Raw genomic sequence first — 144,179 nt, forward strand, 5'->3', positions numbered from 1 at the left:
AAAAGTTACCAAACATACCGAAGATCAATTTTCCATGATTCATTTTCATTCCTTTCCATGTAAAATTGGTTTAAATAGATCGTGGGTAAATCCGGTTTAAATATGTTGGTGGGACAAAAAACGGTGGGGGGAATTAGCCGGAGTGAGGCGAGACTACCAACTCCTTCATTAGAAGTAGAGATGATGAATCCGCTCCACCAAACTAAGGGCATGTACAATGGTGCTATCTTAGGAGTGACACGTAGGATAAATTATGAGGTGGAGGAGAGAGAACTCATAAGAAAAGGTTTGTCTTATCTTATTTAAGAGAAGACAAGAGATGATCTCTTAGTACAATATGTCTCACCATGTTTTTAGGAATAGCTAGTTATTGAAGATAAGGCTAAGAGATGACCCATTGTAGATGTTCTTTTTTGTCATCTCTAAATTATATGCAAGACTTAAGATAAGACTATCTTATCAATCATTGTACATGCCCTAACTGGCCTCCCATCACCCCTTGAACAGAAATTGTTATGGGAGGAGCAGACCCGGGTGCTGGCGCGATGATGAAGATCCTTGCACTCTACAGACCATGCACGAGTTGCGATGCTCGATACGTAGATCACCAGCATATATAGAGGAAAACCTCGTACCCCACACAACACAAGGACAAACATCCACAGCGCAGCCGATACTTAACTCGTGATCTTTTGTTTTAATCCTAGTCATAATAAATATGTAATCCAAGTTAGACCTATCCATGAACATTTATGTGCAATTAAAAAGATCAACCAGTTGTAGTAGCTTATGGTGTCACTGGGTTTTCGTCCCATGGCGGACTGCTCGATAACGGGTGTTCGTAGTGGGTTTCCTAGTGGTGCTTTGAACCCGCTTTTTCCCCTTTCTAGGCTTTCTGGTTACTATGTGGGACTGGTTGTATTTCCGTTATGATGAGTAATGGAAAGGTGTTATCACCCGGTTCAAAAAAAAAAGATCAACCAGTTGTGTTAAAGTGCAAGTAAATCAGTGACCAGATCACCATTTTTCATGCACTAGCCATAACTCATTGGCTTGGATGGGCAAGCTCATATTTTGTGGTGAGAGGTGGGCACGGCGGGTTTGGTGCAGACAAACAAACAAGCTTTCCTTGCATCTGGCCTGCCCAACCAACTAACGGTGCAGCCAGTTTTGACCAGCATAGTTGGATAGGGGACTCCAAATCCCAGCAGCTCAAGTCTATAAAAGCAACACTCAAGTATCTCAGAGTATCAAGCAGAGTTGAAAACACACCGCTGTCCACAAAATCATACTAACGACATGGCCCCTGCATCATCAGTGCATATTCCTAGTCCTCTGGTTATACTGTTAGCCATCCTCCTCCTGTTGTCGATAACACTAGCAGACTACAGCACCAATACGAGCAGAGATGCTCTGCTCTGCCTCAAGTTCCACCTCCACGATTCCACCACAGCCATGGCCACATGGAACCACACCACCGCACCAGATTTTTGCACCTGGCATGGCGTCTCATGCACAAGGAGAAGGCCAAGGCAACCACCCCTCGTCGTGGCCCTGGATATGGAGGCGGAAGGCCTCGCCGGTGAGATCCCACCCTGCATCTCCAACCTCACTTCTTTGGTAAGAATCCATTTGCCCAACAACAACCTCTCCGGTAAAATCCCACCGGAACTTGGGCGGATCTCGGGACTCCGGTACCTCAACCTCAGCTTTAATGCACTAAGCGGCACCATCCCGCTCAGCATCGGGACGCTTCACAACCTTTCTTCTCTAGACTTAGGAAACAACCGACTCTCTGGTGAGATTCCGTCGCTACTCGGGAGCTCACCAGCTCTAGAGTCCGTCAGTCTCCCCAACAATCTTCTTGGCGGAGAAATCCCACAGTCGCTGGCAAATAGTTCCTCATCCCTTACCATACTCTTGCTTGCACAAAACCAGTTGCAAGGATTCATTCCTGATTTTGGTAAACTCTCAAGACTAGAAATGCTTGATCTCTCCTACAACAACCTAGTAGGGACAGTGCCACGCTCCATTTTCAATTCGTCAGCGTTGTACTTTCTTGGGCTGGCCAACAATAATCTTGGAGGAACACTGCCTTCTGACATGGGTAACACACTTCCTAACATCGAAATACTGATGATGTCCGACAATCATTTTGAGGGAGACATCCCCCCCTCACTACAAAATGCCTCCGGCATGACGTATATCCATCTAGGCAACAACTCTCTTACTGGGGTGATCCCTTCTTTCAGCTCCATGTCGAACTTGGAGTACGTAATGTTGTACTCAAATCAGCTAGAGGCTGGAGACTGGACATTCTTCTCCTCTTTGGCAAATTGTACGCAGTTGGAAAATCTAAATGTAGATACAAACAACTTGCGCGGGGCCTTACCAGAAGATTCCATAGCGAATCTGCCAAAAAGCTTGACCGCTCTAACTCTAAGTTCAAACAACATATCTGGTATCATCCCATTGGAGATTGGCAACATGTCTAATCTTTCCATGCTCTATCTTGATAGAAATATTTTCATGGGGCCTATACCTTATACGCTTGGTCAGCTACGCAATCTGGTTGTACTTAGCCTTTCACAGAACAAATTTACCGGGGAAATACCACCTTCCCTTGGCAGCCTAATTCAACTAGAAGAGCTTTATTTGCAAGAAAATCAATTGAGTGGAAGCTTACCTGAAAGTTTAAGTAGCTGCAAGAATTTGTTGGCACTAAACATTTCCTGTAATACCATTGGTGGAAGCATAAGCGGACACATGTTGGCCGGGTTGAATTCATTGAGTTGGCTACTTGATTTATCACACAACCAACTCGCAATGTCCATACCACAAGAGATGGGTAACTTGATAAACCTTGGTTCGTTGAACATCTCTCACAATAATCTCACAGGTAGAATCCCGTCCACTCTTGGTGAGTGTGTCCGGCTGGAATCGCTTCGCTTAGAAGGGAACCTCCTACAAGGAACAATTCCACAATCACTATCAGGCCTCAAAGGCATCCAACAATTAGATTTTTCCCACAACAATCTATCTGGTACAATCCCAAAGTTCCTCGAGACCTTCACCTCGTTACAGTACCTGAATATGTCCTTCAACAACTTGGAAGGGCCAGTTCCCACAGGTGGAGTGTTCGCTAACAAAAGTGGTACTTTTGTCCAAGGAAACCCACGCCTTTGTGGAAACGTAGCCGTAGAAGAGTTGCCTATGTGCTTTGCTTCGGCGTCCACAAAAAAGCAAAAGGTTGTCATTCCAATGATGATAGCTCTCTCAGCTCTTGTTGCCCTTGCTTTTATCTTGGGGATGTTCATCTTTTGGTTGAAGAGGAGGTATACATCTAGTGAGAGAATAGGCCATTCACACATGGAGCTGAAAAGGATAACATATGGTGACATCAACAAAGCAACGAATACTTTTTCCCCGGCCAGCCTAGTCGGTTCCGGGCAATTTGGGATAGTCTACAAAGGTTGGTTCGACGCGGAAGATGGTACTGTTGCTGTTAAAGTCTTCAAGCTCAACCAGCATGGCGCATTGCATAGCTTCATTGCTGAGTGCAAAGCATTGCAACACATCCGCCACCGGAATCTCGTGAAGGTGATAACCGCGTGCTCAACTTATGACCCAGTGGGAAATGAGTTCAGGGCTCTAGTCTTTGAGTATATGTCCAACGGAAGCCTTGAAGACCGACTTCATAACCACCAGTGTGGTGGTTTGAGTTTAGGTGCAGTGATATGCATATCAGTTGACATTGCTTGTGCTCTTGAATATCTACATAACCAGTGCATCCCGCCGGTTGTTCACTGCGATCTGAAACCAAGCAACATACTTTTCGACAATGACGATACTGCACGTATTTGCGACTTTGGTTTGGCAAAGCTAATTCATGGTTGTTCACCTGGAGGGCAGAGCGGCACAACAAGCATAGTTGGACCAAGGGGGTCTATTGGGTACATACCTCCTGGTGAGTTCATTTTATGAACACATTCTGAAATAAGGTTGACAAAATCTAGTATGAGTAACTGTATCAATTGCTAGTTTGTTTTTACTAATACTAGCAAGTTTCATTTGTGCTCCTCGGAATAACTTTTTGTTTCAAAACATTGTTGCAGAGTATGGTATGGGCAGTGAAATCTCCATCGAGGGAGACATCTATAGCTATGGCATTGTTCTTTTGGAAATGCTAACACGGAAACGGCCTACTAATGAAGAGTTCAGTGATGGCTTGACACTCCCCAAGTATGTAGAAGAATCACTTTCACGAACCCAAGACATGCTGCAACCCAGCCTTGCTTCGGAGACGGGAGATCAGCGTGCTGATCATATCCCAAACTTGCAAGAATGCAACATATTTGCGATGAAGGATATATGTGCTCTCCGTCTCCTTAAACTTGGCTTATTATGCTCTGCGGAATCACCGAAGGATCGCCCAGCGATGCATGATGTCTACGGTGAAGTAATTGAAGTAAAAGAGGCATTTTTCTCTATGGACAACTGAAGCAACGACCTTACATATTAAGGAAAAGGTGGTCGATGAAGATGAAGCTCATTGCTTCGACCACAACATGACAATATGTTGCTACTCCCTCTGTCCCATAATATAAAAGTGTTTTTGACACTACACTAGTGAGGGGTTATCTTTTTTTCCTTTTCTATAAGCCAATAAGTTTCGCTCGCTGTAATAATTCGGTTACATACCTCCCAATGTCTCGACAAGGTCTTCTGAGATTCTTCTCATGTATTAAAAAAGCGCCCTTTGCCTTATAATGATGGGTTCTACTGGGGAATATTTTTGATATTTGCTTTGCTGGAGAAACTAGAAGACTAAAAAAACACATTGTATGCACCTGTCAGATCCCCACGTAAACAAATACTACCTCTATAAACAACTAAGTATTTTTATCATTTATGCCACTGGTTGCGTCTCACTACTCAGTTTTGTCATTAGAAGTTACTATTGCTCAAAAATGCCATCGTTCTATGAGAAATTTGCTTAAAATGCCATTAGATATCTCAAAGATGCCATCGGTCCATTAGATGTTTGCTCAAAAATGTCATTAGTCATCGTTATTGTTAGGTCAAACCCGTTTACCATGTTATATGACAAAAATACCACTGGACCCACATGTCAGTTCTCGATATCTCGCAATGATAAGTGTTGGCCCCACTTGTCAGGACTAAGCAAGCGAATAATTTAGAGGATAATATGAACGTTATTGGGATTAAGTGAGACCCACATTTTATTATAGTGAGATAGAGAAAGAGCTGACATGTTGGTCCATAGGTATTTTGGTCATTATAACATGTCAAATGAGATTTAAGCTGACAGTAATAGTGTCTAGTGGCATTTTTTAGCATGTGTTTAACGAAGCGATGGCATTTTTGAACAATTGAAATTCCTAGTGGCAAAACTGAGTAGTGAGACATAACCGATGGCGTAAATGATAAAAAAACCATTTATATAACATAATGGACTTCATTGCTTAACAAAGAATGTATCAGAGCCAGGTTAACATGTGGGATACCTTGAAAGTAACAAGAAGTAAATGTGGCACAACTTAAACACACTACTACATATCGGAAGAGTATTGACCCCTCATCACTGACCAGGCCTTGACCACGCATCAGTTATGAGCCTTAACAATGACAGACCTCTTCTGAAGCGTCAATGATAAGCCTCCCATGGTAGTTAACATAGGCCGGTTAGTGATGAGGTCTTCTCCCACCTCCGTTTGCTTTGCACCGACTAAATTTTATCACAAGCACAAGCTGCATGAATGTTAGCAGTGGCGGGCATGACTCTCAGGGGCGCGCACCACTGCTATGACCTCATCAGTGGGGGGCGCGCTCCCACTAGTGATCATAAATGTACATGTGGCGGGCGTCCGATTGCACCTGCCACAGTTATCTTATGACATAAAAAAAGGGACATTTACATCTATGCCCTTAACTCGAACCCACTACTCAGTTTTGCCCCTAATTTTTAGGTATGCTCAGTTTTGCCCCTCCGCCGTTAGTTTCACTTATAGAAATGCCCTTCTCTGTCGTTACCGTCCGGTCAAAGGTCTTTGACCGTCCTGAAAAAATAGCAAAAAAAATCAAAAAAATATGAAATTTGGTGGGATCGAAGATAGTCATGTCCGCAAGGCGTGTGCACATTTTCATGCCGTTCAGACACTCCGGGAGCTCGTGTCAAAGGAAAACATAAATTTTGTACGCATGCGAGCAGTAAATTCAAAAAAAATAGAAAAAAAATCAAAAAAATATGAAATTTCGTGGGAGTCAAGATATTCAGGTGCGCAAGATGTGTGCACGTTTTTGTTGTGTTTGGACATTGTAGGAGCTCGTGGAGAAAAAACAAATTTTAGCTCAAAAAAACTTTGAAGAAATGCACTATTTTGTTTTTTTTTCTCTAGAGCGCCCCGTACGTCATTTGATCACCAAAACTTGCAAGCACTTTGTGCACTCAAGCCTCTTTGACGCCAAATAAATTCAAATTTTTTTGAACTTTTTTGCTATTTTTTCGAATTTACTGTTCATAGGCATAAATTATTTTTGTTTTCCTTTGCCACGAGCTCCCGGAGTGTCCAACCAACACAAAAATGTGCACGCGCCCTGCGGACATGACTATCTTCGATCCCACCAAATTTCATATTTTTTTATTTTTTTTTTTGCTATTTTTTCTGGATGGTCAAAGTACTTTGACCGGACGGTAACGGCGCAAAAGGGCATTTCTATAAGTGACACTAACGGCGGAGGGGCAAAACTGAGCATACCTGAAAATTAGGGTCAAAACTGAGTAGTGGGTTCGAGTTAGGGGCAGAACTGGAATTGGCCCTAAAAGAAACACTACCAGGCAGCGTTTTTAGGCGGTGTTGCAACTTTTCTTTATTTAGCAATAATACCAGTACCCTAAAATCCTAAATAGCATACTTCAAATACACACTTTAGTTCAATAACTCTTTAATGATTAATACTTACACACTATAATTATAATAAGTGCATACAACATATATATGTTCAATAAAGTACTCGTACGACAGATAACCACCGACACTATACGTACTATTATGATTGCGGGACATCGTACCACAGATAGATTTTGTTGTCTATGTGGGCCTCCTCAAATTCGTGAAGAAATGAACACCTTCTAGTTGGCATCCCTAATACTGTGGCAATTTGAATCCAATTTGGACCATGGAAATACGTTCTCCCTCCCTCGTTGGTCACACTGAGGGTTAAGGATATGCCATTTTTAACAACATCATGTCAAACTAAACCGTGCCCTCCACGTCGATGGGCAGGTTGGCCACACGCATGAACTCAGCCCTTCTCCGCAATAAGAGATACACTAAGCATGAAAAAAAGAAAAAAATTAGGCAATTCTGGGCGCAACATTATGAAAGAAAAGCTATAACACGAATTGAATGAAACATACCGTCTACTCCATAAATTTGTCGTAAACATCTACACAGATTTCATTGCAAGTGAGGTGAACCCGTGTTCCCGGTTCGGTTTTTTCTTTTGGTTTTTCTGGCCGATTTTTTTCGTGAAAAAAATTCGTCAAAACCTATCAACATGGGATCTAGTTTTGAAGATCTCGATGCGAAGAATTCAATGTTGAAAATGGTTTGAGATTTGGACGCACGGTTTGGAAGATAAAACGTTTCGAATAAGCGCATCTGTGAATAACGGAAATGTTAACGCCCACATGTGTGGGCGTTTGCACCACATAGGAGAGGCTGGTGTGTGGGCGTTCAGCAGTTCGCCCACATCCCACTTTGCACGCACACACAAGGGCTAGTGTGTGGGCATTTGCCATCTCGCCCACACGCTCGTCTCCTCTCCCACACCCAAGCTGCTAGTTGCCATGTGTTTTGCAGTACACATGGCAACTGCCTCTAGTGTGCTTTATAAGCAGGTGGCAACTCTCTTTTTTTACCCGAGTTTGCCATGTGTTTTGCAGGGTACACGGCAACTGCCTAGTGTGCACGTAAGCAAATACATGGTACATATGTTTTTGCATGGTACATGGCAACTGCCCTAACGTGCATGTACATGGCAACTGCCCTAACGTGCACGTAAGAAGTTGGCAACTCTTCCTTTTTACAAGGCAACTGCCCTAACATGCTTGTGAGCACATGGCAACTCTCTCAACTGCCTAGTGTTAGTATGTGGCAACTCCTAAAGTTATGAAATCAGGGCAACTACATTAGATCAGACCATAGCATGTGGCAACTCCTAGTGTTAGTATGTGGCAACTCTCTTTTACTAAGTTGACATATGTTTTTGCATGGTACATGGCAACTGCCCTAACGTGCATGTACATGGCAACTGCCCTAACGTGCACGTAAGCAGATGGCAACCCTTCCTTTTTACATGGCAACTGCCCTAGCATACTTGTGAGCACATGGCAACTCTCTCAACTGCCTAGTGTTAGTATGTGGCAACTCCTAAAGTTATGAAATCAGGGCAACTACATTAGATCAGACCATACACGGCAACTGCAGTTGAGCAACCATGGCAAATGCAGTTGTCCGACATGGCAACCGTAGTTCAGCGACATGGCAACTGCAGTTAAACGAACATGGACGAGAGTCTGGATCATGGCAACTGCGGGCGCGCGGTGACCGTCACGCGTAGCGTGCGGAACCAGGAGGTACGAGGCCTGACATACGGGCGTGTGGGCGTTATCAACTTCGCCCACACGCACGCTTGTGAGATGGATCGGGAGGGAAAAAAAAGGCGTGTGGGTGCTACTTGTTTTGCCCACACGTAGGTGTGTGGGCTGTTCCTCTTTATACACCACACAAAATGTGTGGGCAGACTCCTTAACACCCACACGTGTGGCACTTATCGGCGTCCATGAATAAAGGAAAAACCAGTGGCATAAAATGATAAAAACCCTATGTAAATAAAGGCAACCGTAGGAGGCCATGCTTTGTGCATCGGTGATTTGTTTCACATTCGACTTAGGACCTGAGTTCTTGTTATCTTCATCCAAGTTTGAGCGTTCTAATCATGTGGGAGGTTTAATGGGGCCCCATTGAAGGCATCTTCAATGCAAGACCCCTATATGGGCGCTTAAGGAAATAAAAGAAATCTTGAAAAATTAAAAGCCCATCTAAGCGCTGTTGTAACGCTGAGCACTAATTACGGGGGCGCTAAGGAAATCCGCTGCTACACGCAGCCTTCTATCTCGTACTCAAGCGCTCGGTTCCTTTTCTAGCATCGATGCCGTAGGTAGCGCCAGGATTGGAAGGCCTAACTGCCCCATCGACCGGGAATTCGATCCTGGCGCCTACGGTAGCGCCTAGCATTGCAGATGCCCTGATACACTACATGACCACATACCTGTCCTGGGGCCACATAATTCGGGCTTTCCATTTTGGCATACACATTTAATCATGTTTTTGCAGGTACATAGGGAATACTTCCTTACATTATTGCAGTTAACCAGGGGTTATCTGAGAAGGCAGTTAAGAGTCAATCGAATGAACGTGTATGGGTGAAGCCGAGCTAGCAGCAAACTTACAATATTCCCTATAATATACTCCCTTCGTTCGGAATTACTTGTCTCAGAAATGAATGTATCTAGAACTAAAATACGTCTAGATACATCTATTTCTGCGACAAGTAATTCCATACGGAGGGAGTAGTTCTTATGCCGTCAAGTCGTTGATTGTTCGCACAGCCGAGCGACCGAGAGATGCGCCGGCCCGTTAATGCTAGGCCGACGAGTTTTTGGTTCCGGTCTTGGTAACCTCCTAGAAGGTTCCTGACAGGTCATCTTATTCCCTTTTTTTTCTCTTTTTTCTTTGTAGATTTATTTTGTTTTTCCTTTTGTTTATCTTTATTCCCTTCAAAAAATGATCAAAATTTACCTAAAATTGTTCAAATATTTAGAAAAACTAAAACATATTCGTGTTTTTCAAAAATGAATTAAAATTTTCGAAAAATTAGTTGAGTTCTTTTTTCTTCTAAAAATCACTTTTCCAAAAACTGTTGCACATTACAACAAAAAATCATATTTTTTGAAAAATATGTTTCAGAAACAGTGTGCAAATTTTGAAAATGTTTGTTTTTCAAAAAATAAATGTTTAAGTTTTTGAAAAATGTGCAGATTTGTTTTTTAGAAAAACTCAGGCCAGTCGAGCTGCCCCTACGTGTCGGGCCAGTTTAGCGATGGCAGTCGAGTTCCAGGGCCACAGCCTGCAGCCGAGCTGGCTGTGTGCTGCACCGCGAGCAGAGAGGCAGCCTGCAGACGAGCTGACCGCGAGCCGGGCCAGCGCCAGCCAGCTCGGCCCATGGTCGCTGACCCATGTTTGCTAGCGTGGGCTAGCTCCATAATGTACTGCTATCACTATATGACATAGAAGAACCATATAAATCTGTTATCCTGGACTGCCAGTGGCTTGCTTTTGGTGTTTCAGTGTATTTTTGAACTGGATGAAGAAAACCTATCACCATATGTAATTGACTTGGTACTACGGTACCATTTTCTATGAGATGCATGTATTCTGCTTGCTCCTACCTCTTTCATTACAAAATATCAAATGTTGGATCAACTTGAGACAGGCAGCGTGCCCCAAAGTAGTATTATGTTGTTGTGGCTATGTCACAGATGCATAATTTTATATATGTGTGCTCGAACATAGGGTTGGACAGGACCAACTCCATATAATGGATACAATTATGTTATCTATAAAAGCAATTTCATGCTTTCATGCATTGAAATGATCTATTCTTGGCAACTATTCTTGCAACAATATGTACTTTGTTTAGAACAATATGTACTTTGTTTACTTGAGCCAGGCACTGCGTGCCAATGCTGTTTTAGACTGATAAACACAGCTGCATTATGTTATTTTTTATATTTACAATGCTTCAATGATTGTATTACCGGGTGGGATATGACTATACCCGGCAGCACCGCTGTCGGGTGCGGCAAGCCGCATTTCCTACCTAGTACATGAAACCGGTGTCGTAACTTGTCCGAGCGTTCAAATACGGTGCCTCCGTCCGTATCTAGCATATGCACTGCCCATATGGCATGCCAACGTGGCGTTGGCCAACATGTCAACGGCTCAGAGAGGAGCGTGCCACAAATTTAAAGAAAGTGTTAGTGCATTTGAGAAACATATTCAACATGTTTTTGAAAAATTATCATCTGCATTAAGAAGTTGCAAATGTTTTTGAAAAATGCCCGTCGTGTATTCAGAAAAATTACAACACCTATTTCATAAAATGTTAAACATGTATTAAACAAATATTGTGTAAAATTATTCTTACATTTCTACAAGCACATTTAGCATGTTTTAACACATTTATCGAATTTATTGCTTTTACACAATGATTTTTAATACACACTGAACAATTTTCAAAATACATGGTTATTGATTTTGTAATAATTTTGTATTCTAAAATTACAGTGAAGAAGATACACAATAATTGTGCGTGCTTGTGATCCTGAATGAAGATACAAAATTTATACACATTATTTTGTAATATAGGTTGAGTTGTTTAAATCCACATAAGTTTTAGAAAATGTTCATGTTTACCACTTCGAACTACACGATAGTAAAAATAGAATAACCAAGTAAACAGCTCAAAAAAGAATAACCAAGTAAATATAAAATAATCGTATATTGATAATTATTGTATTTTTATATGGGAAAATCTACATATCATAAAAACAAAACACTAACTTGAATAAAAAACAGAATGGAAATTGCAAAGCTACAGAGACTATATAAGTTTCCCTCAAAAAAAGGTTTCCAGCTACCAGTTGTACACAAACCGGCTGGCTAGCGTGCATGTTATTTTAACCTGAAGGTCCCAGGTTCGTAACCCGTTCAACTACGCACTATATTTTTCCTCTCTTATTAGCTTATTTCAGAGCAAGGGCTTCTTGGTGACATTTAATTAAACCTCAAGGGGTTTGATGCAAAGAAAATCGCATGCATATCACAAAGCGCAGGCGACCCTCACACCCACAGACATGTGGGCCAGCCACCAGCTGTCATGCCACGCGGACTGCACATACGGATGGAGGCACCGTATATGCACCAAAGACAAGTTATAGCACCACTTTCATATATTTTGCAAGTTTAGGTATTAAACTGATCGCAACGGATAAGTTAAGGCACCTGCGGTTCGACCTGTTTTTGCTTATGTAAAAATTTCTCACTTAGTTTAAATCATAAGGACCGAATTAGTATTATACATAATATTTACAAACTATACATCCACCAATTGGATTCTGCTAGTAGGTCTTTGGCCTAAAGCCCAACTAAAATCTAAAATTCTCATGCCCCATTCAGGCATGGCTGTGTGTGGTGCATACTGCAGGTGAGTGAGAGTTGCACCATCTTATAAGGTGAGCTCTTCTAGCATAAGGTGAGCTCTTCTAACACTTATCTGAGCATGAGAAGAGGAGACCTACACGCGTGCTCCTCCTTGCTCGGTTCGCCCCGCCGCGCCGTGTCGCATCGGGTTTTGGAAATGAGCTGAGCCGAGGACAAAGCAATGCATGTTGTCTATATTTTTACTGCTCGGAAAAAATTAACGCATTGATTACTCAACAATTCTGATTCTTTTGGATTGTGGGTCTGTTACTGATTTGGACGTGGAGTTTACTCCCACGACCGATCCGACCTGCACTATATAGACAGGTAGACGTCTACCCTAGCCGCCGTCACAGCATATGGTTTCGCACCATTCCAGAACATTGCACCGCCACACAAGTCTTCTCCATCCCTTCTTCCGGCGTGCACCACGGGAACGGATAGGGGCTATCAGGTTTTTGGGGAGCGCACTCGCGCGACTGATGGCAGTGATGACTTCCTCAACGAGACTTCTTCCCCGAGCTCGGCAATCTCTTCATCAACGACATGGGCAACAACATCAACGCCAGCGGTTGTGCTCCTGCTAAACCGTATGTGATTTTGTCCTCCTTGTTTGAGATCATGCTAGAATTCATATTTCTAATTTGAGACTTAGATTCGATCTATTCACCGACTATGCTAGTCCGCATAATTAGTTCAATCTCTGTCATTGTCGTCATGATTTATTTATTGTTTATTCAGATGAAATATCGTAGTAATTTACTCATATATTCAACACCACCTTTGCGTCAACATGTGTGGTATCGTCTAGTATCTCTTGTATCTATTCCATCATTCTTTTTCTTCATGTTTTTTAGAATACCGAGAGAATACAGGGTGTCTCACATCCTATATACCTACATCATCAAGTAGGTCCACCACATAAAAACTCATTTTCACTAACTCTTCATGCACATGCAACCAATCACGAATAACAATTATTTATTTTTTGTGCCCTCTCATGCAACCACGTCATTCTAAGTTTCTTTTCCTGTTGCTATCACTGTTTTAGGTTGCCAAGGGTGGAGATGTCTCCACTGTCTCTACTCAACGATGTTTTCATCACATATCGCATCGCCTATATATCGTCAAGGTAAAAAATTAACACAACAAAAATCACGCTCATTTTTTGATTTTTCATCAAAAAAAATCAGATGTTTACTCTAAACAATATTTCTTTCAAAAAAATATCACCAAATTCTACTATGTTTCACAAATTTTCTCATGTTTTAAAACATCAAATTATTTGTTAACTGCCTGCAGCAACTCGCATGGTATCATCTAGTAATCCCAGAGGGTGGCACAATAATTCTTCAACGTCAGCAATAGAATGATGAGGTGCAGCGACTCCTTTAACCTCTCTCTTGGTGGATGTCTACTGCTCGAAGCAGTGAAGTTCGGCCTGTCTCCACTTTCAAAAGTCAAGCAAAGCTGCCAATTAAAAGGGAAAGTAGAGCGTGTCTGCGTCCATGCCAGCTGCCAGCAACAACCATCCAATGAACCAAAAGCCAAGTTGTGGGTGCGTTCAACAGGGTGACAAATCCCTTATATAGAGATAGACGAAGCAGCAGGGTGACAATACAAAGAGAAAGAGAGTGGTATGTGGAACAGCCTTCATTTGACCATGGCTTCGAGGTGCCACATGAAGATGGTTCTTCTGCTCGTTGTACTGGAGATCATTCTGCTCGTTACGATGCCGTTTGGAGGGCTGGCAGGTCCGAGCGCGAGACAGATAAACGGTACGTGCTCTGGCCTTTCAATTTTGCACATCAGACGACATATTTATTACTCCACCCATCCGAAAAACCTTGTCCCAACCTTTTTCCTTAAATGGATGTATCTAACACTAACTTGATGCTAGATACATCCATTCGAGGGAAAGCTTTTTCGGATGAAGGGAATACAAAATAGCTAGTACTCTCTCTGTCTCGAATTACTTGTCTCGAAAATGGATAGAAATACTAGAACTAAAAATATGTCTAGATACATCCATTTTTACGACAAATAATTACGGACGGAGAGAGTATCAGTTAACTCACTAGACAAATGTTCATCTCTTACATGGAGACAGAGTATTATACCGTCTCATTACGGGTTTTGATCATTAAAGCAGTTTAGGTTTAAACTGTACAGAATTTCGAAATGTTTATATTTGCATATATTTCCATTCTTAATCTACCGTACCTATGTGTTCTAAATACAAATTTTATTTATATCAAATGTAACAAAAAAATAGAAAGGGTTTGACAATTGATATATCAAGAAAAAGAATAGAAATTTTTATTACAAGTTCGCCTTCTCATGCATTATTTAAATGCTAGTCATATTGAGTGGAGGATTAAACGGCCGGAAAGCTTGTGGTACTCCAAGCAAAGATGATTCTCGATGAAATTCTCCCCCACTTTTCGTAAACCCACAAAATAATATGTAAAATATATGGGTTGTCAGATGAAAAATTGGCAAAGAGAAATAATTAAAGACTATTTATAGCTTCCCTCTGCCTTGACTCATCGTGTAGTTTGTTTCCGAAATGCTTGCTCTACTTGAAGCAGTAGTTAAAAATTCGGTTCAGCATGGTGATAATATTGTGTTACGTACAATATGCTTCCAGAATTGTTAATGGAAAATTTGCGTCTCTTAAATTGTTCTTGCAGAGAGTGACAACCCCAGGTGTCCCGCTTGCCACAGTCCTCCTTGTCATTGTTGAAAGTATATGGAGTTTTGTCCCATTTAATTTTTCATTCCTCAAAAGTCATGTAGACGCATTACAGCTGGTTGCCTGGCATCAGTAAATTGTAGTCTCACACATGTACTAGAGTGGAGGAGAAATGAGACCATTGTAATAAGGGACTCTCTCTCTCTCTCTCTCTCTCTCTCTCTCTCTCTCCCTCCCTCCCTCCCTCCCTCCCTCCCTCCCTCTCTCTCTCTCTGTCTCTCTCTCTCGTCGTTAGAGCATGATAAGAGGACTAGTAGTGGCGTGCCTTCTCCGCGGCCACACCGCACCGCTCGCCTACATCTTCGATTCCTGGCGACTTATTCAAACCTGTAATAAGAATGCTCCTTGGTGCGATAGCAACATTGTTAGCCATCCAGGAGCATGTGCTTCGTCATTTTCCAGTTTGCATCCTTTATGTCGTTGCTATGTTTTTGTGCTGTGTAACGACTACATGCCTGGCAATTTGATACATCATTTCGTTGTGCATGAAATGTTGCCCTGCAGCAAACGATGATCTCACATGTGTGACCAGGCTCCTTGTATAAATGGCAAATGTAAAAGAGGCTCCAATTACCACACGGTTTGTGTGGTAATCAATCCTAGACCAATTGAACATATAAACTCTCAAGAACTGCTAGGCACGAGGAAGCCATCCACGTCGCCCCGTTAGCGCTGTGCCACCACGTGTAAAGCCATCCACGTCGCCCCGTATAGCGCTGTGCCACCGCGTGTAAATTCGATGCCCCCTGGGGCATTTTCGTAATTTCACGCATTGAACATATAAAAGCCAGGCAACGCAGTGAGCGAGCAGAACGAAGCCAGCCTGTGACCTAATCCGCCACCAACCGCAGACGCCTCCTCCTCTCCTCCACTTCTCTCCTCCTTCCGTCGAAGATCCAGCGCGTGGTCGCCGTTGCCACTCGCCCCTCTCCTTCTCCCGCGTCTTCGACCCCGCCCTCGCCAGCTCCCGATGCTCTGTCGAGTGGAGAAGAGGGGTGCGGCAGAGAAGGAGACCGGAGGATGGCGATGGGGCCCTCGTCTCTTCCCATCCCGCGTCTCTTCTCAAGGCCGCCGCCGCTGCTTCCCCCTCCCTCACGACCGCCTGTCTCCCCCGCCTCCACCACCTCCTCCTCTCCTGCCTCCTCACCCAACCATCACAGCCAGACCACGCGGTGTGGACTAGGAAGCGACAGATCGGGAGGCGGGCAAGAGGAACCAGACGGTTCTGCTTCCATGGCCGGGCCTCGAGCTGCCGCATCTTCCTCCTCCCAGTCCGACAGAGAGGAGTGGTGGATCCGCCTCCTCAAGCGAGCAGGGGCGCACGGGGATTCGATCCAGGGATCTCCTTGCGAGAGGCCGCCACTGTACCGACTCCAGCCTACAGCCTGTTCCAACTCAGGTTTGTCTTTGCTTTCCTTGGTAGGCCAGTGGTAGGAACATGTACGCTGATGTATTTGATTTGGCTAATTGCAATCTCTAGCCTTCCTACCATCCTCCCCTTTATCCCTGTTGATATGTGAATTAGGTTTCTAGCTACCGATGCCTCAGTATGTTATGTTGCAGCAAAACAATGATATAGATTTGAAATTTTGATAATCAAGTATTGCTTTTGTTTCAACAGAAAATAAATGGTTGGTGAACAAATACATATGTACAGAAAGTCTGCATGAATAGATATATTATCTTCTTGTGAACCAGCCTAGCCAATTAATTACAATTAGCCCTTCAAGTTTTATTTATTATTAGTTGATTACTTGCTTATGTGCGGTGAATAAATGAGTAAGCGGTTTTTGTTGATAAAAGTGTAGGCAGCACAGCTTTTTTGTTCCATTTTTTTGTTGAAGTAAAGGATGCTTAGCCTTTCCTGAATATCTTAATTCTAAAACAGGTCTGATGCAATTTTGGAACTGGATGGTTATTCGGCCTGACTTGTTCATGTAGTTCATGGTACTACGTCTGCAAACTACATCTTGTGAATATTTGACTACGGCATTATATGGTGGTGTTTCACTTCCCTCAGTCAAGGTTTCAGTTAAAGTTTGAATTGAACATTTTCCTCCAATACAGAGTGTGTTAGTTGTCTCCTCGCAAAAAAGGTGTGTTGATTGTCCTAATCTTCACGTTATGGAAACATTGCAGATTCTCTGGAGTATTGACAATTGCAGGCTTCATCAATCAGATCATGTGTAGAGGTACTATACATTGATGCTTACTTGGCGTACTGATAATTTAACTCGTTTCATGAGATAAACTTCCTTTCTCGTACGCCCCTTCTCTATATAACTGGGTCCAAATACACAATGAGGTATATACAGTATTAAGTTACTTCTTTCTCTAATTTTTTTGTTTGGTGCCTGCCATGCCATAGAAATTGCGCACCTGAACCTGCCCTTTTTTTATACCATTTTTGCAATATTCATCAAAAGAACATATACGATTTACTGATTCTGTATATCTTGTCTGATTAGTGTTGTCATGGTTTGCTTTCTCCTTCAAATAAATTTATCATGCCCGATTAGTTTGCACTCCCTTTAGGTGTGCAAGTTTTACACAATCATACGACCTTTAGAATGCCAAAATCTTCAGACCTTTGCTTCCTTAGTTTCGCTTGTGGTGGTGATGCTTGATTTAAGTAACATGGTTGGTTGTATGGAAATAGGGGATTTACTTCTGATGATGTGGGTAGTAGTGGTCTTCTCTGCACTCTTCTGTTTCATAAAATTTCCCCTTGGACACCCACCTATCTGAAATATGTGTCTTACCAATTTGATGTTGGTTCACGTGCAGGTTCAGAGAGTAGCGCACGCCCTCGCGGCTGGACAAGGCAGAGATGTGCTGAGGATCTGCACACACTTCATCGTCATATTCTCCGCCTCAACTTCCTTGACGGCACCTGGCCTCAAGCTCCAGCCATAGCAGATTGCCCCCAGGTATCTATGCCCCATTATCGTTCTTCCTTCCTGTTGTTTATCACATTATCCATGCTCAGGCTAATGCACACCAGTGGCCTGATAAAATGTCCGGATGATCTTTCTTTTGTAGAATGTGTGCTGCTATAATTAGGCCATGTGAAATTATAGGTATACTTTCTGGAGCTGCTGCAGATCCTTTTAACAGCGAAGATATTTATGGCAGCCTGCTCCATGTAGATTTTACAGCAAAAAACTGAAGAACTTGTGATGGCCAAAAAAAGACCGAAAGATTTGCACGAAGCGAAGATGTCCACCCAGTATACATATGGTTAGAAGCTGAGGGTGACTTCTTTTCAGCCACTATTGAGATATTTATGTGCTCATAGATCACAACGCATGAAGTTACTGCCTTTTGGTTTTGATTTATAAATCTTAAGTTGGACAATCTTTTGGTGGATACAATAGCCTGTTGTATTTCCGTATTAGACCTTGATGTAAACTATTGAAGATGAACTTGGAAGTTGCTGCAAGGGCATATCACTATGAATGACAATTACCAAAGTAAGCCTGAGGATACAGATCTTATGTTTCTACTAAATTTTTTGTCTTGCTTGATATGTGCACGTTGTTTTAGTTATCGGAAATGTAACCTGGGCATGTGAAAATAAGCTAGCATCTTTTTGGGAGAATTTTTAACAACAGGGGGGGCTTCAAGGTGGTTTGATTTTTAACCAATTAATAAGAACTTCTGCATAACCTTGGGTTACTGACCTCTTTCCTTCCTTCCCCATCATCAGTAATTTAGTACAGTGTATATGCAAATGATTGATGCAATCTCAACCTGTTTCTGCAATGCATGCAGGATGACCCTTGTCCTGGACCCTTGGGCTGTGGCAAAAGCACCCTTTTGTTGGCACTTGCTGGAAAGCTCAACAAAGCTTCTGAGATGAGCTAAATTCTCTATTGTTTCAGCCTTAAGAGCAGATCCAGTTACTCTCATATCTGAATGAGCAGAAGGATAATTTCCTTCATGTTGTAGTACCGATGCATTTGCTTTGCAGAAAAAAATATTTAGACACCGTGGTTGAAGGCCCGGGGTATGGATACTTCATTTTGAACCTTTTGCATTGCCGAACTGCATGTCTCATTTTCTTTTTTGTATCTTAGCAGTATATTTTTTAGCTTGCACATGGTCAACCTTGAATGTCCACGGTTTCCGAAGTATACCATAAGCCTAGGGTATGGAATAAGTGTTGATTGACAAGTTCACAGGTAAACTAGCAATAATTGGCATGAGGCAGAATTGTCCTTCGCATATCCAGAATTTGGGAATTTTACTTCAACCTCAAATGAATTTCTTATATCTCCTTTTATTTTGTGTATATATGCAGTCTACGTAGATCTTATTTCACATGTTCTTAAGATGAAGACACTTCTAGGGAAAGGTTCTGATATAATGAAGTACATTTATTTATGATAGTTCTCCCAACCTGATAAAATAAGAATATTTGTCCTTGCTTTTTTATTTTTCACATTGTTATGTTTCACGTTGTTGTCCAAAGTGATGTGCCTTATTGTCCAAATTTTCTTATATATCCTTGTATCCATCACTTTTCATTAAGATCTGTAAATGTGATTGATGAACAAGGTTACAGAAAAATTAGCTTGACATTCTCGAGTTGTTGAACCAAGCACTTTATGCTATGAACAGGTTTTAAAAAAATAGTCCTGGTGAAAAGTGTTGTTCTAGAAATAGCTTTATGCCATTTTTAGCTTTTACTAAAAAATTTATCATGTTAGCTTTTATTAAACTTTGTCTTAGTTGACTCCATGTTCTTTGTTTGCTTAGGTTAGAATCCCAACAAAGGTGCTTCTGGATGATATGATGTAGCAGCTTCAGCTTCTAAATGCAGTTTACTCAACCCGCAAAGCAAGAACGGTTGGCCTCGACGCAACAGTTGAGCTCTATTCACTTGGTCACAAGCATCACTCGGGTTTAGGTATGAGTTCAGCGATATGGAAGACATAAACTACGACAAGGCACAACTAGCTCAACAAAAAAGCCAAACCCTAGAGCATCATCAAAAAGAAAAGGACGGAATAATCAACTATTTTAGCAACAACTGGTGCAATAGCCTCATTGGAGATCGCATGGCAGCAAAGGAACTTTAACGCATAACAGATACAAACTTCACAGCTGGCTCAACATCGAAAGACAACAATCTCAATATTGCTGGCCGTCTTAGCGATACAACAACACAGTTTGAATATGATCTCCAGCAAATAACCGCTATTATTGGAGACTGAACGATGACATCGAAGGAATTTCTGCTCTGAGCAATGCAGCGATACATCTGTCTAACGTATCTCTGCCTATCTACATGCCTTGCTCATAACATTGTAAATGATCGTTCGTAAGCTTCTTAGAAAACATGTATCATCACGAATCATCTATCTATTATCAATCCATACTTATTTCCATGTGTCATTATGTGTCTACATATTTTAATGCGCACTCTTTCAATACTTGGCTTGCACTCGGCCTTTGCGCCATGGGCGCAACGGGTCATCTAGTGATATCAACAATAAAAGAGGCTCGGATTCGCTAAATTTTCGAAACAGGCTCTTGCATCGCCGTATAGATAAATCACACACCAAGGTACACAATCAAATGATATAAGGTAGTGAGAAAGCCCTCTTACATAGTAGATCCCGAGATAACCGCACAACATAAACGCACGTGACTACGTCACCGAAGGATAACACTGGAAGGCCTGAACACAACACAACGACATGACTTGGGACACCTAACCTCCAAATGCCCTCAGCAGGAGGAACAGTGCAAAGCGTCACCGTTGTCGAGTCTGAAATGAACAAGGGTCTTCTCCTGGAAGATAGCGCGGAGAGGGGAACCACAATGACGACCTCAATAGGAAATAGGAAAGCGGCACACGCAGGCATCACCGCTTCGGCGCCAAAGCACGGAGCTTTCGCTCGACAGCTCACTCGTATCACCACGAAGCACCCAGGACCACCACGTCTACTAGAAGCCCTCTAGATCCACATCTGGGCATTGCAACTCCCAGTGATAGAGAGTGAGTTTGAGCCACCCGCTTCCATACCCCTCGCCTCCTAGATGACCACGAGGCATGGCCACTGCCATGGAGCCTGCTGGATAGACAACCATGCAGACTGTCATTCGAGGCCACCGCTCTGGCTGTCATGTCCCGAGACATCGCCATCAGTCCACATTGTAACGCACCCACTATGGAAGGAAGAGCATAAGGCATCTCCTTCCACTCCTAGACCGACATCGTGTTGGGGAACGTAGCAGAAACTCAAAATTTTCCTACGTGTCACCAAGATCAATCTATGGAGTCATCTAGCAACGAGGGAGGAGTGCATCTACATACCCTTGTAGATCACGCGCGGAAGCGTTCAAGAGAACGGGGTTGAAGGAGTCGTACTCGTCGTGATCCAAATCACCGATGATCCTAGTGCCGAACGGACGGCACCTCCGCGTTCAACACACGTACGGAGCAGCGACGTCTCCTCCTTCTTGATCCAGCAAGGGGGAAGGAGAGGTTGATGGAGATCCAGCAGCACGATGGCGTGGTGGTGGAAGTAGCGGGATTTCAACAGGGCTTCGCCAAGCGCTGCGGGAGGAGGGAGATGTGTCACGGGAGGGAGAGGGAGGCGCCAGGGCTTGGATGGGGCTGCCCTCCCTTCCCCCACTATATATAGGGCCAAGGGAGAGGAGGGCACAGCCTTGGCCCTTCCTCCAAGGAAGGGTGCGGCTAGGGAGGAGTCCCTCCTCCCCAAGGCACCTAGGAGGTGCCTTCCCCCTTTAGGACTCTTCCTTTCCTTATCTCTTGGCGCATGGGCCTCTTGGGGCTGGTGACCTTGGCCCATATAGGCCAAGGCGCACACCCCTACAGCCCATGTGGCCCCCCGGGGCAGGTGGCCCCACCCGGTGGACCCCCGGACCCTTCCGGTGGTCCCGGTATAATATCGGTGACCCCGAAACTTGTCCCGATGGCCGAAATAGCACTTCGTATATATAATTCTTTACCTACGGACCATTCCGGAACTCCTCATGACGTCCGGGATCTCATCCGGGACTCCGAACAACATTCGGGTTACCGCATACTAATATCTCTATAACCCTAGCGTCACCGAACCGTAAGTGTGTAGACCCTACGGGTTCGGGAGACATGCAGACATGACCGAGATGACTCTCTGGTCAATAACCAACAGCGGGATCTGGATACCCATGTTGGCTCCCACATGTTCCACGATGATCTCATCGGATGAACCACGATGTCAAGGACTTAATCAATCCCGTATGCAATTCCCTTTGTCTATCGGTACGATACTTGCCCGAGATTCGATCGTCGGTATCCCGATACCTTGTTCAATCTCGTTACCGGCAAGTCTCTTTACTCGTTCCGTAACACATCATCCCGTGATCAACTCCTTGATCACATTGTGCACATTATGGTGATGTCCTACCGAGTGGGCCCAGAGATACCTCTCCGTCACACGGAGTGACAAATCCCAGTCTCGATTCGTGCCAACCCAACAGACACCTTCGGAGATACCTGTAGTGTACCTTTATAGCCACCCAGTTACGTTGTGACGTTTGGCACACCCAAAGTATTCCTACGGTATCCAGGAGTTGCACAATCTCATGGTCTAAGGAAATGATACTTGACATTAGAAAAGCTTTAGCATGCGAACTACACGATCTTGTGCTAGGCTTAGGATTGGGTCTTGTCCATCACATCATTCTCCTAATGATGTGATCCCGTCATCAACGACATCCAATGTCCATGGTCAGGAAACCGTAACCATCTATTGATCAACGAGCTAGTCAACTAGAGGCTTACTAGGGACATGGTGTTGTCTATGTATCCACACATGTATCTGAGTTTCCTATCAATACAATTATAGCATGGATAATAAACGATTATCATGAACAAGGAAATATAATAATAACCAATTTATTATTGCCTCTAGGGCATATTTCCAACAGTCTCCCACTTGCACTAGAGTCAATAATCTAGTTCACATCGCCATGTGATTAACACTCACAGGTCACATCGCTATTTGACCAACATCCAAAGAGTTTACTAGAATCAATAATCTAGCTAGTTCACATCACTATGTGATTAACACTCAATGAGTTCTGGGTTTGATCATGTTGCTTGTGAGAGAGGTTTTAGTCAACGGGTCTGCAACATTCAGATCCGTATGTACTTCACAAATCTCTACGCTATATTTGGAGCCATTTCAAATAACTGTTCTACTTGGAGCTATTCTAAATTGTTGCTCCATTATACGTATCCGGTATCTCTTCTCAGAGCTATCCGGATAGGTGTTAAGCTTGCATCGACGCAACCCTTTACGTCGAACTCTTTATCACCTCCATAATCGAGAAACATATCCTTATTCCTCTAAGGATAATTTTGACCGCTATCTGGTGATCTACTCCTAGATCACCTTTGTACCCTCTTGCCGGACATGTGGCAAGGCACACATCAGGTGCGGTACTCAGCATGGCATGCCGTATAGAGCCTATGACAAAAGCATAGGGGACGACCTTCATCCTTCCTCTTTCTTCTGCCATGGTCGAGCTTTAAGTCTTAACTTCATACCTTACAACTCAGACAAGAACTCCTTCTTTGACTGATCCATCTTGAACACCTTCAAGATCATGTCAAGGTATGTGCTCATTTGAAAGTACCATTAAGCGTTTTGATCTATCCTTATAGATCTTGATGCTCAATGTTCAGGTAGCTTAATCCAGGCTTTCCATTGAAAAACACTTTTCAAATAACTCGGCATGCTTTCCAGAAATTCTACATCATTTCCGATCAACAATATGTTAACAACATATACTCATCAGAAATTCTATAGTGCTCCCACTCACTTCTTTGGAAATACAAGTTTCTCATAAACTTTGTATACACCCAAAATCTTTGATCATCTCATCAAAGTATACATTCCAACTCCGAGATGCTTACTCCAGTCCTTAGAAGGATTGCTGGAGCTTTGCATACTTATTAGCATCTTTCAGGATTGAAAAAACCTTCCGGTTGTATCACATACAACCTTTCCTCAAGAAAATCGTGAGGAAACAATGTTTTGACATCCTATCTACAAGATTTCATAAATAACGCAGTAATCATTAATATAATTCCAACAGACTCTTAGTATCGCTACGAGTGAGAAAGTCTCATCGTAGTCAACTCCTTGAACTTGTCGAAAAACATCTTAACGACAAGTCGAGCTTTCTTAATGGTGACATTTACCATCATTGTTCGTCTTCCTTTTAAAATCCATATGTACCTAACAGCCTTACGACTATCAAGTAGTTCTACCAAAGTCTACACTTTGTTTTCATATATGGATCCTCTCTCGGATTATATGGCCTCGAGCCATTTATCAGAATCCGGGCCCACCATCGCTTCTCCATAGCTCGTAGGTTCATTGTTGTCTAGCAACATGACTTCCAAGACAGGATTACGTACCACTCTGAAGTAGTACGCATCCTTGTCATCCCACGAGGTTTGGTAGTGACTTGATCTGAAGTTTCATGATCACTATCATAAGCTTCTACTTCAATTGGTGTGGGTGCCACAGGAACAACTCCTGTGCCCTGCTATACACTAGTTGAAGTGACGGTTCAATAACCTCATCAAGTCTCCACCATCCTCCCACTCAATTCTTTCGAGAGAATCTTTTCCTCGAGAAAGGACCCGATTCTAGAAACAATCCCTTATTGCTTTCAAATCTGAGACAGGAGGTATACCCAACTATTTGGGTGTCCTATGAAGATGCATTTATCCGCTTTGGGTTCGAGCTTATCAGCCTGAAACCTTTTTCACATAAGCGTCGCAGCCCCAAACTTTTAAGAAATGACAGCTTAGGTTTCTCTAAACCATAGTTCATACGGTGTCATCTCATCGGAATTACGTCGTGCCCTATTTAAAGTGAATGTGGTTGTCTCTAATGCCTAACCCATAAACTATTGTGGTAATTCGATAAGAGACATCATGGTATGCATCATATCCCATAGGGTGCAGTTATGATGTTCGGACACACCATCACACTACGGTGTTCCAGACTGTATTAGTTGTGAAACAATTTCCACAATGTCTTAATTCTATGCCAAACTCGTAATTCAGATATTCATCTCTATGATTATATCATAGATATTTTATCCTCTTGTCACGACGATCTTTCAACTTCACCCTGAAATTACTTGAACCTTTCAATAATTCAGACTCATGATTCATCAAGTAAATATACTCAACATCTACTCAAATCATCTGTGAAGCAAGAACATAACGATATCCACTACATGCCTCAGCACTCATTGGACTGCACACATCAAAATGTATTACTTCCAACAAGTTGCTTTCTAGTTCCATTTTACTGAAACCGAGGCTTTCAGTCATCTTACCCATGTGGTATGATTTGCATGTCTCAAGTGATTCAAAATCAAGTGAGTCCAAATGGTCCATTTGCATGGAGTTTCTTCATGCATATACACCAATAGACATGGTTCGCATGTCTCAAACTTTTCAAAACGAGTGAGCCCAAAGATCCATCAACATGGAGCTTCTTCATGCGTTTTATACCGATATGACTTACGTGGCAGTGCCACAAGTAGGTGGTACTATCATTACTATCTTATATCTTTTGGCATGAACATGTGTATCACCACGATCGAGATTCAATAAACCATTCATTTTAGGTGTAAGACCATTGAAGGTATTATTCAAATAAACAGAGTAATAATTATTCTCCTTAAATGAATAACCGTATTGCGATAGTCATAATCCAATCATGTCTATGCTCAACGCAAACACCAAATAACAATTATTTATGCTTGATCATATCAACATTGGAAACACTTCCAATACATATCGTCAGCTCACCTTTAGCTAGTCTTCGTTTATTCCGTAGCTTTTATTTCGAGTTACTAACACTTAGCAACCGAACCGGTATCTAATACCCTGGTGCTACTAGGAGTACTAGTAAAGTACACATCAACACAATATATATCCAATATACTTCTATTGACCTTGCCAGCCTTCTAATCTACCAAGTATCTAGGGTAATTCTGCTCCAGTGGTTGTTCCCCTTATTACAGAAGCACTTAGTCTCGGGCTTGGGTTCAACTTTGGGTTTCTTCACTTGAGCAGCAACTGACTTGTCATTTCATGAAGTATCCCTTTCTTGCCCTTGCCCTTCTTGAAACTAGTGGTTTTTAACTAACCATCAACAATTGATGCTCCTACTTGACTTCTACTTTCGCGGTGTCAAGCATCGCGAATATCTCAAGGATCATCACATCTATCCCTGATATGTTATAGTTCATTACGAAGCTCTAGCAGCTTGGTGGCAATGACTTTGGAGAAACATCACTATCTCATCTGGAAGATTAACTCCCACTCAATTCAAGTGATTGTTGTACTCAGACAATCTGAGCACAAGCTCAACGATTGAGCTTTTCTCCCTTAGTTTGCAGGCTAAGAAAATCGTCGGAGGTCTTATACCTCTTGACGTGGGCACGAGCCTGAAATCCCAATTTCAGCCCTCGAAACATCTCATATGTTCCGCGACGTTTCAAAACGTCTTCGGTGCCTCAACTCTAAACCGTTTAACTGAACTATCACGTAGTTATCAAAACGTGTATGTCAGATGTTCGCAACATCCACAGACGACGTTCGAGGTTCAGCACACTGAGCGGTGCATTAAGGACATAAGCCTTCTATGACGCAATGAGGACAATCCTCAGTTTACGGACCTAGTCCGCATAATTGCTACTATCAACTTTCAACTAAATTTTCTCTAGGAACATATCTAAACAGTAGAACTGAAGCGCAAGCTACGACATAATTTGCGAAGACCTTTTGACTATGTTCAGGATAATTAAGTTCATCTTATGAACTCCCACTCAGATAGACATCCCTCTAGTCATCTAAGTGATTACATGATCCGAGTCAACTAGGCCGTGTCCGATCATCACGTGAGACGGACTAGTCAACATCGGTGAACATCTTTATGTTGATCGTATCTACCATACGACTCATGCTCGACCTTTCGGTCTCTTGTGTTCCGAGGCCATGTATATACATGCTAGGCTCGTCAAGTTAACCTAAGTGTTTCGCATGTGTTCCGAGGCCATGTCTGTACATGCTAGGCTCGTCAACACCTGTTGTATATGAATGTAAGAATCTATACATCCGATCATCACGTGGTGCTTCGAAACAACGAACTGTCGCAACGGTGCACAGTTAGGGGGAACACTTTCTTGAAATTTTAATGAGGGATCATCTTATTTACTACCGTCGTTCTAAGCAAATAAGATGTATAAACATGATAAACATCACATGCAATCAAATAGTGACATGATATGGCCAATATCATATTGCTCCTTTTGATCTCCATCTTCGGGGCTCCATGATCATCATCGTCACTGGCATGACACCATGATCTCCATCATCATGATCTCCATCATCGTGTCTTCATGAAGTTGTCTCGCCAACTATTACTTCTACTACTACAGCTAACGGTTAGCAATAAAGTAAAGTAATTACATGATGTTTATGTTGACACGCAGGTCATAAATAAATAAAGACAACTCCTATGGCTCCTGCCGGTTGTCATACTCGTCGACATGCAAGTCGTGATTCCTATTACAAGAACATGATCATCTCATACATCACATATATCATTCATCACATCCTTTGGCCATATCACATCACATAGCATACCCTGCAAAAACAAGTTAGACGTCCTCTAATTGTTGTTTGCATGTTTTACGTGGCTGCTATGGGTTTCTAGCAAGAACGTTTCTTACCTACGCAAAGACCACAACGTGATATGCCAATTGCTATTTACCCTTCATAAGGACCCTGTTCATCGAATCCGATCCGACTAAAGTGGGAGAGACAGGCACCCGCTAGCCACCTTATGCAACTAGTGCATGTCAGTCGGTGGAACCAGTCTCACGTAAGAGTACGTGTAAGGTCGGTCCGGGCCGCTTCATCCCACGATGCCGCCGAATCAAGATTGGACTAGTAACGGTAAGCATATTGAACAAAATCAATGCCCACAACTACTTTGTGTTCTACTCGTGCATAGTAACTACGCATAGACCTAGCTCATGATGCCACTGTTGGGGAACGTAGCAGAAATTCAAAATTTTCCTACGTGTCACCAAGATCAATCTATGGAGTCATCTAGCAACGAGGGAGGAGTGGATCTACATACCCTTGTAGATCGCACGCGGAAGCGTTCAAGAGAACGGGGTTGAAGGAGTCGTACTCGTCGTGAGCCAAATCACCGATGATCCTAGTGCCGAACGGACGGCACCTCCGCGTTCAACACACGTACGGAGCAGCGACGTCTCCTCCTTCTTGATCCAGCAAGGGGGAAGGAGAGGTTGATGGAGATCCAGCAGCACGACGGCGTGGTGGTGGAAGTAGCGGGATTCCAACAGGGCTTCCCCAAGCGCTGCGGGAGGAGGGAGATGTGTCACGGGAGGGAGAGGGAGGCGCCAGGGCTTGGATGGGGCTGCCCTCCCTTCCCCCCACTATATATAGGGCCAAGGGAGAGGGGGGGGGCGCAGCCTTGGCCCTTCCTCCAAGGAAGGGTGCGGCTAGGGAGGAGTCCCTCCTCCCCAAGGCACCTAGGAGGTGCCTTCCCCCTTTAGGACTCTTCCTTTCCTTATCTCTTGGCGCATGGGCCTCTTGGGGCTGGTGCCCTTTGCGCATATAGGCCAAGGCGCACACCCCTACAGCCCATGTGCCCCCCGGGACAGGTGGACCCACCCGGTGGACCCCCGGGACCCTTCCGGTGGTCCCGGTACAATACCGGTGACCCCGAAACTTGTCCCAATGGCCGAAATAGCACTTCCTATATATAATTCTTTACCTCCGGACCATTCCGGAACTCCTCGTGACGTCCGGGATCTCATCCGGGACTCCGAACAACATTCGGGTTACCGCATACTAATATCTCTATAACCCTAGCGTCACCGAACCTTAAGTGTGTAGACCCTACGGGTTCGGGAGACATGCAGACATGACCGAGATGACTCTCCGGTCAATAACCAACAGCGGGATCTGGATACCCATGTTGGCTCCCACATGTTCCACGATGATCTCATTGGATGAACCACGATGTCAAGGACTTAATCAATCCCGTATGCAATTCCCTTTGTCTATCGGTACGATACTTGCCCGAGATTCGATCGTCGGTATCCCAATACCTTGTTCAATCTCGTTACCGGCAAGTCTCTTTACTCGTTCCGTAACACATCATCCCGTGATCAACTCCTTGATCACATTGTGCACATTATGATGATGTCCTACCGAGTGGGCCCAGAGATACCTCTCCGTCACACGGAGTGACAAATCCCAGTCTCGATTCGTGCCAACCCAACAGACACCTTCGGAGATACCTGTAGTGTACCTTTATAGCCACCCAGTTACGTTGTGACGTTTGGCACACCCAAAGTATTCCTACGTATCCGAGAGTTGCACAATCTCATGGTCTAAGGAAATGATACTTGACATTAGAAAAGCTTTAGCATGCGAACTACATGATCTTGTGCTAGGCTTAGGATTGGATCTTGTCCATCACATCATTCTCCTAATGATGTGATCCCGTCATCAACGACATCCAATGTCCATGGTCAGGAAACCGTAACCATCTATTGATCAACGAGCTAGTCAACTAGAGGCTTACTAGGGACATGGTGTTGTCTATGTATCCACACATGTATCTGAGTTTCCTATCAATACAATTATAGCATGGATAATAAACGATTATCATGAACAAGGAAATATAATAATAACCAATTTATTATTGCCTCTAGGGCATATTTCTAACACATCGTCCATCAGGTCTGGGTCAACGCCTTCACGGAAGGAAGCATCCACGCCTCCATCCCCAGCTAGTTCTGGTGTTAGGGGTGAAACCCAGTGCCTACCGAACACCACCGTCGAGGAAGCCTAGGCTAGCTCACACGCCATCACGCCCGTGGCCATCGGCGACGATGTGGCTGATGGCCTAGTAACATTAGGGGATCCCAGCTTGGACTAATGCCAAAATGGAGCAGTATGCAAGGAGATCACAAGGCGAAGGCTTGCACTCGCGCAGACCAAGTCGACCCTCTATACTCGCCCGCCGCCGGACGTCGTCTATAACAACGGACCATATTACGCCACCAGTCGAAGCTAGCCCCCATCAAGGCACGCAAAAATGCCATTGATGCGGATTGCACCACCGCTAAACGACCAAGCAGCGGTGCAACCCCATGACCGCCATGGGTACCCCGAGCAGTGTCACCCCGTAGGATCCACGATGGATCCATGCCGATGCCACAAGCTAGCCCGTGTCGCCAGGTGGCACCGGATGGCAGATCTGGGTGGAACCCAAATCGCCACCGCACTAACACCCGCACCCTAGGCCCAATGATGCGCCACCATCATGAACCAAGCCTGTAGATAGTGCAACCCGTCGGGCCAAGTCCACCACCACTGTTCGTTGGCCCCGCCACTGACGGCCGATCCGGGCGTGCATCCGCTAATGGTACATTATACCGGGGGTGGCCCATCGATCCGGAAGGCCCACACTGGCTGGCCTCGCGGCCCAGATGCTTGGCTGCGACCTAATCCCAACGATGTGTCCAGAGCCTGTCTTGAAGATATTGCATGATCTTGTTGTACAAGCCAAAATGCCCTCCTGAAAGGTCGGTTAGGAACCCTGTAACCCCAAGCTCTCATCCCCTTAGGCCATGCTAGGGGTAGTTCGAGCCATCTGTTCCATTATACATATACCTCTATAATATTCATCATCCTCCACTCGTAACGCCCTCGCACGAGGTGCTCCCACATCAATCTAAAACAAAGCAGGAGTGAGGTAATACCTCAACCATGAGGGCCCGAACCTGGTTAAAACCCCTTGCGAACTCTCCTCTGGTACTCCGGCTATGCTCTCCACCCTATTGAGGGCACTGACAGTTTTCCGCACCCAAAGTTGGCGCACCAATTAGGGGCTGCGTCAAACATAGACTGGGCCCAGATTGGATATGTAGTCATGCCCGACGATTTCATGCCAGGACAAACTTTCGTCTTCGTCTCCTTGATGTTCATCACCGATGGGAGTGGGCTGCTCTATGATGGCACGCCGCCCTCTCCCATCAGCACCATGCACTTACGAAGCCTTGTGTTCCTCTTCTACCAACACGGGGACACTGTGTGCCTCTGTGTCCCTCCATCTCCCTTGACACGGGAGGCAGCGCCGACCCTAGACAACTCAAAGTGGCTAGATATTCATCAACCCACCAGCCTTCCCGACCGCAAGGAGTGCACATGATCTTCCATGCTACCAATACATGGCGAGCCTAGAAGCTCGCGAGACGCGCAGTTTATGCAAATGCACCGACTCACATGGAATACATAGAGTGGTCGGACTCCACCATCGTTTTTGAACGTGCCAATCACCGGACTACATCCCACATCTAGGGAAATCTGCCCTGGTGCTCGACCCGATCCTTGGCGACTTCTGCCTTCCGCAAGCCTTTATAGACGGTGGCAACACGGTCAACATTATCTTGATGAACACCATATTAAAGATGGGAATGTCCAAATCACTCTTGAGACCCATGCCCACTGGCTTCCACGGGTTTGTGCCAGGCATGAAGGTGCAACCCCTAGGACAAATCTACTTGGAAGTGATCTTGGGAGCCGAGGAAAACTTCCGCTTGACATTGTGCTTTGAGGTTACGCCGTTTTGCACAGGCTACATCGCTATACTTGGTAGGCCCGCTTATGTCAAGTTCATGTTTCTACCCTCATACGTGTGAAGATGTCAGGACTAAATGGCATCATCACCATACACGATAGTGCCGAGAGGGCGCTCGAAGTGGAGGTCACCAATGTAGAGCTTGCAGAGGCTGCACTAGCTTTCGTGGAACTCGAGGAGATCAAGAGGTCCTTCGACCCATCCATCACAACACTGTCCCGCAAGACCAACTCTGGACCGGCTTTCCAACCGGTTAAAGAGACAAAGAAATTCCAAGTGCAGCCAGAAGACACGAGAAAGATGATGATCATGGGAGGAGACCTGTACTGGGAAGAGGAGGTCGTCCTCCTACAATTCCTTATGAACAATTCGGACATATTCTCTTGGAAGCCCGCTAACATGCCCGAGGTTCCTACATCACTAGTAGAAAACATGGCTTTGGTCCAAGCTCAATGCACCCTTTAGTCCCGGTTGCATTACAAACCGGGACTAATGTGAGCATTAGTCCCGGTTCGAGCGCCTAGGGCATCGAGAAGGCATTAGTCTCGGTTCAAATGGGACCTTTAGTCCCGGTTTGAGACACAAACCGGGACTAAAGGGTGCGATGCCCTTTAGTCCCGATTCGTGTCTCTAACCGGGACTAAAGATTGGACCTTTAGTCCCGGTTTGAGACACCAACAGGGGCTAAAGGGTGCGATGCCCTTTAGTCCCGATTTGTGTCTCAAACCGGGATAAACCGGGACTAAAGGGGTTCAACCCCCCACAAAAGAAAATGATAAGAACTTCGAAATTTAAAATTCTTCGAGATGTAGTTATGTTACTACATGTACTAGTTAGGAAAATTAAAAAACTTAAATTTGGACATGTTTTGCAAAAAAGTGTTATGAAAAAGTAAAATGACTATATCTTTTGCACACGATGTCGAAAAAACGTATAATATATCAAAATGTTCAGCACGAGAATCCGCACCCGATTTTGATGCCATAGGCCGTTCTGCAAATTTTTAGAATCCTCAAATTCTAAAAGGAAAAAAAGTTATGCTCAAATTTAAGTTTTTTTGAATTTTGGTTAAATCTAGTCAAACTACTTATTCAAGAAGTATTAGTGTTACTAAATAATTATTCAAGGATATTAGTGTTACTAAATAATTATTTCAGTTTATTTGAATTTTGGTCAAATTTGGTCAAACTATGGTCAAACTACTTATTCAAGAAATATTAGTGTTAGTTTTCAAACTCAAATAGTGAAACGTGTGACTTCATGCTCAAGCTAAACTCCTGAGGGTTAATAGGATTGACATCTTACTATTGTCAGGAAAACAACAAGTGCAGACTTGGAAAATAGGGGGAATCAAACTCGGAAGTTAAGCGTGCTCAGGCTGGAGTAGTGACTGGATGGGTGACCGGCCGGGAAGTTAGACAATTTGGAATGATGAGGGATGATTAGAGAATAGAGATTATATATTAAATTGAGCAGTGATGAGGGGTGATTAAAGATTAAATTGTCAAATAATTCAGAAATTTGAAAATCAGGAACAAAAATCAAAAAATTTCCTTTAGTACCGGTACCGGTTGGTGTTACCAACTGGGACTAAAGATGGACAGCGGCCACGTGGAGCCCCTTTAGTCCCGGTTCGTAAGCGAACCGGGACTAAAGGTTTGGGCTTTAGTCCCGACCCTTTAGTCCCGGTTCCAGAACCGGGACTAAAGGCCCTCTGGAACCGGGACTAAAGGCCCGTTTTCTACTAGTCCATCATTGCTGAGCACAGCCTAGGCGCCCAATAGGTCATGAGTCGGGTCAAGCAATCCCTCGGGCACTTTGCCATGAAAACGTGTCGAGCAATCTGAAAAGAAATCGCTCAGCTTCTCATTGCAACGTTCATTAGGGAGGTTGCTCACCCCGAGTGGTTGGGGAACCCCGTCATGGTCCAAAAAAAGAACATCTCATGGCGCATGTGTGTCGACTACACTCACATCAACAAGGCTTTCCTGAGCTTGCTTGGTGGGTGCCCGAAACCTTCATGCCCAGCAGTCTCCGCAGAACCTCTGGCCAGCCGTCGGGCTTATCAAAGGGGTGACAACCTAGGTTGAAATGTTTCAGTTGACCCTACAGCCTGCTCACCCGCAGTCAGCCTGGAACCTTCATGGCAGCCCCAAGCCTCCGGGGTGCACATAATCTGGGCATAACAGTTCGAGTTTCGGGGAACCAATTTAAAGCCCTCTTCTCCCCCCTTAAGAAGCTAGGTGAAATATTGAATATTCCGTTTTCAAAGTTGTGTTTTCATGTCAAGTCAAATCTTCTTATCCTATATCCTGTATACACAAAAGAGTGATCCCCTACTTCTAATTGTATTAACATGTGTGATTCCCCATCATCATAAAAAATTGTAGTCATTGGGTTTAGGTTACTAGCTTGATTCACTAGCGTCCGTCTAATCTACGCCGGAGAATCTTCTACCATGCAACATGCATTAGTGCATTTTAAGTGGGTTTCAAATCACAATGCATTTAATTGTGACATTATTAACTTTTTAGGTTAAGCTTTTTTCTTATGCAGAAATTTCTCGCTTCGTTGAAATCATAACGACCAAATTAGTATTCTGCACAATATTTAGAAACTACACATCCACCTCCGCGTGGGATATCATCTAGTATCTCTTGTATCTATTCCGCCATTATTTTTCTCCATGTTTTTTTTTTGGAATACCCGGAGCCTACAGGCTGTTTCAAGCGTACAGGGTCTCACATAATCCCTGTCGGCAGCACAATGATTCTTCAACGTCTGCAATAGAATGAAGAGGTGCAGCGACTCCTTAACCTCTCTCGTGGTGGATGTCTACTGCTGGAAGCAGTGAAGTTCGGCCTGTCTCCACTTTCAAAAGTCAAGCAAAGCTGCCAATTAAAAGGGAAAGTAGAGCGTGTCTGCGTCCATGCCAGCTGCCAGCAACAACCATCCAATTATCCAAAAGCCAAGTTGTGGGTGGGTTTAACAGGGGTGACAAATCCTTTATATAGAGAGAGACGAAGCAGCAGGGTGACAATACAAAGAGAAATAGAGTGGTGTGTGCAACAGCCTTCATTGTACTATGGCCTGGGGGTGCCACATGAACATTGTTCTTCTGCTCGTTATACTTGAGATCGTTCTGCTAATTAGGATGCCGTCTGGAGGGCTGGCGGGTCCGAGTGCGATACAGATAAACGGTACGATGCTCTGCCATTTGAATCTTGCAGATCCGACCACAGATTTATTATAAAATAGCTAGTTTTACTCTCTAGACAAATGTTCATCTCTTACATGGAGACACAGCGTAGTATACCTTCGTTACGGGTTTTGATAATGGAAACAGTTTACGTTTAAACAGTAAATAAACCACCAAATTTCTAAATGCTTATATAGGCATAGATTTCCATCCTTAATCTACCGTACCTATGTGTTGTAAATATAAATTTTATTTATATTGAAGGTAACACAAAAATAAAAAGGGTTTGCCAATTGATATATATATATATATATATATATATATATATATATATCAAGAAAAAGAATAGAAGTTACTAATACAAGTTCGTCTTTTCATGCATTATTTAAATATTAATCATATTGATTGGAGGATTAAACGGCCAGAAAATTCGTGGTGCTCCAAACAAACATGATTCTCGACGAAAGTCTCGCCCGCCTTAGTTTGTTTCTGAAATGTTTGCTCTACTTGAAGCAGTAGTTAGAAATTCGGTTTACCATGGTGATAGTAGGGTCTTAAGTACAATATGCTTCCAGAATTGTCAATGGAAAATTTGCATCTCATAAATTGTTCTTGCAGACTATCGCAACCCCGACTGCCCCCCTTGGCGCAGACGTGTACATCCTCCTCATTGTTGAAAGTATATGGGGTTTTGGCCTATTTCATTTTTCATTCCTCAATAGTCACATAGACGAATTAGTGGTTGCCTGGCATCAGCACATTTTAGTCTCACATGTAGAGTGGAGGAGAAATGAGACCAACATATAAGGGACTCTATCTTTCTCACTCATTAGAGCATGATAAGAGGACTAGTACAGGTGCGCCTTCTCGGACGCGACATCGCACCACTCGCCTACGTCTTAAATTCCTGGCGACTTATTCCTCCCTGTAGTAAGAATGCTCCTCGATGTGGTAGCAATTTTGTTAGCCAGTCAGGAACATGTGCTTCATCGTTTTCCAATTTGCATCCTTTATGTCTTTGTTATGTTTTTGTGCTGTGTAAAGACTACTTGCCTGGCAATTTGATACATCATTTTATTGTGCATGGAATATTGCCCTGCAGCAACCGCTGATCTCACATGTGTCACCAGGCTCCTTGTATATATGAGAAATATAAAAGAGGCTCAAATTACTACACGGTCAGCATGGTACTCAATCCTAGACAAATGATATTAACAATAAAAGAGGCTCAATTCTCGAAACTGGATCTTGCCCTGCCTTATAGATAAAGCACAAACCAAGGTACATAGTCAAACGTGACAAAACAGTTTAACCATGACTCTTACAGTGAATGTGTCAGTGAAAACATCTCATATTTATATGTCATCTCATTACAAATTGGATGTTCATGTTGAAAAAAGAACATCATCACAGCGCCAATGCACTATGAATAACAGTGCCTCTTTTGACAGTGCGACAATTGTGACTGCCAACATGAATTCCTACCCATGACTCTGGAAATCATTCTCCCATGCCTCCTGAGACCACATGCCCGTGTCTCTGGAGAATTCACACATGTTCACGCAAATACCTCTACAGAATCCACATCCATGCCTCGCGTGCCTCATCCGTGACTAGGTGCTCCGCACCCGTGACTGTAAATGCTTCACGCCCGTGCCTTTCCAGGTGAAGCAGCTTGGCTCTAACCTCGCCTTCTGCAAGACTTGTATAAAGAATTTCTCTTGAGGTATCATTTCTTATAGCATCTCGTGAAATTTAACGAGCCAAAGGTGAGCAGGAGGGTCCCCGTGCCAGAGGCACTGTGTGCCACCACGATGGAAAACGCATTGCACGACCAACACGCACTTCGACCTATGCCCCCTTCAAGATGTTTATGAAAATTTAACGAGCTGAAGGCGAGCAGGAGGGTCCACGCGCCGGAGGGGCTGTGTGCCAGCATGACGGAAAACACGCTGCACGGCCAACACGCACTTCGACCTATGCCCCCCTTCAAGATGTTTATGAAAATTTAACAAGTCGAAGGTGAGTAGGAGGGTCCCCACGCCGAAGGTGCTGTGTGCTACCACGACGGAAAACTCGCTACACGACCAACACGTTGTGCGTCGAAGCTGATACAGCAAGCTACACGACTGTTACGCTGCTCTATGCCCTAAGTCAGTAAGCTGATAGAACTCATGCCTCTGCTACTATACGCCCGTGCCTATAGAGAATTCACACATTGGCATTGACGGGATTCACTCATGCCTCCAGACTCTTCACGACCGTGCGTTAACATGTTTTCCCGCCCAAGCGTGTGTATGATAAAGTTCATGTTTGCTTACTTGAAAGGTGACATCTGATAGTGTTGGAACCCTCCGCTCGTAATTACCCTATAAATCTCCATTTCCTAAAGATATAATGGAAAAAAGGGCAACAAGGAAACAGAAACCAACCACCGGGTTGCCCTGGTATTTCTTTCTGTTATTGCTCAGAAAGGGAGAAACGAAAAATATAAGTACTACAAGGCTTAATCTACAAAACATACAAAACCAGAAACCGGAAAAGGAAAACCAAGAACTAACCGCGTTGGCTGGTTTTCTCTCGTGGGAGCACTCCGCATGTGCCGTTCGTTCGTCACGTTCCGAAGGAGCGCTCGCCAACTAGTCAATTTACTAGGAGGACCGGTGCCCCTAAAAAAAGCAGGCCCGATTTCTTCGTCGCCTCCCGACCGGTGTGTTTCCCTGCAGCTGGGCGCTTGAGGGTCGTCACCCCAGGCGTGCAGCGCCGCCGCTGCCACATACAGCTGCGACGGGCGTGGCTGCTGTCTCTACCTAAATATCCCCCGAGCGGACATAGCGCTTGGCGTCCCTGACGTCTACGGCCATCCCTTGCCAGACTATGGCCTCTAGGCACACTTCGACGGAGGACTGCACTGGTGCGCGTTGTGGCACCGATGTACGAGTCCTTGCAATCGTGAGAGGTGCCAAGCAGGGACGGCGAGGATGGGAGGGGATAGGGGGCAGCGGCGGCGCGCATGTCCTATTTGGGTGAGACGCATGTAGCATTGTGTGTTCGTTTGTGTTTTTGGTGGTGTGTCTATACCGGCTACTGTCTGCTACTCTGCAATCTATACACAACAAAGAAGACCCTGAATCAGCTATGTTGACAAACGAGGCGAAGAGGAAAAGGCTGCTAAAACCACCAGGGTGTCCTCTAATTGCGTGGTAGGTGATGAAGAACAGGATCTCTTCCGGGCCGCCAAGCACCATCCAACAATTATGCAAGGAGTAGATGATAGTGCAGTAAAGTTTTGACATCCGTACAATGCTGGGATTTCAGACATGTGCGCCATTCTCATGGAATTCAGCTAGGAGGTTAGTTACTTATACGAAAGAAAAATCGTTTCAAAAGGATATGTATTCTGACTGGTTACCTCCAGTAATCTTCATTTTTGCTCCATACATGAAACGATTTAGTTAGCTCAGTTGATCTGTATCTTTTAAAAGTGCATGCCTGAATTATATAGCATGTGTTGGAGCAGTCTCAGTTCAACTAACAAAATTGACAAGTACTGTACTAAGTAGTACAACCAATGATCAACGTAAAATATCCCAACTCTATACTAATGCCATTGCCATGAGGTCGCTGCTCCAAGTTGGTGGCGGGACGAGAGGCGCTGAGTAGGGGATACAGCGGGAAAGAGGCCGGGATGGCCGGAACTGTACGCGGAGGATGGGATCCAACTTGCGACAGGGGGCAGCGGGGGTGGCGGTTCGACTGGCAGCGGCGGCGGTGAGGGTTCGAGGTGGGAGAGTTTGGGGTGAACGAGGGAGCAGAGCGAGAACGATTCGAGAGAGGGCTGGCTCCGTTCTGTACGCTGCGCCAATCATTTTTCTTGGCAGTGGCAAAATGCTGTAAATACATGAAACACCCGATACTGTTAAGTCGCGAAGCTGGGATTTCCTCGCTCCACAAAAATGCACTACGGCCCATGAGAGCTTCTCGATTTCAGCTTCTCGGAGTTAATGCGTTCGGCTTTATTTTTAGCTGGAGTTTGTGAAGCTGGGAGCGGGAGGGGTTCGGAACACGCCCTAAACATGTGGTGCCGCACTTGATGAAAAAGCCGAGGGTCTTCCCCTCTTTTCATAATAATATAAAAATTGGATCCCCTTCAACTTTTTTCATACATACACGGAGCCTGGTCATGCATGTGATATCATCGGTTACTACAGTGCAACGTTGCATGAATGCTGCATCAAATGGCCCGGCTAGTATCTTTGCACAACACAAAAACATAACAACAATTAAAATAGGATGCAAACATCCTCCTGGATGGCTAACAAAACTGCTACCTCATCAAAGGCATTCTTATTACATAGAGGAATAATATAAGATAGTCAAAGTAGTCATCATCCGAAACGAAGATCAAAAACATAAGCGGAGGATATTAGTCCTCTTATCATGCTTTATTTACGGAGGAGTGAGAGAGATTCCGTTGGTGTCAACGCACCTCTCTGCGGGATTATAATTTTCTCATGCCATACAACCATTAGAGCATCTCCAACCGCCGCCGAACACGCCGCGCACTAAAAACTACTTTGCCACGTGCCCATCGCCTGGTTTGGCGCGGCGGGCAGCGCTGCCTCCAGCAGCGACGCTAAAATGCAGCGCGCGCGACTCTCGCACAAACAACATATGCATTTCAAACACAAGCAAAAAAATCAAACACAAACAAAATAAATCAACAATAAATAGTTCAGTTTCGTTATTACAACTCAAACAAACAGTTTATAGTTCAGTACAACAAATAGTGCAATAACACAACAAATAGTTTAACAATACAACATCGAACGGTCGCTGGCGGTGCGGGGATAGGCCGGGGAAGCGCCGGAACGGTCGCCGGGTGGCGCGGGTGGCGGCGGCGCCGTCGGTGGATGAGGTGGGTGGAGTTGTGAGCGAGCGCTTGAGAGTCCAGCGCGCGGGAGCGGGCGCAGCAAATAAGCGGCGCGCGATGGTGTTTCGGCCCGCGCGCTGAACTAGATATGCCTCGCGCGCGATTTTTGTGCCTCCGCTGGAGCGCCCGGACCGGTAGCGCGCGCAAAAAACGCTCATTTTTCAGCGTGGCGTTTATATAGCGCGGCTGTTGGAGATGCTCTTAATGAGTAGTATGTGTTTTTTTCAGGAATGAAAAGTCCATAAACTCTCAACACTTACAAGGATATTCTCTACATGCCGGACAGTTGGGATCGCCCATTCCTGCAAGAATGACTTATGAGTTGCAAATTTGTATGGACTAATCACAATGGTGAACTTAAAATCTAACTACTGTCTTAAATAGAGCAACCATTTCCAAAACAAAGTACACAATGAGTCAAGACAGAGGAAAGCTATAATTAGACAGAAACTGTACGCTCATTTTTCAGCGTGGCGTTTATATAGCGCGGCTGTTGGAGATGCTCTTAATGAGTAGTATGTGTTTTTTTCAGGAATGAAAAGTCCATAAACTCTCAACACTTACAAGGATATTCTCTACATGCCGGACAGTTGGGATCGCCCATTCCTGCAAGAATGACTTATGAGTTGCAAATTTGTATGGACTAATCACAATGGTGAACTTAAAATCTAACTACTGTCTTAAATAGAGCAACCATTTCCAAAACAAAGTACACAATGAGTCAAGACAGAGGAAAGCTATAATTAGACAGAAACTGTATATGGCACACGGTTTTAACTATTTATCTTCACCAACTTCTATATACTGTTTGCAAAAAGTGGCTAATACTCTGCATCTCCAGATAAGAAACAAATAGGTTTCCAGTGAGTTAACTGACACTCCATCTGTCAAGAATGTACCAATGTTTACATCACTACTTTAGTGATCTAAACACTGCTATATTTTTAACGGAGGGAGTACTATATTTCTGTTGTAGGATCTGCAAGACTAAGAAGGAAGAACACATACTCTTTGTCGCTATCACACTCGGACGCGCCAGCGCTCCGGACGGCGCCATGGTGATGAGCAAAATGATCGCCAATATAACAAGCAGAAGAACCGTGTTCATGTGGCACCCCCAAGCCATGGCAAAATGAAGATTGTTGCACTCACCGCTCTCTTCTCTTCTCTTGTCACTCTGCTGCTTCTTGGACTCTTGGTCTCTATATATATAAAGGATTTGTACAGAAATTTGGAATGGTCGTAGTTAGAAATTTGGATGGTTGTAGCTGGCAGCTTCCATGAACTTCACTGCTTCGAGGAGTAGACATCCAACCGTCCGCATTGACGATTCAGCCACACGAGAGAGGAGGTTAAAGAGTCGTTGTTACGCCCATCAGGAGGGTGAGACATATCGTGTGGTGAAGCATCATTTCGACACGGAGGTAGGCAGTATGCTATGCTTGACTTTAGAAAGTGACAGACGTGTAACCGTCTCTGCGCTGCACATCGGGAAGTTAAAGCATCTCCAACAGCCGCGCTATATAAGCGGCGCGCTGCAAAATTGTGGTATTTAGTACGCGCAATCGCTAACCGAACTTCAGCGGACGCGCAATAACCGCGCGAGCGGCATAAATAGTTCAGCGTGCGATCCGAATCGCCATATCACGCCGTTTATTTGTTGCGCCCGCTACCGCGCGCTGCACACTCGAGCTCCTGCTCGCGACTTCCATCTGCCCCGAACCAGGCGCTGGCGCCGCCGCCCGCACCACCCTGGCATATCCGGCGACCATTCCGGCGCTTCCCGGCCTATCCCCGTGCCGCCGCCGCTTCCTCCTTCTCCCTCCGGGCGCCGCTGCCCCTCGCGCGTGCCATTTCTCCAGCGTACAGCGCCCGGCCGCCCACTGCCGCTCGGCATCCACAAGGTGTTCGACAAAACACTTGCAAGGTATGTATTGCTTCGACTTCACATTTTTTACATGAAGTGCATGTTGTTTGTAGTTTTTAGAGCCTAGTTTAAATTGAACATGGTAGATGAGTTTGTCATATGATTTTTTCGAAGAAGAATTTGATATTGAAGAGGAGAAGGATCTTGCAATGATCCTAACTATGTACATCAATAAAAAAACCGAAGCACGGTGGTTCGGTTATAGTTGGCAGAAAATTTGAAGGGATAGGATCGGTTCCCACAACAGATTGATCAGGCACTATTTTGCGGATAATCCTGTGTACCCCGAGTCATACATCCGGCGCCGGTTTAGGATGAGCACCGAGTTGTTCAGACGCATTGCAGAGAAACTAGTGAGCCATGACCGATTTTTTCAGCAAAGGAGGAATGCCGCATGAGAGCTCGGGCATAGCACATCATCAAAAAAATTGCATATGTTGTATTTACTAGCTTAAATTCACTCGCATCCATCTTATGTACACCGGAGAAACGTCTACCGTGCAACATGTACTAGCACATTTTAAATGGGTTTTAAATCATAATGCATTTAATTGTGGCATTTTTTAAAGAAAATGCATCAGCCGAGCCCGAGATGGGGCTCGAGCCTAGCCCGGCTTTGAATTAACGAAGCAGAAATTTCTCACTTAGTCTAAATCGTAAAGATCGAATTAGTATTCTACACAATATTTACAAACTATACATCCACCTGCACGTCAACGCGCGGGGTATCGTCTAGTATCTCTTATATCTATTCCATCATTCTTTTTCTCTGTGTTTTTTGGGAATACCCGGAGCATACAGGGTGTCTCACATAATCACTGTCGGCCGCACAATGATTCTTCAACGTCCCCAATAGAATGGTGAGGTGCAGCGACTCCTCAACCTCTCTCATGGTGGACGTCTACTGCTCGAAGCAGTGAAGTTCGGCCTGTATCCACTTTCAAAAGTCAAGCAAAGCTGCCAATTAAAAGGGAAAGTAGAGCGTGTCTGCGTCCATGCCAGCTGCCAGCAACAACCATCCAATGAACGAAAAGCCAAGTTGTGGGTGCGTTCAACAGGGTGACAAATCCTTTATATAGAGAGAGACGAAGCAGCAGGGTGATATTACAAAGAGAAAGAGAGTGGTGTGCGCAACAGCCTTCAGTTTACCATGGCTTCGAGGTGCCACATGAAAATGTTTCTTCTGCTCCTTATACTGGAGATCGTTATGCTCGTTACGATGCCGTTTGGAGGGCTGGCAGGTCCGAGCGCGACACAGAGAAACAGTAAGTACTTTGGCCTTTCATTCATTGTTGCAGATCCGATCACAGATTTATTACAAAATACCTAGTACTCCTTCTGTAAATCAAAGGTAATAAAAGGTTTAAAAAGGGTTTGACAATTGATATATCAAGAAAATGAATAGAAGTTCAAGTTACTATTACATGTTCGCTTTCTCATGCATTATTCAAATGTTAGTAATATTGATTGGGCGATTAAACGGCCGGAAAGCTCGTCGCTCCGAACAAAGATGATTCTCGACAAAATTCTCCCCCACTTTTGGTAAACCCACAAAACAATATGTAAAATATATGGCTAGTCAGACGAAAAATTGGCAAAGTGAAATAATTAAAGACTAATTATAGCTTCCCTCTCTCTTGTGTTTCCAGAATTTGCATCTCATAATTTGTTCTTGCAGATAGTGACAACCCCAACTGCCCCCCTTGCTACAGACCTCCTTGTCGTCATTGTTGAAAGTATATGGGGTTTTGCCTCATTTAATTTTCATTCCTCAAAAGTCACATATAGAGTGAAGGAGAAATGAGACCAACATATAAGGGACTCTCTCTCACACACACACTCCTCATTAGAGCATGATAAGAGGACTAGTAGTGGCGTGCCTTCTCCGTGGCCACACCACACTGCTCGCCTACATCTTCGATTCCTGGCGAGATATTCAAACCTGTAATAAGAATGCTCCTTGGTGCGATAGCAACATTCTTAGCCATCCAGGAGCATGTGCTTCATCGTTTTCCAATTTGCATCCTTTATGTCGTTGCTATGTTTTTGTGCTGTGTAAAGTCTACTTGCCTGGCAATTTGATACATCATTTCGTTGTGCATGAAACGTTGCCCTGCAGCAAACGATGATCTTACATGTGTGACCAGGCTCCTTGTATAAATGGGAAATGTAAAAGAGGCTCCAAGGGGAAACAGCCTAGCTCGTCTCGACCCGCACCCGCGTCGCTCTCAGGGGGGCGGCTCGGGTGGCCTAACCCCGCCGCCGCCACCACCCCCTCCTGCTCCCTCCCCCTCGCCGCCCTCGAGCGTCCCCGCTGGGCAAAGCCCGTGCGGTTGCCGGCGGCGGCGGGCCTTTCCTCTCCCGTCACGCATGGAGGTCAGCCTTGGACGGCGCGTCGTGCGACGCGGAGCTGCGCGCCGGCATGGATCTGGCCCTCCGGCCTCTTCTATGGCGCGGTGGCGCTGGATGCTGGGGCGGCGGCCCCAGGGAGCGGCGGTCCCCTCCTCTCTTCCTCGCGGTGGAGGAGCGGCGGCTGACCGTTTTGGCGGCGGATCGGGGCATTCTGCTCGGATCTGGTGGGCGCGCACCGTCGACGAGATGTGGCAGTGCTGACCGTTCTGGGCCACGTGGATGGCAGGGCGGCTGCACGTGGTGGAGGCCCCGGCGCCTCTGGCCCTTGGCGGCATGGAGGGCCTGGGTTGGGTCGGCGCCATGTGTGGGTTGCCCTCCGGACAGATCTGATCTGGCCAGTGTGACCTCAATGTGCGGCGGCTCAGATCGGCGGCGACCCGTGCACACGATGCTGGATGGCGGTTCCTTCAGCAGATCCGAGTGAAAACCTAGTTCTTGGCTTGATGCCAAGACCGGTGTTGGCGGCACTTTCTCGTGTCATTACCTTCTTGAAGGCCTCGCCGTGGAGAATCTCCATACCTTTATCCGCTACCTCCGGGGGAAACCCTAAATCAGTAGATCAGATGACGGCGGCGCGTTGGTGTCATTTCCTCCTTGGGGGCATCATTCTTGGAGGCGTACACGGGTTCGAGGGACCAGTGGGCGGTTTTTTGGTGGAGCGGTGCTTCATCCTGCACATTGATGACGGCGGATCTCGGCGGCGTGGTGCAGTGGAGACTCGGCGCCCGATGCACGGTGCTGGACTCGCGCAGGAGGAGGTTGCTGTCTGGCGTCATGGTGACATCGATGGCAAAGTGGCCAGACAAGGTAGAAGCCTCAATATGATCTGAAGACCTGTGGAAGATGGCGGCGACGACACACAAGTGCGTCTGACCGGATTGTGTCCCAGACCCAGTATGTGGCTGGGCTGGGGCTTCCGAATGAGTTTCGGCTTCTGGCTTTTGATGTTGGGCTTAGGTGAGTGGTTTGGGTAGTGGCCCAGCTAGCATCCCTTCATCATATTGGATAGGAGTAACGGTATATGTTGCCAAGATGGTGGATTCAGGCACATTGTTGTAATACTTTGTAAGGTCCTCGAGAATAATCAATAAAGTCCGTATGCATCTCCCAGATGCAGAGGCCGAGGGTCATCCTCCTTTTTAAAAAAAGAGAGGCTCCAATTACCACACGGTCAGTGCGGTAATCGATCCTAGACCAATGGTATCAACATTGAATGAGGCTCAGATTCACTAAATTCTCGAAGCAGGCTCTTAGCACACACCAAGGTACACAGTCAAATGATACAAGGTAGTGAGGAAGCCCTCTTACAAAGTAGATCCTGAGATAACCGCACAACATACACATACACGGCCACGTCGCCGAAAGATAACATTGGAAGGCCTGAACACAACACGACGACATGACCTGGGACACCAAACCTCCAAACGCCCTCAGGAGGAGGAAGAACGCAAAGCGTCACCACTACCGAGTCTGAAATGAACAAGGGTCTTCTCCCAGAAGATAGCACGGAGAACAGAACCACAATCATATCCTCAATAGGAAATAGGAAAGCGGCACCCACAGGCATCGCCGAAGGCGGCGCAAAAGCATGAAGCTTTTGCTCGACAGCTCACCCGTATCACCAAGAAGCACCTAGTACCACCACGACAAGTAGAAGCCCTCTAGATCCACATCTGGGCATCGCAACTACCAATGATAGAGAGCGAGTTCGAGCCACCCGTTGCAACACCCCTCGCCTCCTAGATGACAAGGAGGCATGACCACTGCCATGGAGCTCACCGGAGACACAACCATGTGGACGGTCATAAGAGGCCACCGCCCCGGCACTCATGTCCCGAGACACCGCATCAGCCCACATTGTAATGCACCCACTATGGCAGGAAGAGCATAAGGTATCTCCTTCCACTCCTAGACCGGCATCATCCATCAGGTCTGGGTCAACGCCTCCACGGAAGGAAGCATCCACGCCTCCTTCCCTAGATAGTTCTGGTGTTAGGGTAGCGGAACCCAGTGCCCACCGAACACCGTCGTCGAGCAAGCCTAGGCTAGCTCGCACGCGTCCATGACCGTGGCCATCGGCGCCAATGTGACCTATGGCATACTAACGTCACGGGATCCTAGCTCGGACTAATGCCCAAACTGAGCAGTATGCAAGGAGATCACAAGGGAAAGGCTTGCACACGCGTGAAACAAGTCGACCCTCTATACTCGCACACCGCTGACCGCCATTCACCACAACGGACCAGATTACGCCACCCACCGAAGCTAGCCCACACCAGGGATTGCACAAACGTCGTTGACGCGGATTGCACCGCTGCTAAACCAAGCAGTCGCACAACCCCATCACCACCATGGGTGCCCCGAGCAGTGTCGCCCCGCAGGATCCATGATGGATCCGTGTTGATGCCACACGCCAGCCCGTGTCGCCAGGTGGCACCGGATGGCAGATCTGGGTGGAACCTAGATTGCCGCCGCACCAACAACCGCACCCCCAGGCCCAACGATGCATCACTATCATGAACCAATCCTATAGCGCAACCCGTCAGGCCGAGTCCACCGCCATCGCTCACTGGCTCTGATGCTACTTGCAGAACTGGGCATGCAGCTGCTAACGATACATTTTATGGGGGTGGCCCGTCGACCGGGAAGGCCCACACTGGGCCGGCCTCAATGCCCAGATGCTTGACATCGACCTAATCACAATGATGGGTCCAGGGGCCGGCCTTGAAGATAGAGCATGATCTTGTTGTACAAGCCAAGATGCCCTCGTTGGAAGGTCGGTCAGGAACCCTGTAAATGCTAGCTCTCATCCCCTTTATTAGGCCATGCTAGGGGTAGTTTCAGGCATCTGTTCCATTATACATATACCTCGTTAGTATTCATCATCCTCCACTGGTAACGCCCATGCATGAGGTGCTCCCACGTCAATCTAAAGCAAAGCAGGAGTGAGGTAATAACTCGACCATGAGGGACCAAACCTGGTTAAAACCCCGTGCGAACTCTCCTCCGGTACTTCCTTCTATGCTCTCCACCCTACTGAGGGCACTGACAGTTTTATGCACCATGAGGTGGCACGCCAATCACGGGTTGCGTCAAATGCATATTGGGCCCAGATTGGATATCTAGTCATGCCCGACGACTTCCTGCCAGGCTAAAATTTTGTCTATGGCTCCTTAAAGTTCGTCACCGATGGGAGTAGGCTACTCTATAATGGCACACTGCCCTCTCCCATCAACACCATGCGCTTAAGGAAGTGTCGTGTTCGTCATAAACCAATATGGGACACTCTGCACCTCTGTGTCCCTGCATCGCCCTTGGCACGGGAGGCAGCACCGACCCTAGACAACTCCGAAGCGGCTAGAACTTCGTCAGCCCACCACCCTTCCCGACCGCAAGGAGTGCACATGATCTTCCATGCTACCAATACATGGCGAGCCTAGAAGCCCGCATGACTTGTAGTATATGCAACTACAACGGCTTACGTGGAATACCTAGAGTGGCCGGACTCCACCATTGCCTTCGAACGTGCCAATCACTGGACTACATCCCACACCAAGGGAAATCTGCCCTGGTGCTCAACCCGATCGCTGGCGACTTCTGCCTCCCGCAAGCCCTTATGGACGGGGGCAACGGGGTCAACATCATCTTCCCGAACACCATGTCAAAGATGTGAATCTCCAAGTCACTCCTAAGCTTCACACCCACCAGCTTCCACAAGTTTGTGTCGGGCATGAAGGTGTAACCCCTAGGACAAATCTACCTGGAAGTGATCTTGGGAGACAAGGAAAACTTCTGCTTAGAGACAATGTTCTTTGAGGTTACGTCATTTCACACGGGTACATCGCTATCCTCGGTAGGCCCGCTTATGTTAAGTTCGTGTTGCTACCCTCATATGCGTGAAGATACCAAGACCAAATGGCATCATTTCTGCACAAGGTAGTGCCGAGAGGGCGCTTGAAGTGGAGGTCACCAATGTAGACCTTGCAGAGGCCGCACTAGCCTCCACGAAACTTGAGGATATCAAGAGATCCTTCGACCCATCCATCACAACATTGTCCTGCAAGACCAACTCTGGACCGGCTTTCTAGCCGGTCAAAGAGAAAACGAAATTCCAAGTGCAGGCAGAACACCCTACAAAGACTATGATCATTGGAGGAGACATCTGTCGAGAAGGAGGAGGTCATCCTCCTACAATTCCTTATGAACAATTTGGACATATTCACTTGGAAGCCCACTATAACATGCCCGAGGTTCCTACACTCATTGCTGAGCACAGCCTGGGCATCAAATAGGTCGCGAGTCGGGTCAGGCAATCCCTCGGACACTTCGCCACAAAAAAGCGCCGAGCAATTGGAAAATAAATTGGTCAGCTTCTCATTGCAAGGTTCATTAGGGTGGTTGCTCACCCCGAGTTGTTGGCGAACTCCATCATAGTCCAGAAAAAGAACATCTCATGGTGCAGGTGTGTCGACTACACTGACATCAACATGGTTTCCTGACAGATCCGTTCCCGCTGCCCCGCATCGACTCCACCATGGGCTACGAACGGCTCTGTTTCTTGGACGCCTACTCTGATTACCATCAGATCCGGATGAAGGAGTCCAAGTTGGAGAAAACATCTTTCATCACACCTTTGAGGCCATTGTTGTACATCACAATGCCATTTGGGCTCAGGAACACGGGCGCCACATATGAACATATGATGCAAGAATGCGTCCACGACCAGATAGGCATCAACTTTTAAGCTTACATCGAGGACATCGTCATCAAAACAACGAGCGAAGCCAACCTGCTCTCCGACCTTGAACAAACATTCTCCAATCTATGTTGGTTTAATATTAAGTTAAATCCACAAATGTGTGTTTTTGGGGTTCCTTCGGGATGGCTCCTCAGCTTCATCGTCTCCCAACAAGGCATCAAAGCTAACTCAAAAAAGATAAAAGCCATCCATGTTAGGATGTACTCGGCCCATACGCCAGTACCATTGACTGGTGAAACCTGGCAATCTATTTATTACTGACGGACACCATTGGTGAAAAGTCTCTGTCGTGCCCACATGGAAGCTGCCACATCAGCATCTGCTACCCATTTGTCAGAATCATTGACTATCAAACTGACAAACCGATTACTAATGACATATTACGGTCACCAAAAAGATCTTTGGTGACAAATGGGCTGATCAAAGGTGATAATCTTGGTCGTCACCGAAAATGGACATCCGTGACAAAACTGTGTTTGTCACTTAAGATACAATCTTAGATTAGAGAAAAACGTGGAACCATCAAGAAATTTTTTTTTGTGACAGTGCTTCGGTGATGAATGAGTGATGACCAAAATCATCACAAGCATATTTTCGGCAAACAAAATCGGTTTTACGTGACACAAGTGAACCGTCGCTAGAAGTCCTCTATTTTGTAGTGAGGGGTTCGCTCACGCGTGGCTTAGATGGATTGCAATCTTGCTTTCCACAGCAAGCTCGAAAGTGGTGGTCAATGGTGTTCTTGGTAGAAAGATCTCTCATGCATGAAGGTTTGAGGCAAGGGGGCGCAATCTCCTCCTTGCTCTTTGTCGTTGCAATGGATGCCCTTACAGGAATGGTTTTGAGAGTTGCCTATCATACCTGGGTAATAGCCGTTAGGCATTCAATTCCCAAATCATTATAATGTCACAGAACATAAGTACTTGACCATTGCATCGGTGTTAGGGACCACACCGTTGACTATTCAATTTTGGTGTTCGTTCTTTGAAATAGGTCGACAAAGTAGATTCATTTTATCAAGAGGTTGATGACGGTCAATCTATCAGTTGATGATGACTCATTTCGGTGGAAGTTAACAATCTCTTGTGGTTTCATCGTTAAATCGATTAACTCGAGTCAACCTATCAGTTTTTGGCGACTCATTTCAGTGGAAGTTAACAATCTCTGGTGGTTCCATCGTTAAATTGATCCTTTTGAAATAAATCTATCTGGAAATTACAAGTTCACTTGAAAATAAAGATCTTTATGAAGTTCTTACACAAAGGTGTAACTCTATCCAAAGATAGCCTAGCCAAACGTCCATGACATGTAAGCAAAAAAAATGTTGTCAGAAAGCTAGTCATTATTTGTTTCAAGCGTGTATGTTGCAGCATTGGTGTAGCAAACGACACATGTACCTTTGAACCACCACCTTGACTAGCATGGCGAATATGATGGGTAACTGGTTGCGGAGAGCTCCCTCCTCGCTCAAGGCACAAATATGTGCCGGTATTTGTGCTTTGCTCTTGGTATTATGAAACTGCAGTAATGGCCTCGTCTTTAACAAATTCAAATTTCCAAATTCGTTGAAGGGCATCTATAGAACCACCAGTTTCATGCTTACATGGTCGGCTCTACTTCCTGTGAATAGTAGTAGATCCATGGACTTTGGGTGCAACCGGCTAGAAAATAATGGTTGCACGGGGTATCTTTCTCTGTCTCATAATATACGATTTTATTACATGGAAGCGGATTTGTAGCACATGGATGCTCCACCTCCTATATGAACATTAAGTTCAAAAAATACCGAGAAATTTGAAAAAAAAAACTTACGATTTTGTGATATCAAACTTGGGTGTGCGATCTATTTTCGTGTGAATTTTTTTGAAAAATACCAGGAAACGTATTCCTGGCAAAAAGACAAAAAATCCTAGGTATAGAGAAAAATACTGTTTGGATGGATTTTTGTCGGACGGTATTTCCTTCACCACGGATACGTTTCATGGTATTTTTTCACGAAAGTTCACATGGAAGTAGATTGGGAACCCAGGTTTGATAACCCCAAATTTCAGGTTTTATTTTTATTTTTTGTAGTTTTTACATTTCATATTCGTATAGGGGTGTGGAGCACCCATGAGCTCCTGTGTATTTTGCGTTATTACAAGAGAATTGATAAACTCACACATCCGCTATAATAACATCTTACATTACGCGAGGGGGGAGTATGTGATTAAGTGACTGTGTAGTCAGTGCCTGGTTGTTTCGAGCTCTGCCTTGTGCCTTTTTTGCTTGTTACTTTGTTTGAGATGTACTGAATGTTTTACTCTGAACTTAAGAAATATGGATGTGTGCATAGAGCGATGATATACACACGATCGATAAACGTGTGGCCGATGTGTGCACGATTGTTGCGTGGCAGAGTGAACAGCAAGCGTGCATGCATGCAGGAGCGCAGTTGGGGAGGAAGTATCGTTGGGAGGTTGTGCATGAACTGTCGTCCGTGCAGTGTGTTCGGTGTGCATATACTGGCAACTTGCAAGGCATGGATGGAGACACGCTCTACTTGACTGAAAGTGGACAAGTCGCTGGCAATGGCATAGACACGCTCGACTTGACTAAGAGTGGAGACAAGACGACAACAAAGACTCGCGCGCATATGCTAGTCGTCTTGCCGACAGCAAAGGTCGAAGAATCCAGAGGCATGCATAGCCGCTCAACGCGGAGCTTATACGGCGCACGTACTACGTACTAACAGCAGTGGCCTCAAGTGGCGCGCGCACTCGATTCTCAGCAAAGGTCGAAGAATCCAGAGGCATGCATAGTCGCTGCCGGTGAAGACTTTGACCATGAGTCCATGAGCCCATGAGTCTTAAAGGTGGATGACTCGATTCTTTGAACGCACAGGTTCAATGGTGGATGAAAGAGATTTGATATCTCAACTTGAAGGCCGCCATGAGTTGGCTCTTTAACGTCTCAACTCTATTAAAGCACCCCTGCCCTGAGTATCAAAGGCAGCAGGACAGTTGGAAATTCATTCATGTCATCTGCAACAACATGATTTCTCCTGCTCTTCCTCTGTTAGATACCAACAACATGATTTCTCCTCTGTTTTTAGCCATTCTCCTCCTCGTGTCACCAGCAGCTTTGAACCCCATGTCATCTGCAACTGCAATACTAGCTGATTACAGCACCAATACAACCAGAGATGCTCTGCTCTGCCTCAAGTCCCGCCTCCACGGTGCCACCACATCCATGGCCACATGGAACCACACCACCTCGCCTGATTTCTGCACCTGGCATGGCGTCTCATGCGCCAGGAGCAGGCCAAGGCAGGCACCCCTCGTGGTGGCCTTAGACATGGAGGCCCAAGGCCTCGCCGGTGAGATCCCGCCCTGCATCGCCAACCTCACTTCTCTGGTAAGGATCCACTTGCCCAACAACCGGCTCTCCGGTCAAATCCCGCCGGAACTCAGCCGGCTCTCCGGGCTCCGCTACCTCAACCTCAGCTTCAACGCGCTGAATGGAACCATCCCGTTCACTTTGGGCGCGCTTCACAACCTTTCTTCTCTAGACCTGAGCGGCAACGGGCTTTCCGGCATGATTCCTCCGCTGCTCGGGAGCTCACCGGCTCTAGAGAACATCAGCCTCTCTGACAATTTCCTTGACGGAGAAATCCCACTGTCGCTGGCGAATAGTTCCTCGCTTCGTTACCTTTCACTTGACAACAATAGCATTGAAGGGGCGATCCCTGCGTCCCTTTTCAACTCCTCAACCATCACGGAGATACACCTTTGGCACAACAATCTTTCTGGTGCAATTCCACATTTCATCATATTCCCTTCAAAACTTACCTACCTAGACCTCTCCCAAAACAGTCTTTCCGGAGTCGTGCCGTCGTCGGTGGCAAACCTCTCATCCCTTACCTCGCTCGACCTCTCGCACAACCAGTTGCAAGGATCCATTCCAGATTTACCTAAACTAGCAGGCCTACAAAGCCTCGGTCTCTCGTATAATTGTCTGTCAGGAATAGTGCCACCCTCCATTTACAATATGTCTTCACTGAATTATCTTACGCTAGCCAGCAACAATCTTGGAGGAACGTTGCCTTCTGATATGGGTATCACACTTCCGAACCTCCAAACGCTGAGCATGGCTAATAATCATTTTGTGGGTGACATCCCTGCCTCCCTACAAAATGCCTCCGGCATGATGTATATCCATATGGCCAACAACTCTCTCACTGGTGTGGTTCCTTCTTTCAGCTCCATGAAAGAATTGGAGTACGTAATGTTGTACTCAAATCATCTAGAGGCTGGAGACTGGACATTCTTCTCCTCTTTGGCAAATTGTACCCAGCTGCTGAAACTGAACGTCGGTGACAACAACTTGAGTGGGGATTTGCCAGCAAATTCCATAGCAAATCTCCCCAAAAGCATGACCGCTCTAACTCTTCGGTCAAACAACATCTCTGGCACCATCCCCTTGGAGATTGGAAACCTTTCTAGTCTTTCCATGCTCTATCTTGATACTAATCTTTTCATGGGGCCTATACCTTTCACCCTTGGTCAGCTACGCAATCTAGTTCAACTTAGCCTGTCAAAAAACAAATTTTCAGGAGAGATACCCCCTTCCATTGGGGATCTACATCAACTGGAAGAGCTTTATTTGCAAGAAAATCGGTTGAGTGGAAACATACCTGAAAGTCTAGCTAGCTGTCAGAACTTGGTTGCATTAAACCTTTCATGTAATACTCTTGGTGGAAGCATAAGTGGACACGTGTTGGGCAGCTTGAACCAACTGAGCTGGCTACTTGATTTATCACACAATCAACTCGCAATGTCCTTACCACTAGAGATGGGTAGCTTGATAAACCTTGGATCCTTGAACATCTCTCACAACAATATTACAGGCATAATCCCGTCCACACTTGGCAACTGTGTCCAGTTGGAATCGCTTCGTTTAGAAGGGAACCTCCTTCAAGGAAGCATTCCACAATCACTAGCAGGCCTCAAAGCCATCCAAGTGTTAGATTTCTCCCACAACAATCTATCTGGTACAATACCAGAGTGCCTCGGGACCTTCACCACGTTGCAGTATCTGAATATGTCCTTCAACGACTTGGAAGGACCAATTCCCACTAGTGGAGTGTTTTCTAACACAAGTGGTGTTTTTGTCCAAGGAAATCCACACCTTTGTGCAAATTTTGCAGTACAAGAGCTGCCTAGATGCTTTGCTTCGGTACCCACAAAAGAACACAAGTTTGTCATCCCAGTGTTGATAGCCCTATCAGGCCTTGCTGCACTGGCTTTGATCTTGGGGATGTTCATTTTCTGGTTGAAGAGGGGGTACAAATCCAATGAGAACATTGTCCATTCATACATGGAGCTGAAAAGGATAACATATAGTGATGTTAACAATGCAACGGATAATTTTTCCCTAGTCAATGTAGTCGGTTCCGGGCAATTTGGGACTGTCTACAAAGGCTGGTTCGATGCACAAGATGGTACAGTTGCTGTTAAAGTCTTCAAGCTCAATCAGCATGGCGCATTGCATAGCTTCGTTGCTGAGTGCAAAGCATTGCAACACATCCGCCACCGGAATCTCGTGAAGGTGATAACCGCGTGCTCAACTTATGACCCAGTGGGAAATGAGTTCAAGGCTCTAGTATTTGAGTATATGGGTAATGGAAGCCTTGAAAACCGACTCCATAACCACCAGTGTGGTGGTTTGAGTTTAGGCGCAGTGATATGCATATCAGTTGACGTTGCTTGTGCTCTTGAATACCTACATAATCAGTGCATCCCACCAGTTGTTCACTGCGATCTGAAACCAAGCAACATACTTTTCGACAATGACGATACAGCACGTCTCTGCGACTTTGGTCTGGCAAAGCTAATTCATGGTTGTTCATCTGGAGGGCAGAGCGGCACAACAAGCATAGTTGGACCAAGGGGATCTATTGGGTACATACCTCCTGGTGAGTACATTATATGAACACATTCTGAAATGACGTTGCAAAATCTAGTATGAGTAACTATATCAATTGCTAGTTTTCTTTTACTAATACTAGCATGTTTCATTATGAGATGCTCTGAAGAACTCTTTTTAAAAAAAACATTGTTGCAGAGTATGGAATGGGCGGTGAAATCTCCACCGAGGGAGACATTTACAGCTATGGCATTGTTCTTTTGGAAATGCTAACACGGAAACGGCCTACTAATGAAGAGTTCAGTGATGGCTTGACGCTCCGCAAGTATGTAGAAGCATCACTTTCACGAACCCAAGACATTCTTCATCCCAGCCTTACTTCGGTGAGGGGAGATCAGTTTGCTGATCAAATCCCAAACTTGCAAGAATGCAACACATTTGCGCTGAAGGATATGTGTGCTCTTCGTCTCCTTAAACTTGGCTTATTATGCTCCGCGGAATCACCGAAGGATCGCCCAGCAATGCACGATGTCTGCAGTGAAGTAACTGAAGTAAAAGAGGTGTTTTTCTGCATGGATAACCGAAGCAATGACCTTACATTATTAAGGAAAAAAGGCGGTCGATGAAGGTGAAGCTCGTTGCTTCGACCACGGCATGAAAATATGTTGGTATCTTTTTTCCTTTTCTGTGAGCCAATCTGTTCGGCTCACTGCGGTGAAGAGCCCTTTACATGATAATGATGGGTTTCTACTAGGGAAAATTTTGTATTTCTTTGCTGGAAAAACTAGAAGACTAGAAAATGACACATTGTACAAATATTGAAAATACAGTTGGAACAGTGAAGCTCATTTTCCAGTTCACCTCTCCCCACGAACATGCAAATTTTCATCAAAATTTGTGATCATTTTGTGAACCAGACTAAAACTTTCAAGATACAAATGAACAGCCATATAGTTATCTCTTTCGTGCAAGTAACAAGTCATATTTCGCAAGATATAGCCCAGTTTACACCATGAATTATTTCACTTTTTGGGGAACTCGGGAAAAAAGGAGAATATGGGATACCGAAATTACTTTCCCCTGCATGCAGAACAAGGAAAAACTTGAAACAATAATCATAAGCCTGGCAGTTTCAAATCAAACCATGTCGTAAACTGCAAAAGGAGTAAGTGAACTAATCTTCCCTCTTTCAAGTTTTCCATATACACAGGTTGCCTGGTCATACATGAGAGATCATCAGTTGCTGCAGGCCAAGGTTGCAACCACACCAAAATGATGTATTAAATCACCAGACAAGTACTTTTTACAAAACACACATATAGAAAAAAAAAACTAAATGAAAAATCATGCATTCCGAGACGCATGTACATCAACTACAGCTGATATGACGAAATGGTGGGTCCCGAATGTAAGCTACCCCAAAGGAGACGGCAACTGGCCGGCACGGAGCGGAGGGCATGTAACTAATTTTTCCGCAAGTGGTAGTGGCATAGACCGAACTCGTGAAGTTCGAGTGGCAGCTGTTGAATATCCGACTTCACTAGTGTCACAGGCCCAAATTTCCCTCCACTCACTAATTGACCCCTTGTGGCTGCAGCATATTATGTTGTAGGTGTATTTCACAAAGAGTAAGGGTGCGTAGGTTCGCTAGTCTCCACTCTACACATTTCGCCTCTGGCATCGGATGAGACTTTCATTGTTAACTTTATTTACTTCGATGAGCTAGGTTTGGGCAAAGCAATTTGTATTAGACTGTGTATTCTGGATCATGATGATTAGTAGGACTTATTATTATGATGATTAGTAGGACTTATTATTATGATAATGCATGATGCGAGCATGAAGAGTTATTATATATCAGTGGGTGAAATGAACATGGATTGGATTGAAGTGAAGGCAACATGCATGTGGTGCATGTCGAAAGTAGTACTCTTGCCTAAACCGAATTCAAAACTGAAACATAACTCTATCTAGGACTCAAACATATGCCAGCGGGCTGATCTTTGTACAACAAACATGATGAACTTTAACCAGCCACACAAGATCTTCTTTCTTTCTTTGCGGGAACAGTAGATCTTCTTTCGACAGGGAGGAATGATAGACTTTGTATCTGATCGGCGCTAGCGCCCTAATAAACATATAAAAGTACAATCTTGATATACTTTTTGAGGGGAGTACAGTCTTGATTAACGGCCGCAAGTACAAAGTCTTGTGCGGCAAACACATCCGGGCCAGTCAGGATCGCCTTGGTCTGCAGGAACAGTTTACATATGACTTGCAATGGGTACTAACAATTGTGGGAGTATAATATGTTAACACTTAATTGATTAGATATTACGATGGATCTGTAGAACAAACGACATATGATCTGCAAGACTACAACAAGGCCATACTTTAAAAAAAAAAAAGGCTACATGGCCAGAGCACTTACGACATCCAAACCCACGGGCACACGAATCCGCCAGCCCTCGGGGCGCCGTCGCAATGAGCAGAATGATCTCCAGTATAACGAGCAGAAGAACCATGTCCATGTGGCACCTCCAAGCCATGATCTATACGGCAAAACGAAGGCTGTTGCGCTCGCCACTCTCTTTGTCCTCTTGATTCTCACCCTGCAAAACGAAGGCATGTGGTGAAGACTTTGACCACGTCCAAGGCGTTGGTCGTCTCAGACGACTCTAACCATCTGCACGGAAATTTCCCACTATCCACACAGTTCACGTTATAAGACCCCCTCAACCATTTGTGAAAGGGTAGGCTAGAGTGTGTACGTGTGGTGTGGGTGTTGCTAGCCGGATGTCCGCCTTCATCCGTGTTTAGCTTCTTGTAAATAATTTTGCTCCCTTCTATAAGAATACAGTACGTCATTGGCCTCGAGATCTGCAGCACGACCTGCTACACCATTGTAATTTGCACAGTATATGTACAGTAACACCTTAAGCGATGACAGTAACCATCCACACCGCATGCGGTGGTTACAACAGTACTGTATTAAAGACTTTTCCACCGCAAAAAAAAAGTATTAAAGACTTTTCAATGGCTTGTAAGTTTCTTGCATAAGCAGTGACTTGGACATGAAAGCAAGGCTGGGATCCAGAAGTGCGGATGGATGAACGAGGATAACAAGTGCATGCACTTGGAAAAGTGGTAGCATGGAACAAGAATTCTCACAGGCTTAAAGGAGGAAGAGTGTAAACTCGCAGTAAGCTAGCTTTTGGCCTTGACCAAATCCAAGCATGCATCAAGCTCAAGTCTATAAGACCAACACATGCATACGTCTACCAGGCCAGAGTAGCAAAGCACAATAGAAAATTCACTGATGTCCACATTACACACCAACAACATGGCGTGTCCTCTGTTAGCCATCCTCCTCCTGTCATCAGCTTTGAACCACTTCTCATCTGCTGCAACACTAGCTGATAGTAGCACCCTTACCAGCACAGATGCTCTGCTCTGCCTCAAGTCCCACCTCCGCGGCAACACACGGGCCATGGCTATGTGGAACAACAGCGCCTCGCCGGATTTCTGCGCTTGGCCAGGGGTCACCTGCACAAGGAGGACAGGGCAACCACCCCTTGTGGTGGCCTTGGATATGGAGGCGGAAGGACTCGCGGGTGAGATCCCATCATGCATCTCCAACCTCACTTCTCTGGTAAGAATCCACTTGCCCAACAACCAGCTCTCCGGCCATATCCCGTCGGAACTTGGCCGGCTCTCTGGACTCAGGTACCTCAACCTCAGCGTCAACACGCTCAGCGGCACCATCCCTCTCAGTCTTGGTGCGCTTCACAACCTTTCTTCTCTAGACTTGGGTAGCAATGGACTATCCGGTGAAATTCCACCTTTCATGAAGTCAAAGCTCACATACCTAAGTCTAGTCGGAAACAGCCTTACCGGAGTCGTGCCGCCATCGGTGGCAAATCTCTCATCCCTTACATACCTCTTGCTTGCGCAAAACCAGTTGCAAGGATCCATTCCTGATTTGGGTGAACTGTCAAGCCTACAAAACCTTGATCTCTCCTACAACAATCTATCAGGGACAGTACCGCCCTCCATTTACAATTTGTCCTCATTAAACTACCTTGGGTTGTCCAACAATAACCTTGGAGGAACACTACCTTCTGGTATGGGCAACACACTTCCTAACATCCAAATACTGATGATGCATAATAATCATTTTGAGGGGGCTATCCCAGCCTCGCTGCAGAATGCCTCCAGCATGACGATTATCCATCTAGGCAACAACTCTTTGACGGGGGTGATTCCTTCTTTTGGCTCCATGCCAAACTTGAAGCATGTAATGTTGTACTCAAATCAGCTAGAAGCCGGGGACTGGGCATTCTTCTCCTCCTTAGCAAATTGTACACGTTTGCAGCAACTGAACTTGGGTAGAAACAACCTTCGGGGAGATTTACCACCGAATTCCATAGAGAATCTGCCCAAAAGCTTGACCGCTCTAACTCTTCGGTCAAACAACATCTCTGGCACCATTCCCTTGGAGATTGGAAACTTGTCTAATCTTGCCCTGCTCTATCTTGATAGAAATCTTTTCGGTGGGCCTATACCTTCTACCCTTGGTCAACTAAGCTGCAAGAGCTCTATTTGCAAGAAAATCAATTGAGTGGAAGCATACCTGCAAGTCTAGCCAGCTGTGAGAACTTACTTGCATTAAACCTTTCATGTAATACCCTTGGTGGAAGCATAAGTGGAGACATGTTGGGCAAGTTGAATCAGTTGAGTTGGCTACTTGATTTATCACACAACCAATTCGCAATGTCCATACCAGTAGAGATGGGTAGCTTGATAAACCTTGGTTCCTTGAACATCTCCCACAACAATCTCACGGGAAGAATACCGTCCACACTCGGTGCTTGTGTCCGATTGGAAGCGCTTCGTGTAGAAGGGAACCTCCTGCAAGGAAACATCCCACAATCGCTAGCAAACCTGAAAGGCATCCAAATGTTTGATTTCTCCAACAACAACCTATCTGGTACAATTCCAGAGTTCCTCGAGACCTTCACCTCGTTGCAGTATCTGAATATGTCCTTCAACAACTTGGAAGGACCAGTCCCCATAGGTGGAGTGTTTGCTAACACAAGTGGTATTTTTGTCCAAGGAAATCCACACCTTTGTTCAAATGGTGCATTAAGAGAGCTTCCTAGATGCTTTGCTTCGGCATCCACAAAAAAGCAAAAGTTTTTTGTTCCTATGATGATAGCTCTGTCAGCTCTTGTCGCACTTGCTTTAATCTTGGGGGTGTTCAGTTTTTGGTTGAGAAGGAGATACACATCCGGTGAGAGAATTGGCCATTCATACATGGAGTTGAAAAGGATAACATACGGTGACGTAATGAAAGCAACAGATAGTCTTTCTCTAGCCAATGTAGTCGGCTCCGGGCAATTTGGGATTGTCTACAAAGGTTGGTTCGACGCGGAAGATGGTACGGTTGCTGTTAAAGTCTTCAAGCTCAATCAACATGGCGCATTGCATAGCTTCATTGCTGAGTGCAAAGCTTTGCAACACATCCGCCATCGGAATCTCGTGAAGGTGATAACCGCGTGCTCAACTTATGACCTAGTGGGAAATGAGTTCAGGGCTCTAGTCTTTGAGTATATGGCCAACGGGAGCCTTGAAGACCGACTTCACAACCACCAGTGTGGTGGTTTGAGTTTAGGCGCAGTGATCCGCATATCAGTTGACATTGCTTGTGCTCTTGAATACCTACATAACCAGTGCATCCCACCGGTTGTTCACTGCGATCTAAAACCAAGCAACATACTTTTCAACAATGATGATACTGCACGTGTCTGCGACTTTGGTCTGGCAAAGCTAATTCATGGATGTTCATCTGGAGGGCAGAGCGGCACAACAAGCATAGTTGGACCAAGGGGATCTATTGGGTACATACCTCCTGGTCAGTATATTTTACAAGCCCATTACGAAATAATGTTAACGAAATGTAGTATGACTAACTATATCAGTTGCTAGTTTATTTGTTATTAATACTAGCATGTTTCACTTTTGTACTCCGCTGAAGAACTTTTTGTTTCAAAACATTATTGCAGAGTATGGCATGGGCAGTGAAATCTCAACCGAGGGTGACGTCTACAGCTATGGCATTGTTCTTTTGGAAATGCTTACACGGAAACGGCCTACCAATGAAGAGTTCAGTGATGGCTTGACGCTCCACAAGTATGTAGATGCATCACTTTCACGAACCCAAGACATTCTTCACCCCGGTCTTACTTTAGAGACGGGAGATCAGCGTGTCGATCATATCCCAAACTTGCAAGAGCACAACACATTTGCACTGAAGGACATATGTGCTCTCCGGCTCCTTAGACTTGGCTTATTATGCTCAGCGGAATCACCTAAGGATCGCCCAGCAATGCATGATGTCTACGGCGAAGTAACTGAAGTAAAAGAGGCATATTTCTCTATTGACAACCGAAGGCAATGACCCTACATAATGAAGGCAAAGACACTTGATGAAGATGAAGATGAAGATGAAGCTCGTTGCTCCGACCACAGCATGACAACATGTTGCTACCTTTTTTCCTTTTCTGTAAGCCAATATGTTTGGCTCACTGTAATAATTTGGTTACATACGCTCCCAATGTCTCGCCAAGATCTTTTGATAATCTTTTCATACATCAATAAAGAGACCTTTGCCTTATAATGATGGGTTTCTACTAGGGAATTTTTTGATATTTTCTTTGCTGGAAAACTAGAAGACTATAGAACAAAAACACATTGTACGCACCTGTCAGATCCCCACGTAAACAAATATTAAATGGCAAATACAGTTGGAACTGTAAAACTCATTTTCCAGTTCACCTCTCGCCACGAACTTGTAAATTCTACAACAAGCTTCACAAATTATACAACAAGCTCGATGTTCCTTGGGTGAACTTGATCTGGGATACTTATTATGCAGGCAAGATACCTCATGCAACGGAGCCGTGTGGATAGTTTTGGTGGAGGGATCTCATGCAACTCTCGGATATCTACAGAGGAGTCACAAAGACGGATGTGGCAGCGGGAGACATGGTCCTCTTCTGGAAGGACAAATGGAAAAGTGAAATTTTTCAAGACAAATTCCCGAGAGCCTTCTCGTTTGCCAGAGAGCCAGACACTTCGGTGCGTCAACTACTATCCTCTGAACAATTGGGTGAGGTGTTCCACCTTCCTCTCTCATCGGAGGCACGACAAGAGGTGGCTGGTCTGTAGACTGAAACTTTGGATATTTCCCTCGTGGCGGGCAAGGATACTTGGTCTTGTGTCTGGGGCGGGAGAGACTTTAGATCTACACAATTTTATGCTCACTGCTTCAGCCAAGTGCATGCTGACGATGCCTTTAGTTGGATATGGAAAACTAAATGTACCATGTAGTGGAAAGTGTTCCTGTGGCTGCTGATGGCCGATAGACTAAACACTAGGAATATGCTCAAGAGAAGGCATTACAAAATCCAAAATGATGACTATACTTGTCTACTTTGTCACAACCCTCCGGAGGAGGACATCGTGCACCTCTTCTTTACCTGCCCCTTCAGCCAGAGATGCTGGAATGCCCTTGGAATCCAATGGCCAAATGATACTTGCAGGTTGAGAATGCTGCATGATTCCAAGGTCAAATGGGCTCGGCCTTTGTTCCAGGAAGTTTTTGCGGTGGCAGCTTGGGGGATCTGGAAGGAGAGAAATGACAAACACTTCAGAGGGATCCAGCCCTCATTTGATTCTTGGAAGAATAGATTCAAGCTGGACTTTGCCATGCTAGCTCATAGATCGAAGCAGGAGCATGGCCCTTACATTTTATCACTAGTTAGCTCACTGTAATTCTTTGTAATAGCTTATTAATCACTCCCCCCCTCCAATGTAAATTGTAACTTTCTGGATACTCTAACCCCCCCTAACTCTTAACTTATTAATACAAAAGGCAGAGAATCTCACTGTCATCAGTTCTCAAAAAAAAAACTTGTAATTTTCATCAAAATTTGTGATTATTTTGTGACCTAGACAACAAGTTTTGAGATTACAAATGAATAGCAGATATTCAATTCGGCTCTTGGGAGCATATGCTTCTGCCCACCAAAAATGTTTTTTGCAAATGTCAAAACATATTTTAGAAAAAAAACAGATGTGTTCATTGTCAGACCAAAATGCAGTGTAAGTTTTTAGGAAGAAAGCTTAAGATTTTGATCTGTGCAAAAAAAGAATAAGTCAAACACCAAATGTTACACTTATTTTTTTTTCACCAACGAGCACCCTCATCCTGTTTCACATCAAAATTGCCAAGCACGCTTGTTACACTAACAAGAACATCTACAAAAAATCAGAATTTTTAAATTTTATTTACTATTTATTTTTAATTTACTGTTCATTAAGGAGCATATGCACCCAAAGCCAAAACGGCCCTCCCAATGAATAGCCATAGAGTTGTCTTTTTCATACAAGTAATATTTCACAAGATATAGCCCAATTTACAACCATGACTTGTTTTCATATTTTTGGAAACTGAGAAAAAAAAGTACTGGGATGACATAATTACTTTCCCCTGTGCACGAGGTCACAGGTCTCTACTTTATCTTAAAATGAAGGCCTGTAATAGAACTAGGAAAAACTTGAAACAAACTGTAATTATAACCATGACATGCCCAGCAGTTTCAAATCAAACTATATCGTATAAACTGCAAAAGGAGCAACTGAACTAATCTGCACTCTGAAGTTTTCCATATACACAGGTTGTCTGGTCATACATGAGATTCATCGGTTGCTGCAGACCAAGGTTGCAACCAGACCAAAATGATGTATTAAAATCACCAGACAAATACTCTTTACACAACACACATACAAAAAAAACGCAAAACGATAAATCACGGGCTCCTGGTCGCATGCATGTACATCGACTTCTAACATTTGGCTTCCACATTCTTATCGCACGAAATAGCATAGCGCGTCACCCAAGAGCCTTTTTTACACTCTTCGTTCAGCAGGGAGGAATGGTATACCTTCATCTGACCAGCACCTAAGAGCACCCCAAACATTTACTTACTGGGCCTAGGAACTCTAGAAAGCCGTGCGTTGGTGGGGGTGAATTTTCATCTGTTTTACAGGGCAGGTGTTTGAGGAATGCCCTGACTGCGCCCGTTACACCGTCTTCTGATTCCATGGCCTTGGCAAGCTCCACGGCCTTTTCTTTCACCTGAAAATCACATGGGGAAAATACATGTTTGCTGTAATTTTACTAACAGGAGATCATACAAACTAGTGAGTTATAAATAAGTTCTGAATCAGGGAAGTTTAGTTTAGTACTGATTTGTGTATATGTCCCAAAGCTGTTCCAATCTGAGAACTTAATATCTGAATTTGAACATTCTAACTATCCAATTTAACGGACCGGTTCCTGTTTCTTGGCAGTAACCAGTCTGTTCCTGGCTTTTGGAACCCTGCTGGGTACCAAACTACGAATGCACTGGTAAGTTACCGACGACAACAGAATCTTTCCAAAAACTCAAGTAAATGGTCATTCATCTTGACAAAGTATATTTGGATTAAGTCCTCATGTAAAAAATGGTGAAGGTCTTAAATGGTGGATGGATCATGGGGTTCTAAACTTCTAATTATCAAGGTGATAATCTAGCAATTTTGTATATCAGTATATCATAACCATATCTGCAACACTGCCTGCAGCCTACCTATGCACATCTGTGTCCATATTCTTGTTATCTATTTTTGCGATATGAAACAAAAGAAAAGGTCGCATCTGCCCAAGCGCAAAGAATTTGTAGAGTTACCTCTGGATCCAACATGAATTTTATAGCATCAACCAACTTCTGCAAAGTGAATTGATCAACCGGTATAGGCGAAGGCCCTACCCCTCTAGCATGTACCCGCTCTCCCCAGAATGGTTGGTCGCCAAAGAAAGGTACAATAGTTGTAGGACACTACAAATCACCAAAACACTGGGTTAGAACTAAACTAAATATAAGAACTGGTCCAAAAATAGCAAATATTATGATCAGGTGCTAGTTGCCAGTTGCTTAGCTAGTTCTAAGAGTAAATGCTGCTAATAAAAGTTGTCTCTGGCAACTGCAGGCATGCCCTGATCAGGAATTGTTTTCAGCTGATTCTAACTCTACCTAACAATAATTGGCTTAGAAAAAGTAATGCTGTAGTTGCATCAAGAATAGTGTGGAAGTCATGTGGCATTGTAATGAACAGCTCGTAACGTAGTGCAACTGAGAGAGAGAGAGAGAGTACCGCTGCTTTCAGGCCGGCAGCCGTCGTTCCAGCACCACCATGGTGTACCTGTGGAGGTACAAAAAGGTGTGAGCCTTCCTCTCAACAGAATAAACAGACGCTATTAGCACCATAGTGGCCACACTGGAGTTCTTTCACCAAATTTTCTTATGTATGACCCATGAAAACTGTTGGTTAATTAGTTTTGCAGAATCAGGAAACATTCGATATTTGATGATCACTAAAAATACTATACCAATGAAACAAAATATGATCCATGCACTAAGCCACCAAGAGTAACAAGAAAAGGCTTACCACTGCCTTACACTGCAGGAAAAGCCAGTCGTGAGGGCAGTTGTCAAGAACATATATGGAATCTTTTGGTTCTGCCACTGCAAAAGGTTCAAGACTCAGGATGGACTCAAAATATATGCCCACAACCAAATAGTGCAACATGCTCACAAATCACAAGATGAACTTACATGTTCCGAGGCCACCCCAACCCTTGTTAATGATACCTCTCTGTCCAGTCATTTCGAGTGCCTTCACAATGGTTTCAGTCATCTTTGCTGGATCTTGAACTGGCTAGTGTATCAGAAAAAAAAAATGAAAGAATCAGGTAAGTTATTATGTGGCTTTTCAAAAGCACCTAGCATCTGAATTTTAAATTTCACAGTTAGTTGAGACTATTTTTTTAGATGTAATGTTAACAGCAAACCCCTATTTGAATTAGTAACAATTCCCCTAACTAACTAGAGCTACTAAACTATAGAGCTAAACTACCCTCCGCCTAAAGCACACAAATAACTTCTTCTGCTGTGAGATGCTACAAAGATTCCAAGTGGCAAACCAGCTTCTTATTACTACTGTAGGTAGTGAAAAAAAAACATGTGCAAAGTCGCTTTCTGCTGTAAAACATGAAGAGTTTCACTAATCCACAAAGTGCATTCACTGCCAATGGCATCAGGGTAATCAAGAAAAATCTGCTACACAACTACATAACTAACCCTGTTTTGCACCATATCAGTACAATAAGTTAAACAGAGCAGGTCAAATAATGCACCATATCAGAATTGGAATATTGGAACTTAAAACCAACATGCAGTAAATATAAGAAAGGTCAAACTGATCTTACAAGGCTACCAAAACCAACATAAATGGGTTTGTCGCCCGCTTCAAGCCATTTCACAAGTTCTTCAGGTGGTACGTAATCAGACGCAAGATCGAGGAAGCAAAATCCAACAACATCGATCTTGGGGCCCCAGTCTGCATTCAAATAGATGACAACTTTTAACATTGAGCCACAAACCATTAGCAATAACAACAGCTGAAAATTCCAATGCAATAGTTTTCTCAATGATTTACTCCACAATTCACAACTGCAGTTATAATTTCGAACACAAATTATAGGAGCTCTTTAAATAATTAGCAGTGATAAGACATGAACATATTCTAGCAAGTACAAAGCACTTCGTTATAATTTTAAATTTTGAACAGCATTTCCTGAAATTGTAATCTGCTAGCTTGCAGTAAAGAGGCAATTGAGATGCAACCACTCAGCTAGTTGCACCCAAAATTTTAAGCTTGCCATAGTATAGACAAGTCTGAAGGAGTGCTGCAATGGCTCGAGTATGCAACATCACTGGTGTCAACCATTAGCTAGTTAACTTACCACGTCCAATTCTTATAAATATTAGCAAAAGAATGCAATGGGAGAAATACAAGATAAGACCAAATGAACCCGGTATTATCTTGACTTTCCCTATATTGTGTTTTGTAAAATGGGATAGAAACAAGATCATTCAACCATATTAAGAACAAATTGGCAATTGGCAAATTGGCAGTTGACACAATCAAGAACGACAAGGTTAAGCATGGTCTACTTTCAGCTCAAATTAATATGAATCAAGCACCTTTCGGTTTTGGGACAAGGTGAGGGCTCCAGATGTATCCATGAGGAATGTCACTTCCAGAACCCTGTGCACCACTTAGGTATGTTACTGGACGCAGCTTCAACTTCTTTTTCCTGAATTCGTTTATCATATCACGTATCCCAAGCCAAATCATAGAGTCAACAATTTGGTAAGAAAGCTGCAAATGCAGACAAACACAAGGTATCAGAACAATTTTATGGATGAAAGAAACATACGGATTTGGTCTATGTTTTGCAATATTGCTTTCACTTTTATTGACAAGTGACGAATTAAAAAAACAGCCTTGCCTCAATGCTTCAAAAGTACTAACACTGTAGGTTTTCTTAATTTTTGTTGCATGAAACAACGTGACCAACTATAGATTTCATATATAGCCAAGGTTCGGGCATATGTGCGTGAACTACTCAATTGGGATTCACTACAGCAAAAAAGAAAACACCCTAGTGATGTACTACTCCGTAAGATCAGATGGACCTCAAACCTAAAACACATCCATAGACAAGGTGGAAGACAAATAATAACAGATGGAAGTCTTTTTTTCATTTCTTCCTTTCTTAAAATAATTTCGACATGTACCTATTTTTCTGTTCCCTTTCATGAAATTTGCAATGATTTAGAAAAGCTTCACATTAGTCACTCAGATACCCAGAACAAATAAGTAAGTACGATGTGAACTCACTCGATATCCAGCTGATGTTTTCACTCGAGAAAGAGGATGAGGAAATTCGCTAGTTGGCCTGAACAAGCAGCATATGTTAGATCTCCAAATGACAATATTCATCAGCAACTGTCTTTCAAAGAGGAAGCAGAACAAAAATGACTCACGTCCATGGCATGGTAAAGAATATATGAATGGGTACTTTTAGTGCCTCTGCCACATGTGTATGCCCTGAATAAATACTGAGGTCAGCAGGATGACATACTTGTAATGGTAAAATATGGTAATCAAGTTGCTTATCCAGATCATAAAAGGGGAAAATATGCAAAATTTAGTGATAGAAAGGCACACATTAATACATAAGGGACACAACAGACCTCATAATATATGGACGCGTATGGAAAATCACACCATTCAGCATGGACCAAAACCCTCACATTTAAAAACTACAAGTTGGAACAGAGACCACTTCATTGTGGTTTTGCCATCAGTCGAATAGCTGAAACTAAAAGGTTTTAGTATCATTTCATCTCCTAACAATTGCCATGCCCTATTTGGAAAGAGGAAAAGGTCCATACTCCACTACCTACTTTGTGGATGGTTCTGTATAGCCCTCTCTAATTTAACCAGCATTTAACGCCTTCGACTTGAGCAGACCAAATTATAACATGGATCTGGTTTTTAGGATGATTTCACCATGCTGGTAGGTTTACGTAGTGATGTCAAGGTTTTAAATGTTAACTCACCCCTCAAGATAAGATGTCCTTTTGATGATTTTCACATACAGAGAAACTGGGTGAGTGTTTATTGTCATAAGATATAGTAATCTTGATAAAAAAGAGAGCTGGTCCGATTTTGGTTGTATAAATCAAATTTATGCATGAAGTTATGAGGTGCAGTTCATTCAGATTATGACTATTCCTCTTTGTTCTTTCTTTTTCTCTTTACCATTCGTAATCTTGAATTCCAAGAATGGAAGACTAACAGAAATTAACCAAACATGTGCCCTGGCAGAAACGAGATGCCTCTAGAGGAAAGGTGAAACCAAAAGATAACTGTACGAGTTTACATTACTAAGCAAAGCTGTTATTAGTATGGCACAAGACAAAGCACACCATGAACATGCTAAAGCATAAATAATAAATTGATCTATAACTACAAAACTGGTCTGCAATGAAATTAATCTCAACAACACAACAACAACAACGAAGCCTTTTAGTCCCAAACAAGTTGGGGTAGGCTAGAGCTGAAACCCATAAGATCTCGCAACCAACTCATGGTTCTGGCACATGGATAGCTAGCTTCCACACGCCCCTGTCCATGGCTAGTTTTCTTTGGTGATATTCCAGTCCTTTAATGAAATTAATCTCAAATCAGAAAATAACCAAACTGAATGTTGTAAGAATAAATTGTGCATGAGTGAGGGTGATAAGATTCAAACAATATTACAGAATCTTATGATCATGTGGGAGAATTCAATCCCAGTGCTATATAAGAACCATGTAGAATAGTATTTTGCACCTTGTAATCATTATAACCAAGATTTTTGAGGCACGATCATAAGATGACCCTCATCCTGTCTAGAACTGATATTTTACAGTTTGCTACTGAGGTTGTTTACTATTAATAAATGAGCTTTGTGTTTCAATCATAAAAAATAATTCAAAGTAAACAAAATATACTGACCATATGCTGGTGGGTTCGCAATAATTGCATCCACTTTGAAAGCAATACCGGTATCAGGGTCAGGATCCTTGCATGCAGGCAGTAGGGAAAATATAATTTCTTTCATTTGTTTTCTTTGAACAGGAATTTCTGATGGGCCTGAAGGTAGGAACCCTTTATTCTTCACCATGTCTGCTCGAAGTGAATGTAGCAAAAATATTAATCTTCATCTGATATGGAAGTTGGAAAAAAATAATCACTAAAAAACATACATTCAGCAAGTACTTTTGGATCTCCACCCAGTGGAAAAAACTCCAGCCCAGCTGTGAGTATGAACTCCTTATAGTTAGCATGAGTGGCTAATCTCACACGGTGTCCATAATCCTACAATAAAGGTGATAACTGATCTTTGTCATACTAAAAAAAACATAAATGTGATGACATTAAACTGGAAGAGAAGCTCATGGAACTAATCGGAGTTAGCAAACAATAATATTAGCTTGGGCTAACCTGTAAGCGTTTTCCTATTGCAACAAATGGCTGAACGTCTCCCCTTGTACCCACGATAAGTATAACAATCTGTATTGGAGGTCTGTATGGTATATCTGATCCATCTAATGATTCTTCAACAACAACATCATCATAGCCATCTGCTCCTCCAACATCAACTGGAGTTGCTTCTAGAGTACTTGGTACATTAACAACCACAGTTCCATCATCCTTCACTGTAGCTATCCGATTCAACATTTTTAGCTGTGTTAAATTAGATATGCAGAGGATTAGAAGAGAGAGAAAACATCCAGCAGCAGATACAAGCCAGTACATCTGGTCATGTTTCAAGCTATTGCAATACGTCAAAAGTTACAAAATTTAATATAACTATTTTGTTCCGACCCACTAAAGCACTTGCAATTTCATCAGCTCCAACTTCTAAAGAGATGCGGTTACATAAAAAAAAAACTTTGTCCCAAGCATATAAATAACAATCTTCATACAGAAGCTAACAATTAACAATTCAATAATTCCTAGATTTACATACGCAGATCAAGCACATGGAACACATCAAGAAGAAGCTACATTCCATATAAGAGGGCCAGCTATACACACCTTTTTTCTTATGGAAATCTTATCATCTAATAACTGTTTAGTAGGATCATCGGCTGGATTATTTTGTTTGCGCCTCTCAGTTTTTGACCTTTCCAGATTTGATGGACCCGTAGTTTCAGTAGTTATCTCGGTATCCTTGATGACCCCTGGCATAGTGCTTGATCTATGGAGGTTTCCGTTATCTGCAAGGAAGGATGACTTGAGGGTTGGATTAGAAGGAAATGATAACATTTATTATTTCCAGTCACATTAGCACAAGATAAATAGAAGAAACTTGGACTAAATTGTACGAACAGAAAACCAACTAATCAGTTGTCTTAGCACACCCTCTTACTGGGTGCCGGCGTGCTATTTTTTAACAGTTGATGCAACTGTGTGTCATGGGATAAATTGAGCACAACTACAGAAAAAGTTCGGAAACATTTTGTCTGGGTAAAACTATACAAATAAATAAATGTACTCTACTACTGTCTAGTGAACAAGCAATTTCCTCAGAATAGCAAGCACTATTATAGGCAGAAACTTACAATCTAAAAAAAGTGCCTAGAAAAGCGACGGGAACGGGAATAGACCGTGGCAAAGGAGAAACGACAAACGGTTCAGACTGGCACAATCCACAAGTCATATATAGTAGTGTCACAAAGCCCAACCCAGCGCTTAGGGTGTTACGTTGTCGTGTTCCCCTGCGCGGCAATGAGCCGGCGACGGTTACCGCGAGCAGAGTCAAAAGAGCACAGCCTGCTCGGCAGCAGAACCAAAATTGCGACTCCCATGTTTCAGATTCAGTGGCGCTGGGTAAAAATCAATTTCCAGCACCGGAAATTGCCGGATGGAAAATATCCGGGGCAATGCAGAGCACATCCCGCATGTGGCTCTGCCTAAATTAGCAGGCCAGCCTCCCCTGATTCGGGAGGGCGGCGTTGTGTTACTCCCCTTGGAGAGTGAGAAGGACGAGAAATTCGCTGATCCTCTCTCTATATATGAGTATATCTGTGTCTTTTTGGTGGGAGCAGAACCCTAGTTGGTCAGACTCGTCCCCCCCGTTCTCTGGAGTCCGGCGACGAGAGATCGCGGGGGAGGCTAGGCTAGCCCCGGCCGCCCGCCCGCCCTAGACCCTAGGAGACGAGATGAGGCCCTTTTACCTGAGGCGGAAGACGTGGACGCCGCGGGGGCGTCGTCGGTGGGGCGCTCGCCGTTGTGCGCCTCCGCCGCGGCCCCGTCTCCTCCTCCTCCTGCTTTAATCTCCTCCACGACCTGGTCGCCTCCCCCGCCTCCGGTCGGCTCGGCAGCGGCCATTTGTAGCCCCCGCCCTCCGCCCCCTGTTGAGTGGGGGGTCGGGAGATTCGAGGGTTGCGGCGGCGGCCCCTCCGGCCCCTGCTGCCCCTGTTGCGTGGCGGCGGGGCGGGGGAAGGGAGACGCGAGAGGAGGAGGAGGAGATGCGGGAGGGAGGGGTGAGCAAGGAATTTTGCTGCTGCGAATCCGAGTCGACCTGAGCTGTAAGCGAGGATCAGGAAAGGAATTTTGTTAACCCAATTTATATTTTCTTTTCTTTTGGTTTGAGGGGGAGAGGCGAGATGGAGTGGAAGGAAAGCAGCTGTACGTACGTCGCGGAAAGGAAGCCCACCCGGTGAAGTCAAGTATTCACAGGGAAAAGCTGTAATTGTAACCAAACGGTGATGTGATGTGGTTGTTCTGTACGCTGCTCATCCTATGGTGGGTCCCTCAAGCAAGTTGGTAACGGATTGCCTGCCTCCTTCCACGGCCGGCGGCCTCGCGCTCCTCGGCAGGCGGCGACAGAGTTGGCGCGGAAAGGCGTCACACTCCCGGTCCTCCACGTGCCCCAGCACACCGTTCTCGGCGTCGACACCCCCAACTGGCGGCTACAACTAATTCAGTTCTGAGATCGCTTTTCCATGCTGCCTTGCCTTTTACCTCTTCTGTTTGATTCCTCATCCTGTTTCTGTGACACCCTGAAAATTGCTGTGACTGCTGAATTATGAAATGTCTTATGTGCATGATTTGGTCATTTTTCTCACATTTTCCAACGATTAAAGTCTTTGGTTATGGGTGATGCTGTTGTTTCGTGTATTATGGTTTCCTGTATTGATTGTTTCTCCGCTATCTACAATCCTTCTAGGTACGGGAATGAGTTCGCACCTACAGTGGGATTCTTTCTTGCTACCCACCTGGCCACCTGTCTAAGGTACTCGTCCCTGTTCTGAAGCAAGTTCATTACCTTTCAAGTGCTGAATCAGTGTATATAATGTTGAGTTTCTGACTGCTCCTTGTGTTGGGACCTGCTCAGTAACAGGAAAATATTCAGATGAACTACTATATTAACCATTAAAATTATTATTTGATCAATGGCTCACATGGATATTCAACCTGGTTTGGGAAAACTAAATAGAATGCCAAAGCAATGTCAACTCTCTACTTTCTAGAGTAGCCTGTAGATCTTTGTACTGCCTGCTTCTGTTGTGTACTACAGTTTTGAGAGTTTTGTCCGGAACTGATGCTATAACTTCTTAAACTACAGTTACATGCATATCCGAGTCTGAATCAGATAACTTACAATGCTCATGTGTATTTATGTATCAATATTCACATGTACTGCCTCTAGTGTGGTGAGTGAAAAATATTTAGGAAAACAATGCACTTGGAAGATGTACTATACTTGGAAAATAGAAGAACCAAACAAAGATTGAGTGCTTGGATATTTTAGCTGTCAGAATTCTAATAATTTACACACAATTGCTTCTTTACATGCACTCATCTCCTGCCTGATGTTTCCAGGTGGTCGTTCGAAGATGGCATCTTCAAGAGGAGATGACATGCTTGATATTAGAATCTTTTATATATTGTAGCCTACTTTGTTGCTTTATTTCCCATATCTTTATTATATATGCTCTCTTGCCTTCTTAGACATAGTTCATCACTTGAGACTGTGCTGGTAATGGATGAGACAGCAACTAGTGTTAAAAGGCAATATTGCGTATGGATGAGTATATTTCATTTAACAAAATAGCATGGCAGCTTGAGCTCCCTCAGTTGTTGTGAATATTGTATTTGCGCCATGCACTGAACTGTAAATCTCTAGTTATCAATACTCAATATGCCTTGTAATTTTTAGCATTCAGGCATGGAACTTTACAAATAACTAATTCAGTGATGATAAATCAGAGGATGCATTGGCTCATTTGATCACTACTCTGCAATCTACTGGATCTGCACCAGATGATAATTTAATATGTAAGACTAAAAATGTCTAACTTATTTTCCTTGCAGCTGGTTTAAAAATACTGTAATGATAACCGGCGAGTTCAGCTGGGAGGGCGATGTCAAGCAATTTTTTTTTGTGTGGCAAATTTACCTGGTAAGAGATGGCAAATCCTGCTGTTTTTTGCCGCAACATTTCTCTTCTTCCCAGAAATTGCCATGTGTTTCTGAAGAAAGTGCCAATCCCATACAACTAAACTTGCCATCTAAAATGTTCACAGATGCCAACCTGTCTCAGAATTGCTATATTTTCGACATAATTAACTCAAGTTATTGACTGCGACATAACATAATAAAAACGCAAACCAGGGATGCATGCGCTTGATTTTTCTTGGGCTAGAATACTAAAGTTTGTTTAATGTAGGAAATCAGATAATCTGAAGCAGTAAAACGATTTGAGTTTGATGATCAGCTTGGACCATACAATTTAGATTCTTTTGGAGACTGGAAACAACTTTCAAGCTACTTGTCACGGAGTGTCATTGAACGCCTTGGTAAGCCTGATGCATTCTTGTTTTTTCTCGTGCCTTTAATAGATGCGGAGCAGCCTGTATTTATGACTTTTTTGATAGAACAACCTATGAGCACATGAACATTTCTGCTGATGAGCTGATTTTGCTAAATTTGGACAGAGTAATGTTTCTTATTATGTTATTTGTTAGCATACTTTTGCATAGTCAATCTTATGAGTGTGTACCTGGTTCTTTATGTCTTCTTTTCCCACAATCAATTTCTTTGAGCAATAGTTTGTCTGATGTGTACACCTCTTTATTACAATTTGAACACTGAAATGTTTGGATCAAGCTACATGTGGACACTACAACCTGAATTTGGATAAGTACATCCTACAGTTCTAGTTAGCACACTGACAAACAGCCTTGGGAAAACATTAGCTTGCTGCCTCTTGTCCATTTCAATTACAATCTCATCAATCATATAATCTGCAAATAAGCATCATGGCTTGCTGCTACTTTTTGCTCAAATTAATTCCTCTTATAGGTTCCCATGTTTAGAAATTCTCGTTTGTATACACGTAACATGCTTAAAAGAAGGCACTATAACATTGGTTCAAACTTTGACTGCTTGCTTTGTGGCCTGCATATTGAAGAAACGGTAAAACATCTGTTCTTCCACTGTACCTTTAGCAAAGAGTGTTGGCGATGCTTGGAAATAAGCTGGGCCGCGGTGGGAGACAGGTTGGATTTGGTGAGGCAATTGAAGGAACGACATCCCCGCAAAATGATCATGGAAATCTTCTTGGTTGCTGCTTGGAGCCTATGGAAGGAGCGCAACAATAACCATTTTAGACATATTGCACCCTCGGTGACCTCTTGGTGGGCTCGGTTCAAGACTGATTTTTGTAACATACAATATAGATTACCTGCTCATAAGAGACATGTGGTCTCTTCCATGTTGCAAAACCTACCACAGGACCCTCCATAGTACTTGGTCTAGATTTTAGTTCTAGACCTTCACTACCACCCCCTGTAATTACCACCATGTAATAACTCTTTGTTATTTCAATATATATGCAGTAGGAGCCTTTTCTACTGTCTCCACTTTCAAAAAAAAAAATCTCGTTTGTAGAAAACACTGAGTTGACAAGCTATACGAATGTCTGTTGACGAGTCTGTTCTACTTCTCATCTCAGTCAAGCTTGACGGAGACTGTCCTGACTAAAGAAGATCCACTCTTGCGGAGCTGCAATTCTCTTCATGGTACTGCAAGCAAAAATACTAAACAGTTGTTTTGAAGACAACCACTGGGACAGTCACTGGAGGCGTTTATGTAGTGGAAAGCATTAGTTACTCCCTCCATCTACATATATAGGGCCCAATATGGATTTCGAGGTAGCCTTTGACCAATGATAAAATTATTAGTATGAGATATATGATATAAAAATTATTTCATGAGAATCTCCTTTCACACACGAATTCGATGGTATGCTTTGTGCAACATGCATGCCATATATTATTGTGCTAACCCGTGGTCAAAGATAACCTCAAAAAACGCATTTAGCCCCTATATATGTGGATGGAGAGAGTAGTCTTCTTTTGAGCTGTAGCGAAGCTGTAAGTACTAATATTTGTTATCTCATGCAGCATCGTTACTCTTGCCCCATAGTTACCTGATTCGCGATTCGAGTTCGCGCTTCGAATTCGCTACGTTCTATGAATGTGTTCGATATAGGGGGTATACATCTCCAATTTGTGAATCGGAGATCCATTTCGTGGACTTGCTATCTTCAGTTCGAAATAGCTTAGGGTTCGCATTCAAAAATAGCCATCGAAGATCCTAGATATAATAATAATAAATAAAAATAGGAAAAATGTTGGTTAGTCAAGCCCAAGCAGGCCCACAATGTCACGACCTCCTGCTCCGCCCCCGATAGCCTCATTCTAAACATAATCCTGCGCCGCTGCCTTGTGCGCTTCAGCATATCCTTCCTCGTTCTTTCTCCTGCTCAACCTCCACACAGTGCATCTGTGGCAAGGAGGAGGGGCTGCTGTTCCCCGAGAGCGAGGGGCCGGCCGCCAGCCCTTCGCCACCATCTGCCGCGCTGCACGCCACGTGAATTCTGCTGTCCGCTTGCCATTCACCAGTCACCACCTCTAGCCACCGAATCCATTTTTCTGGTTCGATTAGAATTCGACGAATCGGGCAGCAAATCCAGAGCGAACCATGTGAATTCGAACTCCAATCTGAATCGTTCAATCTAGATCGGAGTTCGAGGCCTTTCTGAGAGAATCCGGTAACTATCTGCCCCTTCCATTTTGGGTGTTTTTATATTGGTATAGATTTGGACAATGCTCTAGGCATCCTGTTGGTAACAGGATATGTAGTTGTAAGCATCTCTGAAGGCAAATGTTCGATGTCACTTCATTGTGAAATTAGTTTGCTCTCATTATATTAGTTTATGGGTCCCTTGACTTTGAGATCTGCAGGTCTCATTGTTATATTGTCCACTATTGATACCTTTGTGGAAAGCAATTGTTCAGTAAAGTTCCTGTCCAGTTTTGCCATTCATATTGAACTGATGACATATGTAATTCTGCAAACTGGCCAGCATACAACCATGCATGCTACAATCATGTAGACTGACTAGCATTCTCTATATGGCAATACCATCGTGCTAGACATGTGGGTATGAAGATGACCATTATCGACAGGGTACCTAGGAAGCTGCTGTTTGCACAATACTAAGTATTGATGTTATTATGAACAACTAGAAACAAACCACATATGTATGGCTACTAGTAATGGGATAAGAATGACACATAAGATGCATGCAAGCCTGGTACATATCCTCTGTATGGTTCACTGCCAAATATGGCAACCAATGATTTGGAAGTATGAGTAGCTAAAATAATGTGTATATAGCTCATCAAGGAAGAACCAATAACAGAATGAACATTTATTTGACGATAGATTAGGATGAGTGGATATCATCGTTAATTGTTTAGTATACTAGTAAAGAAAATGTGAAATTTCAAATTTGGTTGATGCGAATATTTAAATTCCTTAGCTGTTGCATTCACTCTTATAGATTTGTTCATGATTGTTTTACTTTGGTTTTTTTATATTGTACTGTTTCATATCCCCCTTGCTGAATTCAATGTCAAGTAGCGAGGTTTCTGGTTCTAATGACCCAATACTTTTGGAGCGTCTTCTTCTTGATCTGCTAGATCCGTAGCTCAAGGGCATGCTCTTTTTGAGCTACATAAGGTATTTTACACCATTCCCCCGTTCCTCATCTCCTATTCAATTTGAAGTATTATTTAAAGAGTAATTTGCTCTTAAGTCCCTTCAAACTTGACTGATTATGACAACAATACTTTAGTTTGATATTGTGTTTACCATGTTTGACATGAAATAAATCATGGTGCAGCGATACACCACTCTTTTGAGTGAAAAGATTGTGAATTGCATGGTTTTGAGAATAATTGTTCTTGTCCAAAATAAATTTAGCTAGTACTAAGCACATGGAAAAATAAAATGTAAATATACATGAATACTCCCTCCAGTTCTCTATAAGTTGTAGTTTTGCTGTTACAGGTATAAGGGAGGTCTTAACTTTTAGATCTTTTTGGATACCTAAAAATAATTTTATTCTTAAAAAGCAATATAACATTGTATAATTTTTCGAGTTTTCATAAATATATTTCAATATAGACTGTTGGTCGAAGGTTTAGTTTGGGGACCATGTAGATGTCCAAAATGACAACTATTATGGAACCGAAGGGAGTACGTGCTTGAATGAATTACAAAAACAAATGCAGAAGTCCTTCTCTTTCCATGATCTTACCTTCTCACAATCATTAGTGTTGATTTGTACACCAAGGATAAATTATAACTCTTTTAGAAATGCTATTTAAGTAGTAAGATGCAAGTATATATCATCACTAGCATTATATATCATCACTGTTATTCATTCTTATTATGTCCTTTGCATTATATATCATCACTAGCATTTGGGGATAAATCTACAGGTACCGGAGACCCGCTCTTCATTGTGTCTCCATTGAACATGACATAAAAGAAGAAAGTGAAATTGTTATAAATATTCGCCTCATGGCAACACACTCTGTATAATTTTGATAAGTCTTGGCACAAATTAGCATGAAACAACAATGTAGACTCTATACATTGTTGCCGAAAATAACACATATGAACCACTCTAAAATGAATGTATTCACAAAAAAATGCCCTTTCTTTACTATAGTAAAGATAAACTAACTAATTAAAGCACCACATCAACAAGGATGCCAAAACTTAGTGAACACATGATTCCTCAAAGCGAAAGCAGAAGATGATCAAAAGACTATATTTACAAGGCCCTAAGTTCTAAAGAAACAAGGCCTTCGTAGATGCTTGTTTTCTCCATCAGAAAGGAAAAAAACCGATCCACATGTTTTAAACGATCTAAACATAGAAGTAAAAGTAGGTATAAGCCATTATTCACCACATAATCTGCAAATTGTCATGGTCTCGGTACATAAATGACATACACCTTCTGCGGTAAGAGACAAATTTCTTTAATGACACAAACAATTTTGTTATACTAACGACAAAACCGCGATAAGCACCATCCAATTAATAAAAAAGTAGTGCCCAGCACCGCAAATTACACAGATAGTTCCAAAAGCTAACGTAATTTGTTACGTTACTAATAAGAAACTTTTTCTTCTGTGACCTGTACTTGCTTTTATTATTGTTCCTTTGTGTCATAGAAAAACATAGCGTTCCTCCGTCTCCACATCCCTCCTCATCCTCTAGATCTATCTATGTCCCTGCCTTAATCTCCTTCTTTGGCGAGAGGCGGCAAAGTTGGCACCGAGGTTGTTCAAGCATCGGTGGACCAAAAGATGACATCGATGGACCAAAAGATGACATCGATGAAGCATCTCGTGCTCAACCTTTGCGACCCTACGCTACGCGAGAGATCCCTCGCAGAGCTCTCTCAGGTTCTTGTGCATCCTTCCATTTTCTCCATTAGCGCCCTCTTGAGGAAAGAGTCCCCCTTCATAAATCCCTAGTGATGTTTGTTGTGAATTCTGGCCCGGGATAGTGGAAAAATTGCGCCTTTAGGCCCAATTTTGATTGAATGCAATTTTTTTGGTTCTCTCTCGTGCTTAGTTCAAAGTAATTTCAATCAAACATGGCCTTAGACCTTAGTGATGTTGTGTGGTCTAGTGGGGTTATTTAGATCATAGTAAACTCAATCCAAACATGGCCCGGAATGCCCCCCTATGGGCGACGAGCGAACCCCGATCCCTCCCCGTTGTCCCCCCCCCCTCCCGCCACCGTCGCCGGTGTGGTCTGCCGGGCCCTGCCCGTGTGGCGCTGGCGGCAGGCTGGCTTTTAACCGCGCACGCGTAGGGGTGCATGGGGCCCCCTGACAGTGGCGGTGTGGCTCTGCCGGCGGCGGTGTGGCTTGACGGCGGCAATCCCGCGGGCCACAAGTGCCCTTGACGCGGCGGCGCGGCCGTTGGTCGCGGGCCGGTGTGGTGGCTGGCGACGCCCTTCTCGGCAGATCTGGGCCCTTTTGGGCCCCATCTGGGTTGGGGCGGGCCGGTGGTTCGGCGGTGGCGTTGCTCCCTGGTGGTGGTGAGGCGATGATGGTCTGCGGGCGGTGGCGGCTTCGTCGGCCGGCGTGCTGCAACGTGCGGGCAGGGACTGTCTGGACCCATTTGGGCCTGGCCGGGCCGTCAGGGCCTGGTAGGTCCTTGTCGTTGCGTCCGGTCAGCTTCGCGAGGGCGGTGGAGGATGTCCCCTCCCGCCGGTCGAGTTGTGGTTGCTCCCGTGGCTGTTGTCTCCTTTCCTTTCCTGTAGGTCTCGTGTTGGCGGCCCCACTGAGATGGCGATGTTGGTTCGGTGACCGTGGTGGCACATGCTGGTGGGCGGCAGGTTGGGTGGTGCACTACGGAGTGTCCGGGGTGGTAGTGGTTGTTCGGTCGGGAGAAATCCCTGGCGGCTCGTCTGGCACCGACGTGGTGACACCTACGGGCGCCACCAGGCCTTCCTGAAGGGCGTCGGGGATACCCCTTCCCCACTGCGCTGCGCGTACCAGGAGAAACCCTAGGACTTGTACGGGCAACAGCGGCGGCACCGTCGCATTCCTTCTTGAAGGTGTTGCTTGGTAGGCAACGCTTCAGAGTGCTAGGAACGTGGTGGAACTTCTCCGGAGGGTGCACCGGTTGCCGGTCTTCTTTTCTTCGTTGATCTGCCGGTGTCAGCATTTGTTTCTCTTTCCTTTATCTTGTTTTTCCTTTTGGGTTTGTCTGTGCTGTGCCCCAGTGAGCTGGATGTATTGGATGGTTGCTTTATAATATAAAGCGAGGGCAAACCCTTCATCATAATAGTTGCCAGGGATATGAACCATTCCAAAGTGGATGTTTTTTTTACTTGTAGACAATGCTGCTTTGATGAAGAGATACAACACTCTTTGTATGTTACAATCTGATTTATCAATAGTGACCGATCAATTCAGCAATGCTTCTGAACCAAACAATGGTCGATTTTATGTTCATTTATTAGTTTGCATAATCATCAAGGAAGACCCTATTTTGTTATATAATGTTGTTTCATTAAATTTTAGATGAGGGAGATGTTTCCGGATCTGGCTCCTTTGTTGTGGTACTCATTCGGCACAGTTGCTGCGTTGGTCCAGGTTTGTCATAATCATTTGCTCCTTCTATATTTGCGAATTTAGTATGAGCATGTGTGAAACCACAAAAAACAAGGTTTTGAGCCTTTTAGCCTATTTATTAAAAATAATCAGTTTGATATGGTAGTTAGTCATTCTTGGTCATATTCAGTCTTCTTGTAGTAAGTGATAGTATCATTTATTATTAAGTTCTGAATTTCCAATCTTAGTTTCTCACTGGCCTACTTGGCTACTTGAAACATAAACAGGAGATTCTTAGAATCTACCCTGCACTTTCGCCTCCAACTTTAACGTCGGCTGCATCAACCCGAGTCTGCAATGTGCTTGCACTTTTTCAGGTATGCACTTAGGAAAAAATAAAAGCATAATGGAAGAATATTTGATTTCTTGTTGCTGTCATATGATGGTTTAATGTTCGACCAAGGAGTTTTTAATGCATATTTGTTCTTAATTACCTTGAACTTCACACAATAATTTTGTAACATATTTCTTTAACCTCTTCTATTTCTATTTGTTATTGCAGTGCATTGCATCACTCCCTGAGACCAGAAGCCCTTTCATAGAAGGTAATGAGAACCACTTCACGTATTAGATTTCAATGCACTGTTGATGTGCTTTGTCAGTTATCATATGTTTTGGCTAAACACTTTTGCTAGCTACTATCTTAGTAGTTGATTTGTAATAGTTTTATATATGGCACTGTTCTCAATATGATATAGAGTCACAAAAGGTTTTTCACTTTTATAAACCCTTAGTTTTTGGATCTTTTTGTCAATGATTTGTTTTTGGCATTTCAGCTGATATTCCATTGTACCTGTACCCATTCTTGCGTACTGTCGACAAGGCCCAACCTTTTGAGCAGTTGCGGCTCGCCACTTTGGGTGTCATTGGTGCTCTAGTAAAGGTAACTCGTACTTGGAACGCTGAAAGTTTAAATTTCTTACATGGCCTGAAACTAGATAGGAAAATCCGGCTTGTTTCACATAATATGCAATGCATTTGTCAATTAACTTATGTACGTCGGCATGAATTTAAAATTGGTTTACCATCCTTGTTCTACATGGAATGGGAATAACTCAACCAACATGGAAGGGAAATATAGTTACAGACTCCCTCCGTCCGAAAATACTTGTCATCAAAATGGACAAAAAGGGGTATCTAGAACTAAAATACATCTAGATACATTTCCTTTTATTCATTTTGATGACAAGTATTTCCGGACGGAGCGAGTATTTATTTATAATTTGCAGAGAAGTTTTGTCGTAATGATTCCGAATAGTTAGTTATGTTTTTAGCACAACGCGGTGAACACATTATATCACCTTCAAATTAGCTGATACGGATATAGATAATATGGTCAGTTTGTCACCACATAATGCAGTTCCCAGCAAGCTTGAAAGGATAAACTTGTTTTGTTGCATATTATCCTCAATCTTCCCCTTCATTTTGTTCAAATACATCATAATATTTTGAAGATCTATGTTTTGTTTTATCAATATGAGTTTTGCAAATGAGATTTAGTTTTGTTTTCCTTGTGATATGTGCATGCAGGATGAGAATGCTGAAGCTGCTGAGTATTTGCTCCAACGTGAAACCATTCCTTTGTGCTTGAACATCATGGAGATGGGCAATGAGCCTTCAAAAACCGTATGTAGCTAGACACCTTTACTCTCATATAAAATATATGTTGCTTATGCTCAACGCACGATTTATTAGGAAGACTTCTCCCTGTTCTTGCCCCCACCAGGATTCCATCCCCATGGGATACAATGGCAATTGAAAAGCAGGTTTAATATAATTTCGAGTTAATAGAACAACTTTACTGATCTACAAGCAAATATGAACACATTTTGTCCAATATAGCTTTGAAGCTTAAGCCCCCCCTATTGTTTGGGCTACAGATTCAGCTGCTTTTTGTAGCAGATATACTTCCACCACGTCATCTCAACAATTATTATATGTAACATTGTTATTTTCCTTGTAGCACCTCTTTTGCTTATAATAATCCACACAAGTTAAAAATATCAGGAGCCTGTCTCTTGTTGCAGGTGAAGTTAAAGTAGAAGCAAATCCTAGAGATAAGCCCCATAACGGATGGACACTCATTTTTGCTAATTTCTATGACCATTGCCCACTCATTTTGCAGGTGTCCACTTTCATTCTCCTAAAGGTTATGCTAACCGAAGTTGGTTTGGAGCAATGTTGCGACACTCGCGGTCCTTTCTATGCTATTGCTTTTGCTTTACAAAAAAGGGTTGACTCACCAGACGAACGGCCTTCGGCAAGGTTGCTGAAGTGCATTATCCGGTGTTACCTTAGGCTATTTGATCATCGTAGGTTTGTACCTGCCGTCATTCCCATTGTTGTGATATCTTTTCACGCCTTATACTTATCAACTAGTGCCAATGTTGTTTTCTTCTTCTCTCCGATGCATGCAGGGGCCGTGCGGTGCTTAAAACAAATCTCCCCAGCGTGATACGAGATGGGACATTCAATGGCTACCTCATGGTGTGTCTTGATACTTGGGCTATAATAATGCTGCTCCCAAGATTCATTTTGGTCCACTGAAGTAGATGTCAAAAGATTGCATATATGTAATACTGACTGTATTTTCTTGCTGGAAACACAGGGGGATCCTTCAGCACAAGAATGTCTGCAGAAACTGTTGGCTGCCTTTCACGGCTGCAACGACAACGCCATCGTGCCATGAATCGCACAACGCCGTTGCGGTTTCCATTGAGACAATGAAAAAAGTATGTTGTGTTAATAAGCCTTGGGCAATCATCGGTGTTTGGAACATGTAGAGACTGTAATAAATTATAGGGGAAGGAGGAAGCCCCTATACATGACGATCCATCTCTTCTGCCGTATTTGCGCGTTAATTAAATAAATACTAGCTTCGTCATTATGGTTCCATGTTGGGGAGGTTGTTGTGTTACCGTTGGAATTATGGAACGTCAATCGAATTGAGTTGTCATGGAGATTGTTGTTGTGTTTGTTGATCATATGCTGTGCATGCATTATCTGAAATACTGGCATGTAAATACTACTCCCTCTGTAACTTAATGTAAGATGTTTTTTGACGCTGTCATGGACTCTAAAAACGTCTTATAAAAAGTTACAGAGGGAGTAGATTTTACTGAGTTTCTCCCTTCATCTCTCATGAACTGGCAATCCTAGAGAATGATATCATTATCTTCTTGTATTTGATTAGCGAGTCAGAGTGCGGTGTTTCTGCACCCAGGCGCACCGTGATTAAAAATATATAACAAAAAAGTAAATAAAAAAATCTGAACCAGAGATGTATGAATTTTTATAGGTGCTCACAATTTTTTGTTAGAGATGACATCAGAGGAGCTTGAGAAAAAACGGAGCTCGGAAAACTCGAGCAACTTTGGATTTGTTTGAAGCATCGTGGAGATTTCTTCTAGAGATGCTTTTTTTTTCTTAGGGGGTTATCTCTTGGGGCGGCAATCCATCGTGGATCCCGGGGTTTGGTAAAATCAGTAATTAAGAGGTAACCCTTTCAAAGGTCACAACCCTGAGAGCTGTGCAAATATTTTCATGGATTTTATTATACCTTTTATTTTTTGAACCGTGTGTCCAAATCACAAGCCATTTTTATTGTTGCATTTCTCACTTTGAGATCTTCGAAACCGAATAAAAAAAGAAACCGAATGAAGAAACATGAAAACAAACCGCGGTCTTCACTTTTCAGGAAGCATCGTCACCGTACCGTGAAGCACAACTTTTTTACTATCGCTTCATTCCCCCGGAAAAAAAAGGTGTGCTTCATCCGCTGGAAGGCCTTGGCCTGCTCTATTTGGGCCCCAAACCTGGTGGGGAAGGGCATAAAACGAACAGCCCATCGTCTCTCTCGCCACTTCTCCAAGCTTCCCTAAAAAAAAACAGTTCTCCAGGCGGCGGCCGCTGCTTCTCTCTCTCTCTCTCCTCCCACCGCCGGCGGCCTCGCGCTCCGCCCCCCTCCCCCGGCGGTCCCGTGAGCAGCTTGGCCCAGCACCGAGCGACGCCGAGAGCTGGCCGCGTCGGGCGCTGCTGGCATGGGGAGCAGCGGAGCAGGCGCGGCGGCGCGGATGGACCCCGAGGCGGCCACGGAGCTGGCGCGGAAGGGGGTCACCCTCCTGCTCCTCGACGTGCCCCAGCACACCGTCCTCGGCCTCGACACGCAGGTAGTACGCCAGCCCTCTCCACCCCCACCCACCCCCAACCGGCGGCTACAGCTTCAGTTCTGAGATTGGTTTTCCCTGCTGCTGATTCAGGTGTTCTCGGTCGGCCCCAGGTTCAGAGGGATCAAGATGGTGCCCCCAGGCCCGCATTTCCTCCACTACTGCTCCCCCAGCAGGTACCAAGCAGCATGCTTGAGCAATAGCACACCCAATCCTCTTCTTCTTTTGTAGTACTACTGATGATTTGATGCGCTGTCTGAGGAATTTCTTACTGCTGCACAAGCATTAGTGATTTAACTGAGTAATCTAGAGTTGATGCAAACCCGCTGTACTGACTGACACATTCATGCCAGAGTGGATACAAACTTGCTTTATGGGGAATACATGCTAGATTAGCAACATTATGCTGCCTTGCAATTCTTCCTCTTCTATTTAATTCCTTCAAAACCTGCTTCTGTGACATCCTGAAAACGGTTGCCCACTGTGTTAGATTGTCAAAGTTCATGTGCCTAATTTGTTCATTTCGCTCGCATTTCCACATGTTCTAATGGTTAACGTTGTTTAGTTATGGCTGATACCATTATGCCATGTAATACTCCATACTGACCGTTCCTCCACTATCTGGCATCCTTTTAGGCACGGGAATGAGTTCGCGCCGACAGTCGGATTCTTTCTTACTACTCACCCATCTCAGGTACCCCCCCCCCCCCCCCCCCCCTGTTCCGAAGCAAATTCATCGCGTTTGAAGGACTCTGAATGAGTGCATATCATGTTTTGAGTTTTTGACGGTTCTTTGTACTGAACCAGAAACATTCAGAGGCACTATGTATTAACCATTAAGTTATTAGATCAATGGCTCACATTAGTTTCTTATCTGGTTTAGCCGTTTAGGTAGGGAAAAGTAAACATGCCAAATCCATGTAAAACCTCTACTTTCTAGACTAGTCTCATATCTTATAGATTTCTGCACTTTATCTGTCCCTTCTATTGTGTGCTACAGCTAGTTTTGCCATTTCTTTTCTTGTAGCACATGGCCGGATTCCAGAACTGATGCTATAACTTTCTAAACTACAGTTGCATTTATATCTGAATCTGAATCAGATAACTCACGATGCTCATGTTTATTTATGTATCGAGCTTCACATTTCCTGTCTATAGAGTGGTGGGTGAAAAATAGTTAGGAAAACAATGCACTTGGAAGATGTACTATACTTGGAAAGAAGAACCAAACAAAGATTTCATACTGTGTTGGAAATTTCGAGCAGTCTTAGCTGTCAGAATTCTAATAATTACACACAATTGCTTGTTTTATATGTACTCATCTCCTGCCTGATATTTCCAGGTGGTCGTTCGAAGATGGCATGCTCAAGAGGAGAGATTAGTGACACTATCAGAAGAGGAGGTGACATGTTTGATTATATTAGAATTCTTAATATATAGTTCTCTTGCCTTCTTATACATAGTACGTCACTTGGACTATACTGCTACTGGATGAGACGGTAACCAGTGTTAAAGGCAATATTGCGTTAGGATAAGCATATTGCATTTTGCAGAATATCAGTATGGCAGTTTCAGTCCCCTCAGTTGTTGTAAATCTTGTATTTGCGCCATGCCCTGTAACTGTAAAACTCTAGGTATCACACTATTCAATAAGCCATGTAAATTTTGAAGCATTTAGGCATGGAACCTTACAGATAACTGGTTCAGTTGATAATAAAAGCCGACGATGCATTGCCCCAATTGGATTAGTACTACTCCCTCCGTCCCGAAATACTTGTCGGAGGAATGGATGTATCTAGACGTATTTTAGTTCTAGATACATCCATTTTTATGCATTTCTCCGACAAGTATTTCCGGATGGAGGGAGTAGATGTAAATGCCCAATCTACTGGATCTGCACCAGATGATAATTTGATATGACAGACCATAAAATGCACCTAAGTTATATTCAACTTGTCTTGCTTGCAGCTGTTGTATAATCAATATATGAAATATGGAATACATAAACTGTGTCTGTCTGGTGTGTCAAAATTGCAGCATGTTCGACATAATTGACCTTCTGGTTATTGACTGTCATAACATAACAAAACCTCAAACTAGGGATGCATGTGGTTAATTTATCTGGGCAATGATACTAAAGTTTGTTTTCTGGTAGGAAATCAGATACTCTGAAGCAGTAAAACGTTTCGAGTTCGATGATCAGCTTGGACCATACAATTTGGACTCTTTTGGTGATTGGAAACAACTTTCAAACTACTTGTCACAAAGTGTAATCGAACGCCTTGGTAAGCCTGATGCATTCTCTATTTTTCTTGTACCCTTAATAGTTATGGGGCAGCCCTTATTTATGACATTTTTGATATAACTGACTAAGGAACTAGTGATTATGTGTGTGTTTGATTTGTGCAGAGCCAATTGGTGGAGAAATTACAATTGCGTTGGAGACATCATGGATGGATAGAGCTCCCCAAACAGAGATGGAGAGACGATTGATGGAACAACTTAGAGAAGACAAATTTGCAAAGAAAGCCCCCACACAGCCTGAGCGTAGAGGATGCTACTACACAACTATCCCTGCTTCTGTTAAACACAAGAACATTTCTGCAGATGAGCTGACTTTGCTGAATTTGGACAGAGTAATGTTCTTATTATATTATTTGTTACCATACTTTTGGGACAGCTAATCTTATCAACGTGTACCTGGTTTTCATATCTTCCTTTTCCCACAATCAATTTCCTGCAGCAATAGCTTGTCTGAAGTGAACACATCTTTATTACAATTTGAATACTGAAATGTTTGGCGCTGTATGTGGACACAACAAGCTGAATTTGAATAGTACAAAGCCACAATTGTAGTTAGCACATTGACAAACAGCCATGGGAGAACATTAGTTTGCTGCATTTTGTCCATTCAATACAATGCCATCATTTGTACTATAATCTGCAAATAGGCACATAGCTTGCTGCTACTAGTGTTTTGCTCAAATTAATTCCTCTTATAGGTTCCCATGTTTAGAAATTCCCATGTGCAGAAAACACCGAGTTGACAAGCTATACCTATATTTGTTGACAAGTCTGTTGTACTTCTCATCTCAGACGAGCTTGCTGGAGACTGTCCTGGCCAAAAATTATCAAGGCCAAGAAGATTTACTCTTGGGGGAGCTGCAGTTCTCTTTCATAGCGTTTATGGTACTGCAGGCAAAACTAAACAAATGTTTTTAACACGTCTTATTTGTTATATGGCTCTATTCTCTAATGTATTCGAGTTGTGTAGATGGGACAGTCGCTGGAGGCGTTTATGCAGTGGAAAGCATTGGTCAGTCTTCTTTTGAGCTGCAGTGAAGCTGTAAGCCCTAATATTTGTTATCTCATGCATCATCATTACTCTTGCTCCTTAAATATTGATGGTTAAAATGTATACATCCATCTCCCCTGTCGTATTACTATTTAGGGTTTGGAAAATCATATGGAACTAGTTGGTTACCCAAATGACCCTCGCTCGCTTTTCAGAACCCTGGCCCATTTCAGCCCTCAAATGACCCCTTTTGGCTCCTTCTGTTCGAAGCATTGTATATTATTTATTCCTTTTGATCCCAAAGAAGGTTGGAAGCTGATGAACAAATTGCAAGCCTGAGAGATTAAACCAAGTTTTAGGGTGACAAATTGAAATTGACCAGGTTCTGGTATACAGCCCCATAACAATTTGTCAAACTGGCAGTATTCTGGTCAAGAAGCAATCTTACCTAAATATCTTCATAGTTGAACTGCTAAATACAGTGACATCATTATTTTGTTGGGCCTAGCCCAAATGCTCTTTTGGTCCCTGCCTTGGTTCTCTCTTTTCTGATCCAAAGCGATTATATTCTTAATTAATTCTTTGTCTCTTTCTCCCTGGCAGCCACTTCATACAAGAACACAAATGTTTGTAAAGGTATTATGTGACTGTATTTGTTGTTTACTTTTGTACCTGAGGCATTTTTTTTGTTGAATTCGTTAGGCAATGCGGTTGAACCGTAAGGACTAAAAGGAGTTCTGTATGTCCTGTTTTGTTGTGTGCAGTTTATAAGGGTTATTTACTATCAATTCAAGCATGGCTTTCAACGTACACATGATTCCAGAAGTAGTGACGACAAGGGCAACTCTTTGTTTCTGGATGAAGCATGGTTCTCAAGAGACATATTTCTTTACCGGCTTTCCAAGGTATGTTATAATCTTTATGGACAGTGCTGTTAGTAACGATATGTAGTTGTATGCACCTCTGAAGACAGATATTCAATGTCATTGCACTGTGAAATTAGTTTCCCTGATACATCAGATTATCAGTTCCATGACTTTGTTTTCTTGTCCTCCATTGATACTGTTATGAAGAGGGAAAGTAATTTCTCAGTAAAGATCCTGTCCAGTTTGTCATTCTTATTGTATTCATAAGGCAACACCTTTCGGCCCCGAGATATGTAATTATGTAAACTACAAGAAGTGTTGAACTGCTGGAACACTGGAAAGTAAAAAATAAGTTAACTCCGCTCAGATAAATGTAGCTGGGTAAACACTTTTTTCAGCTATATCACTTTCATGGTCTACATTGGAATGGTTGTAGTATTTCATCATATACCATGCTTATGTTTTTTTTGTGGAACAGCGCACCAGGCAAATGGATGCTTTATCCTCTTGCTCTAGTTTCTGTTTGTATTTGTTCCTGTTCAGTGCTTAAAACGGCTCATATACCGAGACGTATCATACACATAATAAACAAGACAGCAGTATTAATTTTGTTCCCCGTACTTTCTGAAATTGTGACTGGAAGATCAGAGTTACTTGCATATACTTTCAAAATATGTTTGATATCTTGTATTTGAATTTTCTTGTATGCAAAATAATTTATTTCTTTCAAATGCTCTTGTCAGGATTTCTTGACGGTAATATTTGAAGCTCAAGTCGTGGATGGAGACCTTCTGTCATGGGTTAGCATTCTCGAATCTTCTTCTCTCTGTCTGTCTGATCTTTTAGCTGTTTGTTACGTGTACCCTGGCAGCATAAGCGCGGCCATGCCCTTCCTGTTTTGTGCTATCTGACTAGCCCATGCATGAATTGCGATTTTGGCTATTTAAGGCACTGGATTATCATCCGCAGATAACGAATTTTTGGATTAGTAAATAGGAAATCAATGGCAACATCGCTGAACACGCTAGAGTACAGAGCAAACGAAATACACATCAGCTGAGTAGCTTAACTTCCACTGCTGAAAAATTGTGCACTTTGTGGAAAAATTGTAAGAACGTGGGTCATTGTAATATCTTTCCTTCACATCCAGGCTAGGAAACTTAAGACGCTCCTGGAGACCACTTTTGGATGGAATCTCGAGAACAATGCGGCGAACCTTATCGATGAGGACGACGAGGTAAGGCAGCTCATGAAGAAGCCAGCAACAATATTTGTCTGCTATATATGAAAAATAGAGGACAATAAGCAACACTTATCTGCTACATTTGATTGAGATTCTTCTTGTCTTCCGAATGCAGTTTGCTCCCGTGGTCGTGGAAATGGACGGCTAGCGTGGAAACTCTAGGGAATCTTAAGATGGATGTGATGCTTGCTTATACCCTTAAGAAGATCTGCATGGGTGGGTACTTGCTTTACACTACAAGCTGGAGTATCTAGTTCCCAAAATGTTGGTTGTAAATATACACATATCTGCATCGTCCTGGTTGCATCACTAAGACAGTGACCGTATGTATGCCTCTATTTTTCATGGTTGTAAATATACACATATCTGCATCGTCCTGGTTGCATCGTCCTGGTTGAATTTCGTCGGCTTTGCAGATCATGAGCTGATTTCCGCCATCATTTTTGTCTGGATAATACGACCCCCGAGTATAATTGCGTCAGAACAAATATTTTCACACCATACTTGAAGAGAAACACCATGATTACCGTGGTTCCTCAGAAAGACGGCGATATATAATTTTGCAAAGCGAAGTAAAAATCAACTCTGTGCTGCTGCTGCGGTTTAAGCATCTCCGGCGGTAAAAATCAACGGAAACACCAGGGCTACTTGGATCCAACGAGTGAGTTGATATTCGCGGCCACTGCGCTGCGTTGGGATCCAGGACTCTCGTGAATTTCCGCGGGTAATTTACCTGCTGCCAGCTCTGCCTGCAGGAGTACCATATTTTTTTACAGTTTCGGGCCAGAGGAATTTTTACAGCTCGATGCGATGCGATGGGCACGTACTAGTACGTAGTATGTGGTTCCTTCTCGTGCATCCACATGCGGCCGCGTGATCCCATCACTTCACTTCTCGGGGTTTTAACAGTTTACTCTCACCACGGAGCATGTCTTGGCATCGATTCCATCTCCACCACTTGTTGCCACAACTTCTACCACCTCACTGAGTCTTTGTTGATGTGTGCGTTTGTGTGTGCGTTGCAGCTTATATGCAAATCTGCTGGTCATGTTCCGATCCGATTCCCTCTAGCTTTCTTTCTGTGAGAGGTGTAGCAAGTTGGGTCATCTAGCTTGTGTCTGTGTGGAGTTTCTTCCATGGGAATGCATTGCTCCCATGTGTGCCTTTCTTCCAAGCTACAAAGACAGGGCTTCTTTTATGTGCATCATTATTGTGCTGCTGAACAAGCTAGCCAGGGAGAGATCTTGCAACGTTTTTATCACTGTGTTGAAAGGGAATTCTACTGTTAAACAGACGAATGGTGCCTTCTTTCTGTATCTTGGCACAACTTGGAGATGTTCTGCTAAGTTGCTGGAACCTGGGGTGTTTCCGATGAGATTTCCTAACACCAGAGAGGTAGAAAAAGCTTGCTATAGTGACCGTATCACTATGAAACCATGTGGAACAGTAGTTAGGGTTACTAGATGGAACCATGCATGATGATGGTGCTAAAGGAATACTAGAAAAAGCTTGGGTCAAGGTGGGTGGAATCCCAACAGACAAAACATATGAGAGGAATGTGGCATTTGTAGCTTCTCTGGCAGGAGTACCACTGGAGATTGATAAGGCAACTATGCACCGTCCCGATTCTGTTAGAGTCAAATTAGGCTGTCGTAATGTTGATGAGATTATCCCAGTGGCTGAGTCAGTCCTGGGGGATCGATTTTATGATTTTACCTTCGATGTGGAGCAAGTGTTGGTGAGAGATTTTATGATAATGAATTTTTGACTAGACCGTTTAGCGAGGAGGAGGTCAAGCAAGCTTTATTCTCTATGGATAGTAACAGAGCCCATGGGCCCGATAATATCCCAGCAAAATTCTATCGATTTTGCTGGGATATCGTTAAGCAAGATATAATGAATCTATTCATAGCTTTTCATGAAGGCTCCCTAGATGTAGAGGGATTGAATTACGGGACTATTACCCTGATTCCTAAGATCAACGGAGCAAAACAAATTCAAGAGTTTCGACCCATTTGCCTGCTGCGTTGTCCTTATAAGCTTATAACAAAAGTGTTGGATAACAGAGTGGCGGTGTTTGCTGATAAACTTATCAGCAGTCACCAGAATGTTTTGTTAAAAAATGCAATATTATGGATGGGATATTGACATTGCATGAGGCATTGCATCATACTCAAGTCAATAAAAAGGTGGGGGTCGTCATTGAACTTGACTTCGAGAAGGCATATGACAAGGTTAACTGGGACTTCCTTTTGGAATGTCATAGAGTGAGAGGGTTCAACGATAAGTGGTATGATTGGATTAGTCAGATCCTTCGTAATGGCATAGTCAGTGTCAAGATAAATAATTCTGTGGGACCTTATTTTCAAAGCTGCAAGGGTGTTCGACAAGGAGATTTTATATCTCCCTTTCTCTTTAGCCAAGCAGCCGAGTGTCTTACTAAAATGATTCTTAATGCCCAAAAAATGATTTGTTCAAAGGGCTGGCAGCTGACCTAATTCCTAATGGGATTGCTATCTTGCAATATGCAGACGACACGGTCCTCTGTATAGAAGATGATATTGAAAAAGCAGTAAACCTTAAGTTTTTGTTATATCTGTTTGAGTTTATGTCTGGCTTAAAAAACAATTTTCTCAAAAGTGAGGTGTTGTGTGTGGGTGGTGATGATTCCGTCCTTCAGAAATATGCTGACTTGTTTGGGTGTCAAATAGGACATTTCCCTATGAAATACTTGGGAGTACCGGTTAGTTATTCTTCCTTGAGGAATTCTGATTGGGAATATGTTGTCGTTCGGTATCTCAAATGTTGTGACTCTTGGATTGGTAACTCTGCCTCGTCTGGTGGGAGATTGACCTTTCTTAATTCGTCCCTTTCAAGCATTGCATATTACTATATGTCGATGTTCTTGCTGTCTAAAACTTTTATTGAGAGACTAGACAAATATCGTCGTAAATTCTTTTGGTGTGGAGGGATGGGCAAAAAGCGGTATCATATGGTTAAGTGGACTCGGGTGTGCCGTTCCAAGAACAAAGGAGGTCTAGGTGTTAAAGATCTCCACAAACAGAACATTTTTCTTTTAGCTAAATGGTGGTGGAAATTGGATACAGGGGAAGGACTTTGGCAAGAAGTAGTAAGAGCAAAATACCCGAGGAATAATTCTGTTGCAAATGTTAAGACCAAATTTAGTGATTCCCCTGTGTGGAAAGCACTGCTTAAAGTGAAAGAAATTTATATGGCTGGGAGGAAAGTAAATGTCAAAAATGGTAAAATTGTCAGAGTCTGGCATGATCCTATTGGCACCCACCCTCCTTTATGTGAAGTGTATCCTGACCTGTTTAGCATTGCTAACTATCAGGATGACACGATTGCCCAATTTAAGAGCCGGGATAGTGGGGAGATCTTTAGGCGCAGATTGAATACAGATTTGAACCGTCACTATGAGGGGGTTAATGATATAGTTGATAGCCTAGAACCCGTAGCGGGCCAAGATGAGATTGTATGGGCCCTTGATTCCAAGGGCTAATACACAACTAAATATGTGTATGATTATTTAGAGAGAGGCCTGGCCAGGTGTTACTACAGATGGATCTGGAAAGCTAAATTGCCTGTCAAAATCCAGATCTTCCTCTGGCAACTCTTTCAAGATGCTATCTTGACTCGAGATGTTATGAAGCATAGAAATTGGGCTGGCAATCCTCGCTGTTCATTTTGTGATTGTAGAGAAACATATCTACATTTATTCTTTCTTTGCCCTGTGGCAAGGATAGCTTGGCGCATAGTTGCGGCTTTGCTTGGCACAGATCTTTGTCCTAACAACCTGTGTCAATTTTATTCTTGGTGCTATGCTTTCCTCCCTCAGGGGAGCGATATTTCACGATGGGCCTAGCGGCTATATGCTGGGCTATTTGGAATCGCAGAAATCAAGCTACTTTTGAGTTTAAGATGTCATCTTCTTTTGAGATTGTCTTTACTGCATGTATGCATCTATCTTACTGGGCAGGGCTTCTGAAAGGCGATGGAAGAAAGGAGCTGGATCTGCTGGGTAACGCACACGCAAGATCATGGTGATGCATAGCAACGAGAGGGGAGAGTGTCGTCCACGTACCCTCGTAGACCGTTAAGCGGAAGTGTTATGACAACGCGGTTGATGTAGTCGTACGTCTTCACGATCGACCGATCCTCGGTACTGAACGTACGACACCTCCGCATTCAGCACACGTTCAGCTCGGTGACGTTCCGCGAACTCATGATCTAGTAGAGCTCGAAGGAGAGTTTCGTAGCACGACGGCATAGTGACGATGTTGATGAAGCTATCGTCGCAGGGCTTCGCCTAAGCACCGCTACAATATGACCGAGGTGGATTATGGTGGAGGGGGCACCGCACACGGCTGGAAGAGATCAATGATCAATTTGTGTGTTCTAGGGTGCCCATGCCCCCGTATATAAAGGAGCAAGGGGGGAGGCCGGCCAGCCCTGTAGGGCGCGCCAGGAGGAGGAGTCCTCCTCCTAGTAGGAGTAGGACTCCCCTCTTTCCTACTCCTACTAGGAGGGGGGAAGGAAGGGGGGAAGGAGAAGGAAAGGGGGTTGCCGCCCCCCCTTCCTAGTCCAATTCGGACCAGAGGGGAGGGGGCGCGCGGCCTGCCCTGGCCGGCCCCTCTCTCTCTCCACTAGGGCCCAACAAGGCCCATTAACCCCCGGGGGGTTCCGGTAACCCCTCCGTCACTCCGGTAAAATCCCGATTTCATCCGGAACTCTTCCGATGTCCAAATTGAAGGAAATATGCCCTAGAGGCAATAATAAAGTTATTATTTATTTCCTTATATCATGATAAATGTTTATTATTCATGCTAGAATTGTATTAACCGGAAACATAATACATGTGTGAATACATAGACAAACAGAGTGTCACTAGTATGCCTCTACTTGACTAGCTCGTTAATCAAAGATGGTTATGTTTCCTAACCATGAACAAAGAGTTGTTATTTGATTAACGGGATCCCATCATTAGGTGAATGATCTGATTGACATGACCCATTCCATTAGCTTAGCATCCGATCGTTTAGTATGTTGCTATTGCTTTCTTCATGACTTATACATGTTCCTATGACTATGAGATTATGCAACTCCCGTTTGCCGGAGGAACACTTTGTGTGCTACCAAACGTCACAACGTAAATGGGTGATTATAAAGGTGCTCTACAGGTGTCTCCAAAGGTACATGTTGGGTTGGCGTATTTCGAGATTAGGATTTGTCACTCCGATTGTCGGAGAGGTATCTCTGGGCCCTCTCGGTAATACACATCACATAAGCCTTGCAAGCATTGCAACTAATGAGTTAGTTGTGAGATGATGTATTACAGAACGAGTAAAGAGACTTGCCGGTAACGAGATTGAACTAGGTATGGGATGTCGACGAATCTCGGGCAAGTAACATACCGATGACAAAGGGAACAACGTATGTTGTTATGCGGTCTGACCGATAAAAGATCTTCGTAGAATATGTAGGAGCCAATATGAGCATCCAGGTTCCGCTATTGGTTATTGACCGGAGACGTGTCTCGGTCATGTCTACATTGTTCTCGAACCCGTAGGGTCCGCACGCTTAAGGTTTCGATAACAGTTATATTATGAGTTTATGAGTTTTGATGTACCGAAGTTAGTTCGGAGTCCCGGATGTGATCACGGACATAACGAGGAGTCTCGAAAAATGGTCGAGACATAAAGATTGATATATTGGACGGCTATATTCGGACACCGGAAGTGTTCCGGGGAAGTTTCGGATAAAACCGGAGCACCGGGGGGTTACCGGAACCCCCCCGGGGGGGGGGGGGGGTTAATGGGCCTCATGGGCCTAAAGTGGAGAAGAGGAGGGGCTGCCAGGGCAGGCCGCGCGCCCCCTCTCCACCTAGTCTGAATTTCTCAAGGAGGGAGGGGCGGCGCCCCCCCTTTTCCTTCTCTCCTTCCCCCTCTCCTACTTGGACAAGGAAAGGGAGGGGAGTCCTACTCCCGGTAGGAGTAGGACTCCTCCTGCGAGCCTCCTACTAGGGCCGGCCACCCCCCCTTGGATCCTTTATATACGGAGGCAAGGGGCACCCCTAGACACACAAGTTGATCCACGTGATCATATTCTTAGCCGTGTGCGGTGCCCCCTTCCACCATAGTCCTCGATAATATTGTAGCGGTGCTTAGGCGAAGCCCTGCGATGGTAGTACATCAAGATCGTCACCACGCCGTCGTGCTGACGAAACTCTTCCCCGGCACTTTGCTGGATCAGAGTCCGGGGATCGTCATCAAGCTGAACGTGTGCTAGAACTCGGAGGTGCCGTAGTTTCGGTGCTTGATCGGTCGGGCCGTGGAGACGTACGACTACATCAACCAGGTTAACGCTTCCATTGTCGATCTACAAGGGTACGTAGATCACACTCTCCCCCTCTCATTGCTATGCATCAGCATGATCTTGCGTGTGCGTAGGAATTTTTTTTGAAATTACTACGAAACCCAACAGTGGCATCCGAGCCTAGGTTTTATATGTTGATGTTATATGCACGAGTAGAACACAAGTGAGTTATGGGCGATATAAGTCATACTGCTTACCAGCATGTCATACTTTGGTTCGGCGGTATTGTTGGACGAAGCGGCCCGGACCGACATTACGCGTACGCTTATGCGAGACCGGTTCTCCCGACGTGCTTTGCACATAAGTGGCTTGCGGGTGACAGTTTCTCCAACTTTAGTTGAACCGAGTGTGGCTACGCCCGGTCCTTGCGAAGGTTAAAACAGCACCAACTTGACAAACTATCGTTGTGGTCTTGATGCGTAGGTAAGATTGGTTCTTGCTTAAGCCCGTAGCAGCCACGTAAAACTTGCAACAACAAAGTAGAGGACGTCTAACTTGTTTTTGCAGGGCATGTTGTGATGTGATATGGTCAAGACATGATGCTAAATTTTATTGTATGAGATGATCATGTTTTGTAACCGAGTTATCGGCAACTGGCAGGAGCCATATGGTTGTCGCTTTATTGTATGCAATGCAATCACGCTGTAATGCTTTACTTTATCACTAAGCGGTAGCGATAGTCGTGGAAGCATAAGATTGGCGAGACGACAACGATGCTACGATGGAGATCAAGGTGTCGCGCCGGTGACGATGGTGATCACGACGGTGCTTCGAAGATGGAGATCACAAGCACAAGATGATGATGGCCATATCATATCACTTATATTGATTGCATGTGATGTTTATCTTTTATGCATCTTATCTTGCTTTGATTGACGGTAGCATTATAAGATGATCTCTCACTAATTATCAAGAAGTGTTCTCCCTGAGTATGCACCGTTGCGAAAGTTCTTCGTGCTGAGACACCACGTGATGATCGGGTGTGATAGGCTCTACGTTCAAATACAACGGGTGCAAAATAGTTGCACACGCGGAATACTCAGGTTATACTTGACGAGCCAAGCATATACAGATATGGCCTCGGAACATGGAGACCGAAAGGTCGAGCGTGAATCATATAGTAGATATGATCAACATAGTGATGTTCACCAATGAAACTACTCCATCTCACGTGATGATCGGACATGGTTTAGTTGATTTGGATCACGTAATCACTTAGAGGATTAGAGGGATGTCTATCTAAGTGGGAGTTCTTTAAGTAAATTAATTGAACCTAAATTTATCATGAAACTTAGTCCTGGTAGTATTTTGCAAATTATGTTGTAGATCAATAGCTCGCATTGTTGCTTTCCTGTGTTTATTTTGATATGTTCCTAGAGAAAATTGTGTTGAAAGATTTTAGTAGCAATAATGCGGATTGGATCCGTGATCTGAGGTTTATCCTCATTGCTGCACAGAAGAATTATGTCCTTGATGCACCGCTAGGTGACGGACCTATTGCAGGAGCAGATGCAGACGTTATGAACGTTTGGCTAGCTCAATATGATGACTACTTGATAGTTTAGTGCACCATGCTTAATGGCTTAGAATCGGGACTTCAAAGACGTTTTGAACGTCATGGAGCATATGAGATGTTCCAGGAGTTGAAGTTAATATTTCAAGCAAATACCCGAGTTGAGAGATATGAAGTCTCCAACAAGTTCTATAGCTAAAAGATGGAGGAGAATCGCTCAACTAGTGAGCATGTGCTCAGATTGTCTGAGTACTACAATCGCTTGAATCAAGTGGGAGTTAATCTTCCAGATAAGATAGTGATTGACAGAATTCTCTAGTCACCATCACCAAGTTAGTAGAACTTCGTGATGAACTATAATATGCAAGGGATAACGGAAACGATTCCCAAGCTCTTCGTAATGCGGAAATTGACGAAGGTAGAAATCGAGAAAAACATCAAGTGTTGATGGTAGACAAGACCACTAGTTTCAAGAAAAGGGCAGAGGGAAGAAGGGGAACTTAAAGAAGAACATCAAGCAAGTTGCTGTTCAAGTGAAGAAGCCCAAGTCTGGTCCTAAGCCTGAGACTAAATGTTTCTACTGCAAAGGGACTGGTCACTGGAAGCGGAACTACCCCAAGTGATTGGCAGATAAGAAGGATGGAAAAGTGAACATAAGTATATTTGATATACATGTTATTGATGTGTACTTTACTAGTGTTTATAGCAACCCCTCAGTATTTGATACTAGTTCACTTGCTAAGATTAGTAACTCGAAACGGGAGTTGCAGAATAAACAGAGACTAGTTAAGGGTGAAGTGACGATGTGTGTTGGAAGTGGTTCCAAGATTGACATGATCATCATCGCACACTCCCTATACTTTTGGAATTAGTGTTGAACCTGAATAAGTGTTATTTGGTGTTTGCGTTGAGCATGAATATGATTTGATCATGTTTATTGTAATACGGTTATTCATTTAAGTAAGAGAATAAATTGTTGTTCTGTTTACATGAATAAAACCTTATATGGTTACACATCCAATGAAAATAGTTCGTTGGATCTCGATCTTAGTGATACACATAATCATAATATTGAAACCAAAAGATGCAAAGTTAATAATGATAGTGCAACTTATTTGTGGCACTGCCGTTTAGGTCATATTGGTGTAAAGCGCATGAAGAAACTCCATGCTAATGGATTTTTGGAATCACTTGATTATGAATCAGTTGATGCTTGCGAACCATGCCTCATGGGCAAGATGACTAAAACGCCGTTCTCCGGAACTATGGAGCGAGCAACTGACTTATTGGAAATAATACATACTGATGTATGAGATCCGATGAGTGTTAAGGCTCGTGGCGGGTATCATTATTTTCTGACCTTCACAGATGATTTGAGCAGATATGGGTATATCTACTTAATGAAACACAAGTCTGAAATATTTGAAAAGTTCAAAGAATTTCAGAGTGAAGTGGAGAATCATCGTAACAAGAAAATAAAAGTTTCTACGATATGATCGCAGAGGTAAAATATTTGAGTTACGAGTCTGGCCTTCAGTTAAAACAATGTGAAATAGTTTCACTACTCACGCCACCTGGAACACCACAGCATAATGGTGTGTCCGAACATCATAACCGTACTTTATTAGATATGGTGCGATCTATGATGTCTCTTACCGATCTACCACTACCGTTTTGGGGTTATGCATTAAAGACAGCTGCATTCACGTTTAAAAGGGCACCATCTAAGTCCGTTGAGACGACACAATCTGAACTGTGGTTTGGCAAGAAACCAAAGTTGTCGTTTCTTAAAGTTTGGGATTGTGATGCTTATATGAAAAAGTTTCATCCTGATAAGCTCAAACCCAAATCGGAGAAATATGTCTTCATAGGATACCCAAAGGAGACTATTGGGTACATCTTCTATCACAGATCCGAAGGCAAGACATTCGTTGCTAAGAATGGATCCTTTCTAGAGAAGGAGTTTCTCTTGAAAGAAGTGAGTGGGAGGAAAGTAGAACTTGATAAGGTAATTGTACCTTCTCCCTTATTGAAAAGTAGTTCATCACAAGAAATCTGTTCCTGTGACTACTACACCAATTAGTGAAGAAGACTAATGATGATGATCATGTAACTTCAGATCAAGTTAATACCGAATATCATAGGTAAACCAGAGTGAGATCCGCACCAAAGTGGTACGGTAATCCTGTTCTGGAAGTCATGTTACTAGACCATGACGAACTTGCGAACTATGAGGAAGCGATGATGAGCCTAGATTCAGCGAAATGGCTTGAGGCCATGAAATCTGAGATGAGATCCATGTATGAGAACAAAGTATGGACTTTGATTGACTTGCCCAATGATCGGCGAGCCATTGAGATTAAATGGATCTTCAAGAGGAAGACGGACGCTGATAGTAGTGTTACTATCTACAAAGCTAGAATTGTCGCAAAAAGGTTTTCGACAAGTTCAAGGTGTTGACTATGATGAGAGTTTCTCACTCGTATCTATGCTTAAGTCTGTCCGAATCATGTTAGCAATTGCCGCATTTTATGAAATCCAGCAAATGGATGTCAAAACTGCATTCCTGAATGGATTTCTGGAAGAAGAGTTGTATATGATGCAGCCGGAAGGTTTTGTCGATCCAAAAGGAGCTAACAAAGTGTGCAAGCTCCAGTGATCCATTTATGGACTGGTGCAAGCCTCTCGGAGTTGGAATAAACGCTTTGATAATATGATCAAAGCATATAGTTTTATACAGACTTGCAGTGAAGCTTGTATTTACAAGAAAGTGAGTGGGAGCACTACAGCATTTCTGATAAGTATATGTGAATGACATATTGTTGATCGGAAATAATGTAGAATTATTCTGCAAAGCATAAAGGAGTGTTTTTAAAGAAGTTTTTCAAAGAAAGACCTCGGTGAAGCTGCTTACATATTAAGCATCAAAATCTATAGAGATAGATCAAGATGCTTGATAAGTTTTTTCAATGAGTACATACCTTGACAATATTTTGAAGTAGTTCAAAAATGGAACAGTCAAAGAAAGAGTTCTTGGCTGTGTTACAAGGTATGAAATTGAGTAAGACTCAAAGCCCGACCACGGCAGAAGATAGAAAGAGAATGAAAGTCATTCCCTATGCCTCAGCCATAGGTTCTGTAAAGTATGCCATGATGTGTACCAGATCTATTGTATACCCTACACTGTGTTAAGCAAGGGAGTACAATAGTGATCTAAGAGTAGATCACTAGACATTGATCAAAATTATCCTTAGTGGAATAAGGAAATATTTCTCGATTATGGAGGTGACAAAAGGTTCGTCGTAAAAAGTTACGTCGATGCAAGTTTTGACACAGATCTGGATGACTCTAAGTCTCGATCTAGATACATATTGAAAGTGGGAGCAATTAGCTAGAGTAGCTCTGTGCAGAGCATTGTAGACATAGAATTCGCAAAATACTTATGGATCTGTATGTGATAGACCCGTTGACTAAAATTATCTCACAAGCAAAACATGATCACACCTTAGTACTCTTTGGGTGTTAATCACATAAATGATGTGAACTAGATTATTGACTCTAGTAAACCCTTTGGGTATAGGTCACATGACGATGTGAACTATGGGTGTTAATCACATGGTGATGTGAACTCTTAGTGTTGAATCACATGGCGATGTGAACTAGATTATTGACTCTAGTGCAAGTGGGAGACTGAAGGAAATATGCCCTAGAGGCAATAATAAAGTTATTATTTATTTCCTTATATCATGATAAATGTTTATTATTCATGCTAGAATTGTATTAACCGGAAACATAATACATGTGTGAATACATAGACAAACAGAGTGTCACTAGTATGCCTCTACTTGACTAGCTCGTTAATCAAAGATGGTTATGTTTCCTAACCATGAACAAAGAGTTGTTATTTGATTAACGGGATCACATCATTAGGTGAATGATCTGATTGACATGACCCATTCCATTAGCTTAGCATCCGATCGTTTAGTATGTTGCTATTGCTTTCTTCATGACTTATACATGTTCCTATGACTATGAGATTATGCAACTCCCGTTTGCCGGAGGAACACTTTGTGTGCTACCAGACGTCACAACGTAAATGGGTGATTATAAAGGTGCTCTAGAGGTGTCTCCAAAGGTACATGTTGGGTTGGCGTATTTCGAGATTAGGATTTGTCACTCCGATTGTCGGAGAGGTATCTCTGGGCCCTCTCGGTAATACACATCACATAAGCCTTGCAAGCATTGCAACTAATGAGTTAGTTGTGAGATGATGTATTACGGAACGAGTAAAGAGACTTGCCGGTAACGAGATTGAACTAGGTATGGGATATCGACGATCGAATCTCGGGCAAGTAACATACCGATGACAAAGGGAACAACGTATGTTGTTATGCGGTCTGACCGATAAAAGATCTTCGTAGAATATGTAGGAGCCAATATGAGCATCCAAGTTCCACTATTGGTTATTGACCGTAGACGTGTCTCGGTCATGTCTACATTGTTCTCGAACCCGTAGGGTCCGCACGCTTAAGGTTTCGATGACAGTTATATTATGAGTTTATGAGTTTTGATGTACCGAAGTTAGTTCGGAGTCCTGGATGTGATCACAGACATAACGAGGAGTCTCGAAATGGTCGAGACATAAAGATTGATATATTGGACGGCTATATTCGGACACCGGAAGTGTTCCGGGGAAGTTTCGGATAAAACCGGAGCACCGGGGGGTTACCGGAACCCCCCGGGGGGTTAATGGGCCTCATGGGCCTAAAGTGGAGAAGAGGAGGGGCTGCCAGGGCAGGCCGCGCGCCCCCTCTCCCCCTAGTCCGAATTGGACAAGGAGGGAGGGACGGCGCCCCCCCTTTTCCTTCTCTCCTTCCCCCTCTCCTACTTGGACAAGGAAAGGGAGGGGAGTCCTACTCCCGGTAGGAGTAGGACTCCTCCTGCGCGCCTCCTACTAGGGCCGGCCGCACCCCCCCTTGGGTCCTTTATACACGGAGGCAAGGGGCACCCCTAGACACACAAGTTGATCCACGTGATCATATTCTTAGCCGTGTGCGGTGCCCCCTTCCACCATAGTCCTCGATAATATTGTAGCGGTGCTTAGGCGAAGCCCTGCGACGGTAGTACATCAAGATCGTCACCACGCCGTCGTGCTGACGAAACTCTTCCCCGACACTTTGCTGGATCGGAGTCCGGGGATCGTCATCGAGCTGAACGTGTGCTAGAACTCGGAGGTGCCGTAGTTTCGGTGCTTGATCGGTCGGGCCGTGGAGACGTACGACTACATCAACCAAGTTAACGCTTCCGTTGTCGATCTACAAGGGTACGTAGATCACACTCTCCCCCTCTCGTTGCTATGCATCACCATGATCTTGCGTGTGCGTAGGATTTTTTTTGAAATTACTACAAAACCCAACACAAATGTAGGCTTCCAATATATCAATCTTTACGTCTAGACCATTTCGAGACTCCTCGTCATGTCCATGATAATATCCGGGACTCCGAACTACATTCGGTACATCAAAACATATAAACTCATAATACCGATCATCACAGAACTTTAAGCGTGTGGACCCTACGGGTTCGAGAACTATGTAGACATGACCGAGACATGTCTCCGGTCAATAACCAATAGCGGAACCTGGATGCTCATATTGGTTCCTACATATTCTACGAAGATCTTTATCGGTCAAATCGCATAACAACATACGTTGTTCCTTTTGTCATCGGTATGTTACTTGCCCGACATTCGATCGTCGGTATCTCAATACCTAGTTCAATCTTGTTACCAGCAAGTCTCTTTACTCGTTTCGTAATGCATCATCCCGCAACTAACTCATTAGTTACATTTCTTGCAAGGCTTATAGTGATGTGCATTACTGAGAGGGCCCAGAGATACCTCTTCGATAATCAGAGTGACAAATCCTATTCTTGATCTATGCCAACTCCACGAACACCATCGGAGACACCTGTAGAGCACCTTTATAATCACCCAGTTACGTTGTGACGTTTGGTAGCACACAAAGTGTTCCTCCGATATTCGGGAGTTGCATAATCTCATAGTAATAGGAACATGTATAAGTCATGAAGAAAGCAATAGTAGTAAACTAACGGAATGGGTCAAGTCAATCACATCATTCTATAATGATGTGACCCCGTTAATCAAATGACAACTCATGTCTATGGTTAGGAAACATAACCATCATTGATTTAACGAGGTAGTCAAGTAGAGGCATACTAGTGACAATCTGTTTGTCCATGTATTCACACATGTATTATGTTTCCGGTTAATACAATTCTAGCATGAATAATAAACATTTATCATGATATGAGGAAATAAACAATAACTTTATTATTGCCTCTAGGGCATATTTCATTTAGTCTCCCACTTGCACTAGAGTCAATAATCTAGATTACACAGTAATGATTCTAACACCCATGGAGTCTTGGTGCTGATCATGTTTTGCTCGTGGAAGAGGCTTAGTCAGCGGGTCTGCAATATTCAGATCCGTATGTATCTTGCATATCTCTATGTCTCCCACCTGGACTTGATCCCGGATGGAATTGAAGCGTCTCTTGATGTGATTGGTTCTCTTGTGAAATCTGGATTCCTTTGCCAAGGCAATTGCACCAGTATTGTCACGAAAGATTTTCATTGGACCCGATGCACTAGGTATGACACCTAGATCGGATATGACCTCCTTCATCCAGACTCCTTCATTTGCTGCTTCTGAAGCAGCTATATACTCCACTTCACACGTAGATCCCGCCACGGCGCTTTGTTTAGAACCGAACCAACTGACAGCTCCACCATTCAATATAAACACGTATCCGGTTTGCAATTTAGAATCGTCCGGATCAGTGTCAAAGCTTGCATCGACGTAACCATTTACGACGAGCTCTTTGTCACCTCCATAAACGAGAAACATATCCTTAGTCCTTTTGAGGTATTTCAGGATGTTCTTGACCGCTGTCCAGTGATTCACTCCTGGATTACTTTGTTACCTCCCTTCTAAACTAATAGCAAGGCACACATCAGGTCTGGTACACAACATTGCATCCATGATAGAGCCTATGGCTGAAGCATAGGTAACACTTTTCATTTTCTCTCCATCTTCTGCAGTGATCGGGCATTGAGTCTTAATCAAATTCACAACTTGTAATACAGGCAAGAACCCTTTCTTTGCTTGATCCATTTTGAACTTCTTCAAAACTTTATCAAGGTATGTGTGATATGTCTCCGTCGTATCTATAATTTTTTATTGTTCCATGCCAATATTATTCAACTTTCATACGCTTTTGGCAACTTTTTATACTATTTTTGGGACTAACATATTGATCCAGTGCCCAGTGCCAGTTCCTGTTTGTTGCATGTTTTTTGTTTCGCAGTAAATCCATATCAAACGGAGTCCAAATGGGATAAAAACTGACGGAGATTTTTTTTTGGAATATATGTGATTTTTGGGAAGAAAAATCCACGCGAGACGATGCCCGAGGGGGGCATGAGGCAGGGGGCGCACCCCAGGGGGGAAGGCGCGCCCCTGACCCTCGTGGCCACCCCATAAGGCGGTTGGTGCCCTTCTTTCGCTGCAAGAAAGCTAATATCCGGATAGAGATCGTGTTAAAATTTCAGCCCAACCGGAGTTACAGATCTCTGGGAATATAAGAAACAGTGAGAGGGCAGAATCTGAGAACGCAGAAACAGATAGAGACAGAGAGACAGATCCAATCTCGGAGGGGCTCTCGCCCCTCCCATGCCATGGAGACCAAGGACTAGAGGGGAAACCCTTCTCCTATCTAGGGAGGAGGTCAAGGAAGAAGAAGAAGAAGAAGAAGAAGAAGGGGGCCCCTCTCCCCCTCTCTTCCGGTGGCGCCGGAACACCGCTGGGGCCATCATCATCACCGCAATCTTCACCAACAACTTCACCGCCATCATCACCAACTCTTCCCCCCTCTATGCAGCGGTGTAATCCCTCTCTTACCCGCTGTAATCTCCACTTAAACATGGTGCTCAACGCTATATATTATTTCCCAATGATGTATGGCTATCCTATGATGTTTGAGTAGATTCGTTTTGTCCTATGGGTTAGTTGATGATCGTGATTGGTTTGAGTTGCATGTTTTATTATTGGTGCTGTCCTATGGTGCTCTCCGTGTCGCGCAAGCGTGAGGGATTCCCGCTGTAGGGTTTGCAATATGTTCATGATTTGCATATGGTGGGTGGCGTGAGTGACAGAAGCACATACCCGAGTAAGTAGATTGTTTGCGTATGGGATAAAGAGGACTTGATACTTTAATGCTATGGTTGGGTTTTACCTTAATGATCTTTAGTAGTTGCAGATGCTTGCTAGAGTTCCAATCATAAGTGCATATGATCCAAGTAGAGAAAGTATGTTAGCTTATGCCTCTCCCTCAAATAAAATTGCGATAATGATTACCAGTCTAGTTATCAATTGCCTATGGACAAATAACTTTCTCATAACAAAAAGCTCTTTACTAAAACTAACTTAGTTGTTTCTTTATCTAAACAACCCCTACTCTTTATTACGCTCTCTTTATATTCTTGCAAACCTATCCAAAAACACCTACAAAGTACTTCTAGTTTCATACTTGTTCTAGTAAAGCGAACGTCAAGCGTGCGTAGAGTTGTATCGGTGGTCGATAGAACTTGAGGGAATATTTGTTCTACCTTTAGCTCCTCATAGGGTTCGACACTCTTACTTATCGGAAACTGTTGCGATCCCCTATACTTGTGGGTTATCAATGTGCTTTGTGAAAGTCCAATTAAGCATCTTGATATATCTCTATAGATTTTGATGCCCAATATATAAGCAGCTTCTTTGAGGTCTTTCATTGAAAAATTCTTATTCAAGTATCCTTTTATGCTATCCAGAAATTCTATATCATTTCCAATCAACAATATGTCATCCACGTATAATATTAGAAATGCTACAGAGCTCCCACTCACTTTCTTGTAAATACAGGCTTCTCCAAAAGTTTGTATAAAACCATATGCTTTGATCACACTATCAAAACGTTTATTCCAACTCCGAGAGGCTTGCACCAGTCCATGAATGGATCGCTGGAGCTTGCACACTTTGTTAGCACCCTTTGGATCGACAAAACCTTCTGGTTGCATCATATACAACTCTTTCTTCCAGAAATCCATTCAGGAATGCAGTTTTGACATCCATTTGCCAAATTTCATAATCATAAAATGCGGCAATTGCTAACATGATTCGGACAACATCGCTACGGGTGAGAAAATCTCATCGTAGTCAGCTCCTTGAACTTGTCGAAAACCTTTCGCAACAAGTCGAGCTTTGTAGACAGTAACATTATCATCAGCGTCAGTCTTCTTCTTGAATATCCATTTATTCTCGATGGCTTGCCGATCATCAGGCAAGTCAACCAAACTCCACACTTTGTTCTCATACATGGATCCCATCTCAGATTTCATGGCCTCAAGCCATTTTGTGGAATCTGGGCTCACCATCGCTTCTTCATAGTTCGTAGGTTCATCATGGTCAAGTAACATGACTTCCAGAACGGGATTACCGTACCATTCTGGTGCGGATCTTACTCTGGTTGACCTATGAGGTTCGGTAGTAACTTGATCTGAAGTTTCATGATCATCATCATTAGCTTCCTCACTAATTGGTGTAGGTGTCACAGGAACCGGTTTCTGTGATGAACTACTTTCCAATAAGGGAGCAGGTACAGTTACCTCATCAAATTCTACTTTCCTCGCACTCACTTCTTTCGAGAGAAACTCCTTCTCTAGAAAGGATCCATTTTTAGCAACAAATGTCTTGCCTTCGGATCTTTGATAGAAGGTGTACCCAATAGTTTCCTTTGGGTATCCTATGATGACACATTTCTCCAATTTGGGTTCGAGCTTATCAGGTTGAAGCCTTTTCACATAAGCATTGCAACCCCAAACTTTAAGAAACGACAACTTTGGTTTCTTGCCAAACCACAGTTCATAAGGCGTTGTCTCAACGGATTTAGATGGTGCCCTATTTAACGTGAATGCAGCTGTCTCTAAAGCATAACCCCAAAACGATAGCGGTAAATCAGTAAGAGACATCATAGATCGCACCATATCCAGTAAAGTACGATTATGACGTTTGAACACACCATTACGCTGTGGTGTTCCGGGTGGCGTGAGTTGCGAAACTATTCCGCATTGTTTCAAATGTAGACCAAACTCGTAACTCAAATATTCTCCTCCACGATCAGATCATAGAAACTTTATTTTCTTGTTATGATGATTTTCCACTTCACTCTGAAATTCTTTAAACTTTTCAAATGTTTCAGACTTATGTTTCATTAAGTAGATATACCCATATCTGCTCAAATCATCTATGAAGGTGAGAAAATAACGATACCCGCCGCGAGCCTCAATATTCACCGGACCACATACATCAGTATGTATGATTTCCAATAAATCTGTTGCTCGCTCCATTGTTCCAGAGAACGGCGTTTTAGTCATCTTGCCCATGAGGCATGGTTCGCAAGTACCAAGTGATTCATAATCAAGTGATTCCAGAAGTCCATCAGTATGGAGTTTCTTCATGCGCTTTACACCAATATGACCCAAACGGCAGTGCCACAAATAAGTTGCACTATCATTATCAACTCTGCATCTTTTGACTTCAACATTATGAATATGTGTATCATTACTATCGAGATTCAACACAAATAGACCACTCTTCAAGGGTGCATGACCATAAAAGATATTACTCATATAAATAGAACAACCATTATTCTCAGATTTAAATGAATAACCGTCTCGCATCAAACAAGATCCAGATATAATGTTCATGCTTAACGCTGGCACCAAATAACAATTATTCAGGTCTAAAACTAATCCCGAAGGTAGATGTAGAGGTAGCATGCTGACGGCGATCACATTGACTTTGGAACCATTTCCCACACGCATCGTCACCTCGTCCTTAGCCAGTCTTCGCTTAATCCGTAGTCCCTGTTTCGAGTTGCAAATATTAGCAACAAAACTAGTATCAAATACCTAGGTGCTACTGCAAGCTCTAGTAAGGTACACATCAAAAACATGTATATCACATATACCTTTGTTCACCTTGCCATCCTTCTTATCCGCCAAATACTTGGGGTAGTTCTGTTTCCAGTGACCAGTCCCTTTGTAGTAGAAGCACTCAGTCTCAGGCTTAGGTCCAGACTTGGGTTTCTTCTCTTGAGAAGCAACTTGTTTGCCGTTCTTTTTGAAGTTCCCCTTTTTCTTCCCGTTACCCTTTTTCTTGAAACTGGTGGTCTTGTTGACCATCAACACTTGATGCTCCTTCTTGATTTCTACCTCCGCCGCCTTTAGCATTGTGAAGAGCTCGGGAATTGTCTTATTCATCCCTTGCATATTATAGTTCATCACGAAGCTCTTGTAGCTTGGTGGCAGTGATTGAAGAACTCTGTCAATGACACTATCAACAGGAAGATTAACTCCTAGTTGAGTCAAGTGGTTATGATACCCAGACATTCTGAGTATATGTTCACTGACAGAACTATTATCCTCCATCTTGCAGCTGTAGAACTTATTGGAGACTTCATATCTCTCAATACGGGCATTTGCTTGAAATATTAACTTCAACTCCTGGAACATCTCATATGCTCCATGGTGTTCAAAACGTCGTTGGAGTCCCAGCTCTAAGCCGTAAAGCATGGCACACTGAACTATCGAGTAGTCATCAGCTTTACTCTGTCATACGTTCTTAACGTCATCAGCAGCATCTGTAGCAGGCCTGGCACCTAGCGGTGCTTCCAGGACGTAATTCTTCTGTGCAGCAATGAGGATAATCCTCAAGTTACGGACCCAGTCCATGTAATTGCTATCATCATCTTTCAACTTTGCTTTCTCAAGGAACGCACTAAAATTCAACGGAATAATAGCACGGGTCATCTATCTACAACAACATAGACAAGCAAAATACTATCAGGTATTAAGTTCATGATAAATTTAAGTTCAGTTAATCATATTACTTAAGAACTCCCACTTAGATAGACATCCCTCTAATCATCTAAGTGATCACGTGATCCATATCAACTAAACCATAACCGATCATCACATGAAATGGAGTAGTTTTCAATGGTGAACATCTCTATGTTGATCATATCTACTATATGATTCACGCTCGGCCTTTTGGTCTCAGTGTTCCGAGGCCATATCCGCATATGCTAGGCTCGTCAAGTTTAACCCGAGTATTCTGCGTGTGCAAAACTGTCTTACACCCGTTGTAGATGAACGTTGAGCTTATCACACCCGATCATCACGTGGTGTCTCAGCACGACAAACTTTGGCAACGGTGCATACTCAGGGAGAACACTTTTACCTTGAAATTTAGTGAGATATCATCTTATAATGCTACCGTCAAACAAAGCAAAATAAGATGCATAAAGGATAAACATCACATGCAATCAATATAAGTGATATGATATGGCCATCATCATCTTGTGCCTTTGATCTCCATCTCCAAAGCACCGTCATGATCACCATTGTCACCGGCGCGACACCTTGATCTCCATCGTAGCATCGTTGTCATCTCGCCGTCTATTGCTTCTACGACTATCACTACCGCTTAGTGATAAAGTAAAGCAATTACAGGGTGATTGCATTGCATACAATAAAGCAACAACCATATGGCTCCAGCCAGTTGCCGATAACTCCGTTACAAAACATGATCATCTCATACAATGAATATAGCATCATGTCTTGACCATATCACATCACAACATGCCCTGCAAAAACAAGTTAGACGTCCTCTACTTTGTTGTTGCAAGTTTTACGTGGCTGCTACGGGCTGAGTAAGAACCGTTCTTACCTACGCATCAAAACCACAACGATAGTTCGTCAAGTTAGTGCTGTTTTAACCTTCACAAGGACCGGGCGTAGCCACACTCGGTTCAACTAAAGTTGGAGAAACTGACACCCGACAGCCATCTGTGTGCAAAGCACGTCGGTAGATCCAGTCTCGCGTCAGCGTACGCGTAATGTCAGTCTGGGCCGCTTCATCAAACAATACCGCCGAACCAAAGTATGACATGCTGGTAAGCAATATGACTTGTATCGGCCACAACTCACTTGTATTCTACTCGTGCATATAACATCTACGCATAAACCTGGCTCGGATGCCACTGTTGGGTAACGTAGTAATTTCAAAAAAATTCCTACGCACACGCAAGATCATGGTGATGCATAGCAACGAGAGGGGAGAGTGTCGTCCACGTACCCTTGTAGACCATTAAGCGGAGGCGTTATGACAACGTGGTTGATGTAGTCATACGTCTTCACGATCGACCGATCCTCAGTACCGAACGTACAGCACCTCCGCGTTAAGCACACGTTCAGCTCGGTGACGTCCCGCGAATTCACGATCCAGTAGAGCTCGAAGGAGAGTTTCGTCAACACGACGGTGTGTTGACGATGTTGATGAAGCTACCGTCGCAGGGCTTCGCCTAAGCACCGCTACAGTATGACCGAGGTGGATTATGGTGGAGGGGGGCACCGCACACGGCTGGGAGAGATCAATGATCAACTTGTGTGTTCTAGGGTGCCCCCTGCCCCCGTATATAAAGGAGCAAGGGGGAGGCCGGCCGGCCCTATAGAGCGCGCCAGGAGGAGGAGTCCTCCTCCTAGTAGGAGTAGGACTCCCCTCTTTCCTACTCCTACTAGGAGGGGGAAAGGAAGGGGGAGAAGGAGAAGGAAAGGGGGAGCCGCCCCCCCTTCCCAGTCCAATTCGGACCAGAGGGGAGGGGGCGCGCGGCCTGCCCTAGCCGGCCGCTCTCTCTCTCCACTAGGGCCCAACAAGGCCCATTAACCCCTGGGGGTTCCGGTAACCCCTCCGGCACTCCGGTAGAATCACGATTTCACCCGGAACTCTTCCGATGTCCAAATGTAGGCTTCCAATATATCAATCTTTATGTCTCGACCATTTCGAGACTCCTCGTCATGTACGTGATCATATCCGGGACTCCGAACTACCTTCGGTACATCAAAACATATAAACTCATAATACCGATCGTCACAGAACTTTAAGCGTGCGGACCCTACGGGTTCGAGAACTATGTAGACATGACCGAGACATGTCTCCGGTCAATAACCAATAGCGGAACCTGGATGCTCATATTGGTTCCTACATATTCTACGAAGATCTTTATCGGTCAAACCACATAACAATATACGTTGTTACTTTTGTCATCAGTATGTTACTGGCCCGAGATTCGATCGTCGGTATCTCAATACCTAGTTCAATCGTGTTACCGGCAAGTCTCTTTACTCGTTCCGTAATGCATTATCCTGCAACAAACTCATTAGTTACATTGCTTGCAAGGCTTATAGTGATGTGCATTACCGAGAGGGCCCTGAGATACCTCTCCGATAATCGGAGTGACAAATCCTATTCTTGATCTATGCCAGCTCCACGAACACCATCGGAGACAGCTGTAGAGCACCTTTATAATCACCCAGTTACGTTATGATGGCACACAAAGTGTTCCTCCGGTATTCGGGAGTTGCATAATCTCATAGTCATAGGAACATGTATAAGTCATGAAGAAAGCAATAGCAGTAAACTAAATGATCAAGTGCTAAGCTAACGGAATGGGTCAAGTCAATCACATCATTCTCTAATGATGTGATCCCATTAATCAAATGAAAACTCATGTCTATGGTTAGGAAACATAACCATCATTGATTTAACGAGCTAGTCAAGTAGAGGCATACTAGTGACAATCTGTTTGTCCATGTATTCACACATGTATTATGTTTCCAGTTAATACTATTCTAGCATGAATAATAACTTTATTATTGCCTCAAGGGCATATTTCCTTCAAGAACGTGGGGCAATGTTGCTGAAGGAGAATGCCAAAGAGATGATGATACTCTGCGCGCCCGTGCATGCAGGTGAAGTTGTGGAGTGATTCGCCTGAGACGCTGAAAACCTTTTGCAGTTCATCCCGCTGGAGCTGGGGAGTTGAAGCCCTTCCTGAAGATCTTAATAGTTCCGTCTTAGGTCTGTGCTACTTGTTTGGTTGCGTCTGTGTGGGCTGTGTGATGGAACCTGAACTTGTTGTTGTTCGCTGCGTGTTATTAGTGCTTCAGGGTTTTTGCCTCGTAATGGGCATTTCGATTGCCAACGGTCAAAGTGGGTTTCCCTGAAGTGCTTGAACTCGCTTTTTCCCTTTCCATTTGGTCGTGGACTTGGCTTTGGTTGTATTTCTGTTATATCTTTAATGGAAAGGGGATTAACCCGGTTTGAAAAAAATAGATCGGTTTGGGATTTGATTTCCCATTTTCACCCACAACGGATCATGATTCTTATGGTTAGTGATGTTTTTTAAAGATCAGTACTGACACCAGCGCTCATATATACGCACATACACTCAACTCTATGAACACACACAGCAACAACTTATCCCTATGAGCACCTCCGAGAGACTAAGCCGGTATATCATCTTAAGATTTTACGAAGTCACCGTAGACGCCTCGTAGTCGATGGAAACGTCTCCTCCCACTGAACGCCTATCGTCGGAAATCCTGAAATAAATTCAGAATAAATGCGATCACCAGAACTTGAACCCTGATGGGCTTGGATAACACTATCCACCTAACCATCCAATCACATATTGGTTCGCTAGGGTTAGTAATGTTGTGAGGCTGTGCTAGATGGTGGGAGAGGGGGTATATAATCAGGTGACGAAACTAAAAGAAAGAAAATAAACGCGATAGGGATAAAAACTCTAGAAAATCAAGAAATTGAGGATTTTGTTAAAAACATAAATCTAGTAGTACGAAAAAATACTTCTCTTTGTTGGACACAAGACGTCAACCAAAATAATATGGTCGTTTCCCAAGTTTTCCTTTAATGTTAAGTCAAATCCATGTACCCAACTACTGATAACTTTTTCTTTAACCTCTCATAGGGCGACTAGGGAAAGCCTTCTCCCCTTCTATCTATGCCGGCGAGCCCGTGGATTCGCCTCCCATGCGCTTGCCGCTCCGGTGGCCGGTGGCAGGAAGGGTATTCCTGATGCCTCGGCTTAGATAGGTAGGGTTTTGGCTCCCGCAAGGGCGGCGCTCGGACGGATGACGACGCTTCATCTTCGAGTCAGTCTTTCGGGCCCTGATCCTCCGCAAGTTCATTTGTCGGGACAAATTAGACGGAGCTTGATACGTCTCCAATGTATCTATAATTTTTGATTGCTCCATGCTATTATATTATCTATTTTGGATGTTATTGGGCTTATTTTCACACTTATATTATATTTTGGGACTAACCTATTAACCGGAGGCCCAACCCAAATTGCCATTTTTTTGTCTATTTCAGTGTTTCGCCGAAAAGAAATATCAAACGGAGTCCAAACGGAATGAAACCTTCGGGAACTTGATTTTCTCAACAAACGTGATCCAGGAGACTTGGAGTGGGCGTCAAGAAACAATCGAGGATGCCACGAGGCAGGGGGCGCGCCTACCCCCTGGGTGCGCCCTCCACCCTCGTGGGTCCCTCGTTGCTCCACTGACGTACTTCTTCCTCCTATATATATCCACGTACCCCCCAAACATCTAGGAGCACCACGAAAACCTAATTCCACCGCCGCAACCTTCTGTACCCGAGAGATCCCATCTTGGGGCCTTTTCTGGAGCTTCGCCGGAGGGGGCATTGATCACGGAGGGCCTCTACATCAACTCCATGGCCTCTCCGGTGATGTATGAGTAGTTTACTTCAGACCTTCGGGTCCATCGCTAGTAGCTAGATGGCTTCTTCTCTGTCTTTGGATCTCAATACAAATTTCTCCTTGATTCTCTTGGAGATCTATTGTAACGCCCCGAGACCGATGTGCCAGGAGTCCTCCAGGTATTTGCTGTTGTTGCCTTGTCATTTGATTGCGTGTTGAATCTTGTCATGTCATCATCCGCATTGCATCATCATGTTTTCAAAACTTGCATCCGTCCCGGTGTCCTCGTCCTCTCTGTTGTCCGTTCTGAGCCAAACCACACTTGCACGCGCCCGCGGCACGTCCGAAATATTATTTTATAAGTGGCCAGAAAATGTTCTCGGAATGGGATGAGAGTTGGCGTGCCGTCTTGTCATAGTGTAGTTAGACTGCCAGCCAAATTTCATCGCATTCGGAGTCCGTTTGACGCCCCAACGGATAAATATAGCGGCAATAGTAGCCGGTCTAACGTCGGACGTTTTCGGCCTCCGGAAACAGTCGCCGGGCCTCCCTCTCTTCTCTTCTCTTCTCTCAGTTCGAGACCGTCTACACAGCCCACTACCTACCGCCAGGTCCAACCTAACCTCTCTCGTCAGCCTACGACCCCCCTCGCGCGCGTCCGAAATTTGTCCCGGACCCGACCCGGGAAGTCGTCACCGTTGGATCCGGATCATCCCAAACATCTACGAAACGTCTCCGTTTTCTTAATTGAGCTCCCTAACCCATTTATTCGCACCCACTCGATTTCGATCGGAGGGACCGAATACCCCCTACCCAAAAAACCCACTTACTATATATATGGACCCAACCCTAGAAACTAAGACATTTGTCCTCCCTAGCCGCCGCCACCTACAGGCTCCCCCCCTCCTAGGATCAACTGCCGCCGCCATCTATCAAATCCATCCATCCACAACGCCACCCTCCTCCTCGTTTTCAAAACCAGGCCAATCACCTCGCTTTCGATCCACCCATCCCACTAACCGGAGCCTCTCCTATGCTCGATCCCGAGGGGTTCAGGAGCAGCTCGTCCCGGCGACCTCCTCCAGCAGGCCCGTACCACCCCTCTCTTCCCTGCCTCCCATTACATCTTCCTGTTCTTCTCTCTCTCACCTCCCCTCTCTGACCCGTCGCAGGTTCGCCATGGGCGCCCGATGGAGCACTGCTGCAGGGAACCTTGTCGAAAACCACCAGATCCGGCGGGCCTCCGCTGCCCTTGACCGTTCCTGCCGGATTCCACTGGCTGGGCCCCGTCCCCGACCACCTGTGCCGTCGCCGGCCTCACCTGCTGCTGCCGTTTGTATCCCCTGTCGATCGAACGACCTGACCCCACGCCAAGGCCCAGCTCCTCTTCGCCCAGATCCGCCGCCCATTGCCGGGAATCGGTCCCCGACGACCTCGCCTCGCATCCGGTGGTCGTCCCGTCGTTTTTTGTCGCCGGAAGCACCAGCGCCGCCGCCCCTTGACTTCCTGGAACGCGCGCAGCTCCAAGTCCCGCTAGCTATGTCCGTTGACTTCGTCGCCGACCGCGCGTGGGCCACGAGAGTGCCAGGCCCAGCTCGCCCGCGCGAAGAACCCCCACCTCTGCCGCTTTGCCTGGGCCGCCTTCTCCCCTCGCTGCTCGTCGTGGGCCGCGCGCCTGCCGGCCCAGCTGCGCCTTCTCCCGCCCTAGTCCATCACCGAGCCGGCCCAAGTGCCATGGTGAGCAGCTCAGTTCAACCCAATGCAGCCCGTCCTATTTTTTTTCCTGCTGCTACGAATTTAGCTATTATTCCTGAGACGGTTGTTTTGCAGAAAAGTCCCTAGAGTTCATGCATTTAATATCTAATTAACCATGCATCGGTTTAAAATAAGTTATATATGAAACATGACTAGAATTTCATCTAGTTTCATATTGTGCCATTTTCATCCATGTTTAACATGTTTAAAATGTTGTTTGATTAATTTTTGCTCTATGTCATGTTAAAATGCTTTCATTCACAACTTTTTAACCGTAGCTCCAAACCTAATGAACTTTATATGTAAATGGGGTAGAATTTTGCCTAGTTTAACATGGTGGCATCACTTTGCATGTTTAACAAATATAAAATTATGTTTAGGGCAGAACAGTACCAAACCTAATATATGCATATGAGGAGTTTCTGGAATTGTTGTTCGTTGCTTCCGGCCTCATTTAAACTTGACTAGATAGGTAGTTTACTTTGTTTCACCCTTGCCATGCTATCAACATTTAATCTTGTTGGGTACGTAAATGAGAGAAAACTAAATAAATCATGTGGTGTTTTCTTCAATATGCAACTCCGTTGCATATCAAGCTCCACTTAATTTGTAGTGTTGTTTGTTGCATTTTGCCATGCCATGCTTCATTAAACTGGACATGCATCATACTTGATTGTGCATCATGCCATGTTCATGTTGTGGTTGTTTACTATGTTGTGTGCTTCTTTCCGGTGTTGCTTCTTCGGGTTGGTTCCGTTAACGTCACGTTTGTGAGGACCCATTTGTCTACGTCCGTTGTCTTCTTCTTGGACTCGTTCTTCTTCCTTGCGGGATTTCAAGCAAGATGATCATACCCTCGAAATCACTTCTATCTTTGCTTTCTTAGTTGCTCGCTCTTTTGCTATGCCTATGCTGCGATACCTACCACTTGCTTATCATGCCTCCTATATTGTTGAACTAAGCCTCTAACCCACCTTGTCCTAGCAAACCGTTGATTGGCTATGTTACCGCTTTGCTCAGCCCTCTTATAGCGTTGTTAGTTGCAGGTGAAGATTGAAGTTTTGTTCCTCGTTGGAACATGGAGATGTTGTTCCTTCTTGGAACATGTTTACTTGTTGGGATATCACAATATGTCTTATTTAATTAATGCATCTATATACTTGGTAAAGGGTGGAAGGCTCGGCCTTATGCCTGGTGTTTTGTTCCACTCTTGCCGCCCTAGTTTCCGTCATATCGGTGTTATGTTCCTGGATTTTGCGTTCCTTACGCGGTTGGGTTATAATGGGAACCCCTTGATAGTTCGCTTTGAATAAAACTCCTCCAGCAAGGCCCAACCTTGGTTTTACCATTCGCCACCTAGCCTTTTTTCCCTTGGGTTAGGCCAGCCCAAGGGTCATCTTTATTTTAACCCCCCGGGCCAGTGCTTGTCTAAGTGTTGGTCCGAAATGGGCAGCTTGCGGGGCCACCTCAGGGAAACTTGAGGGCTGGTTTTTACTCGTAGCTTGACCTATCCGGTGTTGCCCTGAGAACGAGATATGTGCAGCTCCCATCAGGATGTCGGCGCATCGGGCGGTTTTGCTGGACTTGTTTTACCATTGTCGAGGATGTCTTGTAGAACCGGGATACCGAGTCTGATCGGAATGTCTCGGGAGGAGGTCTATTCCTTCGTTGACCGTGAGAGCTTGTCATGGGCTAAGTTGGGACACCCCTGCAGGGATTTGAACTTTTGAAAGCTGTGCCCGCGGTTATGGGCAGATGGGAATTTGTTAACGTCCGGTTGTAGAAAACCTGAAGTTCGACCTTAATTAAAATGAATCAACCGCGTGTGTAACCGTGATGGTCTCTTTTGCGAATATGTTAGCCACCATATATGCTAGTCGCTTGCTGCAGTTCCACCTCATACCTTTACCTTACCCATAAGCTTAAATAGTCTTGATCGCGAGGGTGCGAGATTGCTGAGTCCCCGTGGCTCACAATTACTTCAAAACCAGCTTGCAGGTGCCGATGAGTCCGTGCAGATGACGCAACCAAGCTCAAGAGGAGCTCGATAAAGATCTTGTCCTTTATGTTGATTCGTTCTAGTTGATCAGTAGTGGAGTCCAGTTGGGGTCGATCGGGGACCCTTGTCGCATTTGGGGTTCTTCTTTTATTTTGGTTCCGTAGTCGGACCTTGAGTGTTTTTGGATGATGTAATGCTTTATTATGTAATTGTGTGGAGTGGCGATTGTAAGCCAACTATGTATCTCTTTCCTTATTATATTACATGGGATGTGTGAAGATTACCTCACTTGCGACATATGCCTTCAATGCGATTATGCCTCTAAGTCGTGCCTCGACACGTGGGAGATATAGTCGCATCGAGGGTGTTATATCTATTTGATGTAATCTTCTTTTGCGGTGTGTTTGTCGAGATCCGATGAATTGTGGGTTTATGATCAAGTTTATCTATGAGCAATATTTGAATCTTCTCTGAATTTTTTATGTATGATTAGTTTATCTTTGCAAGTCTCTTCAAATTATCAGTTTGGTTTGGCCTACTAGATTGATCTTTCTTGCAATGGGAGAAGTGCTTAGCTTTGGGTTCAATCTTGCGGTGCTCGATCCTAGTGACAGAAAGGGAAACGAAACATATTGTATTGTTGCCATCGAGGATAAAAAGATGGGGTTTACATCATATTTCATGAGTTTATCCCTCTACATCATGTCATCTTGCTTAAGGCGTTACTATGTTCTTATGAACTTAATACTCTAGATGCATGCTAGATAGCGGTCGATGTGTGGAGTAATAGTAGTATATGCAGAATCGTTTCGGTCTACTTGTCACGGACGTGATGCCTATATACATGATCATGCCTAGATATTCTCATAATTATTCGCTTTTCTATCGATTGCTCGACAGTAATTTGTTCACCCACCGTAATACTTATGCTATCTTGAGAGAAGCCACTAGTGAAACCTATGGCCCCCGGGTCTATTCTCCATCATATAAGTTTCCAATCTACTTTATTTTGCAATCTTTACTTTCAATCTATATCATAAAAATACCAAAAATATTTATCTTATTATTATCATCTCTATCAGATCTCACTCTTGCAAGTGGCCGTGAAGGGATTGACAACCCCTTTATCACGTTGGTTGCGAGGTTCTTATTTGTTTGTGTAGGTACGAGGTGATTTGCGTGTGGTCTCCTACTGGATTGATATCTTGGTTCTCAAAAACTAAGGAAAATACTTACGCTACTTTGCTGCATCACCCTTTCCTCTTCAAGGGAAAACAAACGCAGTGCTCAAGACGTAGCAAGAAGGATTTCTGGCGCCGTTGGCGAGGAGATCTACGCCAAGTCAAGACATACCAAGTACCCGTCACAACTCTTATCCTTCGCATTACATTATTTGCCATTTTCCTCTCGTTTTCCTCTCACCCACTTCACCCTTACCGTTTTATTCGCCCTCTCTTTTCCGTTCGCCTCTTTTTTCCCTCCTGGCTTCTGTGTGCTCGTTCTTTTTGCAATCTGTTGCCAGCATGTCTGAAACTGGGGAGGTTATCGTTGATAAGGATAATAATATGGAAAACTTTGATGCTATTGATGATCCTCTTGAAAATCCTACTATTTTACACACTAAAAAGTTTCAGATTGGTAGCAGTAATATTATTGGGAAGGGAGTTATTCAAGACTTCTTTACTTGTGCCGGTGCTTTGCCCACCATGAGTGGATCTATCCTTCATAAAACTAGTAGTCTCGCAGATGCTATATCTTTGCTCATAGTTGAACTCGAAAGACAATTTTTACATATGCATCCTTCCATACAAAGGATTTTTCCTGGAATTTTCTAATATTGAGCATTATTCTGTTAAGCGAGCAACAACCATCTTTTTAGCTCATGAGTTCAGATTTATTATAAAAGAAGCCAATGCAATTTTTGCGCATTATAGGGTGGATGCTGGCCGTCCTCCCATAGAAGTGATCCTTTTCTATCAAGAAGACATTATGCGTTTACGATCTTTAGATCATGTTGCTTTTAATGAAAACCTTAGCAAAAAGGTTCCTACTGATGCTCTTGTTAATAGGATCTCTAAACTTAATGATAATTTTTCTATCCAGAACAATGGGCTAGGTTTTTCCCTTGAACAAAGGCTCATGACTTTTTGCCACAAGAATGCTTATAATGATGAATTGATTGTGCAATATGAGGGACCAAAGGAGGAACCAACTCCTCCCGAGCTTGATATTGGGGACTTTTGTCCCATTAAATTTAGCCCTTTTGATTACTTTTGCTTGCCACAACGAAAGCTTGCTGCTGAACATAGGGAATATGAGATGAGCTTTCGCGATCTACCTTATCATTATCATGGCAATACCTACATCTATCTTCGCTTTTATGCCTAGCTAGGGGCGTTAAACGATAGCGCTTGTTGGGAGGCAACCCAATTTTATTTTTATTCCTTACTTTTTGCTCCTGTTTAGTAATAAATAATTTATCTAGCCTCTGTTTTGGTTGTGTTTTTTGTGTTTAATTAGTGTTTGTGCCAAGTAGAACCGTTGGGAAGACTTGGGGAAAGTCTTTTTGATCTTGCTGTAAAAAACAGAAACTTTAGCGCTCATGAGAGTTGTTGCCATTTTTATTGGAGAGTGCTATTTAGTTAATTCTTTTTGAAGATGATTAATAGATAAATTCCTCACGTCCAACAATTTATTTTAGAATTTTTGGGGTTCCAGAAGTTTGCGTTAGCTACAGATTTCTACAGACTGTTCTGTTTTTGACAGATTATGTTTTTCGTGTGTTGTTTGCTTATTTTGATGAATCTATGGCTAGTAAAAGAGTTTATAAACCATACAGAAGTTGGAATACAGTAGGTTTAACACCAATATAAATAAAGAATGAGTTCATTACAGTACCTTGAAGTGGTGTTTTGTTTTCTTTTGCTAACGGAGCTCACAAGATTTTCTATTTAAGTTTTGTGTTGTGAAGTTTTCAAGTTTTGGGTAAGGATTCAATGGATTATGGAACAAAGAGTGGCAAGAGCCTAAGCTTGGGGATGCCCATGGCACCCCAAGGTAAAATACAAGGACACCAAAAAGCCTAAGCTTGGGGATGCCCTGGAAGGCATCCCCTCTTTCATCTTCGTCTATCGGTAACTTTACTTGGAGCTATATTTTTATTCGCCACATGATATGTGTTTTGCTTGGAGCGTCTTGTATGATTTGGGTCTTTTCTTTTTAGTTTACCACAATCATCCTTTATGCACACACCTTTTGAGAGATACACACATGAATTGGAATTTATTAGAATACTCTATGTGCTTCACTTATATCTTTTGAGCTATATAGTTTTTGCTCTAGTGCTTCACTTATATCTTTTAGAGCACGGTGGTTCTATTTTATAGAAATAATTGATCTCTCATGCTTCACTTATATTATTTTGAGAGTCCTTTAGAACAACATGGCAATAATAAAAACTTTCATGTAAGTGCATTGAATACTAAGAGAAGTTTGATACTTGATGATTGTTTTGAGATATGGAGATGGTGATATTAGAGTCATGCTAGTTGAGTAGTTGTGAATTTGAGAAATACTTGTGTTGAAGTTTGTGACGCCCGGATAATTAAGCTACAGTAACCTCTGCTAATGATGCCACGTCACTTCGATTATTGTCGCTAATCCCGCGTTAGTTCGAAACCGATTCAAATTCAAAGTCAAAATCAAGCAAACAATAAAAGTTTTCAAATATCAAAACTAAAATGTTCATCATGTGGCAAATAATCCCTAACTAGTTTTGGTGGTGGAACCAACCTTTTACAAAGTGTTTAAATGCCCTAAACTATTTAAAAACAGGGGCTAAAATAATAATTTAATTGCTTTTGAAAAATAAAAAAATATATTAAACTAGTTTATTTTGGGTCCAACTAGGTTTGGCAGTGGCCTATTTTGATGATACTAATTTAGGTGCTAACTTGGTATTTTAAAGAAATTAAAATAATTAGGAGCTAAAAGAAAACAAAACAAACAAACAAAAAAAGGGCGTCGTGGCCAACTGGACCTCGGCCCAGCCAGTGACCCAGCTGGTCCCAGCCGCCCGAATGGGCCGGCCCACCCCGCGCCCTAGCCTACTAATCCCACCCCGACCTAACCCTATCCCACGACCCCCACTCTCCCCCGCACGTCTCTCCCTCTCCCTCCCAGCGCCGCCACACACCTAGCGCCCCAGCGCTCGACGCCCCCATCCCATCGCCCCGTCGGCCTCATCCCGACCCCGCCGCCTTTCCCCGGCGACCGCGCCGCCCCACTCCTCGACGCCGGCGCCTCGCCTCGTTACCGACCCTGAACCCACCGGATCGAGCCGCGCCCCGCCGCCTGGACACCGCCGCCCCAAGTCGCCACCACCCGCCGCCGGCGGCCTCGACACCGCCCCCCGTCGCTCGCTACCTCGTCTCCCCGAGCCCACTGCCGCCCCCTACGCTCCGCTGTGAGCCCCTCACCGATTCCCCCTCGTCCCCTTCGTCCCCGTCGTCGTAGGTGGTCGCACGCGGCATTGGCCACCATGGCTGCGCTCCGGCAGTCCCCCATCCGCGCGTTGGCCTCGCCTTCCCCGGCTGCGGCCACTAGCCTCCCCGTCGCGATCCCGCCTACGCCTGCACCTGCCCCTGTACGCCCAGCCGCTGCTGCTCGCCGATCCGCACGCTGCCCTGCTCGCCGCTCGCGGCCACCACCGCCACCGCCACTGCCGCGCCGCCTCTAGTCTCGCCCCTCGCTCGCCGGCCTCATCGGCGCGGCCAGTGCCTCCCCTGGCCACACCATGGCCATAGTTGGCCCCTGTGTGTGTGTGTGTCACAGCCAGGGCGTGCCTTGTGCCACTGACCACAGGGGCCCACCCCCTGTTTAGAACAAAATTGATAATAAATAAAATTAATCAATTAATTAATTAGCTAATTAGTAAAATTAACTTAATTAACTCTGTTTAATTTACCTAATTAACTTGGTTATTTAATTAAAACTGTTAATTGGTTGTTAGACTATGACAGAACGGGCCCACACGTCAGGGTTGACTTTGGTCAACTCTGTTGACCTGCTGATGTCAGCATGACATCATGCTGGTGTCATTAATCCGTTTTTTTGAATTAGTTTAAGTAATTAATTAAATTCCAGAAATTAATAAAATCTTTAGAAAATCATATATTTTAATCTGTAACTCGGATGAAAAAGTTTTATACATGAAAGTTGCTCAGAACGACGAGACGAATCCGGATACGCAGCCCGTTTATCCACCACACATCCCTAGCATAGCGAACACGCAACTTTCCCCCTCCGGTTCACCGGCCCGAAAACGCGAAACACCGGGGGTACTTTCCCGGATGTCATCCCCCTTCACCGGTATCACCTACTACCGCGTTAGGGCACCTCTAACGCCGTTACTTGTCATATCATGCATCACTATGCATATGCTTGCATTATATTTATTGTTTCTTCCCCCTCTTCTCTCGCTAGACACTGAGACCGACGCCGCTACTACCCAGTACGACTACGGTGTTGACGACCCCTCTCTCTTGCCAGAGCAACCAGGCAAGCCCCCCCTTTGATCACCAGATATCGCCTACTCTTCTCTATACTGCTTGCATTAGAGTAGTGTAGCATGTTACTGCTTCCCGTTAATCCTATACTGATGCATAACCTGTCCTTGCTACTACTGTTGTTACCTTTACCTGCAATCCTAATGCTTAGTATAGGATGCCAGTTTATCATCAGTGGCCCTACATCCTTGTCCGTCTGCCATGCTATACTATCGGGCCGTGATCACTCGGGAGTTGATCACGGGTATATACTATATACTTTATACATGATACATGTGGTGATTAAAGACGGGTCGGCTCGTAGGAGCACCCGCGAGTGGATCTTTGAGGCGAAGTGACAGGGCAGGTTCCGACCACCTAGGAGAGAGGTGGGCCTGGCCCTGGTCGGCGTTCGCAGATACTTAACACGCTTAACGAGATCTGGGTATTTGATCTGAGTCTGGCCATTTGGTCTATACGCACTAACCATCTACGCGGGAGTAGTTATGGGTATCCCGGCGTCGTGGTATCAGCCGAAGCCTTCGTGACGTCAGCGACTGAGTGGCGCGCGCCGGATTGGACCGTAAGCCTGCTCTTGTATTAAGGGGGCTAGTTCTGCTTCCGGCCGCGTTCGCAACGTGCAGGTGTGCTAAGGGCGATGGGCCCAGACCCCTGTGCGCTTAGGTTTAGACCGGTGTGCTGACCTCTCTGTTGTGCCTAGGTGGGGCTGCGACGTGTTGATCTTCTGAGGCCGGGCATGACCCAGGAAAGTGTGTCCGGCCAAATGGGATCGAGCGTGTTGGGGTATGTGGTGCACCCCTGCAGGGAAGTTAATCTATTCGAATAGCCGTGATCTTCGGTAACAGGACGATTTGGAGTTGTACCTTGACCTTATGACAACTAGAACCGGATACTTAATAAAACACACCCTTCCAAGTGCCAGATACAACTGGTGATCGCTCTCTCACAGGGCGACGAGGGGAGGATCATCGGTTAGGATTATGCTATGCGATGCTACTTGGAGGACTTCAGTCTATTCTCTTCTGCATGCTGCAAGACGGAGGCTGCCAGAAGCGTAGTCTTCGAAAGGACTAGCTATCCCCCTCTTATTCCGGCTTTCTGCAGTTCAGTCCACATATGATAGCCTTAATCCATTTGATACCAATGCATACATATGTAGTGTAGCTCCTTGCTTGCGAGTACTTTGGATGAGTACTCACGGTTGCTTTCTCCCTCTTTTCCCCCTATCCCTTCTACCTGGTTGTCGCAACCAGATGTTGGATCCCAGGAGCCAGACGCCACCTTCGACGACGACTCCTACTACACCGGAGGTGCCTACTACTACGTGATGCCCGCTGACGACGACCAGGAGTAGTTAGGAGGATCCCAGGCAGGAGGCCTGCGCCTCTTTCGATCTGTATCCTAGTTTGTGCTAGCCTTCTTAAGGCAAACTTGTTTAACTTATGTCTGTACTCAGATATTGTTGCTTCCGCTGACTCGTCTATGGTCGAGCTCTTGTATTTGAGCCCTCGAGGCCCCTGGCTTGTAATATGATGCTTGTATGACTTATTTTATTTGTAGAGTTGTGTTGTGATATCTTCCCGTGAGTCCCTGATCTTGATCGTACACGTTTGCGTGTATGATTAGTGTACGATTAAATCGGGGGCGTCACAAGTTGGTATCAGAGCCGACTGCCTGTAGGAATCCCCCTTTCCAACTCCTTGGCCGAAGTCGAGTCTAGGCATTGCAAAACTTTTACTAACTTGGCTGTGTGTCTTATGGGCACACGTCGCCATTGGGTGGTACTAGGATCTTTTACTCCTTGTCTATACTCTGGGACTCTGATCTTTCTTCTATTCGGGTTAAATGAGATTTGCTAAATCTAACATTAGGATCTCGTTATCACTTTCACCCGGAGAGCCCTTTATTACTGATGATCGTGTGCTGCACGCGGAGACCCTGAAGATACTCTCCGCTGTTAACCCGAGGACTTGTGTTCATCGCATTTGCAATTCCCTTCCACCATCAACCCTTATGGATAACTACTTGCAGTTGTTATTCTTACATTCATCCCCAGTTGGTCTTGTTATTACAAGATACCCCGAATTACTCGTCGATGTTTTGATAATCTTTTAAGCCTACTGCCTTGCAGTTATTTGTCACCTGAATACCCCTATGGAAAAATTCTCACACTTATCAAGTATCCGCTCATCCCCAGTTGTTCTTGTGTTTCACAAAAGTCTTCAAAATACTATTCGATCTTCCAAAAATCCTCTGGAGCCTTTGGCTCTTGAAATTCTTGCTTGCTTGCATTATGGTTAATCCCATAAGTCTCGTAGTCTTATTGACATTCCTTGTCATTATCATTTTGAGTCTATTGACTCAATATGTTTGCGAATACACGCAATCATCATTGATCCTTATAAATTACCTTTCCGGCTAAGCTGCCATTCTTTAACTGGAATTGGTTCTCGACCAATCCAATTGTCGTTGATTGTACCCTAAGGCTATTCAACTTATCCATCCCTAATCAGAGCATTGCTTCTGATCCCTTGATTTGGAAATCATAATTCCTTTGCATTTGACAATTGACTTAGTCAGTTGTTTCTATAATCTGATCTCCTTGTATTCTTCTTCCTCTAGTTGAGTACCGATGCTCACGTCAGATCCCTTGTGGACCACCAGAACCTTTATTGGATTTTATCCGACAGTGTCCTTCGTATTCAATAACCTTGTGAACCTTCCCTCGGATACATAATGCCTTTGGTAAATTGTATCATCTACTTTCTCAACCTGGCTCTACTTTCGAGCTTGTGATATTTACTCTTGAAGCTTGTGGTATATGTTTCTAAGAAGCCCCTATGGGTTGAACATATGCCTTCTCTAAACTGTGGGAACTCGAAAGTTTTCACGAGTCATACACTTCTGGTATCTTGCCAGATAAAATTTCAACACTGCAACTTCATCAAACGCGAGAAGTGAATGAAAGGTTATGCATTGAGGAAGTGGGAGTCGACCTTGAACTTTGCGTTCATTCCCATGGACACGATGCAAATCTTATCATGGAAGCTTCTCGCAGAATAGTTACCCCCCTTGTTATAAGTGCTTGTATCTGTGGTTTGATCATGTACAAATGTGATTCTGACCATATTGTTTCCCTTTGATTCAATTCCTCAGACAAGTTAAGACCACTTGTCCTCTGCAGAGCAATACCCAATCCAACCTCTATTTTGATCTGTCGTCGAGTATTACCCCCTGGTATCTCGAGATTATCACAGAACTGCATAACCTCTTATGAGTTCTTTATCAAGTACTACATCCTCACTGATTCCAATTTTCACGGGCTCCGAGTCATTAAACACTCAAAAACACCGATAACCGAACCGAGTCTGCACTACGGTTCAACGACACTTGATAATCTTCTTTAAGTACGAGTTTGTACCCGACCACGCCATTCCTAGCCTGTATGGCTATATCATTGTCGTGGTGATTTTAACCGTGCTACCTGGTCCTTATTCTCGGAGCACCACTTCGACGATGAGCTAAGCTTACGTCGATTTTCCTTGTTATATCATTTCACCTTGAAAAGCAAGCTTGGTTTCGAGTTTGTGTCATATCTGTGCTTCCATTGACCTCTTACTTCATCATTCCTTTGACTTGATGTCATCGCTGATCGATTACATCCTCATGAAACCTCTCGACAAATGTGTCGTGATCATCATCAACATTTTGACCCCTTCCAGGATATCAATTGAATTCATGATGAGAAGTACCCTCCTTGCCCTCGATGATTTGTGTTATCATCGACCACTTTATTGCCTTCCGTTCAACACAAACTTGTTCGTGTTTCTAGCAACCCTATTGCTTTCAAGTTAATGGTCGATAATTCATTCTTAGACTATTGGTTGTTGAATCACCTTTCTAACATTGGTCATGCTACCTAAGGCCATATTTTGGGTGCACTTTTCAACCAATGCTTATTGTGTATGTTTTCCTCGAGCATACATCATTATATCATTTGATCCGACAAATGTTATCTCCTTGTTCGCATAAGTGTGGAAATCCATCTTTTGAAAATCTCAATGAATTGTCGCTGAGTTCATCAGCCATCTCTTCATCCTCTCCTTGGTTTTAATGATGAACTCTTGTTTCGGAACTCGCTACCATAGTACATTTCCCGAGAATCTTACAATGTCGTCTCGTCAATTTGTGTTGCACTTTCTTCTCAGGTATCCTGAAATCTGAGTTATCCTAACACCATTCAGATCTGAATCTCAGTCAGATATGATGGTTGGAACATATTTCCAAGAGTTATAACATTGGTCTTTATGTGACCCAGTAAGGTGATGTCGTACCTAGCACACCTGTCCCGAGGACCTATCATTATAGTTTCCTTTTTAACAAGGTTAACCATTCTTCCATGAGGAAATTGTGAGACTTATTCTACAAGTTATTCCTGATGGATCCTTTGTGTTTCCAAAGTCTGATCTCCACAGGATGACCATGTCAATGCTATCTCGAAGCATGTTTATGGTACTCTGAATTTCAACAAGAACATTTGAAGCCCAATGCTAAATGTTTCCTGCTCTATTATCCAAACACCGTTGTATGGATAATGTCATGAAAATCTCTCTCCCCTACCTAAAGAGTTTTCTACGTTATATCCTGTCATGGATATCATGCTCAGCTTGTCCTTGAGAAGGATATACCCTTGAAATATGTTGAAATATGTGTTTAAACACATTTTTCCTTTCCATTGTTCTGTTTAACCTGAGGATCACCTTTTCCTTTCCATTGGTTTGTTTAACCCTTCTTGTGATCTATATGATCTAAACAGTAAGGTTCTTCTGCTCATGTAAACACATCGGTGTACGATTCTGTCAGCAAGACCCTGTTACTATTGTTTATGGCATTCCGGTAGCCACCGATGGATGAGAACTTTGCCTATTGGCCCGCCTCGTTCAACGAGCAGGAAAATGGCTCTCTTTGTCCCTCGCCCTTGGTACTGATGTTGTTGCTGACATAAATGATAGGCTACCCTCTGACATACCTTTCTTACATGATCGTGCAAGTCGTCACCGCCCTTCCTACTTTTAACCCACATGGTGGGCCCATAAACCACCGTTCCACAAGATCAAAACCTGACTCTCCTGTACACCCCCTGTTCCTAAAGTTATTCCTCGTGCGTGGCCTTGTATGTAATTCACGGACCACCGTCCTAATGATCTATTCTGGTAATAGACGCAATACTCAATCTCGTTGCTCTGGACCCCTTTCGCGTGTTGTTTCAGACATCGAACGATTGCCTATCCATTTGAAACTTCTCATGGTACCTCCGTACCTTACTCTTGATGTATTTTATATGTTCAACTCGAGAGATAATCTTATGTTCATTCATGGGTTATCCCTAGATTGTTTCCCTCATAAGCATTCTATTGTAGCCAAGCTGCCCCTTACCTATTCGTAATTACGTTGGAGTTCCCGAAGAAAAGGACGACTTCACCATGATGACCTAAAGCGGAGGAATGAAAACATCAACGTAAAGGATCGACCATTTCGAGAAGAGCAACCAAGACCGAGAAGATTCGTTAGGATTTCGTAACCAGACCTTTCCCCCTTATTACACCTCTTAAATCTCGGGACGAGATTTCTTGTAGTGGAGGAGAATTGTGACGCCCGGATAATTAAGCTACAGTAACCTCTGCTAATGATGCCACGTCACTTCGATTATTGTCGCTAATCCCGCGTTAGTTCGAAACCGATTCAAATTCAAAGTCAAAATCAAGCAAACAATAAAAGTTTTCAAATATCAAAACTAAAATGTTCATCATGTGGAAAATAATCCCTAACTAGTTTTGGTGGTGGAACCAACCTTTTACAAAGTGTTTAAATGCCCTAAACTATTTAAAAACAGTGGCTAAAATAATAATTTAATTGCTTTTGAAAAATAAAAAAATATATTAAACTAGTTTATTTTGGGTCCAACTAGGTTTGGCAGTGGCCTATTTTGATGATACTAATTTAGGTGCTAACTTGGTATTTTAAAGAAATTAAAATAATTAGGAGCTAAAATAAAACAAAACAAACAAACAAAAAAAGGGCCTCGTGGCCAACTGGACCTCGGCCCAGCCAGTGACCCAGCTGGTCCCAGCCGCCCGAATGGGCCGGCCCACCCCGCGCCCTAGCCTACTAATCCCACCCCGACCTAACCCTATCCCACGACCCCCACTCTCCCCCGCACGTCTCTCCCTCTCCCTCCCAACGCCGCCACACACCCAGCGCCCCAGCCCTCGGCGCCCCCATCCCATCGCCCCGTCGGCCTCATCCCGACCCCGCCGCCTCTCCCCGGCGACCGCGCCGCCCCACTCCTCGATGCCGGCGCCTCGCCTCGTTACCGACCCTGAAGCCGCCGGATCGAGCCGCGCCCCGCCGCCCACCCGCCGCCGGCGGCCTCGACACCGCCGCCCGTCGCTCGCTACCTCGTCTCCCCGAGCCCACTACCGCCCCCTACGCTCCGCTGTGAGCCCCTCACCGATTCCCCCTCGTCCCCTTCGTCCCCCGTAGGTGGTCGCACGCGGCGTTGGCCACCATGGCTGCGCTCCGGCAGTCCCCCATCCGCGCGTTGGCCTCGCCTTCCCCGGCTGCGGCCACTAGCCTCCCCGTCGCGATCCCGCCTACGCCTGCACCTGCCCCTGTACGCCCAGCCGCTGCTGCTCGCCGATCCGCACACTGCCCTGCTCGCCGCTCGCGGCCACCACCGCCACCGCCACTGCCGCGCCGCCTCTAGTCTCGCCCCTCGCTCGCCGGCCTCATCGGCGCGGCCAGTGCCTCCCCTGGCCACACCATGGCCATAGTTGGCCCCTGTGTGTGTGTGTGTCACAGCCAGGGCGTGCCTTGTGCCACTGACCACAGGGGCCCACCCCCTGTTTAGAACAAAATTGATAATAAATAAAATTAATCAATTAATTAATTAGCTAATTAGTAAAATTAACTTAATTAACTCTGTTTAATTTACCTAATTAACTTGGTTATTTAATTAAAACTGTTAACTGGTTGTTAGACTATGACAGAACGGGCCCACACGTCAGGGTTGACTTTGGTCAACTCTGTTGACCTGCTGATGTCAGCATGACATCATGCTGGTGTCATTAATCCGTTTTTTCGAATTAGTTTAAGTAATTAATTAAATTCCAGAAATTAATAAAATCTTTAGAAAATCATATCTTTTAATCCGTAACTCGGATGAAAAAGTTTTATACATGAAAGTTGCTCAGAACGACGAGACGAATCTGGATACGCAGCCCGTTTATCCACCACACATCCCTAGCATAGCGAACACGCAACTTTCCCCCTCCGGTTCACCGGCCCGAAAACGCGAAACACCGGGGGTACTTTCCCGGATGTCATCCCCCTTCATCGGTATCACCTACTACCGCGTTAGGGCACCTCTAACACCGTTACTTGTCATATCATGCATCACTATGCATATGCTTGCATTATATTTATTGTTTCTTCCCCCTCTTCTCTCGCTAGACACCGAGACCGACGCCGCTACTACCCAGTACGACTACGGTGTTGACGACCCCTCTCTCTTGCCAGAGCAACCAGGCAAGCCCCCCCTTTGATCACCAGATATCGCCTACTCTTCTCTATACTGCTTGCATTAGAGTAGTGTAGCATGTTACTGCTTCCTGTTAATCCTATACTGATGCATAACCTGTCCTTGCTACTACTGTTGTTACCTTTACCTGCAATCCTAATGCTTAGTATAGGATGCCAGTTTATCATCAGTGGCCCTACATCCTTGTCCGTCTGCCATGCTATACTATCGGGCCGTGATCACTCGGGAGTTGATCACGGGTATATACTATATACTTTATACATGATACATGTGGTGATTAAAGACGGGTCGGCTCGTAGGAGCACCCGCGAGTGGATCTTTGAGGCGGAGTGACAGGGCAGGTTCCGACCACCTAGGAGAGAGGTGGGCCTGGCCCTGGTCGGCGTTCGCAGATACTTAACACGCTTAACGAGATCTGGGTATTTGATCTGAGTCTGGCCATTTGGTCTATACGCACTAACCATCTACGCGGGAGTAGTTATGGGTATCCCGGCATCGTGGTATCAGCCGAAGCCTTCGTGACGTCAGCGACTGAGTGGCGCGCGCCGGATTGGACTGTAAGCCTGCTCTTGTATTAAGGGGGCTAGTTCTGCTTCCGGCCGCGTTCGCAACGTGCAGGTGTGCTAAGGGCGATGGGCCCAGACCCCTGTGCGCTTAGGTTTAGACCGGCGTGCTGACCTCTCTGTTGTGCCTAGGTGGGGCTGCGACGTGTTGATCTTCTGAGGCCGGGCATGACCCAGGAAAGTGTGTCCGGCCAAATGGGATCGAGCGTGTTGGGGTATGTGGTGCACCCCTGCAGGGAAGTTAATCTATTCGAATAGCCGTGATCTTCGGTAACAGGACGATTTGGAGTTGTACCTTGACCTTATGACAACTAGAACCGGATACTTAATAAAACACACCCTTCCAAGTGCCAGATACAACCGGTGATCGCTCTCTCACAGGGCGACGAGGGGAGGATCATCGGTTAGGATTATGCTATGCGATGCTACTTGGAGGACTTCAGTCTATTCTCTTCTGCATGCTGCAAGACGGAGGCTGCCAGAAGCGTAGTCTTCGAAAGGACTAGCTATCCCCCTCTTATTCCGGCTTTCTGCAGTTCAGTCCACATATGATAGCCTTAATCCATTTGATACCAATGCATACATATGTAGTGTAGCTCCTTGCTTGCGAGTACTTTGGATGAGTACTCACGGTTGCTTTCTCCCTCTTTTCCCCCTATCCCTTCTACCTGGTTGTCGCAACCAGATGTTGGATCCCAGGAGCCAGACGCCACCTTCGACGACGACTCCTACTACACCGGAGGTGCCTACTACTACGTGATGCCCGCTGACGACGACCAGGAGTAGTTAGGAGGATCCCAGGCAGGAGGCCTGCGCCTCTTTCGATCTGTATCCTAGTTTGTGCTAGCCTTCTTAAGGCAAACTTGTTTAACTTATGTCTGTACTCAGATATTGTTGCTTCCGCTGACTCGTCTATGGTCGAGCTCTTGTATTCGAGCCCTCGAGGCCCCTGGCTTGTAATATGATGCTTGTATGACTTATTTTATTTGTAGAGTTGTGTTGTGATATCTTCCCGTGAGTCCCTGATCTTGATCGTACACGTTTGCGTGTATGATTAGTGTACGATTAAATCGGGGGCGTCACAAGTTGGTATCAGAGCCGACTGCCTATAGGAATCCCCCTTTCCAACTCCTTGGCCGAAGTCGAGTCTAGGCATTGCAAAACTTTTACTAACTTGGCTGTGTGTCTTATGGGCACACGTCGCCATTGGGTGGTACTAGGATCTTTTACTCCTTGTCTATACTCTGGGACTCTGATCTTTCTTCTATTCGGGTTAAATGAGATTTGCTAAATCTAACATTAGGATCTCGTTATCACTTTCACCCGGAGAGCCCTTTATTACTGATGATCGTGTGCTGCACGCGGAGACCCTGAAGATACTCTCCGCTGTTAACCCGAGGACTTGTGTTCATCGCATTTGCAATTCCCTTCCACCATCAACCCTTATGGATAACTACTTGCAGTTGTTATTCTTACATTCATCCCCAGTTGGTCTTGTTATTACAAGATACCCCGAATTACTCGTCGATGTTTCGATAATCTTTTAAGCCTACTGCCTTGCAGTTATTTGTCACCTGAATACCCCTATGGAAAAATTCTCACACTTATCAAGTATCCGCTCATCCCCAGTTGTTCTTGTGTTTCACAAAAGTCTTCAAAATACTATTCGATCTTCCAAAAATCCTCTGGAGCCTTTGGCTCTTGAAATTCTTGCTTGCTTGCATTATGGTTAATCCCATAAGTCTCGTAGTCTTATTGACATTCCTTGTCATTATCATTTTGAGTCTATTGACTCAATATGTTTGCGAATACACGCAATCATCATTGATCCTTATAAATTACCTTTCCGGCTAAGCTGCCATTCTTTAACTGGAATTGGTTCTCGACCAATCCAATTGTCGTTGATTGTACCCTAAGGCTATTCAACTTATCCATCCCTAATCAGAGCATTGCTTCTGATCCCTTGATTTGGAAATCATAATTCCTTTGCATTTGACAATTGACTTAGTCAGTTGTTTCTATAATCTGATCTCCTTGTATTCTTCTTCCTCTAGTTGAGTACCGATGCTCACGTCAGATCCCTTGTGGACCACCAGAACCTTTATTGGATTTTATCCGACAGTGTCCTTCGTATTCAATAACCTTGTGAACCTTCCCTCGGATACATAATGCCTTTGGTAAATTGTATCATCTACTTTCTCAACCTGGCTCTACTTTCGAGCTTGTGATATTTACTCTTGAAGCTTGTGGTATATGTTTCTAAGAAGCCCCTATGGGTTGAACATATGCCTTCTCTAAACTGTGGGAACTCGAAAGTTTTCACGAGTCATACACTTCTGGTATCTTGCCAGATAAAATTTCAACACTGCAACTTCATCAAACGCGAGAAGTGAATGAAAGGTTATGCATTGAGGAAGTGGGAGTCGACCTTGAACTTTGCGTTCATTCCCATGGACACGATGCAAATCTTATCATGGAAGCTTCTCGCAGAATAGTTACCCCCCTTGTTATAAGTGCTTGTATCTGTGGTTTGATCATGTACAAATGTGATTCTGACCATATTGTTTCCCTTTGATTCAATTCCTCAGACAAGTTAAGACCACTTGTCCTCTGCAGAGCAATACCCAATCCAACCTCTATTTTGATCTGTCGTCGAGTATTACCCCCTGGTATCTCGAGATTATCACAGAACTGCATAACCTCTTATGAGTTCTTTATCAAGTACTACATCCTCACTGATTCCAATTTTCACGGGCTCCGAGTCATTAAACACTCAAAAACACCGATAACCGAACCGAGTCTGCACTACGGTTCAACGACACTTGATAATCTTCTTTAAGTACGAGTTTGTACCCGACCACGCCATTCCTAGCCTGTATGGCTATATCATTGTCGTGGTGATTTTAACCGTGCTACCTGGTCCTTATTCTCGGAGCACCACTTCGACGATGAGCTAAGCTTACGTCGATTTTCCTTGTTATATCATTTCACCTTGAAAAGCAAGCTTGGTTTCGAGTTTGTGTCATATCTGTGCTTCCATTGACCTCTTACTTCATCATTCCTTTGACTTGATGTCATCGCTGATCGATTACATCCTCATGAAACCTCTCGACAAATGTGTCGTGATCATCATCAACATTTTGACCCCTTCCAGGATATCAATTGAATTCATGATGAGAAGTACCCTCCTTGCCCTCGATGATTTGTGTTATCATCGACCACTTTATTGCCTTCCGTTCAACACAAACTTGTTCGTGTTTCTAGCAACCCTATTGCTTTCAAGTTAATGGTCGATAATTCATTCTTAGACTATTGGTTGTTGAATCACCTTTCTAACATTGGTCATGCTACCTAAGGCCATATTTTGGGTGCACTTTTCAACCAATGCTTATTGTGTATGTTTTCCTCGAGCATACATCCTTATATCATTTGATCCGACAAATGTTATCTCCTTGTTCGCATAAGTGTGGAAATCCATCTTTTGAAAATCTCAATGAATTGTCGCTGAGTTCATCAGCCATCTCTTCATCCTCTCCTTGGTTTTAATGATGAACTCTTGTTTCGGAACTCGCTACCATAGTACATTTCCCGAGAATCTTACAATGTCGTCTCGTCAATTTGTGTTGCACTTTCTTCTCAGGTATCCTGAAATCTGAGTTATCCTAACACCATTCAGATCTGAATCTCAGTCAGATATGATGGTTGGAACATATTTCCAAGAGTTATAACATTGGTCTTTATGTGACCCAGTAAGGTGATGTCGTACCTAGCACACCTGTCCCGAGGACCTATCATTATAGTTTCCTTTTTAACAAGGTTAACCATTCTTCCATGAGGAAATTGTGAGACTTATTCTACAAGTTATTCCTGATGGATCCTTTGTGTTTCCAAAGTCTGATCTCCACAGGATGACCATGTCAATGCTATCTCGAAGCATGTTTATGGTACTCTGAATTTCAACAAGAACATTTGAAGCCCAATGCTAAATGTTTCCTGCTCTATTATCCAAACACCGTTGTATGGATAATGTCATGAAAATCTCTCTCCCCTACCTAAAGAGTTTTCTACGTTATATCCTGTCATGGATATCATGCTCAGCTTGTCCTTGAGAAGGATATACCCTTGAAATATGTTGAAATATGTGTTTAAACACATTTTTCCTTTCCATTGTTCTGTTTAACCTGAGGATCACCATTTCCTTTCCATTGGTTTGTTTAACCCTTCTTGTGATCTATATGATCTAAACAGTAAGGTTCTTCTGCTCATGTAAACACATCGGTGTACGATTCTGTCAGCAAGACCCGGTTACTATTGTTTATGGCATTCCGGTAGCCACCGATGGATGAGAACTTTGCCTATTGGCCCGCCTCGTTCAACGAGCAGGAAAATGGCTCTCTTTGTCCCTCGCCCTTGGTACTGATGTTGTTGCTGACATAAATGATAGGCTACCCTCTGACATACCTTTCTTACATGATCGTGCAAGTCGTCACCGCCCTTCCTACTTTTAACCCACATGGTGGGCCCATAAACCACAGTTCCACAACCACCATTCTATTCCACCTTAGTGCTATATCCATGGCTCACGCTCATATATTGCGTGAAGATTGAAAAGGTTTGAGAACATCAAAAGTATGAAACAATTGCTTGGCTTGTCATCGTGGTTGTGCATGATTTAATATTTTATGTGATGAAGAAAGAGCATAGCCAGACTATATGATTTTGTAGGGATAACTTTCTTTGGCCATGTTATTTTGAGAAGACATGATTGCTTAGTTAGTATGCTTGAAGTATTATTATTTCTATGTCAATATTAAACTTTTATCTTGAATCTTACGGATCTGAACATTCATGCCACAATAAAGAAAAATTACATTGAGAAATATGTTAGGAAGCATTCCACATCAAAAATTCTTTTTTATCATTTACCTACTCGAGGACGAGCAGGAATTAAGCTTGGGGATGCTGATACGTCTCCAACGTATCTATAATTTTTGATTGCTCCATGCTATTATATTATCTATTTTGCATGTTATTGGGCTTATTTTCACACTTTTATTATATTTTTGGGACTAACCTATCAACCGGAGACCCAGCCCAAATTGTTGTTTTTTTGCCTATTTCAATGTTTCGCCGAAAAGGAATATCAAACGGAGTCTAAACGGAATGAAACCTTTGGGAACGTGATTTTCTCAACGAACGTGATCCAGGAGACTTGGAGTGGGCGTCAAGAAACAATCGAGGAGGCCACGAGGCAGGGGGCGCGCCTACCCCCTGGGTGTGCCCTCCACCCTCGTGGGCCCCTCGTTGCTCCACTGACGTACTTCTTCCTCCTATATATCCACGTACCCCCCCCCCAAACATCTAGGAGCACCACGAAAACCTAATTCCACCGCCGCAACCTTCTGTACCCGAGAGATCCCATCTTGGGGCCTTTTCCGGAGCTCCGCCGGAGGCGGCATTGATCACGGAGGGCCTCTACATCAACTCCATGGCCTCTCCGGTTATGTGTGAGTAGTTTACTTCAGACCTTCGGGTCCATAGCTAGTAGCTAGTGTTGGGGAACATTGCAGAAAACAAAAAAATTTCCTACGGTTTCACCAAGATCCATCTATGAGTTTGTCTAGCAACGAGTGATTGGTTTGCATCTACATACCTTTGTAGATCATGCGCGGAACCGTTCAAAGAACGGGGATGAGGAAGTCGTACTCGACGTGATCCAAATCACCGGAGATCCTAGCGCCGAACGGACGGCACCTCCGCGTTCAACACACGTATGGTCAGCGTAACGTCTCCTCCTTCTTGATCTAGCAAGGGGGAAGGAGAGGTTGAGGAAGATGGCTCCAGCAACAGCACGACGGCGTGGTGGTGATGGAGCTGCAGTACTCCGGCAGGGCTTCGCCAAGCTCTATGGAGGAGGAGGAGGTGTTGGAGAGGGAGAGGGAGGCACCAAAGGCAAAGGTGAGAAGTCCTCCAACCCCCCACTATATATAGGGGGGCCTAGGGGGGGCGCCGGCCCTAGGAGATGCAATCTCCTAGGGGGGCGGCGGCCAAGGGGTGGGGGCTTGCCCCCCAAGCAAGGGGGCGCCCCCTCTAGGGTTTCCCCCACCCTAGGCGCATGGGCCCTAGGGGGAAGTGGCGCCCCAGCCCACTTTGGGCTGGATCCCTTCCCACTTCAGCCCATGGGGCCCTCCGGGATAGGTGGGCCCACCCGGTGGACCCCTGGGACCCTTCCGGTGGTCCCGGTACAATACCGGTGACCCCGAAACTTGTCCCGACGGCCGAAATAGCACTTCCTATATATAATTCTTTACCTCCGGACCATTCCGGAACTCCTCGTGACGTCCGGGATCTCATCCGGGACTCCGAACAACATCCGGGTTACTGCATATACATATCCCTACAACCCTAGCATCACCGAACCTTAAGTGTGTAGACCCTACGGGTTCGGGAGACATGTAGACATGACCGAGATCGCTCTCCGGTCAATAACCAACAGCGGGATCTGGATACCCATGTTGGCTCCCACATGCTCCTCGATGATCTCATCGGATGAACTACGATGTCGAGGATTCAAGCAACCCCGTATACAATTCCCTTCGTCAATCGGTATGTTACTTGCCCGAGATTCGATCATCGGTATCCCAATACCTCGTTCAATCTCATTACCGGCAAGTCACTTTACTCGTACCGTAATGCATGATCCCATGACCAGACACTTGGTCACTTTGAGCTCATTATGATGATGCATTACCGAGTGGGCCCAGTGATTGTTGGAAATATGCCCTAGAGGCAATAATAAAAGCATTATTATTATATTTCCTTGTTCATGATAATTGTCTTTATTCATGCTATAATTGTGTTATCCGGAAATCGTAATACATGTGTGAATAACAGACACCAACATGTCCCTAGTGAGCCTCTAGTTGACTAGCTCGTTGATCAATAGATAGTCATGGTTTCCTGACTATGGACATTAGATGTCATTGGTAACGAGATCACATCATTAGGAGAATGATGTGATGGACAAGACCCAATCCTAAACATAGCACAAGATCGTATAGTTCGTTTGCTAGAGTTTTCCAATGTCAAAGTATCTTTTCCTTAGACCATGAGATCGTGTAACTCCCGGATACCGTAGGAGTGCTTTGGGTATGCCAAACGTCACAACGTAACTGGGTGACTATAAAGGTAGACTACGAGTATCTCCGAAAGTGTCTGTTGGGTGACATGGATCAAGACTGGGATTTGTCACTCCGTGTGACGGAGAGGTATCACTGGGCCCACTCGGTAATGCATCATCATAATGAGCTCAAAGTGACCAAGTGTCTGGTCACGGGATCATGCATTACGGTACGAGTAAAGTGACTTGCCGGTAATGAGATTGAACGAGGTATTGGGATACCGACGATCGAATCTCGGGCAAGTACCATATCGATTGACAAAGGGAATTGCATACGGGGTTGATTGAATCCTCGACATCGTGGTTCATCCGATGAAATCATCGTGGAGCATGTGGGAGCCAACATGGGTATCCAGATCCCGCTGTTGGTTATTGACCGGAGAGTCGTCTCGGTCATGTCTGCTTGTCTCCCGAACCCGTAGGGTCTACACACTTAAGGTTCGGTGACGCTAGGGTTGAGAAGATATGTATATGCAGTAACCCGAATATTGTTCGGGGTCCCGGATGAGATCCCGGACGTCACGAGGAGTTCCGGAATGGTCCGAAGGTAAAGAATTATATATAGGAAGTGCTGTTTCGGCTATCGGGACAAGTTTCGGGGTCACCGGTATTGTACCGGGACCACCAGAAGGGTCCCGGGGGTCCACCGGGTGGGGCCACCTATCCCGGAGGGCCCCATGGGCTGAAATAGGATGGAACCCAGCCCATAGTGGGCTGGGGCGCCAGCCCCTATAGGCCCATGCGCCTAGGGTTCCACCATGGAAGAGTCCATGTGGTGGAAGGCACCCCTAGGTGCCTTGGGGGGGAGGGAAACCTCCCCTTGGCCGCCGCCCCCCCTAGTAGATCTCATCTACTAGGGCCGGCGCCCCCCCATGGCACCCCTATATATAGTGGGGGGGAGAGGAGGGATTTCAGACCAGCCCCTGGCGCCTCCCTCTCTCCCCGTTACGTCTCTCCCTCGTAGTCTTGGCGAAGCCCTGCTTCTGTGACGCCCTGCATCCACCACCACGCCGTCGTGCTGCTGGATCTTCATCAACCTCTCCTCCCCCCTTGCTGGATCAAGAAGGAGGAGACGTCTCCCGTCCCGTACGTGTGTTGAACGGGGAGGTGCCGTCCGTTCGGCGCTGGTCATCGGTGATTTGGATCACGTCGAGTACGACTACATCATCACCGTTCTTTTGAACGCTTCCGTGCGCGATCTACAAAGGTATGTAGATGCATCCAATGACTCGTTGCTAGATGAACTCCTAGATGATCTTGGTGAAACGAGTAGGAAAATTTATGTTTTCTGCAACGTTCCCCTACAGTGGCATCATGAGCTAGGTCTATGCGTAGTTCTTCTTGCGCGAGTAGAACACAATTTGTTGTGGGCGTAGATTTGTCAACCTTCTTGCCGTTACTAGTCTTTTCTTGCTTCAGCGGTATTGTGGGATGAAGCGGCCCGGACCAACCTTACACGTACGCCTACGTGAGACCGGTTCCACCGACTAACATGCACTAGTTGCATAAGGTGGCTGGCGGGTGTCTGTCTCTCCCACTTTAGTTGGAGCGGATTCGATGAACAGGGTCCTTATGAAGGGTAAATAGAAGTTGACAAATCACGTTGTGGCTTTAACGTAGGTAAGAATACGTTCTTGCTAGAACCCTAATTCAGCCACGTAAAACTTGCAACAACAATTAGAGGACGTCTAACTTGTTTTTGCAGCAAGTGGTTTGTGATATGATATGGCCAAAGTTGTGATGAATGATGAATGATCTATATGTGATGTATGAGATGTTCATGCTATTGTAATAGGATTCACGACTTGCATGTCGATGAGTATGACAACCGGCAGGAGCCATAGGAGTTGTCTTTATTCTTTTATATGACCTGCGTGTCATCGAGAAACGCCATGTAAATTACTTTACTTTATTGCTAAACGCGTTAGCCATAGTAGTAGAAGTAATAGTTGGCGAGCAACTTCATGGAGACACGATGATGGAGATCATGATGATGGAGATCATGGTGTCAAGCCGGTGACAAGATGATCATGGAGCCCCAAGATGGAGATCAAAGGAGCTATGTGATATTGGCCATATCATGTCACGTTTATTATTTGATTGCATGTGATGTTTATCATGTTTTGCATCTTGTTTACTTAGAACGACGGTAGTAAATAAGATGATCCCTCATAAATAATTTCAAGAAGTGTTCCCCCTAACTGTGCACCGTTGCGACAGTTCGCTGTTTCAAAACACCACGTGATGATCGGGTGTTTTATTCAGACGTTCACATACAACGGGTGTAAGACAGATTTACACATGCAAACAGTTAGGTTGACTTGACGAGCCTAGCATGTACAGACATGGCCTCGGAGCACAGAAGACCGAAAGGTCGAGCATGAGTCGTATAGAAGATACGATCAACATGAAGATGTTCACCGACGTTGACTAGTCCGTCTCACGTGATGATCGGACACGGTCTAGTTAACTCGGATCATGTAATACTTAGATGACTAGAGGGATGTCTAATCTAAGTGGGAGTTCATTAATTTGATTAGATGAACTTAATTATCATGAACTTAGTCTAAAATCTTTGCAATATGTCTTGTAGATCAAATGGCCAACGTAGTCCTCAACTTCAACGCGTTCCTAGAGAAAACTAAGCTGAAAGATGATGGCAGCAACTATACGGACTGGGTCCGGAACCTGAGGATCATCCTCATAGCTGCCAAGAAAGATTATGTCCTACAAGCACCGCTAGGTGAAGCTTCCGTCCCACAGAACCAAGACGTTATGAACGCTTGGCAGACACGTGTTGACGACTACTCCCTCGTTCAGTGCGGCATGCTTTACAGCTTAGAGCCGGGGCTCCAAAAACGTTTGGAGAGACATGGAGCATATGAGATGTTCGAAGAGCTGAAAATGGTTTTTCAAGCTCATGCCCGGATCGAGAGATATGAAGTCTCCGATAAATTCTTCAGCTGTAAGATGGAGGAAAATAGTTCTGTCAGTGAGCACATACTCACTATGTCTGGGTTACATAACCGCTTGTCTCAGCTGGGAGTTAATCTCCCGGACGATGCGGTCATTGACAGAATCCTCCAGTCGCTTCCACCAAGCTACAAGAGCTTTGTGATGAACTTCAACATGCAGGGGATGCAAAAGACCATTCCTGAGTTGTTTGCAATGCTGAAATCAGCAGAGGTAGAAGTCAGGAAGGAACATCAAGTGTTGATGGTCAATAAAACCACTAAGTTCAAGAAAGGCAAGGGTAAAAAGAACTTCAAGAAGGACGGCAAGGAAGTTGCCGCGCCCGGCAAGCAAGCTGCCGGGAAGAAGCCAAAGAATGGACCCAAGCCCGAGACTGAGTGCTTTTATTGCAAGGGAAGCGGTCACTGGAAGCGGAACTGCCCTAAGTACTTAGCGGATAAGAAGGCCGGCAAAACAAAAGGTATATGTGATATACATGTAATTGATGTGTACCTTACTGGTGCCCGTAGTAGCTCCTGGGTATTTGATACCGGTGCAGTTGCTCACATTTGTAACTCAAAGCAGGGGCTGCGGAGTAAGCGGAAACTGGCAAAGGACGAGGTGACGATGCGCGTCGGGAATGGTTCCAAGGTCAATGTGATCGCCGTCGGCACGCTGCCTCTGCATCTCCCTTCGGGATTAGTTTTAAACCTTAATAATTGTTATTTAGTGCCAGCTTTGAGCATGAACATTGTATCGGGATCTCGTTTAATTCGAGATGGCTACTCTTTTAAATCTGAGAATAATGGTTGTTCCATTTTTATGAGAGATATGTTTTATGGTCATGCTCCTATGGTGAATGGTTTATTCTTTATGAATCTCGAACGTGATGCTACACATGTTCATAATGTGAGTACCAAAAGAAGTAAGGTTGATAATGATAGTCCCACATACTTGTGGCACTGCCGCCTTGGTCACATAGGTGTCAAACGCATGAAGAAGCTCCATGCTGATGGACTTTTAGAGTCTCTTGATTATGAATCATTTGACACATGCGAACCATGCCTTATGGGTAAAATGACCAAGACTCCGTTCTCAGGAACAATGGAGCGAGCAACCGACTTATTGGAAATCATACATACTGATGTGTGCGGTCCAATGAGTGTTGAGGCTCGCGGTGGCTATCGTTATGTTCTCACCCTCACTGATGATTTAAGTAGGTATGGGTATATCTACTTAATGAAACACAAGTCTGAAACCTTTGAAAAGTTCAAGGAATTTCAGAGTGAGGTTGAAAATCAACGTGACAGGAAAATCAAGTTTCTACGATC

General features: G+C 44.3%; 7 protein-coding genes, 1 long non-coding RNA gene and 1 pseudogene across 10 annotated transcripts; 8 read left to right on the top strand and 1 right to left on the bottom strand.

Annotated features, from left to right (window-relative positions):
- Positions 1–1,267: 1,267 nt before the first annotated feature.
- Positions 1,268–4,751, top strand: LOC147982765 (uncharacterized). Its single transcript, XM_087542675.1, has 2 exons — positions 1,268–3,967; positions 4,116–4,751. Exons 1-2 carry the CDS (start codon positions 1,300–1,302, stop codon positions 4,499–4,501), a joined length of 3,054 nt encoding a protein of 1,017 aa, XP_087398801.1. The 5' UTR covers positions 1,268–1,299; the 3' UTR covers positions 4,502–4,751.
- Positions 4,752–13,982: 9,231 nt separating this feature from the next.
- LOC147982766 (uncharacterized) lies at positions 13,983–20,478 on the top strand. Of its 2 annotated transcripts, XR_015614896.1 has the most exons (7): positions 13,983–14,128; positions 15,044–16,504; positions 16,994–17,130; positions 17,245–17,297; positions 17,893–18,035; positions 18,148–18,578; positions 18,880–20,478. It is a non-coding gene; the product is annotated as an uncharacterized LOC147982766 (long non-coding RNA). The 2 variants fall into 2 exon arrangements; XR_015614897.1 differs by having other exon boundaries at positions 16,994–17,104; positions 17,893–18,578.
- Positions 20,479–52,146: 31,668 nt separating this feature from the next.
- LOC147982767 (uncharacterized) lies at positions 52,147–55,607 on the top strand. The gene is made up of 2 exons (XM_087542680.1): positions 52,147–55,030; positions 55,180–55,607. Exons 1-2 carry the CDS (start codon positions 52,147–52,149, stop codon positions 55,605–55,607), a joined length of 3,312 nt encoding a protein of 1,103 aa, XP_087398806.1.
- A 2,717-nt stretch (positions 55,608–58,324) lies between these two features.
- Positions 58,325–59,602, top strand: LOC147982768 (uncharacterized). Its single transcript, XM_087540542.1, has one exon. It carries the CDS (start codon positions 58,325–58,327, stop codon positions 59,600–59,602), a length of 1,278 nt encoding a protein of 425 aa, XP_087396668.1.
- A 680-nt stretch (positions 59,603–60,282) lies between these two features.
- On the top strand, positions 60,283–61,441 carry LOC147982769 (putative receptor-like protein kinase At3g47110 pseudogene; annotated as a pseudogene).
- A 2,243-nt stretch (positions 61,442–63,684) lies between these two features.
- SGT (UDP-Glycosyltransferase superfamily protein) lies at positions 63,685–72,272 on the bottom strand. The gene is made up of 14 exons (XM_087542681.1): positions 71,727–72,272; positions 70,585–70,766; positions 69,988–70,230; positions 69,750–69,861; positions 69,499–69,669; positions 67,980–68,043; positions 67,834–67,891; positions 67,134–67,311; positions 66,356–66,486; positions 65,703–65,805; positions 65,536–65,612; positions 65,242–65,289; positions 64,776–64,925; positions 63,685–64,183 (listed from the first exon to the last, which is right to left on the bottom strand). The coding sequence occupies exons 1-14, from the start codon at positions 71,878–71,880 to the stop codon at positions 64,007–64,009; spliced, it is 1,848 nt and encodes a 615-aa protein (XP_087398807.1). The 5' UTR covers positions 71,881–72,272; the 3' UTR covers positions 63,685–64,006.
- On the top strand, positions 72,272–75,400 carry LOC147982771 (uncharacterized). Its single transcript, XM_087542685.1, has 5 exons — positions 72,272–72,478; positions 72,722–72,787; positions 73,870–73,957; positions 74,273–74,354; positions 74,969–75,400. The coding sequence occupies exons 3-5, from the start codon at positions 73,889–73,891 to the stop codon at positions 75,301–75,303; spliced, it is 486 nt and encodes a 161-aa protein (XP_087398811.1). The 5' UTR covers positions 72,272–72,478; positions 72,722–72,787; positions 73,870–73,888; the 3' UTR covers positions 75,304–75,400.
- Positions 75,401–79,088: 3,688 nt separating this feature from the next.
- Positions 79,089–84,033, top strand: LOC147982772 (uncharacterized). The gene is made up of 9 exons (XM_087542684.1): positions 79,089–79,325; positions 80,960–81,031; positions 81,277–81,366; positions 81,552–81,594; positions 81,826–81,932; positions 82,580–82,675; positions 83,175–83,365; positions 83,467–83,536; positions 83,658–84,033. The coding sequence occupies exons 1-9, from the start codon at positions 79,227–79,229 to the stop codon at positions 83,736–83,738; spliced, it is 849 nt and encodes a 282-aa protein (XP_087398810.1). The 5' UTR covers positions 79,089–79,226; the 3' UTR covers positions 83,739–84,033.
- Positions 84,034–84,899: 866 nt separating this feature from the next.
- On the top strand, positions 84,900–91,021 carry LOC125528173 (AAR2 protein family). Of its 2 annotated transcripts, none has more exons than XM_087542683.1 (13): positions 84,900–85,218; positions 85,309–85,391; positions 85,852–85,909; positions 86,558–86,617; positions 87,371–87,500; positions 87,625–87,851; positions 88,312–88,404; positions 88,490–88,531; positions 89,114–89,146; positions 89,275–89,415; positions 90,120–90,176; positions 90,527–90,613; positions 90,735–91,021. In XM_087542683.1, exons 1-13 carry the CDS (start codon positions 85,090–85,092, stop codon positions 90,765–90,767), a joined length of 1,173 nt encoding a protein of 390 aa, XP_087398809.1. In that variant the 5' UTR covers positions 84,900–85,089; the 3' UTR covers positions 90,768–91,021. The 2 variants fall into 2 exon arrangements, with proteins under 2 accessions (XP_087398809.1, XP_087398808.1); XM_087542682.1 differs by having other exon boundaries at positions 84,902–85,218; positions 88,490–88,561.
- Positions 91,022–144,179: the final 53,158 nt, after the last annotated feature.

This window comes from Triticum urartu, chromosome 2A (assembly GCF_056163025.1).
Source record: "Triticum urartu cultivar PI428250 chromosome 2A, HENAU_Tu73, whole genome shotgun sequence".
Classification (NCBI taxonomy): domain Eukaryota; kingdom Viridiplantae; phylum Streptophyta; class Magnoliopsida; order Poales; family Poaceae; genus Triticum; species Triticum urartu.

Excerpts from the sequence above, each read along its gene's own strand:
- LOC147982765 (XM_087542675.1), top strand. The coding sequence starts at position 1,300 with ATGGCCCCTGCATCATCAGTGCATATTCCTAGTCCTCTGGTTATACTG. Across the intron at positions 3,968-4,115 it reads TATTGGGTACATACCTCCTG|AGTATGGTATGGGCAGTGAA; the intron begins GTGAGTTCATTT and ends ACATTGTTGCAG.
- LOC147982767 (XM_087542680.1), top strand. The coding sequence starts at position 52,147 with ATGATTTCTCCTCTGTTTTTAGCCATTCTCCTCCTCGTGTCACCAGCA. Across the intron at positions 55,031-55,179 it reads TATTGGGTACATACCTCCTG|AGTATGGAATGGGCGGTGAA; the intron begins GTGAGTACATTA and ends ACATTGTTGCAG.
- LOC147982768 (XM_087540542.1), top strand. The coding sequence starts at position 58,325 with ATGGCGTGTCCTCTGTTAGCCATCCTCCTCCTGTCATCAGCTTTGAAC.
- SGT (XM_087542681.1), bottom strand. The coding sequence starts at position 71,880 with ATGGCCGCTGCCGAGCCGACCGGAGGCGGGGGAGGCGACCAGGTCGTG. Across the intron at positions 69,862-69,987 it reads CAATAGGAAAACGCTTACAG|GATTATGGACACCGTGTGAG; the intron begins GTTAGCCCAAGC and ends CCTTTATTGTAG. Across the intron at positions 65,806-66,355 it reads ATGTTGGTTTTGGTAGCCTT|CCAGTTCAAGATCCAGCAAA; the intron begins GTAAGATCAGTT and ends CTGATACACTAG.
- LOC147982771 (XM_087542685.1), top strand. The coding sequence starts at position 73,889 with ATGATAACCGGCGAGTTCAGCTGGGAGGGCGATGTCAAGCAATTTTTT. Across the intron at positions 73,958-74,272 it reads TTGTGTGGCAAATTTACCTG|CTTGGACCATACAATTTAGA; the intron begins GTAAGAGATGGC and ends TTTGATGATCAG. Across the intron at positions 74,355-74,968 it reads GAGTGTCATTGAACGCCTTG|AAACGGTAAAACATCTGTTC; the intron begins GTAAGCCTGATG and ends TGCATATTGAAG.
- LOC147982772 (XM_087542684.1), top strand. The coding sequence starts at position 79,227 with ATGACATCGATGGACCAAAAGATGACATCGATGAAGCATCTCGTGCTC. Across the intron at positions 79,326-80,959 it reads CCCTCGCAGAGCTCTCTCAG|ATGAGGGAGATGTTTCCGGA; the intron begins GTTCTTGTGCAT and ends ATTAAATTTTAG. Across the intron at positions 81,933-82,579 it reads TCATTGGTGCTCTAGTAAAG|GATGAGAATGCTGAAGCTGC; the intron begins GTAACTCGTACT and ends ATGTGCATGCAG.
- LOC125528173 (XM_087542682.1), top strand. The coding sequence starts at position 85,090 with ATGGGGAGCAGCGGAGCAGGCGCGGCGGCGCGGATGGACCCCGAGGCG. Across the intron at positions 85,219-85,308 it reads TCCTCGGCCTCGACACGCAG|GTGTTCTCGGTCGGCCCCAG; the intron begins GTAGTACGCCAG and ends CTGCTGATTCAG. Across the intron at positions 88,562-89,113 it reads TTTTGAGCTGCAGTGAAGCT|CCACTTCATACAAGAACACA; the intron begins GTAAGCCCTAAT and ends TCTCCCTGGCAG.